The sequence below is a fragment of the Mirounga angustirostris genome, unplaced genomic scaffold, assembly GCF_029215605.1.
Source record: "Mirounga angustirostris isolate CCGP_5_RB_7025 unplaced genomic scaffold, mMirAng1.0.hap1 SCAF_5, whole genome shotgun sequence".
Taxonomy (NCBI): Eukaryota; Metazoa; Chordata; class Mammalia; order Carnivora; family Phocidae; genus Mirounga; species Mirounga angustirostris.
The window spans coordinates 9,653,151-9,791,493 of record NW_026991713.1 but is presented as its reverse complement, the minus strand read 5'-3'; the positions used below and the strand labels follow the sequence as shown (position 1 = coordinate 9,791,493).

Below are 138,343 nucleotides of genomic sequence, written 5' to 3'. Positions count from 1 at the left end.
ACAGCCTGAGCACTCAGCCCTCCAACCCAGGAGCATGGCCAAGAGGTGGCAGATGTGGAAAATGCAGGTGCTGGGGATGGAGCAGGCCAGGGTGCCAGTCCCAGTCGTGTCCCTCAAAAGAGCTGCTAATCTTGGACAAGTCCCTGAACCTCTTGGTGGTCTTGGTTTCCTCCTAGGTCCTTAGGAGGATTAAGTCAGCACGTGCATGCAAATCGCATGCGTGGCAGCTCATGGAAAGTGTTCTGTGAGCATCACTGCCATTGTTCACACACTCACTCACCGAACCCCCCTCAGGGGACATCTCCCTGAGCAGCTACCTCGGTGTCTGCCAGTGGGCACACCCTGGAACCTAGGCCCTAACCAGAGGAGCTCCCAGTGGAGCTGCGGGAGAGAGCAGGAAATAGACAGTTACGCTAAGGGGTGGAAAGTCTCACCTATTTCTTAGGGAGGTAATGTAAGTTGGGGTGAGTGACAGCGACTCAGAATGACAGTGGTTCAAATTAGGTAGAAATTTCCCTCCCACATAATAGTTTGAAGTTGGGCACTCTAGGGCTAATACGGTATTTCTGCTGTGATAAATCCTTAGGGACTCTGACTTCTTCCAGCTCGTGATTACAACATTCTTAAAACAGGAGCCTTGTTCTTAGGGTCCAAGATGGCAGCTAGAGTTCTCAGATATTGGGGGACAACTACTAGTCTGCCACAAGCTGTGAAAGCAGAGTAGTATCGGAAGCCAGGGTGGGGAACGCCTGATTCTGTCTGGGGGAGAGCTGGAGGGCTTCCAAGGAGAGAAGACACTTCTGTTCTGTCTTTAAGGATGAGGAGGAGTTGAGCAATGTTGAACAGATGGCCCACCACACAGCAGACAAGCAGTCCACCAGCCGCAACAACTACTTCGCTTTTATATAAATACAATATTGGAATGGGAAGCGCAATGAAAGGACTTCTCGTGTCCCGTGCAGCTGGCTGTCCAACAGCTACTGATTTTTATAGCGTAGAAATGGGTCCTGGGATGTGTTAGAGAGAAAACGCTCCCGGCTCAATGAAGCATCACAGCTCCTTGTTAACCGGCCTCACAGAGATCTGTAGTCCAGCAGAGAATAAATGCACTTCACTAGACTCCAATCCTGGGCGTAAGTCCTGGGCGGTGTAGAAGGAGCTCAGACTGACCAGGTCCGGATGTCAGCTGAGGTCAGCTGTGTGGCCTGGGTTACGTTGTTCACCTCTTAAGTCTATTGCTTCCTTTGTCAAATAAAGATAATTTCAACACCTGCCTTGCAAGGGTGTTGGAAGGCCTAGAGAGGACACATCCCCATTTAGTCTCTTGGGTTGTGACCAGTGACCACGTCCAAGCTGTGAGGCAAGGCGACTATCGTGCGGGTGGGGGGTAAGCTAAGACTGCTCTGGGATCCCCTCCCCACCATGGCCCAGAAGAGATGGAACCCTTCTGCCCCACGTGCTCACCCTGCTGCTCAGATTTCCCATGCTGAGGGTTCAGCTGTGATGGGACAGGATGGCCAGGGAGGCCAGGGAGCCTAGGGAGCCTTTTTTGAGCCAATGTGGGATGCAATCTGGGGCTGCCCAGAAGTGTCTGGAAGGGCATTGGGCTTTGCAGATCTGGTATTAGCAGGTACGGGCATTAGCTAGAGGAGTTGGGGTCATTACTGTTAATGACCGTTACTGTACCCATGCTCTGGAACTTGGGAAATCTCTGGTTAAAATGAGTAGATATTCCAATAGGACCCAACTGAACAATCTCGAGCATTTCCTGTCCTTGGACTGAATCTGCAAGAATGAGTATCATTTGTGATGTTCATTTTGCAGGTAAGAACAGAGAGGCTCAGTTTTGATGAAAGCTGTGCGGTTGAGAGGTGGCATCACCTGGAGGGATCTTTAGATCTTCCAGAACCAAGCTAATGTGTTTTCTTGCCTTTACCTATGACTCCATGGTGGTTTTTCACTCCTAGATCCCATATTGTGTCACAGATATGGACAGCTTGGGTAGGACTTGTTCTTTCTTTAACCCAGACCTCTCCTCCAAAGCCTAGTCCTGTAGATGGAACTACCTAGGTGACATCTGCCTCCATACTTCTCACAGGTATATTAAAGGTAACAAGTTCAAAGCTGAACTCTTGGTATCTTTCCCCTACCGCAAAAGGTTCCACTCTTCCTCTGAATAAATGGTACCATTCAGATGCTTAAGCCACACAGCAGGCAAGCCTCCTTGGCTCCTTCCTTCCTTTCCCTACCCCCTTCCCCATTCCCAAAGCCAGTCGGTTAGCACCTGCTGAAAGATCTGGCTCCAAGACACACTTCAGGTCTCCACCTCCCACCACCTGCTGTCACTTTCTCTTCCTGAGACAACCACAAAAGCCTCCTAACTGGTCGTCTGTCCCCTTCTGTTACATTCTCCATATTCAGAAGACAGTGGGCTCTTGTAAAAATATAAATCAGAGGGTGTCATCTCCCTGTTTTAATGGATTCCCGCAGCCCTTAAATTATATCTATATTCCTTACTGTGACCCTCCCAACTGTACAGGACCTGGCCCTTGCTACTTCCCCAGCCTTGACTCCTGCCCCTCTGTCCCACATGGGCTGGGTGACAGTATCATTGGCCTTCTCTCTGTTCCTTGAATATCTCATTTTTTTGTTTTTGTTTTTTTGCCTCAGGGCCTTTGCACACACTGTTCCCTTTTTCTGGAAGGTTCTTCCATTCACTCTTTTAATGGCTGACTCCTCAGCCTTTGGTTCTCAGCCCAAATGGCTCTTTCTGGTGGTGTTATCTGTCACATGTGTACCCTTCCTTCTCCATATACACAAGACCCATGCCCCAATGTGAAAGACTTAAGCTGCTCCCCCCAGCTTCTTTTGTGGCTGGGATGCAGACATTTCACCTATAGTCTACCCTTTAGATGCGCTGCACCTGCCCAACACTTCGAAGTGTAAATGACCAACATGATGAGGCAGCGCCACGCAGACTCCAGTTTCAGGAAGACTGCTGACAGGAAAGCAAAGCGGACCTCCCAGTCCCCAGGAACGCAGGTCAGGGCACAGCCGTGTCCCTTTGCAGAGGTGGGATGGCCTGGGCATTGTTCTTGGTGGCATGGCCTCTGAAACTAACAAGCCGGCCCTCCCTGAGGAGTGGTGCACCACTCTTCCCTGAATACGTTTCTTCCTGGAGCAGATTCCATCGTTTGCAGGTAAGAATTTTGATGATGATTCATATATATATATATACACACACACACACATTTTAAAGATTTTATTTATGTGAGAGAGAGAGAGAGCACAAGAATGGGAGGGGCAGAGGGAGGGGGAGACGCAGACTCCCCACTGAGCAGGGAGCCCGATGCAGGGCTCGATCCCAGGACCCTGAGGTGGTGACCTGAGCCAAAGGCAGTCGCTCAACTGACTGAGCCACCCAGGCACCCCAGATTCCTCCTTATAAAGACCTTTGATATCTTCTCTACTATTTGTTAAATGAATGAATGACCCCGCCTTTAAAAGATAGGAGCCCTTACTTACAGCTGAGCCTCAAAGCAGAAGCAGATATCCCAATAGATGCTTTTTCATTCCCACTGGGGCAAACCCCTTACACTAGGGAAGAGAAGGGCAGACCACAGACTTAAAGCCACTTAACTGCGGACTCTTTCAGACAGATTGTTGCCATTGAAAAACATATTTTGAACACAGACAGCTATTTCTGTGAGCAAATGGGAAAGTGTGTCTGCTAAAAACAAGGGAGAGGCTCTGTCCTCACCATGGAATTCCATCAGTCCATCCTGGTTCACCCAGTAAGACTTCAGCTGCTTTCACTGTTGGAAAGCATTTGATTATTTCTATTTCTGGGGCAGAAAATGGAATCTTTAGCTGGGTTTCTGAAATAACTGTCAGGAGATTTTATGTATTTCGGTACAAAGAAAATACATTTTGTTTTACACAGTGACAGGCAGTGCAGAAACATTAAATAATGTGATCTTGGCCTCCGAGGGACCGCTATTCGTCTACAAGGGCTGCTTGTCTCCACTTCTTGGGGACGGACACTTGCAGAGAGAGCACCATTATTTGCTAAGCGCGGGACCAAGACGTCACACAGATGGCCCCGTTCCTAGGAGCTGGAGAGAGAAGAGTGAGAAAAGGGGCCCTGGCCTCCTGGAGTTGACATTCTACTAGAGGGAGCCAGACAGTGAACAATCCTAAGTCCCTGGGGAAGAGAGCAGCCCCTGAGAAGCGCCATGCAGAGCATTAAAGCAGCCCCGTGATGAGAGAGTAGCTGGGCGGTCAGGACCGGCTTCACTGGGATGAGGTCACTCCAAGGGAGTGAAAGGATGCGAGGAGTCTGGGCAGAGAGGTGGCAGCCGGATTCTGCAGGGCAGTCCGTGGCAGGCTAAGGAGGCTGGACTGGCTACCAAGTGCACTGGAGAAGCCGCCGGAGGTTTTAAGCAGAGAAGAGTCTCATCTGGTGTACGTGTGTGACAAGGTCACTCTGGGCTGGGGCCAAGGGTAAAAGGGAGGAGCCCAGGCGGAGGCCGCAGCCCTCACACTGGTTGCTGGAAATCAGCAACCTCCTCCCCCCTAGCCATGCCGATGATCAGGAAGAAGGCTAGCTGACGACAAAGCACAAGCTGACACCCTGCAAACCAACGCCCCCAACTCCTGGGCGGGACATGTGTGACATTCCTCCAGGAAACTTCCAACTATCTAAAGGTTAATGCCTTGCTGGAGGGGAAAACAACCTTAATTTGACAATGGCAAAGCCTCCAGTATCTGGTAGGTCCTTGTTAGCATATGAAAGTTCTTTTGAAAACCTCCCTTAATCCTTCCCTCCCCCAACCCCATAGTATACAACCGATTGCTCCTCATAACCCCAGAGCAGCTCTTTCTGCCCCCGGGTCCTGTCCCCGTGCTTTAATAAAACCACCTTTTTGTACCAAAGACGTCTCAAGAATTCTTTCTTGGCCGGAGGCTCCGCACCCCACCCCACCTCACCTCACCAATATTCCAAAACGTCATCATTGAGATAGCCCCCTGGTGAGGCCCAGGGGGCAGTTGGATACACGAGGGTGGGGAGGGCGATCTGGGCGTTACTGGCATATGGGTGGCATTTAAAGTCAGAGTGATGAGGGAGCAGAAGGCTCAATGAAGACAAAGCACAAGGTGACACCCTGCAACCTCCCCCCAACCCCCACTCCTGGGTGAGACAGGTGTAACATTCTTCCAGGACGCTCCCAACTATCTTTTTTTTTTTTTTTTTTAAGATTTTATTTATTTATTTGAGAGAGAGAGAATGAGAGAGAGCACATGAGAGGGGGGAGGGCCAGAGGGAGAAGCAGACTCTCCGCCGAGCAGGGAGCCCGATGCGGGGCTCGATCCAGGGACTCCAGGATCATGACCTGAGCCGAAGGCAGTCGCTTAACCAACTGAGCCACCCAGGCGCCCGACGCTCCCAACTATCTTAATGTTAATGCCTTGCTAGGAGGTATAAACATCCTTAACTTGACAATGGCAAGGCCTCCATTATCCTGTAGGTCCTCTTTAGCATATGAAAGTAATTTTGAGACCTCCCTTTTCCTTACTTCCCCACTTCCCCCAACTCCCCAGTATATAACCAGCCACTCAAGACCCCCCAGGGCAGCAGCTCTTCCTGTCCACGGGTCCTGTCCCTGTGCTTTAATAAAACCACCATTTTGCACCAAAGATGTCTCAAGAATTTTCTTGGTCATCGGCTCCGAACCTCACCCCACCAAACCTCACCTATATTCCAGAACCACAAAAGAGGACCAGATGAGACCACTCAGGAAGAGTATGTAGGTAGAGGGGAAGGGGCCAGGACAAACTGCCTGACGGAAGGAAGGCACTCGCAAAACTCTGGCAACATAGAAGCCAAGAGAAAAAAGCCTCTCAAGAAGGTGGGAGCAGCCAACCAACAGACGTGGACTAGAGTGTGAGCAGACTAGGGTTGGGGCCCCGGAAGCAGGAGCAACTGCTTGGCTGCACTGAAGGCAGGATCCGTGGGTGCGGATGAGGCTTTGGGAAGGGTGGCAGGAAATGGGGGTGCAGAGGCAAAGTTTTGAGGTGCCAGAGCAGGACTGTTCCACGATGGCACAACCCAACAGCAGAAGACGATGCTAGACGGCCCGGGGGGGTGGGGGGGGGTTTGTGCCCGCCGCAGGGGGCGAGGTCCAGATCCAAGTGCGGCAGGGCCCCTCCTCCGTAGGCACAGGGGGCTGGCGGACCGTGAGGGTACAGATGGGGGCAATCGCCTCGGGGTAGGAAGGTGAGGGCTTTCCAGCTGGCTGCTGCTAGCGGAGGGCCAGTGGGAAAGCCTGCTCGCCGTGCGAGACTTCTGGAAAGGGAGCCCAAGTGACATAAGGGTTGGGGGGAGGGGAGCCCGGACGTGCGGAGGGCCCAGCTGGGACGTGTGGCCGCGGATTGACAGGGAGCCCGGCCACCCCGGTGCGTGTGCTGCAGTCTTCAGCAGCTCAGGGAGAAGGCCCTCCTGCAGCTGTACTCCTCTCACACCTGTAGAAAGCAAGTCCTGGGGAGCTTAAGGAGCTTGTCGGAGGCCGCGGGGCTGCGGTCTGAACCCGGGAGAGTGTACTGTGTGCACGGAGGTTTCTGGGATGTGTCCCGCATATCTGCAGGCAGGCTAAGGCGGGTTTGCGAGACCCGTGCTGGACGAGTGACCGTGGGAGCCTGATTCGTTGACATTAGCTGACCTCCAGGTCACAACGGGCCCTCCTGGTTTGGATGCCAAGAGCTATCCATTTTGCCTTGCATCGCCTCCAGCTCCAGGCTGGGCTGGGCCCCTGGAATGGAATCCGGAGGGGAGGTGAGCACATCTAACCCAGGCTCCCTGAAGACGGAAAGCCATGATAACATAGAAATGCAGCTCTCCAAACTGCAGGTAGGCAACAACATTTAACTTCAGACTCCCGTCATGTGTCCTATAGTCATTTGCCCTATAAATACGGCCCTTACGGGGATGGTCAGTTGGAAGTCTTCGCCTGAAGGGAGGATGCTCCACCAGGCCTCTCTATGGGGACTCCAGCCGGGGCTGTCTCCACCGCAGGCAGCCGGTGAGAGGCTGGATGTTATAAGTACCCGATTTGATTGAACTTTGTCTTATTCTCCTTTACTGCTTACTATTGTCCTCACCTATGCATGGATTTCCCTTTTCTTTCTGTTTCCATTAGATTTTTATAATATCAGTAAAGTGTTTTTTTCCCCTTTGAAACTGAAGAGGACGGGGTATGCCATGAATCTTTTCTTCAGAACAGACAGCAGGGTTTTAACCAGAGACCTTCAACCTCTGTGGGGCCACAGAGACTTTCCAAGGAATACTGGGATGGTCAGTTGGAAGAACATCCATTTCCAGATCCCAAGTGTCCTCACATCCTGTTTTCTTGAAAGTGGTCATCCTGCAGCCTTTATCCCACTTTACAAAAGAAAGGCACAACCTTCACCCATTCCAAACACCAGGTGAACGTTTCAGGGTGGAAACACCCCCAACTCTGCACCAAACAAAGGGGAAAGGCTGGTCTGACAATGAATCAAGCCTCATAGGCTACTTAATAAGGACGAAACAGGGTATTAGAAATGAGGACGGCGGTCTACAGCTTAAAGGTTAGTGGGAGAGACCACCATGATCAGTGAATGACCCAGTAATTCCCTAGCTCGGAAGGAGAGGGCTCTGAGTGGGTAGAACAAGAATGTGGACCTGGGTGGAGACTGCGGACCCTGAGGGCTTCAGCTGAGACAGAAGGATGAATGCTGCTACTTCTGCAAAGAGCCAGAGGGTAAATGTTTTCAGCTTTGCAGGCCGTAAAGTCTGCATCACAACTACTCAACTCTACAAAGATAGTCAAAGGTGGTAGTCAACGAGTGACCTCGGCTGGGTGCCAGTGACGTATTACTTATAAAAAACGGGCAGCAGAAGTCCTCATTCATGGTTTTCCCAGGCATTTATTTTTTTTCCAGCTGTCTGGAAAAAGTATGCCTTGCTGGTGAGTGTTTGGCAGGTTTCATGTTACCAATGGGAGGAGATGCTGACCATGTGGGTGGCAGTGGGGGGAGGGAGCTTACTTGGGACCAGAGGGATGGTAGGTACAGAGGCCAAGGTGAAGTTTGGGAGGTATTTTTCATTTGGGCTGAGGGAGGGTGTTTGGAATAGGGGAGTAGGCTGGGGCCCGGGGGTGACATTATAACATAATTAGATCTGCATTTTGAAAAGATTGCAGGGGTTCTGGGGAGCCTGAGGGAGCCAGGAGCCTACTGCAAGGTGAAGGGGCTCAAACTGGACTGTAGGGAGGGGAGGGGAGAGGTGAAGTGGGGTGTTGTTGGAGGTACCTAGGAGGAACATCACAGGGCAAGGCAGAGAGGGGCAAGCTGGTGTGAGAGTGATGTGAGAAACAAAGGCAGAAGAAAAATTAAATTTCCTGACTACCTACAGCCCACTGACTTGAAGCAGGCAGTTGACCTTCCTCCATGTTAATACTTTGCGAAGGGCAAAAGGCAATCTTAGCCCGACCCCCAGGATCCTATGAGTCTACTTTAACATACAAAAATTTCTTTGGAAACTTCCTTTATCTCTACTCCTCCAAGATACATGTTGGCAATCATCCCCTCAAGCATAACACCCACTGATACACTTCTGAAGGGCCTCGTGACTAAGGTTTTACTAGACAGTAAAATGACCTTTTCCCAACAATAGCTAGCCCTCTCAAGGTCCTGGAAACCTTGCTTCCAAAATTCCTTAGAGACTTATGCTATCCCTAACCCTCCCAACTTGAAAGTATATCATGGGCCACTCCTCACCACCCCTCTTTCTGCCCATGGGCCCTGTCCCTGTGCCTTTTTGCACCAAAGACGTCTCAAGAATTCTTTCACAAGAAAGCCGGCGGCTTTGAACCCTAACATCATTCCTGCTTCAGATATGACAGCCAGGTGTGGGTTTATGATGAAGTGATAGGGAGGAAACGCTATGAAAACACTTTGGAGCTGAGCCTACACTGAGAAACTGCTTCCATCCCCTCTACCCCCCAATCACTGCATTTCTGTGGTGACCCTTTGGTGCTCTGCTCATGCCCGCAGATCTAGAGGACCACCAGGACCCCTCCCAAGATGATGGACAGGGAGTGCAGAGATGTGGAACCAACTAGAAGTCATTGAAGCTTCTGGGGATGCAAGGGGGTCTGGGTCTGTGCCCCTCTACTCACCTTAGGGCGGGGAACTTTCTTGTTCTGGCGAGGCCCCTGGGAGATACATCTCTTAGAAGTGAACAAAGAAAACTCTCTTTCTAGGGAAGAGAAAAATGGGCTTCAGTCCCTTCTTGTCCGGAGGTGACGCTGCAGACCAGGAGTTCTGACACAGCCCCCTCCCTGGAGGCAACAGCAACAGTAGGACAATGGACCTCAGGCAAACCAGAGCCCCTCTGTCATTCCCTCTGCTGAGTGACCTTGGGCAGGTCACCTAACCTCTCTGATCCTGTTAAAGGTTTGAATACTAAACTACCTTGCAGGGCTGCTGAACCAATTAAAGTAAATAATGTATGCAGAGGACAGTATACAGGGCAAGCACTCAACCCATATGAAAAAAAAAGTACTGGCTTCAAAAGAAAAACAAAAAACTCAAAACCCTGAAACGTCAAAATGAATAAATGTTGGATTAAACACTTAAAGTAACAATCTATCAGCCTCAGGGAGTGTCATTAAAGTTGAAGACAGTTTACAGGTTCTAGTTTTTTTCCCTTTGAAACTTCTGTGTGTACATGGTGATTGCTGGGAGAGCAAACGTATTGAGTGGGTCAGTGAACGTAAATGCTTAGAAAAGCAGCAATGAAAGTGCCTGGCTCTGAGGAAGTATTGCTATGAGCATATCCACCCAATAAGTACAATCATGCTCTTCTCTGAGGACTGCCTTCCCTGTGCCCTGGGCCAGTGCTTTGCAAACTGGACGGCGCTCATAGATCAGGGGGTGGTCAGCCCATCCAGAGATGCTGACGCTGCTCGTTCTAGGCAGCATGTGGGAGGCTCTGCCAGCGCCCCTCCAGGGTCAGTACGCTCACCATGGTGTGGACCGTACCGCCTCTCGGGAGGCCCCCCCCATCCTGCTGAGTGGCCTCACTTTCCCTAAGGGAGGTAGACTGAGGGGGGAGACCCCTGTCACTGGCCAGAGAGGCCACCAGCTAACAAGAGTAGGTTGATTAGCCCGTCTGAGCAAAATCCTGGCCCCCAACTGTGCCGGGAATCCCTGGGCACAGGAACCTCTCTGCATCTTATCCTGCTATAAGATCAGGGTAACAGCCTCGCTCATAAGGTTTGGGTGGGGAGGACACAAAAGAACCCAAACTGTGGCTAGTGCAAAGAATGGGAGTCAGTGTGCAATAGCATTGTTTTTATTGCTAACCAGGGTAGAGCTTTGTGCTCAGACTCATTCTTCACAGCATGGGCTGTTTTCAGCACATTTAAGAAAAAAATAATTTTCTCACTTCTGTCTTCCACTTCCAAAGGGTCCTGGGTTGTTAAAGGACTTCATTAGTGAATGTTGTCTGCCTCCTGGGTCCTATTGACCTCTTAAAGATGGGGTTTTGCTGCATCCCTGGGGTGCCCCCATGAAAAGGGTAGACATCACCTCCTGGAGGAAACATCTGCCTAACCCAGCATTGTGTCTCTCTGGCTTTGCAGTCCTGAGTTTGATCCGGGCTTGGTCACCCACGGGCTGGTTACCCATTACAGTCCTCTCCCGGCTGCCATGAGGAATGCCTCTGGGTCTTATCACACTCTGTTCCCTCCACCTGGAACAGTAGTTCTTCCCTTCACGTGCCTAAAATACACATCCTTCAAATCTCAGCTTACGTGCCACTTACTGACCCTCTCAGGGCTGGACTGAGGACCTCCCGCCACGCCCCCTCAGTCTGTATGCCCCACCACCGCACCTAATCCACGGGAGCGTGGCTGCCTGGTGCACAGAGCCCTTTACATGTCTGTTGCCGAAATAAGAAAGTAGGCCTTGGGCAACTTGCTTCTCTGAACTCTACTCTCCTTATCTGTGAAATGGATTTAGTGTGTCTTTGAGCTGGTTGTTGTGAGGATTAAATAAAAGGATAAAGAGGCCAGCATGGAGCCTGGCCCAGAGCAGATACCTAGTTTCTGGCATCCATGGGTATAATATCAGGTTCCACCCCTGCATCCCAGCAATTATGTTGCGCTGACTCTTAACTATAATTTCTAAGCAATAGCATTTCAGTCATTTTGGTGGCTAGTGTGGGGGAGCGTGAGAGGGAACCTGGCCTGAGTATTTCAATACCAAGGCTCTGCCCTGTCCCAACTGGATGGCGGCTGGGTGTGGCAGGGGCGCAGGGGTGCCAAGTGCACAAGGGGTAGCTTACTCTTTAACGGTCTTCTCTGCAAAATTAATTTTTCTCTGCGGAATCTCTCTGGATCCAGTTCTGAATAGTCCCAGCTGTTATAGCTCTGTAGGCAAGGGTAGATACCTAACAGAGAGTGAAGAGTGATCATGAAAACTTCCATAAAAGAGAAAGGAGGCAGAAAACAGAAGACAGAGCCCCGCCCCCTGCCCCCCCTGCTGGTCCTGGGGCGGGGGGAGCTTCTAGCATTCGCCTCACCCTACGGTGGCCCTGTGGCCTTGACAGAGCCACTTCCCCTGTGGGAGGCTCTGGTGCCTTCCTCTGCAGAAGAGATGGTGAGGTTCGCCCTGCCCCCCAACAGCATGCGTCTGACGACTGGATCACACCAGGGCACCTGACCCTGTGCTGTACAGATATGAAGGCATTGTAATCATTCCTTTCCCTGCTTATCTCCTCTGCTGTCGCTGAATTGTGAGCTCCCTGAGCGCAGGACCTGGATCATACTCACTTTTGCACCTCGGGGGCTTAGCACTGGACCCAGCACGTGATAAACAGGAGCTTAGTAAGTATTTGCTCAACATATTATCACACTTAGCACCAGAAACTGGCTCTCCCTAAATATTTGATGGTGATGTTAATGGGGCTAATGCTTTTCTTGTAAAGCAAACCATGCGTTTCAGAATCTTGGCTTCTTGGAACCTGAATCCTCAGACGTTAGAAGGACTCCACTGTCTCCCTCAGTTCTTTGGTTTAGAAAGGAAAAGACCAAGGATTACTTGAGAAATTTTGAACTCTTATGCAAAGATGCTGTCTCCATTGGACAAAGTAAGTGGACAGAAAGTTTAGGGAAGGAGGTTCAGCCTTGGACAAAAAGGGGAATAGGAAGGAGGAACAGAAAGAAAAGTGTCAGAGAATGAGAGGCAGGATGGCATAGTGGTCAAAGACCTAATTTTGCAGTGGGACAGCCTGGATCTGAATGCCTGCTCTCCCATTTGTTTGCTGCTGGACCTCTTTGATTCTGCATATGTTAAGAGGATTAAATGGGTGTGCCAAAAAGACTTAGCAGGCCCAGGCTGCTATCCTTGGAAAATCTTGCTTTCGAGGTTGGCCTTTGGCCAGCATCTGCAAGTTGGCTGGTAAACATTTCCTTACACTGATACCGCTTTCCCTAATACCTAGAAGTGGATACATTCCTAGAAGTGTACAAACTATCAAGACCGAATCATGAAGACATATAAAATCTGAACAGACCAATAATGAGTTAGGGGGTTGAATCAGTGATCAAAAACCTCCTAAACGAAGAACAGCTCAGGACCAGATGGCTTCACAGGCAAATTCTACCAAATATTTAAAGAATGAACTCCAATCTTTCTCAAACTCTTTCAAAACATTGAAGAGGAGGGAACACTTCCAAACTCATGAGGCCAGCTTTACCCTGATACCAAAGCCAGATAAGGGCACTACAAGAAAAGAGAACTACAGGCCAATATCCCCGGTGAATACAGACATAAAAATTCTCAGGAAAATACTAGCGAACTAAATTCAAGAGCACATTAGGAGGATCACACACCATGATCAAGTGGGATGGACCCCTGGGATGCAAAGATGGGTGAACATCCACAAATCAATGTGATACACCATATTAATAAAAGGAAAGATAAAAATCACATGCTCATCTCAGTAGATGTAGGAAAAGCATTTGACACAATTCAACATCCTTTCATGGTAAAAACTCTCAACAAAGTGAGTACAAAGGGAACACACTTCAATGTAATAAGGGCCACACATAACAAGCCCACAGCTAATATCATACTCAATGATGAAAAAAGTTTTTCTTCTAAGACCGGGAATGAGACAAGAATATCCACTCTAACCACTCTCACCACCCAGAATAATTAGACAGAAAATAAATAAATAAATAAGAGAGAGGGGGAGAGAAAGGAAAAAGAGAAAGAAAGAAAAAAAATGGCATCCAAATCAGAATGGAAGAAGTAAATTTGTCTCCATTTGCTGATGACATGATCTTGTATACAGAAAAACCTAGAGTCCACCAAAAAAACTGTTAGAATTAATAAACAATATCAGTAAATTGTCAGGATACAAAATCAACATATGAAAGTCAGTTGGGTTTCTATACACTGACAAAGAACTATATGAAAAAAAATAAAGAAAACAACCCACTCACAATAACATTGAAAACAATAAAATACTTGGGAATAAATTTAACCAAGGAAGTGGAAAATCTATACATTGAAAACTATAAGACACTGATGAAAGAAACTGAGGAAGACACAAATCAATGGAAAGATATGCTGTGTAATGGATCAAAAGAATTAATATTGTGAAAATATCCATATTACCCAAAGCCATCTATAGATTCAATGCAATCTCTATCAAAATAAAAAAAAAAAAAGGAAAGGGGCGCCTGGGTGGCTCAGTCAGTTAAGCGGCTGCCTTTGGCTCAGGTCATGATCCCGGCGTCCTAGGATCAAGCCCCGCGTCGGGCTCCCTGCTCAGTGGAGAGTCTGCTTCTCCCTCTCTCTCTGCCTACTTGTGCTCTCTATCTCTCTGTCAAATAAATAAATAAAATCTTAAAAAAAAAAAAAGGAAAAATTCCAATGGTATTTTTCACAGAAGTAGAGAAAACCATCTTAAAATTTGTGTGGGTCCACAAAAGACCCTGAAAGCCAAAGCAATTTTGAAAATAAGCAAAGCTTATTGAGAGTAGACCTTAAGTCTTCTCACCATAACAACAAAATGGTAATTATGTGTGAAGGATGTGCTAACTAACCTTATTATGGTTAACATTCCCCAATATGTACATGCATCGAATTATCACTTTGTGCATCTTAGACTTACACAATGTTATATGTCAATTATAACAATATAGCTGGGAGGAAATTTTTCCCTAACTGATTAGAATGCTCACTGGGCCTAGACTATCTGTAAAACCATATGGCCTTGGCTGAACACCTGCTTTCCTGGAATTTTGGTATATGATAGACAGAGGTGTCTACGTGACCGGCCCCCAATATAAACCTTGGGTGCTGTGTCTCTAGTAGGCTTCCCCAGGCAGAAACATCACACGTGTTGCTACATCTTTGCTGCAGAGGGATGAGAGTGCTCTGCCCAAGTCCTCATGGAAGGGAGAGAGCAGAAGGAAGCCTGCACATGAGTTCCTCCAGACTCTGTCTTTTCCCCTCAGAGTATTCCCTGGCTGGGTATCCTCACTACACTGCTGTAATCTTAGCCGTAAATATAACTACATGCTGAGACTGTGAGTTCTCCCAGCAAATATCCTAATGCAGGATGAACTTGGAGACCCCCAAGACAGTAGGAAATGTAAAGAAGTGCTTACTTAGCACAGTACTTAGTACACAGGAACCTCTCAATAGGTAGTAGATGTTAATAACCTTAGAAAATAGCTAGGTCGAGAAGAGGGGAGTAGGGAACAGGAGTGAAAAGTAGTTAAAAGCAAACATCAGCCTGGCACAGTGTGTGCCAAGGACAAGGGGACAAGGGGACCACGGTTAGGCCACATGGGGTCACTGGGGAGTAGAAGGGTGGAATCATCCAACCAGCATCTGCTTTTGGGCTCCTGAGCCTCTAGGTCCATCAGTCCACAGCACATGGCCAACTAACCTCTGCTGAAACCTGCTTCCTGCAGATCACTGGACACAAAGAGGGGGCGAGGAATGTCTCAGAACTGTTTTTGTTTTTGTTTTTGTTTTGTGGAAGCAGGGTAATCAGTACTCCTGGAGGCTCTAACCGCACACCTTCCGTTCTTTGATGTCAGCAAGAAAAAAGGACAAATGCCTCAGTGAAGGATGTGATGGCAAACCACACACCTAGGCTCAGGCAGAAAAGTGTTTCCAGAATCTCTTTCCCCAGGATGAAGCAGCCCCCTCTTACCTGAAATCCACAGGCTCATCGTGTTACAGATGCTCGATTTGAATTCGTGCGTGTTGAACCAGGATTGCGGGAAGCAGCAACAGAAGCTGGTGTACACAGCTTTACTCAGCAGCGTTGGCAACTTCTGGGGGTGGGGGGGAGGGGGGGAGCAGAGCTCAGGCAACATTCTGGACATCTCCACACCCAGAAAAGAGCTCCTGACTGCAGAAAGGATCTGTGATAAAACTCTGCCTGATATCGCACTGCCTTCCATTCATGGGGAGGCGCAATTTCCATCTGCTGCTGGCCCACATCTTGGTGGACTCCTTACCCTGAGAACCACACCTCAAACCTCATGAGATGCTTGACCACCAACCTCCCTCCCCCACCCCCCACCCCCAGCTCCTCTGCTTGTGGGTCGGTGGCTCAGCCCCTTCTGCCACCCAGCCAAAGAATAGCGCAGAGGACAAGATACATTTGACCTGCCCATCTTGCTACCTCCCAGAGATAACAGGAAGTACTACTACTGTTATTTTTTTCCCTATGCATAGGTGGTACTGTTGTTCCTTCTTAACTATGGTTGATTGCAAATTATACATTTATATCCGGCCTTATTCATTTAACAATATAGTAGTTGTATAATATAATAAACAATATAATAAACAACAAAAGTCCTCAGGTTGTTATCAACTCTTGGGAATTTTTTTTCCCCAAGAATGACCTTCATAATATTGGGCTGAGTAGGCATACCAAAATTTCCTTCTACATCCCCCATCAATGGATGTTGTCTCGTTTCTAAGACTTTACATTACAAATTATGTGGAATAATTACTTTTATTTGTTAACCTAACTCTGGGGCGCCTGGGTGGCTCAGTTGGTTAAGCGACTGCCTTTGGCTCAGGTCATGATCCTGGAGTCCCGGGATCAAGTCCCGCATCGGGCTCCCTGCTTGGCAGGGAGTCTGCTTCTCCCTCTGACCCTCCTCCCTCTCATGCTCTCTCTATCTCATTCTCTCTCTCAAATAAATAAATAAAATCTTAAAAAAAAAAAAAATGTTAACCTAACTCTGTGGCACATAGCAGGCAGTCAAAAATTTGTGTAAAGCATGAGGGAAAGCAGCTTTTCCTGAGTATTCGATTATGACCTCCAGAAGATGGAATCATGATAGTAATTATAGTGGCTATGATGCGCTGGGGGCTTCTCAGGTGCTGGGGATATGTCAGGTGCCTTACAAACATCATCTCATTTAATCCTTAGGACAACTCAGTGAGCGAGGCAGTATTATCCCCATTTTATGGATGATGAAACTGAGGCACGGAAAATCTAATTGACTTGGTAGGCGGACACTTAACTATTGTAAGCACCTGGTAGCAAAAATGTATCAAGTCACTTCTCAGACTGTCAGAGTGCCATTTCCCTAGATCCTTCACAACCCCAGGAATCACTCTTTTTAATCCATGCAATCTAGCAGGTAAAAAGGGGTACCAAATGATTATTGTTTTAATTGGTACGTTTGACTGTTGTTAAGGGTGAACTTTTTTTCCCCATCTGTAGTTCTTCCCTGGTGAATTTCTGGTTTATGTACTTTGTCAATTGGTCCATGGGTTGTTGCATTTTTTTCTTATTGATTTATATAAGTTCTTTTTTTTTTTTTTAAGTTTGTATTTACTTAAGTAATCTCCACACCCAACGTGGGGCTCGAACTCACATCCCCGATATCAAGAGTCGAATGCGCCGCTGACTGAGCCAGCCAGGCGCACCAATTTGTAAGAGTTCTTTACATTGTGTGATGTATGTGCCACGTGATTTCTGCGGTTTCTCCTTTGCCTTTTAAATCTGACTGTGGTAATTTAAATAATTTATGTAGTTAAATCGGTCTTTGTGAATATATATATATTCATACTTTTAAAATTACATGCTTATTTAAATACCAAAGAAATATATAAAATAGAAAAGGAAGTCTCTTATAATCTCATTCCCCAGAGATAACCATTGCTAAGAGTTTGGTACGTATTTTTCCAGATTTTTTTTTCTATTCATAGGCACACATATATACATACACATACACATTTTTAAACACAGAGTTCTATAAATTGCTCTGCTTTTCACTTAAAATATACCATATACAGATCTACTTTATTTATTGTAACTGCTGCATTACAAGTCAGTGTATGGATATAGCACAACTTACTACTTACTGCCTCACAGAAAGAATGTTAAGGGCATTCTATTGGCATTTGAAGTGAAGAGATACCTAGTGTGATTTTTTTTCCTCCAAATGGTGCTTGATGCTCACTTTTAAGAGCGCCTCTTCATAGTGGGACTTGGATTCATTCAACAAGAGAAAGGCGTAGTTTTGGGCTATCCGGTCAAACAGCTTATTCTGGATCTCCTTGTTGGGCTACCAGGAATAAAAGTGCAGAAGGAGTTACTAGAGCCCCTGGTTTTAACGGGCAACGGCTGAGATGCTGAAATAGCTACTTCTCTCGTGTTTAGGAATATTATTCTTGAGATGTTTAACCTCATGTAATTTATGAAATAGTACACTAATTTTTAGATTTATAAAATAGATTTATGCGTAGAGCAGACTGTTGAAGCAAGCGCCCAAACTCTGGGCAGGGAGGTCCTGACTCTGCTCCCGGCCTTGTGGTTGACCAGCCACGTGACAGGGACCAGTTCCTGACACTCCGGGGCTACAAAACATTGTGCAGTGGCTGAAGCACAGGATGTATGGGCCAGGCGGGGGAGGGAGGAGGCAGATGGGGCTCCAGTGGGGGGGTCCACAGAATCAGAGAGGCTTCCAGCCCACATTAAAGAGGTTAGGGTTTGTTCCACAGAAAAATAACTTGAGCAAGGGAGAGAAGTGATCAGATTTGCATTTACCTGGTACCTCTCATGAAAGATCCACCAGAAGCTATCCAGCCATATGGCTCTTGGAGAAGGAGAAGAGAGAAACTTCTCTAATTCTCTATCTGAACAGAAAGACTTGAAGAGAAAAAAAAATTCACATTATTATTGCTGTTGTTTTTGAAAAACAAAAACAAAAACAAAAACATTTTTCACCTGGAGCCACAGGCCGATTCATAATCCTCTCCGTCCAAGACCCTCCTTTCCTCCTACGTTCCACAGCTTGTTACTATTACTAATCACACCATCTTCCTGCCAGTCACCTTTGGATTAACAGACTTTGGCGTCAGCTTAAAAACAACACTTACCCTTTATTTTTATTTATTTTCTTTTTAAGATTTTATTTATTTGCGAGAGAATGAGAGACAGAGAGCATGAGAGGGAGGAGGGGCAGAGGGAGAAGCAGACTCCCTGCTGAGCAGGGAGCCCGATGTGGGACTCAATCCCGGGACTCCAGGATCATGACCCGAGCCAAAGGCAGTTGCTCAACCAACTGAGCCACCCAGGCACCCCCAACACTTACCCTTTAAAGAGAGTGCAGGGGCACCTGGGTGGCTCAGTCGTTAAGCGTCTGCCTTCGGCTCAGGTCATGATCCCAGGGTCCTGGGATCAAGCCCCGCATCAGGCTCCCTGCTCCGCGGGAGGCCTGCTTCTCCCTCTCCCACTCCCCCTGCTTGCGTTCCCTCTCTCACTGTGTCTCTGTCAAATAAATAAATAAAATCTTAAAAAATAAAATAAAATAGAGTGCAGACTATTTGCCTTTCCAGCTGTTTTTACATGCTCTCATTTAACCACTATGATAATCTCCATTTTACAGATGAGGATACTGAGGGCCAAAGAGCTGAAGTCACTTGCTCAAAGTAATACAGCCAGGAAGTGGCAGAGCTAGGATTGAAACCTCTAACTCCAGGCCCCTGCCCCAAGCTCTCACCTACTTCAATCAGCAGCGATCAGCAAATACAGATACTATACAAATGCAAATCACTGGACCAAGAGATTCTGCTGGGTTCCTAGTAAGCCTAAAATTAGAATAGAATTATCAGTGAACTCAGAGGGGCAGAAAATTCAGACTTCATTGTGATGCAACATGGTCTTGAACCTTATTCTGATTCCAAAGCTACTGTCTTAATAATATAATAATATGTTAAGCGGCTGCTTTCAGCTTAGGTATGATACCAGAGTCCTGGGATGGAGCCCCACACCAGGCTCCCTGCTCAGCTGGGAGCCTGCTTCTCCCTCTCCTCCCTGCTTGTGCTGTCTCTGTCTCTCTCTCAAATAAGATCTTTAAAAAATATATATATGATGAGGGAACAGAAGGCAAGCTGAGGACAAAGCAGAAGCTGACACCTCACTCCCCCATGGGATATTTGTGACATTCCTCAGGCACTCCTGGCTGCCTTAAAGCTAAGGAAAGGAAAAACAACTTACAGAGATCACAATCCTGCAAGACTTGAGCCTCACTCAGTTTACAAATGACTTAGCAATCTACAAGAACAAAGCATTTCTATCAATGACCTAGCTTCCAGAAGGAAATGTAGATACAATTAAATGCCCTTATACCTGCAACCCACTGAGGGCAAAATGTAATGTTCCTCCGGGAAGTTCCCACCTATCTTAATGTTAATGCCTTAACTTGACAATGGCAAGGCCTCCAGTATCTTGTAGGTCCTCTTTAACATATGAAAATCCTTTTGAAAACCTCCCTTTTCCTTACCTCTCCTAACTCCTGAGTATATATAATCAGCTACCCCTCACAACCCTGTGCAGCAGCTCTTTCTGCCCACAGGTCCTGTCCCCATGCTTTAATAAACCACCAAGGAACTGGTGAAGAAACTATCAAGAATTCCTTCTTGGTCTTCGGTTCCAGACCTTACCTCACTGATATCCCAAAACCACATCATTCATATATATATACATATATATATGAATGAATATATATATTCATATATTTGTTGAATGCTTACCATGTGTTGGGCATTGGGCTATGCACATTCCCTCCTTATCTCACTTCATTTTCCACAATCTATGTGGTAGATACCACAGGTATCCCCGGTTTATAGAAGAGGGATTTTGGATTGAAAGGTTAAGATTCTTGCCTAAGCTCACATGGCCCGGGAGGCTCTGAAGCAGGCAGCCTGACCCCAGAAACACCACACAGGCTGCCCCTTAGCATTATGAAGAGCAAAGAGATCCCACTCCTGCTCCCCTCCTGGATGCAAAGGGAGAGACCTCTGGTCTCCCTTCGGGCCCACGGAAACGGAGGGCATGGTGCATTGATAAGCAAGCCTCCCTCATTAGCAGGGAGCTCTCTGAGCCCTGCTCTTTGCTTTGTCTTTTTCACCATTCCTCCTGTTCCTTAGAGAAAAAGTAGAGTTGGAGCAGTTAAAGAGCACCGACTCTGGTACCAGACTGCCTGGATTCAAATCCAGCTCTTACACTTAAAAGCTGTGTGACCTTGAGCAACGTTCTTGAGCCTGTATATGCTCAGTTTCCCCATCCAGATGAGATAGGGAAACTGAGACTCCATAGAAAATCTGCTTTTTGCTCCTTTTCCTGCTTCTATTCTTGCTAGGACGTGCACTGCCCACTTTACACAAGCCTCATAACACAAACAGTGTCCTCCTTGCAAAGGACAAGGAGTTGATGATTTCTCTAGAGCAGACGACATCTAAGGAAGGACCAGGTAAGAATGACTGGACGTGCCATTATATGCGTGTTCCAGACCACTGGAATTCCCGGCTCCAAGGAATAACATCTGGGCCTTTGTCATTGTTCAAACCAGTTCCTGGCTGCCTGCAAGGACACATACACCAGACCACCACCTTCAACAAAAACCCCAGACCCTCAACATAGACAAGACTCATATCCCCTTTCCTTTCTGAGTCTCCCAGGCACTCTGTCTCCACCTGCACTCTCTTAATACCTTCAACAAACTCTGCTTTCACTTCCTGCTGGCTTGGGTTTGATTTCTAGCCTGTGAGCAGCCAGGGCCCCTCTTGGCTGGACCCGTGGGACCCCCTCTGGGTCCTGGGAGGCAGCCTGCCGACATCACAGGGAATGGAGAGTGATAGTCCCCACCTCAAGGACTGATAAGATGATTCAATGAGCAAGTGACACATACAAAGTGCTTGGAACAGTGCCAGGCCCAGAAACACTCGCTAAGGGCGTGCTAGTTCTTATTTATTTATTTACTCATACTCCTGTTTCTTTTTTTTTTTTTTTTAAGATTTTATTTATTTATTTGACAGAGAGAGAGAGACAGCAAGAGAGGGAACACAAGCAGGGGGAGTGGGAGAGGGAGAAGCAGGCTTCCCGCTGAGCAGGGAGCCTGACGTGGGGCTTGATCCCCGGACCCTGGGATCATGACCCAAGCCGAAGGCAGATGCTTAATGACTGAGCCACCCAGGCGCCCCTCCTGTTTCCTTTCAAAAAGGATTTCATTTCAGCCCTTCAACAGTTATTTACTGAACACCTACTAGGTGCTTGGATGGTGATGGGAGAGTCCTTGCCCTGGAGATGTTCCCAGGTGAGCAGACATTTATAATCTAGTGTGATGGGGGCCCTGAGAGAAGGAATCCAGGGGGATAAGGAGCCCAGCAGGGCAGCTAACCTGTGCTTGGGGTACCGGGAGAGGCTCTGAGAGTAAGAATGACTGCTGAAGAAGGGAGAGCTGAGAGCTGCACAAACAGGAGAAAGCATGTGCTGAGTTGGGAAACAACAGGACACATTTGGGGAACTTCAAGGGGTTTCTGTGCCGTGGAAGGCGCTGGGTGTGGGCGCTGGGAGGCCAGGCAGGAGTCAGGCTATGAGGCACCTGGGGGCTGGGACCAAGGGTTTGTTCTGCCACCGGACAGGGGGCAGGGGGACAGCCAGCACTGAAGAATTTTCAACAGGGCATGACCACCATGAAGCTGTTGTTCTAGAAAGATCCCTGGAAGCCGCACAGAAGGTGCATCAGAGGGGATTGAGATGGTAAGGTCGACGGCATGCTGAGCAGTAGGTGCAGTGATCCAGACGGGAAAGTGTGGGGCCTGAACTTGGCAGTGGCAGTGGGAAGGAGGAGGAGATACAGTAAAGATAGTAGCTGAGTCTCAGTGACGGATCGGATGCAGGGGCGCGGGCCAGGGAGGAGACTGGCTAATGCTCGGGCGGAAGGCTGTGGTTTTCAAGACAAGAGGAGAAGCAGGTCTGATGAGTCTGAGAAGTCAGAGCCAGCAGGGCCGGTGGTGGAGGAATATGGGAGTCGGGAGCACAGCTCAGAATATGGGAGTTGGGAGCACGGTGGGGAGCCTTGTGTGGGGAGAAGAGGACTCCTGCCCACCCTCCGCTGTCCCCATGAGTCTGTGCAGAGGGAGAAGACAGAGCAGAGGCAGGGGTCCTAAAGAACGTGGGCTTGGAAGACCCAAGCGTGCTGCTTGAGTAGATGGAGAAGCTACCACAGAAACCAAGGAAGGACAGAACTTCTGAGTGCAGGGAGTCGTCCTCTGGGTCAGTTCCACAGAGAGGTCGTCTAAAGTAATGACAGAACACACCCTTTGGACTTGGCCCTGTGAGAGCGAAGGGTGGACGGACTCGGGCCACGTCAGGGACAGGAACGGGGCAGGCTGCAGCAGCACTGAAAGAGGGCGGCAGTGAGAAGCGAGGGCAGCAAGCGTGGGCAGCTCTTCGCATCCCAGGTGAGGCTCAGTGCCAGGCTGGCGCCCATCACTGAACAAGGGAGCCAGGCCTTTGATCCTCATGGAGCTCATCGTCTAGCGATGGCCTCCAGAGTCTCTGAAGCAGAGGCAACTTGGGCTGCCAAGAGAGGGGGAGAAGTGACGGAGGAGAGGGTGTGAGGAGGCAGGGAAGGGCTTGTGATGGCCCTGAGCAGGATGGAAGAGGGTCCTTTTAAAGGTACGACACAGGGGCGCCCGGCTGGCTCAGTCGGTGGAGCGTGAGACTCTTGGTCTCGGGGTTGTGAGTTGGAGCCCCCGTGGTGGGTGTATTGGGTGAAGGAAGGGAGATTCCTTCAATAAATAAAACTTTAAAGAAACAATAAGATAAAATCTTTAAAAAAATAAAATAAAAATAACTGTAAGACACAAATTGCCTTGAGTTTCCTGGGAGCTAAAGAAAAGCATTAGTTAGAAGCATTAGTTATAAGACGAAAAGCATGCCAGGAGATGCACAGGTTTTCTGGGGGATTAAGGAGAACATTCCCCATGGGCCCTCCAAAATGGGACATTAAATAACAGTGGTCACTGTCCTTGGGGCTAGCCACCTTGCAGATGGAACATGAGTGCGTGTGGTTGTGCCAGGGGGCAGGAAGGTCACGCAGGGACAGCAGATCCATGAAACATACAATCTATTTGTTCTCAAGTCTTTCTTCTATTTATTTCTTTATTTTAAAAGTTTGTTATTTATTTAAGTAATCTCTACGCCTCTTGTGGGATTTGAACTCACGACCCCAAGATCAAGACTCGCATGCTCTTCTGACTGAGCCAGCCGGGCGCCCCTTTCTTCTTTTTAAAGTACAGAAAAGGGAGGAAGAAAGAGCTATAGCCTTATCACTCAGCGAACATTGGTAATATCTATGTATGGTTTCATCCCCAGATTTTCCCGTGTGTGTACTTATGGAACATCATATTGTAGAGTTTTATATACTGATATTTTTCATTTAACATCACAGCATAGCAAAATACACTTTTTATAAACACTCGTTTCAATGGCTAAGTAGTCCATGATATATGTACCCAAAATGACTGAGCTGGCCTTCTATTAATCATCCTTAAACTATTTCTAAAAATGCTGATAATAGACACTACCATTTTTTGGGAACTCATGACTTACTAAGCACTGTGCCAAGTGCTTTTCATTTTTTAAAAGGATTTATTTATTTATTTTAGAGAGAGGGTGTGTGTGTGCGCTTGTGAGCGGGGTGGGGGGTGAGGCATGCAGAGGGACAAGCAGACTCACGCTGAGCGTGGAGCCCGACAAGGGGCTCCATCCCGGGACCCAGAGATCAAGACCTGAGCCGAAACCAAGAGTCGGACGATTAATCGACTGAGCCACCCCGGCGCCCACTAAGCGCTTTTTATACCCTTAAATAAGATCCTTATGGTATTTAATTTTACAATGACACCTCTAGGTAGAGACTGCTCCAATCCGTATTTTATAGAAGAAACTAGAGCCCAGAGAGCTACTTTCCAGGTCCTTGCTATCATACATGACCATGCAAGGAACATCTTTTTACATTGTCTGGGGCAAATGTGATGCTCTGAGTGCCGGCCACTCCTCCACCTCCACGCTGGCTGAGGACAGCAGGGGATCAGGTACCGGACCCCAGAGCCACCACTGCCTGGTCAAAGGCAGCTGTCCACTTGCTGACTGCAGCCCACGCTGGACCCATGCACTGGAACTCCAGCAAACACCATCACCATGCTGGGCAGTGACTGGCCTGAACAGATCATCACTCTTAGGAAGTCTGAATGCCAGACACCGAGGAAGGAGACAGATGGGACTGACTTAGAGGCAGCGCTGGAGAGAAGGCAGCAGGGAGAACAGGTGAAGAAGAGAGGAGGGGGTGAAGGAAGGGCGGGGAGAGAACAGGAGGGAGGGAGAGGGACAGAGGGACAGAGGGAGGAAGAGGAGGAGGAGAGAGAGATGGGGGAGTGAGGGGTTTGAAGCACCAGTGGGAAGCGCAGGTAGTTAAGACTAAGAAGCTGGGTCCCGGGAACAGTGGGGTGACTAGTTAGGAGCCAAGGGGACACACCAGTTAGTGAACAATCGTGAAGGGCACTGAGGCACAGCTGTAGGGCTACAGATACCATTTCCTGGGCTTCCTACCCTCCCCACACCTCCTTACACTCTTCCCCACCCCGAGTGGACAGTGCTGTCTCACACCTGTTCTGGGCCTCCGAATGCCCCCACCCTGCTTCCTAAGGAACCCAGTGCACTGCGCTCCAAGTGGTAATTCACCCCAAGGGGTACCAAGGGGTGTGGGAGGAAAATTCTAATTAATGTCTGATTTATGTACTTTCTTCTTTTTTATAAAGATTTTATTTATTTATTTGACACACAGAGAGATAGAGAACACAAGCATGGGGGAGCAGCAGGCAGAGGGAGAGGGAGAAGCAGGCTCCCCGCTGAGCAGGGAGCCCGATGCGGGGCTCGATCCCAGGACCCCGGGATCATGACCTGAGCCGAAGGCAGATGCTTACCCGACTGAGCCACCCAGGCGCCCCTAATTAATGTCTAATTTAAAAAAAAACAAGAAATTAAGATTACTAACATACAACGTAGCTATTGACAACAGAGCATGTATATCATATATAAAGAAACATACATCCTCAGGGCGCATGCTCAAAATTTCTTGCTGCTAGGATACCTGATCAAGACAGTCTGGAAACCAGTCCTCTGGGAGGAAGAATCTAGGTTTCGGAGGTAACGTGTGGGCTTGGGTTCTAATCTCGGTTCAGTCACTTGCAAACTGTGTGGCCTTGGGTGACGTACGTAGTGACGCGGACTCTGTTTCTTGGGGTATAAAACAGGGACAGTGCGTGTGCCTGCCACAGGGGTTGCTATAAAGCCGGGCCCACAGCGGGCCTCACGGAGCTGGGCGTACCAGTGAACTGCCCACTGTCTTTCCTTACCTTGCCACTAAGGGGGTTTCTCTCAGCCCGGACCACGTTGCCCACCATGTCACAGAAGTTCACCCCGTTTGGAAGCCTGTTTGGTGCAGGGCTGTTAGACGGTGTGTACTGGTAGAGCTCCACCAGCAGATCTTTATGGGCTATTTTCTGAAACAAAAGCAGAGTATGGAAATGAGGTCCGTCATTTGACAGTTTAAAACGAATACTAGGATATCTTCCCTTTTCCGTCACGAAGACAATATAACCATCTTCGAAAACACCGAAGAAAAAAAATGGGGGTGCATTCATGACCCCAGCACCTCTTCCCAAATTCCTGTTTGTGTTATTTCTATCCTCCCTTTTAGGCTCTGAGCACCTGTATACAAATATGTATGTGTAACTTCACTCACTTTACAAAACATAAACACACACACACACACACACACTCTTTAGGCCCTGCTTTCTCCACTTTAGATTTTCCACATTGCTACACTGTCTTCAAATTTATCGCTTTGGATAATAGAGCCTGTTAAGGAGATGTGCTATCGTTTAATTAACTACTCACTGATGACCTCCAAATAATATTACCACTATTAATGATTTGGAGCATATAGTTTCTTCCCTTTTAGGCTTATTTATTTAGAAATAATTTCAGAAAGAGGCAATATAATAACTATCAAAAATGTGAAAATACAGAAAATTGGAAAGAGGAAACCGATCACCATCACCCAAGGCACCTACTGGAAAGGTTCTGAGGGACTGAGCGACTTTCTTTTTTTTTTTTTAAAGATTTTATTTATTTATTCATGAGAGACAGAGAGAGAGAGAGAGAGGCAGAGGGAGAAGCAGGCTCCCAAGGAGCAGGGAGCCCGATGTGGGACTCGATCCCAGGACCCTGGGATCATGACCTGAGCCGAAGGCAGACGCTTAACCATCTGAGCCACCCAGGCGCCCTGACTGAGCGACTTTCTAACAGGGCTTTGGCCTTGGCATTGGCAGAACTCCCTGATGAACTGCTCTGACCCTGACTCAGACAACCTGGGCCCGAGGTCAGCGCCACCACTGACTAGCTGGGCCACCTTGGGCAGGGCATTCACATCTGCTCAGCCCCCATCAGAGGCAGTCTGGCACTTCTGACCCACTCTCGAGCATGGGGCTTTCTCTGCTGCGTGGAAATTTCCTAGGCTGAGAAGTGAAAACGTAACAATAACAGATGGTTTTGTGTGCTCTGGCATTTAAAGGTTTGAATATATATGACCTGGGTAGTTGAAAGAGCCAGCTTGGGAGAATCTTCACTGGGGTGGCTTCGAGGTGGGGCCAGATTGCTGCTGCAGAGGCAGAAGCCAGCCCGGCCATGGGCGGCTGGCGGGGGCTCTGCCCATCAGCCAGGTGCACGATGCTGGACAGGCCATTGACCTACTCCTGACTGTCAGCTTCCTGCGGCATCCAAGTGAAGGACATAAGTGCACCATGGTGTGAACGGGTCTCTTGGAGTGGGGCAGCACCAGGGCTCACATAAGCCCACTCTGAACTTACTGTTTCTAAGAGGAATCACCTTTGAACGCTCTACAAATAAACAGACAAATGACCTCTGGAACACCCCTCATTCTACCCTTTTGAGGGTGGTATGAGAAATTCCTGCGTTATTAAGATACCTTAAGATCCTCTAAAAAGGGGCACCCTGAGGTTTTCCTGCACCATCACCAGGCAGGTTCCAAGCGTGCCCTCCCCAGGACTAAAATATAATTTCGTGCCCAGCAGAAACCAGTCAGAAAGAGACCCAGCAATAGATCCCTTACCCTTTTAAAAATGAAAGATCTGACATTCCTGGATTCTGAGCCTCTGCAAGTATACTCTGATTTGCTTTGACTCTTGTCTGCAGAAGAATGGAAGAGAAACAAGATGTGAGTAACCGTGGGGTCTGTCCCCTGCTGTGCGGTAATGATAGCTGTGATTTTTCACTGGGCCTGAGCTGCCAGATGCCGGCCACACTGGTAGGCTCACCGGACCCCACCTGCGCTGCTGACTCACTAAGATTCCCCTCCTGATGGGTTAGACTCCTTGCCCCAGGAGGAGCAGACAGAGCATGGGCTGTGAAGGCAGGCTGGGACCCAAATCCAGGACCCACTGCAGACAAGCTGTTCCTTCATCTGTAAACTGGGTTCAGTGGCATGTAGCCCACAGGTGGGGACATTAGGAAGATTTAACAAGGGAGTCCGAGTAAGAGCTGTGGAGCAGTGCGCCACATAGCAGGCCATCCCTAAGTGTGCTGTCCTTTCCTCCTAACTTGCCCAATGCTAGCAACTCAGACGTGAGGCTCCTTCAGAGGAGGACAAAAACATCCCCAGCTGAAACGCTGGATTCCTGCTTAACTGCATTTGAGAAACTAACGAAAGCTGAACCCCACAAAAACACCAGCAAGGCTATGAGAAAGGATTTTTGCCTCTGTCTCCTGGGCCGTCGTGACTTTTCTCTCTCAAAGCCTTCTTCTCCAACTCGAATCTCTCAATTGCCTTCAAAAACCAAAAAGAAAAGGGGCATTAAGGATTCATTAGATCTTGGAGGGGAATGGGGGTCAGAGACCAGGCCATTTCTCCTGTTGGTGTGCAAAAGGCCTGGAGAAAAGTCGGTGGCACATCTTGCTGTCTTCCCTGTAGGTGCTAGGGCCTCAGTGATCGTTGGTGTCACTGACCTCACCCCCGCAGTGTCACCACCAAAACACTCCCCCACCCCTGCCCTCTCTCACACTGCCCCTCCTCCTGGCTATGCCCCCTCTTATCTACACCTCTGAGGGGTACAGGATTTGGAATGGGGTTCCAATCAAGCTCCGCAGGTTAAAAGCTATTGTTCAGACTCTCTGTAGGGGGGCAATGATACCTACCTTCTCGGGTCCTTGTAAGGATCAGATATAAAGTGTTGAATGCATCTTAAAACTCTAGCACAGAGGCTACTATGAGCTGCTCAATAAAGGGTAATTATTATTATTATTAATCACCATACCCTTGACTTCTCAAGAGATTTCTCTTGATCTGACTCCCCCCCACCCCTAATCCCTTCTTGAGGAAAGACAAGGAAAAAAAAAATGAATGTCAGTGACCCAACAAGTTATACTGATTGTCAACCATAAGCCCAGCACTGTTCTTGGATAATAAAGTTAATGAAGAATTAGGACTCTGTGCTCTTGCCATTAGGAATTTACAATCTATTTGGACAGTCACATCAGCATACATGGGCCAATTAAGTCCCAAACTGCTGCGTTTGGGATTCGAACAAATGAGAGTAGTGTAAGTTGGAGCAGTCACAGAGGACTGCCTAGAAGAGGTGGGACATGAGTGTTGGGGGACATGATGAGGCATCTGTTTCACTTGATACACTGTGAAATGCCCCTCCAGCTTCCCATCGCCGTACCCGAAATCGGCATGTGTGCGGGTGTATGTAGATGGGGAAAGGGGTCACATTGGTAAGGCTGTCAACGCTGTTACTCCAAAAAAAGTAGTTCAAGAGAAAGCATGATGAATGAATTGGATGGATATACACCAATGTAGCAAACAGCAATGTCTCTGAGCCTTATCAGGATGCCACCGTGGCCAATATTGTGTGGGCCTTGGAAGGATGGACAAGATTTGCACACAGAGCAGGCAGGATAGATGAACACCGGAAGAAAAGCAAGTTTTAGGGGGAAATGAGAAGACCAGCATGGGGCTGTTTGCGTTTGCGATGACAGTAATACCTACAAGTGGGAAGTCAACTCCCAAACTTGGCTGATGACCAGCATGGCTGGGAAATTATTCAGACAGACCAGTTCATTAGAGAAGCTCATTCCTGACATCTGCCTTGGGTCATGAACTGTTTATTTACCAAGGCTCCTGAATAGTTCTCTATTTAAATTTTAAAAACAAGTAAGTGTTTTACAAGGTACAAAATCAAATAGTAGAGTCAAAAGTCTCCCGCCTAACCCCCCTGGCCCCCCAACACCCTTAGTTCTTGCATAGCCTTCCAGAGAAATCCTGTTCAAATGAGAGCGCACAAAACACATAGTCCTGTGTGATGCTCTTTTCACTTTTAGTTTTTGTTTGTTTTTTTAAAGATTTTATTTATTCATTTGAGACACGGAGATACAGAGACAGAGAGAGAGCATGAGCAGGGAGAGAGGCAGAGGGAGAGGGAGAAGCAGGCTCCTTGCTGAGCCAGGAGCCCGATGTGGGGCTCGATCCCAGGACCCTGGGATTATGACCTGAGCCAAAGGCAGACGCTTAACCGACTGAGCCACCCAGGCGCCCCACTTTTAGTCTTTTTTTTTTTTTAATTTTATTTATTTGAGAGAATGAGAGAGAGAGAGAGGGAGCATGAGTAGGGCGGAGGGCAGAGGAAGAAGGAGAAGCAGACTCCCCAGCTGAGCAGGGAGCCCAACGCAGGACTTGATCCCAGGACCCCAAGATCATGACCCGAGCTAAAGGCAGATGCTCAACCGACTGAGCCACCCAGGCACCCGTCACTTTTAGTTTTTAAAAACCTCCCAGGGGAGTCTGATGATCAGTTAGGTCTCAGTGTCATTGCTCCAGGTAGCTGGGAATATGAGGCTGAAGTACAGGAGAGAAGCTAGAATTTGCAACCATTATCATTCATTCCACAAATATTTCCTGAGCACCTGCTAAAGGCCAACGCCATGCCCATGTCAAGGATGCAGTGGTGAGCAGTGACTGCCATCCCTGCCTTCCAAGGGCTCGAGGATTAGTGGGGAGAAGCCAGTGATTATGAGGTGATGGGTGCTGCCGTGGGGAGGGACAGTAGGAGCACCTACGCTAGTCCTGGGGTGGAGGATGCGGGGAAGGCCTTTCCAGAGTAATGAGCTACAGGCAGAGAGCAGAAGGGAGGAAGGCTGGAAAGGAGAGCTAAGCAAGGTTCATGGCCAGAGATGAGGGAAACCCACACTTAGGGCATGGAAGAGGGAACAGAAATAGGACATGGTCATGTGGGATGCAGGGAGGAGGATCTGGGGCTTACTCATTTATTAGTATGCATCTATAAAGCACTTCCGCACCAGGTTCCGTGCTAGATGCCGGCCGGCAGGGCAGCATGGAGGCTGGAGAAACCAGTCTGGCCAAGGTGCTGACTCAGGAGAAGTGGTCACGCCTGGTGAATAAAGGGCAGGGTGAACTGTAGCCAACAGAGGTTGGGCAGGGTAGCCTGGGATGGGCTCCGGGGGCAGAAGGCAGACCTGACAGAGCTGACCAGCTACTTGGGCAGAGAACAGGAAGGACAGGCAAGGGGTCCCTTCCTCCAGGTCATAGGAGGACCCAAGGTTGCTCGGGCCAGTCCCTTCCTGGTTCTGACTAGCAACAGAGAGCACCTGAGGAGATATGCCAAGGCTGGGCAATCTTGAAAAGCCACCGGATCCTGCTTCTGGGAGCAAAATATTCTCTTTCCTGCTTTTTAAAATTATCATTAAAAAAACCCCAAAAAACACAGAATTGACATACAAATACATTTCTGTTGTAAAATACCCAAACACCACAGAAGTATTTAGAGTAAAAAACGGTTTTACTTGCCTTCCATCCCACCCCCCTTTCCAGAACTGACCCCATTGACTGTGTGTATCCTTCCAGACTTTTCTCCTACACGTTTGTACATATAGAATGTCCCTCCTGTGAGCCAGGCACTCTTCTCTGCCCTGATTTAAGGGTCTTTGTGAGTTTTAACTCCTCTAGTTCTTGCAACAGCCCCGTGAGGGAGATACTTTATGACTGTTATCCTCATTTTCTAGAAAAGAGATTCACAAAGGTTAAATAATTTGCCTAATGTCACAAGGCGAGAAAACAACAGAGCAGGAATTTAAAGCTGGACAACCTCATTCTGGATCCTGTGCCTCTAGGGCTCTGCTCTCTCCCACAGATACGTCACAGGTTGCTTAATGTCCATGCAATCACGCAGATACGCGCACACGCACACAAAAGGTTGCTTAATGTCCATGCAATCACTCCAAATAGCGTGTGTGTGTGTGTGTGTGTGTGTGTTTTGCCTTTAGTCACAATTCAATTGCTGGGGGAGGGCGACTGAAACTAGTGGTCTCATTGCTGCAGGAGTAAACAACAGCTTAACCTCTGTGAAAGACAATTTGACTATTTACCAAAATCTGAAATTTCAATTCTAGGACTCTCCCTGCAGAAATACTTGCAAATGAACCCCAAGATACATATACAGAAATATTCACACGTTCACTCTGATGAAAATACCACGCAAATATTTAGCAAAATGGAATAGTTGAATTAATTATGCCACATCCCACGTATAGAATATCATGCAGCCACAAAAAGAATGGGGCAGGTCAACAGTACTGACTTTGAAGAATCTCCAAGAGATATTTATGCTAAAAGTAACTAAAAGTAAATGAATAAGAAAAAAAAAAACCAAAGCAGGTTAAAAAACAGTATTTATGGTATGACCCTACTCACATTAAAAAAAGAAAACAATAACCCTAAATATATGTGTTCTACATTTTTAAATGTATAAAAAAACTTCTGGAAGGATACATACCAAACAATTAATTATGGTCACCTCTAAGGAGGAAAATAGGGCTGGGAGTGAAATGACTTTCACAGTTTACTTATATACTCGTAGATGGTTTGAGTTATTTATTTATCTATTTATTTGTTCAAAAAGTATTTATTTTTGGGGGGTGCCTGGGTGGCTCAGTCGTTAAGCGTCTGCCTTCGGCTCAGGTCATGATCCCAGGGTCCTGGGATCGAGCCCCGCATCGGGCTCCCTGCTCAGCGGGAAGCCTGCTTCTCCCTCTCCCACTCCCCCTGCTTGTGTTCCCTCTCTCGCTGTATCTCTCTGTGTCAAATAAACAAATAAAAATCTTTAAAAATAAATAAATAAAAATTATTTTTTATTTTTTAGAGAAAGAGAGTGTGTGAGCAGGGGGTAGGGGTGCAGGAAGAGGGAGAGAGAGAGAATCCCAAACAGACTCCACGCTGAGAGCCAAGCTTAATGTGGGGCTCGATCACACGACCCTGAGATCATGACCTGGACCTTGGACATTCAACCAAGTGAGCCATCCAGGAGCCCCAGTTTGAGTATTTTAGAATAAACATACATCCCTTGCCATTTAAATTAAAACAAAACAAAAAGATGGACTCAAGAGATGAACTGACCCCTAAAGTCAGCGCTAGAAAAGTTGGGGGAGAGGGTGAAGCTGAAACCTGTGGAGACAATCACCAGCTCAGAGCCCCAGGGACAGAGGGACTTGGTGGAAAGCAAGCTGCCAAGGGGGGTGGGGTTAGGAGCTTTAATCGGAGTGAACTGGCAGAAAATATTTGCAAAAGACACATCTGGTAAAGGGCTGTTCCCCAAAATATGCAAACAATTCTTAAAACCCACCCATAAGAAAACAAACAACTCAATCAAAAAATGGGGCAAAGACTTGCACCCCCACCTAAGAAGATTGACAGATGGTAAGCAGGCATATGAAAAGATGTTCAATAGCACATGTCATTAGAGAATTGCAAATTCAAACAACAAGGAGATATCGCTATATACTGATTAGAATGGTGAAGATCCAGCCTGCAGACAACACCAAATGCTGGTGAGGATGGGGAGCAACAGGAGCTCTTATTTGTGGCTGCTGGGAATGCAAAGTGGTACAGCCACTTTGGGAGACAGTTTGGTGGTTTCCTACAAAACTCAACATACTCTTACCAGATGGTCCGGGAATCACGCTCCTCATTATTTACCCAAATGAACTGAAAATATATGTCCACACAAAACCCTGCACATAGATGTTCACAGCAGCCTTGGGTGTAATTGCCAAAACTTGGAAGCAAACAAGAGGTGAACAGGTAAATAAACTGTGGTGCATCCAGAGAAAGGAATATTATTCAGTGCCAAAAAGAAATGAGCTATCAAGCCATGAAAAGATATGGCGGAACCTTAAATGCCTATTACTAAGTGAAAGAAGCCAGAGTACTGTAGGGTTCTAACTCTAGGTCATTCTGAAAAGGTAAAACTATGGAGAGAGCAGAAAGTTCAGGTGTGGTGAGGAGTCGGCGGGGGTGAAGAGGAGGAGCACAGAGGATTTTTAGGGCAGTGAGACTCTTCTGTACGATACTACAAAGGTGAATATATGTCATTACACATTTCTCCCCACAGAATGTACAGCACCAAGAGAGAACCCTAATGTAAATGACAACTTTGGGGTGATAATGATGTGTCCATGCAGGTTCATCAATTGTAACAAATGTACCACTGTGGTGATGGGGATCTTGCCCATGCGTTGGGACAGGGGTATATGGGAACTCTGTACTTTCAGCTCAATTTTGCTGTGGACCTAAAACTCCTCCAAAAAAATTAAGTTTGCTAAGTAATAAAATATCTTTGAGATCTCTATTGTGCAAATGTGCTTTCAAATAAATGGGGGAGCCCCCAGAGCCCTTCCTGCCGGGAAGCCTCGTCTCAGCACCCATAACTCACCAGGCTGTTGGCCAACAGGCTGGGACTCAGATCGAGCTCAGCAATCCTTTGGTTCACCCGGTGTATGGAGCCAATAAGGCAGCCTGGGAGGGGGGTCTGCTAAGGAAACACTCTGGGTACTGATCACACAGGCATGGGGCAGGCTAGCCTAGCTCACTCTCTTTCTGAGCTGTCTCTCTACTTAACTATTTTCTTTACAAACATTCACACTTCTTTTAGCGTTTTAAAGGAGTTGCTTTATGAATTCTAGATGAAAATTAACCATATCCTAGACACCTTAGAAAATATAAAAGGAATCATCCATTAGGCTACCACACTAACAACTTCTGTTAGGATTTGGGGAGATTTCCTTCCAGTATTTTTTATATACATACCTTTTTACATAATTATCGTCTCAGTGAATGCCTACTTTAGGACTCTGACTTCTCTTCCACTCGTTACTATGATCATTTTCCATAAAGCTAAATAATCCTAATAATATTTTATATATTTATATTTTTTTAAAGACTGTATTTATTTATTTGACAGAGAGACACACGAGAGAGGGAACACAAGCAGGGGGAGTAGGAGAGGGAGAAGCAGGCCTCCCGCCCAGCAGGGAGCCCAATGCGGGGCTTGATCCCAGGACCCTGGGATCATGACCTGAGCCAAAGGCAGACACTTAACTACTGAGCCACCCAGGTGCCCCAATCCTTGTAATATTTTAAATGGCATTATGAATCCATTTAGAGAATGCACCTTAACGCACTTAATTGTTCATGGCTATTGAATATTTAAGTTGTTCATAATTTCTTACAATTAAAAATAATGCCGTGATGCACATAGAGAGCTGTTTCTGTATTTTGGATTATTCCTTCAAGGGAGATTTTCAGGTGAGGGATGACTGGGTCAGAGGGTATCTTGACCTTGTTTATCACTGTTGAAATCTCTGCTCGGCTCAAGGGCCCCTCTTGTTACCCTCTCTGTGCTTGCGTTTCTTTCTGTCTTGGCCTCAATTGGTCTAGGATATATCTTCTATAGAAGCCCCATAATCCTATCACTCCTCACTGCCTCCACATAAAGCAGGGTTCACTCTTATTTCCATTACCCTCAAGGGTTCTTACAGATGGAGGATACTTGACAAATGAAGATGCCAAGGAGGGACATGACAAATCACAGGAAGTGAAATGGGTTAGTTAGGTTGAGATGAGTGAGGGATTAAGAAGAAAGAGGGGACATTAGAAAAAGGCCTGGGAAAGTGAGTCCCTGAAGCAGACCCTGATGGGATCGCTTGTGCTCATCTCGAGAGGGGTCCCTGAGAGGTGCAGAAGGAGAGGGGATGTAGAGGGACACATGCAGCAGCAGGACTCGAAGGTCAATGAGCTCTTGATGAGATGAGACGACCTGGGGTTATTTATAACCCGAGAGGGTTATTTGCCGGATGAGCTCTAAGGTCCTCCAGAGATGGGCTTCTGAGGGTCCCTGGCAGAGAGTGCAGAGTCAGAAGTGAGATGTGGATCAATGAAAGCAGGGCTAGAGAAGTCAGATGCTGGAAGAGCCTGGGGCGGGGGCGGGGGCGGGGGCGGGGTGGGGGGATGCCAGAAAGGGCAAACTCGGAGCCCAAGCAGAAGGTGGGGCAGGTGATGAGGCGAGGTCAACTGGAGTGAGAACACCAACAACAAAGTTGGGTCTTCAGCTCACCTATCTGGGGGCAGAGGGCTACACCGGGACTTCTTAGTTGCTATCTATAATTCTTTGGAAGACAGAAGAGAAAGAATGAGACGATGGAAAAAAAAAAAAAGAGCTTTTTTTTTTCATCTTCTTCCCCATTCTTTCAACAAATGTTTCCCTGTACTTCTTCCTCTGGGGCCCTGATTATCCTAGAAAAATAAACTCAAATCAAACAATCCGTCACAGTCTCACAGGTTCTTTTAGAGGATAGGTAGGGCTTAACGAACTGAAAAAACTTAATGAGCACAGAAGGAAAGGAGCTGATCGTGCGAGTCACAGACGCAGGCGCTGGTTACCCCTCTGTGGCAGGTGCATTTGGCCTGGATTGTAGACGGCACCAAAGAAGGATACAGGGTGGGTTGTCCTCCAGACTCTTCCTCAGGGCATTTTTCACCGCATCCCGTGTCCCGAGGGAGACGGTCAGGTGCTCATCCACGGGCACCACTGGCAAGGCAGTGACATTGATGACATCCATGTTCCTGAAATAAGCCATTGTCCAGTTTCTTGTAAAAGGACAAAACAGTAAGTTTCCACTTAAGAGCCTCCCATTTCCTACTCCAATCTTGTTCTCTGTTCCACCAGCCTCCTGGAAATCACAGATAACATAGAACGTCTTAGAAAACACAACCACGGGGTGCCTGGGTGGCTCAGTCGTTAAGCGTCTGCCTTCGGCTCAGGTCCTGATCCCAGGGTTCTGGGGTCGAGCCCTGCATCGGGCTCCCTGCTCAGCGGGGAGCCTGCTTCTCCCTCTCCCACTCCCCCTGCTTGTGTTCCTTCTCTCGCTGTGTCTCTGTCAAATAAATAAATAAAATCTTTAAAAAAAAAAAAAAAAGAAAAGAAAAGAAAACACAACCACGTTCACCTGGTAAAGCGGGGCTGATGGCAAGGCACCTGCTGCGTGCCCCATGGGGAACGGAGGCCATCGTCTGACAAGCCCTTCTGAGGGATTTCAGACATATACACTTTTCCTTTCCTGTTGATGCTCCCCCTGCCCCGCCCTGTTTCCCATGAAAATTGTTCTAGTTTTTAAAATAAGGAGACGAGAGTGATGAAAAGGCCAGGGCTCCAGGCCGCCCAGCAAACCAGTTTCCAAGTTAGAAAGGAAACCAAATCCCCATCTCTCTGAGACTCATCTGCCAAGTCAGAGATCTGGATTAGATTCCTAACACCCTTTTCAGCTCTCAGATGCTAGGACTCTGCGACTCTGGGTCTATCTCCTCAGCATGAGGCTCCTGATCTACCTGAGGCTTCCTGCTCCCTCCCAGAAAACTGGCCTCCTTACTCCTCTTCCTCCTGGCTTCGGAACACTCTGGCTGGACTGCTCTCCATGGGTCCTTGCTTATTGGCCAGGAGTTCATACTACCATCTGTGGCTCTTCCAGGGATGGAGCCCGGGGGCACAGGCCTGGTTCTAATGAAGTAAGACTCAGATCGGCCCTCAATAAGCTCATATGTAATGGAAGGAGAGGGAAAAGGTAGTTTAGGGGGAAAATTACTCCAGGAGCTCACCACATTGTCTTTTCCTCTCCTTGTGCTCGTGCTTTCTGCTCTGGCTCTTCTCCCCGGCCATACATCCTGTAGGCCTGCCCGCCTGAACTTCCTCCTGGTCCTTGCTCTGCTATGCTCTCGGTGCCTCTATGCCTTTTCACATGCTGTTCCCTCTATTCCACGCTCATCCCACGTGATATATCTTTTGGGGAAAACCTTCTTTTATAAACAGGTTTTTGTTTTTAAGTAGGTACCACGTCTAGCATGGAACCCAACCCAGGGCTTGAACTCGGGCCCCTGAGATCAAGACCTCAGCTGAGATCAAGAGTCAGATGCTTAACCAACTGAGCCACCCGGACACCCCTCTTTTGGAAAACCTTTTTTTTTTTTTAATATTTTATTTATTTATTTGACAGAGAAGAGACAGAGAGAGAGGGAACACAAGCAGAGGGAGTGGGAGAGGGAGAAGCATGCTTCCCGCAGAGCAGGGAGCCCGATGCGGGGCTCGTATCCGGGACTCCGGGATCATGACCTGAGCCGAAGGCAGACGCTTAACCGACTGAGCCACCCAGGCGCCCCTGGAAAACCTTCTTGAATTACTCCAGGCCGTTAGTTACTGCCCCTCCCCTGGGAAGTTCGGGATTCTGCTTTCATCTCTCCCATTACTGCACTTATAATTCTGAACTGGAATTATTTGCTTCCACATCTTTCTCCATTAGGCAAGTTAATTCGCAGGGATTAGGTACACTCACTAATATTTGATTCCATCTTAGACTCACTCACCGTACTTCTTTCTAGTCCGAAGAAGCTTGGGGCTGTCCCAAGTCAGCTGGATTGCAGGAAAGGCTGTCCCAGGCCCAGGTCAGTACTATTTCCTCCTTCTAGCTCCTAGCCTTTCGCTATGTAGGCAAGGGGGAGAGGGTAAGGAGGAGGCAGGTGCATTGCAGGGCTTCTCACTTTCCTCTCACCCACTCCCCAGCATGACTATGGCATGTTCTCTGAGAAGCAGGCTTACGGCGACTCTGTCAAGAAGCCTCTTTTTCTTTTTTTTTAAAGATTTTTATTTATTTATTTGACAGAGAGAGACATAGAGAGAGAGGGAACACAAGCAGAGGGATCGAGAGAAGGAGAAGCAGGCTTCCCGCCGAGCAGGGAGCCCGAGGACCCTGGGACCATGACCTGAGCCGAAGGCAGACGCTTAATGACTGAGCCACCCAGGCGCCCCTGTCAAGAAGCCTCTTGCTTTAGCTTAACATTCTTACTCATGCCGAATGGAAGAATTGGCTATTATTATGGTTCTTAAAAGAAATGTTTAAAATACACACTCTGTTCTCTTTGGAATTTTTCATCATACCCTTTTAGGTATTCTCTGAAACATGATAAGCCTTTACCGTCACTCCTTGGGGAGGGAAAAAGGATGGGGGACAAAACGAACTTCACTGACTATCTACCCTGTGGGCCTCACTGTGCTGTGTTGGGGGCAGACAAGTGGAAGAATAACAAACATTCCGCCCTCGTGTTGCACATATTCTGACACCTGGGATTTGAATGTCCCCTGTTTAAAGTTAACACGTCAAACAATTTTAATGTTTAAATAAGTTAAAACGATGCTGATTTTGGAATCAGACTTTTGTTCAGTTTAAACTTCAGCCACTCAATGACGATTTACTGAGTGCCCAACACAAGCCAGCAGTGTGCTCTTACTGGGGACAGGGTGGTGAGCTAAGCCAGACTTGATCCCTTCCTTAATGGAGCTTATGTCTACCAGGGGAGACATGCAATAATCAAATGACTATATAAATAATTGTGAATTATAACTACAACCAGTGCTTTGAAGGGAAGGATGCAGTACTGTGAGATAAGCTGATATTAGGTATGGATCTAGTCAAGGTTTGAAGGAAGAGCAGGAGTTAACTAGATAAAGGGGGATGGGGGAAATACCATCCAAGAAGAGGGGAGCGAGTGTAGACAGGTCGGAAAAGGCTAGATCTGTGTGTCACAGTAGCCACTAACCACATGTGAAATTGAGCCCTTGGAATCTGGTTAGTGTGCCTGAAGAACTGAAATTTTAATTTTAATTAATTTAAACTTAAAAACTGAAGCAGTTGATTATGTTGAAATCATTATATGTTAACACTGATTATATGTTGAAGTGATAATATTTGGGACATATGAGTTAAATAAAAGGCTCAAATTAATATAACCTTATTTTTTTTTAATCTTTAAAATATGGCTACTAGAAAATTCTAAATGACACATGTGGCCCCTGTATGTTTCCATTGGATGGTGCTGGGTTAGACCGTGCAGTTTGGTTCTAGGACATAGAATTCTCCCCTTTTCAATGCACTGAGGTGTAGTTGGAAGAAAATTGCACTTGCAGCCAGAGACCCATGGGATCAGGCTCTCATTGGATGGACGACCTGGTGCACTCACTAGGCACCCAATAAACATCCCTTGAATGGCTCTGAGTTTCTTATTTTTTCAAATGGAACCAATAATACACAGTCAGGACTTCAGGAGATCTGGCGTTGATCCTAGAGTAGTTCCCTGCCCTTGCTCACTGTGCCACTTGAAGTGGTCCCTGGGCCTCAGTTTCTCCTGCTTGTAAAAGCCGATCAGTGTCGGGACGTGGGGAGGTGGCAGTGTGCGGAAGAGGGCAGGGAGGGTCGTCGTCTGTCTGTACGTCTTACCTGAAGACACAGGCGGAATCTGACGAACTTGGGGCCGTCTCCGCCACGGGTCCTTCAGCGGACCCCGCAAAGTCCTGGATGGGACATCCGACACCTGTTGCCCCCACATGCACCAGGAAGGGGTGCCCTTTGCTTTGTGGTCGGGGAGGAGGAAGAAGAGGAGGAGGGGCGTCGGGGAGAGGCCCATTTTGCTACTGTGAGTCCTGGCGTTCTCAAGGCAACGCCAGGCGCTGTCACCACTTCCACCTTTCCCACAACAATGGAACCGTGGTGAGCCACCGCGGCGCCCGCGAGACGCCGTTACCACGGTGACGGCCCCAGGTGGCTGTGGAGACCAGACCAATGGGTTTGTGGTTCCTCTTCCCAGTCTATAGCACGGGGAACGTAAGTGACTCCAGGAGACATCCCCTCCGGAGTCTCTTTGATATACCGAGGGCAGTCCTCAAGCGTTTCTGGTGCCTCGCGTAGGCTCCCGTTGTGCACCCCACCGCGCCGGGCACCCCCCCCGCCTCCCGCGATGGTAGAGTCCGGGGCGGGGTTGCGCATGCGCACAAGGCGGAGGGGGCGGAGCCGCGCCGGAGCCGTGGTCGAGGCGGGTGACGCGGGCCCCTGCAGGCGGTTTCCGGCAAGTATTGGTGCGCGTTTGGACCCGGGCTTCTGGGATGCGCTAGGGCTAAGCACAGCGTCGCCCCAGGGCCGGAGGAGGGGTGGGACGCGCGGGCGTTTCCCAGGGGACCCAGGGCTTCCCAGCCGCTGGAGCGGCCCGAGGGCGCGGGACAGGGGGCGGAGGCTGGGTTCACCCCAGGCCCGTCACCGCCCTTCTCGCCTCGATCATAAACTGGGCTGGTAATTCCTCCGGGTAAATCGGCTGCGAAGAGGCTTAAAGGCGTGCGTGTGAACGTCTGTTCTCTAGCGTTAGTTGAGTCCAGCGGCCCGGGGTGGCAGCGTATCTGCGCGGCACGTACTGGGCTAGCTCTGAACTCTTTTGAGAATCCAGGGAAAGCCAAAAACTACTCCCTCACCTTCTTGTTAGATTAAAACAGGATAATGTATTTTATGGCCCATTGCAAACTGTAAGGCACTGCGCAGTGAGGAAGTGATTATTACCAGCGCAGAGGAGTAGACCTTATTGGAAGCCCAATTCCACTACCTTCCCACCGTGTGACTGGGGACAAGTTACTTAACTTTTTTTTTTTAAGATTTTATTTATTTATTTGAGAGAGAGAGAATGAGAGACAGAGAGCATGAGAGGGAGGAGGGTCAGAGGGAGAAGCAGACTCCCTGCCGAGCAGGGAGCCTGATGCGGGACTCGATCCCGGGACTCCAGGATCATGACCTGAGCCGAAGGCAGTCGCTCAACCAGCTGAGCCACCCAGGCGCCCCGTTACTTAACTTTTTTAAGCCTCAGTTGTCTGATCTGTTGCCTGGGACATACTTACCTCGATCTATTTCTCAGGGTTGTTGCGAGCATCAAATGCCACCGATTTTTATAAACACTATAATAACCTGTAAGTGGGTAGTGTTGTTATCCCAGTTTATAAATCAGCCTGAGGCCCAGAGAAGATAAGTTCTGGGGTCCCAGTGGGGCTGCGCGGCAGAGCCATGATTGGAACCCAGATGCTCTCCCTTCTCTTTCTTAGAACTGAGCCCTCTCTCTCCAGGGAGTTTCACTAGAGAGACAGCTGCCTTGGGCCAAGGGGCTCAGCTGGGGCCTCAGGGTCCACACTAATGTTCCAGCATCTTAGGGTCTCAGTCAAAGTTGTTTGTGGATTATTGGGTATGACTTAAAAGGCATCTCGTCCAGACACTTCCTTTTCCTCACCTGTAATATATTGATGATAGTTCTCTGCTTAAGGGTTATGAGAATTAATGAGGTCACAAGGGAAGCGCCCCTGTTAAAACCCTGAGAAAGAAAGTAATTTGGCCAGGGTTTAGCATGAAATTGAGGGGCAGAGCTAGACCTGGTACTTGGTCTGTTGTGTCCAAGTGATAGGCTTAGGCGTAGTACTCTTAGCACGATTGCAGGCTTTGCAAGAACAACTTGGCCAAGTATTTTTCCTTCTTCAGATGTCTCCAGGTTTTTGGAAGGGGAGGGGCTGCTTTTTAGTTGTTTTTTGTTCATTTGTTTTGTTTTTTGATAATTAACATATTATCATTGTAGTAATTTATTAAATCCAAAAGTATATTTCTTTTTGTTAATTTTTTAAATGACTTTATTTATTTGAGAGAGAGAGAGCACAAGCAGGGGGTCGACAGGCAGAGGAAGAAGCAGGCAGAGGGAGAAGCAGGCTCCCTGCTGAGCAAGGAGGCCAATGTGGGGCTTGATCCCAGGTCCTGGGAGGGTTCTGGGATCATGACCAGAACGGAAGGCAACTGCTTTACCGACTGAGCCACCCAGGCATCCCAGTATATTTCTTTTTTAAAAGAACGCTCGCACGAGTAGGGGGAGGGGCAGAGGGAGAAGCAGAGTCCCTGCTGAGCCAGGAGCCCGACATGGGGCTTGATCCCAGGACCCAGAGATCATGACCAGAGCCAAAGGCAACGGCTTAACTGACTGAGCCACCCAGGCGCCCCCAGAAGTATATTTATTTAATATAATTCGATATTTTAAAAAAATTTTCTTTTTAAAGATTTTATTTATTTATTTGAGACAGAGAGAGCACGAGCAAGGGGAGGAGCAGAGGGAGAGAGAGAAGCTGGCTCCCCGCTGAGCAGAGAGCCTGATGCGGGACTCCATCCCAGGACGCTGAGATCATGACCTGAGCCGAAGGCAGACGCTTCACTGACTGAGCCACCCAGGCGCCCAGTATAATTCAATATTATTATAGCATATGAAATTGCTACCACTTAACCACCACTTTTTACCTATAAAAAGATGATTTCACTAAAGCCACATCCTACTCCCCTTCCCACATTTAACCACAGTGAGCAGTTTGGTGTATCTTTCCAGATTTTTTTCTATTTTTAATGTACACACCTATATTCTTGCCTTTTTTTTTTCTTTCTGTCTTCTCTTATGGCATTATAGTATACACATTGTTCTGCATCTTGCTTTCTAAATGTTTAAAGTGTGTTGGAGGTCTTTCCAGGTCAGTCCATACACAGCTGCCTCATTGTTTTTACTTGTCCTGTTGCATTCTGTTATAATGTGCTACAGTGTATTTGGCTATACCAACCATTGGTAGACATTTTGGATTGTTTTTTATTTTTCTTTTTTTCTTTTTTTTTTTTTTTTCTAAGATTTTATTTATTTATTTGAGAGAGAGAGAATGAGAGAGAGCACATGAGAGGGGGGAGGGTCAGAGGGAGAAGCAGACTCCCCGCCGAGCAGGGAGCCCGATGTGGGACTCGATCCGGGACTCCAGGATCATGACCTGAGCCGAAGGCAGTCGCTTAACCAACTGAGCCACCCAGGCGCCCTGTTTTTTATTTTTCACTGTTACCAACAGTAGGGAACATATGTATGTACATGTCCAATTCTTTCTGGAGGATAAATTTTTAGATTTGGCGGCCAAAAAGTATGCACATTTATTTTATTTTTTTTAAAGATTTTATTTATTTATTTGACAGAGACACAGCAAGAGAGGGACACAAGCAGGGGGAGTGGGAGAGGGAGAAGCAGGCTTCCCGTGGAGCAGGGAGCCTGATGCAGGGCTCGATCCCAGGACCCTGGGATCATGACCTGAGCCGAAGGCAGACGCTTAATGACTGAGCCACCCAGGCGCCCCAAGTATGCACGTTTAAAATTTTGCTAGGTTTTGCCTAACTGGGAAAATTACAGTATCTTATGTTTCCACCTAAAGAAAACTAAAGTGTCTTTTTATCCACACCCTCACGAGCATTGTATATTATTCATCTTTTAAGTTTTGCCAATATGGTGGATGAGAATGCTTCTTTTTTATGATGTACCCCACTAGTTATTAATATGAGAGTAATTTGAGGGGCGCCTGGGTGGCTCAGTTGGTTAAGCGACTGCCTTCGGCTCAGGTCATGACCCTGGAGTTCCGGGATCGAGTCCCGCATCGGGCTCCCTGCTCAGCGGGGAGTCTGCTTCTCCCTCTGACCCTCCCCCCTCTCATGCTCTCTCTCTATCTCATTCTCTCTCAAATAAACAAATAAAATCTTTAAAAGAAAAAAAAAAAAGAACTTCTTTAATCAAAAAGAAGCCAATAAGAAAGCAGGAAGACAAGTCCCAGATTGGGAGATATTTTCAGTATTCTCTCTCTACAATAAAGGACTTACAGTCAGTATATAGAGAGAGCCATTACAAATCAATAAGAGAATGGTAGAAAGCCCAGTAGAAAAGTGGCAAAAGACTTGAACAAGCATGTCACAAAAGAGAGTATCTGAATGTCCGATGAGTATATGAAAAGGTGCTCCATTTAATTACTTATTGGGGAAAAGCAATTTAAGCACTCAATGCAGTACAACTACATAACTACCAGAATAGATAAAAGGAAAAAGATAGGAAATGCCCAAAGTTCAAAAGTTCATACACTGTTGGTAGGACATATAAATTGGCTCAACCACTTTGGAAAACCATTTAGCAGTATCTACTACAGCTGAATATATGAATACTCGACAACTCCACAATTCCACCCCCGGGTATAGAATCAGAGAAGTATACTTACGTGTACAGAAGTACATGTCCACATATGTTCTTAGCATTACTGTTTCTAATTGACAAAAACAAAACAATCCAAATGTCCACTTACTCAGAATATTTTACTGCAATGTGAATGAACAAACTCTAACTACACAGAACACAGACAAGTCTCACAAACATGATATCAAGTGAAAAAAAACAAACACAGAAGAAGACATAATGCATGAATCCCTGGATATAAAGCTGCTGGGCGAGGTAGGCAGGGTGATGAAATGTTCCATATCCTGATCTGGAGGGTGGCTACACAGGAGTCGGGGCGGTGTGTGTGTGTAGTAAAAATTCATGAAGCCATACATTTACAATCTGTATACTTTTCTGTGTTACACATAAATATACAAAAATATTTACCCCACCTCCCCATCCCCAAAAGGGGCAGTGTCAGTAAATCCTCTTCACTGGGCCTGTGTGAATTGCAGTAGGTTGCAATGTGCTGAAAGCAAATGTGCGGTGTTGTCAGCCCTGCCATGTGGTGGGCCTCCTCCTTCCACTGGACACCTCACCTGCCACACGGGACAGGTGGCCTTCTGACATAGGACTGAGTGAGGGACACCATTCTCATGGATTCTGTGGGGTGCCTGGATGGCTCAGTCATTAAGCGTCTGCCTTCAGCTCAGGTCATGGTCCCAGGGTCCTGGGATCGAGTCCCACATCGGGCTCCCTGCTCTGCAAGAAGCCTGCTTCTCCCTCTCCCACTCCCCCTGCGTGTGCTCCCTCTCTTGCTGTGTCTCTCTCTGTCAAATAAATAAAATCTTAAAAAAAATAAAAATAAAAAATGGAGTCTGTGCAGGGGCTCTTGCCCTACATGTGATTCTCACAAGCGTCCAGGAACGAGCAAGATTGCATTCCTTGTGCTAGACTGTAAATCTGGTCATGTCACCTCATGACAAAACTTGAAACAGGCAAGTTAGGCATTTGCCTGTGGTGACTAAACTGTAGAGCCCCACAGTCCTGCACTGAAATTCTAGTGACCACTTAGGACCTTAGTCTTTCTAAACCTCATCTGTTCAGTGGGGATAACAAGGGGAGTAAACAAAGCGTGGTTGTGAGAATTGAGGTGTTTCATGCAAGGGATTCATTGAGCATTCTCCCTAGTGAGCTCTCAACACATGTGCACCATCACCAGGATTGTTAAGAGCCACGTGGTAAGATATATGTTTTCATGATTTGAGGTTGGTGGCGTAAGGTCACTGACCCATCTGTTTGTATCTGTGACTTTTTCTGACAGTAGGAGAAGGGAGCATCAACCTTTCCTTCATCAGGTCCAAGATGCCTCTCTTTGGGAATACGTTCAGTCCCAAGAAGACGCCCCCTCGGAAGTCCGCTTCTCTCTCCAGCCTGCATAATGTGAGTATCACTGCTGGGGCCCATCCCAGTGTGCAGGGACTGGAGCATCAAGCCTGGTCTCTGAGGGAAAGTGTGGTTCTCCAGAGGCATCCTTGTAAGGAGGACATCCTTCTAATTCATATTATTGCTATTGCTAAAGACATTTTTAACTCCTGGGGCACCTGGCTGGCTCAGTCAGAAAAGCATGCAACTCTTGATCTTGCGGTCATGAGTTTGAGCCCCATGTTGGGTATAGAGATTACTTAAATAAGTAAACCTAAAAAAAATTTTTTTTTAAAGATTTTATTTATTTATTTGAGAGAGTGAGCAAGAGAGAGAGGGTACACAAGCAGGGGCAGAGGGAGAGGGAGAAGCAGACTGCCCTGCTGAGCAGGGAGCCTGAAGTGGGACTCGATCCCAGGACCCTGGGATCATGACCTGAGCTGAAGGCAGACGCTTAACCGACTGAGCCACCCAGGCACCCCCCACAAAAAAACATTTTTAACTCCTGTTTGGAAGTCATCATCAGAGCATGTTCAAGAACCTAGTAAGACAGTCAGTCGCAGGATGATTTTTGGCTCCAAATGGTACTATTTAGCTAGCTTTCACTTTATTCCCAAGACCTGGCCAGGAATTGATTTTAATTGTGTCTGAGAATCAAATTCCTTCTCAAAGGATGATGTTTTGCCACCATTAATGGCATCCAAGGGTGTGTTGGAGCTCCAGAGGCGGCTCCTAGAGCACAGGGCTGGTTGCGCTCATCCCGGAACGCCCAGTCCTAGGCCCGGTGCCCCGTGGCTGCTGAGTGAGTGGTAGAAACTCAAACCCATTACAGACCAGCTACAACGACGGATTGGGAGTTAGCATTTCACGCCTTTTCCATGACCTGTGGAGCTCCATGGTAAGCAACGGATAACGGAGGGGCTTATTACCTCTAAAAAGGATTTTCTACTTTATTAAAAATTTGTAGTAAGATTTCTTAAACTGGGGGCGCCTGGGTGGCTCAGTTGTTAAGCGTCTGCCTTCGGCTCAGGTCATGATCCCGGGGTCCTGGGATCGAGCCCCGCATCAGGCTCCCTGCTTGGTGGGAAGCCTGCTTCTCCCTCTCCCACTCCCCCTGCTTGTGTTCCCTCTCTCGCTGTGTCTCTCTCTGTCAAATAAATAAAATCTTAAAAAAAAAAAAAAAAAGATGTGAAGTGCCCAGCAGATGTCAAATAATTCACATTTCAGCATATATAGTTTTTTTGGAAAACATGTATAATAAAGTAGGAGGTTTCTTCTTATAGTGTAAAAGTTTTTGTTGTACCTTATTTGATTTTCTGACTTTGAACAAAAGTGAGAAAATGTGCTCGGTGATGATTAGAGGAAGGAAATGAGTTGCCGGGGTCACACAGTTAGTGGGACTGTCTCGTCCACAGCTGGATCGGTCAACCCGGGAGGTGGAGCTGGGCCTCGACTACGGAACCCCCACCATGAACCTGGCGGGACAAAGCCTGAAGTTTGAAAATGGCCAGTGGATAGCAGGTGGGCTGATCTCCTGCCGTGGTGTCCACGGAGAGCGTGGAAGCAAAAGCCCCCGTGTAACTGCCCATTCTGTCCTTCCCCCAGAGGTGGGGATTAGTGGCGGTGTGGACAGGAGGGAGGCCCAGCGCCTCCGCAGGCGGAACCAGCAGTTGGAGGAAGAGAACAATCTCTTGCGGCTAAAGGTGGACATCCTGCTGGACATGGTGAGGAGGGCAATGGGAAGGGACGCCTAGGCTTTTTTTTTTTTTTAAGATTTTATTTATTTATTTGAGAGACAGCAAGAGAGGGAACACAAGCAGGGGGAGCCGGAGAGGGAGAAACAGGCCTCCTGCTGAGCAGGGAGCCCAATGCGGGGCTTGATCCTAGGACCCTGGGATCATGACCTGAGCCGAAGGCAGACGCTTAACCACCTGAGCTACCCAGGCGTCCCTGCCTAGGCTTTTCTTGTGGGGAGGCTCCATCGCGAGTCATTCCATCCAAGCCCGGGTACGGTGCTTTGAATCTAAAGATCCAGATCAGACAGCGCCCCTGCTCTCAAGGGCTCACAGTCTAGCAGGGAGGTGGGCAGTAGGCACACACAGCGACAGGGCCTCATGGTGAGGGCAACAGTTGGAGTCTGCTTTGGGCCGGGTGTCAGCACAGGAAGGAGAACAAGTCATTCTGTCGAGTCAGGAGGCTGTCGGAGGAAGGGATACTTGAGCTGAATGTGGAAGGATAAAGGGAGGAATGGAGGATGGGATGAAGGCATTCCAGGAAGAAGGACCGTCTGCCCATGGCTTGGAGGTGTCCCTTATCACGCGGGCCCAGACCTGCTGAGGAGCACGCTCTGTGATGCTCTCGGTTCCTTGTGGCTGCGAAAGACCCAGCGGGCGGCTGGGCCTGGGGCTGCAGGTGAGAGGAGACTGGGACACAGGAGAGCCCTTGCTGTCACGCGTTCGGGAGCCAACCCGCCTGGTTCCTTGTGCAGTGCCGCCACTGGTTTTGTGACTTCAGCCAATTACTTCACGGCTCCGTGTGTCGAAACTTAGTGTCTTCATCAGTGAAATAGGCACCAATGTATGAGTATGATGCCTCATACTGAGTTAATAGTTCAAGTAAAGCACTTGGAATAGAGAATTGCTCAGAAGTGTAGCTTTTTCCCCCCGCAGTAAGCTGACCTCTACTTTGGAGAGTAAAGTTTCTGTCCCTGTCCTGAGTATCTTCCACTTTCTACTCTAAAGTCCATTGAAAGATCCTAATGAGGAAAGTGGCATTCTTTTTCAAGGATTTTTTCCCCTAATCACCATTATGTGAGCTACAGCTCAGAAACAATTCAGACCCTAATTCTTTAGCCTTAGGATGGCCCATTGTCTGCCTTTTTCATCCTGAGGCCTGCTGTCTTTAAGGAAGCGAGTGCCGAGCAATCCTAGGTGACCAGAATGTTGTGAGGGTGGATCGTGGCTGTTCTTTATGTACTGGAGGCCCTGGGGGTTCTCCAAGGGGTTCCCTCGGTGGAGGGCATCGGTGGTGTGAGAGAGAGGCTGGGGGGTCTTTCCCCAGTGCATGGAGCTGCCCTTGCGAACGTGACACAGCCCAGAAGGGTCCTGCTTTCTTTCTTTTTTTTAAAGATTTTATTTATTTATTTGACAGAGAGAGACACAGCAAGAGAGGGAGCACACGCAGGGGGAGTGGGAGAGGGAGAAGCAGGCTTCCCGCTGAGCAGGGAGCCAGATGCGGGGCTCGATCCCAGGACCCTGGGATCATGACCTGAGCCCAAGGCAGACGCTTAACGACTGAGCCACCCAGGCGCCCAGGGTCCTGCTTTCTTACAGTCCCCTGCCTTCATTTCAGCTGTCCGAGACCACCGCCGAGTCCCACTTAATGGAGAAGGAATTGGAGGAGCTGAAGAGCGTCAGCCGCAGGAGGAAATGAGCCCCTGAAGATACTCGTTAGGAGAAAAGGACATTCGTTAGGAGAAGTCCACCAACCAGAGGAGTGGGATGTGGCTGAGGGTGTTTTGTAGCCTAACTAGGGGATTAGGTACTGGGAGAGAGGGTCATATAATGGGGCGAAAGGCCCCCCTCAGGTTGGCAACAGGAAGGTACACCATTGCTGGCAGAAACCAGGACCCCGGGCCAGGGCGGTGAGCAGGAACGAGCCCTGGGGGGCTGCCAGTGGTCACTTCATGTACGAATGGTTCTTCCCAGGTTCCGCCTCGCTGGACTGATGCCGCTGGCTGAAGCAGCTGGACTTCATTGCCTCACCGCTCACGCTGGTGTTTGGGGTGTGGCAGGAGCACTTCTAAACAGCTCTGTGTTGGGGGCCTCCGATGAACAGCCCTCCTGGTTCTCTGCCCGCTCCCCCCCCCCCGGGCTACTCTCTCTGTCCTTTAAAGAATACTTGTTCGCCGAATCCACCCCCCTCTTCTGGCTTCAGCTTCTCAGTGGCGAGCCCCAGCCTTCCACGGCAACACTCTATTTTTGTGCTACTTTCCTGTTTAGTTTCTCAAAATTAAATGATGGTATATAATCTGTCTGTGGCCAAAGTGACTGAGAAATGAAAGTAGCAGTTCTTAAAGAAGTCAGTGGACCCTGGAGTCTAAGCTTCTGTTTGGCTGTCCAGAGACAGAGTTTTTAAGTTGTGGGGAAATGTCATCCCTGCAGGAGAAGCATTCCAGCTTCCTGGGCATCCGCCAAGGCTGACTGGAAACAGAACAGTCTCTCTGCCCACATTCCTCTGCTGTCCTTCAGAGATTTGGGACTAGCCTGGACCTGACAGGGACCGAGTCGTCGGGCAGTATTGTCGAGTGGTGGGGGTGGGGGGCTGCATTCCTAGAGAGGGAATTTGCGCCTAAGTCTGTGTGAGCCAAGCTGCTGTGGCTGGAGGAGGGAGTCAGTAAGAGGGAACCCAGCTCCCAAAGTTAAGGGGGAGGGCACTGAGATGGGGACAGAGCCCAGAGCTTTAGCCTGGTGATGGCTACGATGGTCAGCAGTTTCTGAAAGCCTGTAACTTGTGTGGAACAGACCTCAGCACCTTGCCCTCCTACTCTTGTCTCCCGCAGCTTAGCCCTGTGAATGGGGGACTGGCAGCAGGTGTCCTCAGAGGTAAGGAACCAGGTTCCAGGAAGTTCAGAAGCGCGTCCAGGATCATACAGAAGTGTGAGAGTCTGCTGACTCCCAGCTCCTGGTGAAAGGGAGGAGCTGGTAGGGAACAGCCTCTAATGGACCAGCTCTAGGGGAGATGGATAGAGGCTCCACCTCATAAGCTCACCTTCTGATATAGGAGAGAAGAACTCAGAAGAAATTGGAGGATACAAATGTAAACAGGATGTAAATGCTCCAGCTAATGGCAGCAGTTGAGAGTTGGCTTATTCCTGGCCCCACATCAGGAGCAACCATTTATTGAGTGCCTTCGATGCCAGACACCTATTGTTGAATCTCATAGAATTCAGGTTTGTTATCGTCCCCTGCTTTTAGATGAAGAAACGAGCTCCCTCAAGGTGACACAACTGGAAGGGGTGGAGCCTGGACCAAAACCCTGGGAATCATGAGGGGCAGGTTTGGTTGTCACAGTGATGTGGGTCCCTGCATCACCCTGCCACCAGAGAGCCCTGGAGCCATTACGTGGGACAGTTCTGCAGTAAAGAAGGACTTCTATTTTGAGTGATAAGGGAAATAAGCTGTCGGTGAGTTTGAGCAGAGGAGTGCTATGATCAATTTTTTTTAAAGATTTATTTATTTTAGAGAGTGTACAGCAGGGAGGGGCAGAGGGAGAGGGGAGAGAACCTCCAGCAGACTCCCAATGCAGGACTCGATCTCATGACCCTGAGATCATTACTTGGGCTGAAATCAAGAATCAGAGGCTCAGGGCGCCTGGGTGGCTCAGTCGTTAAGCGTCTGCCTTCGGCTCGGGTCATGATCCCAGGGTCCTGGGATCGAGCCCCGCATCGGGCTCCCTGCTCTGCGGGAAGCCTGCTTCTCCCTCTCCCACTCTCCCTGCTTGTGTTCCCTCTCTCGCTGTGTCTCTCTGTCAAATAAACAAATAAAATCTTTAAAGAAAAAAAAAAGAATCAGAGGCTCAAGTGACAACCATCCAGGTGCCCCGATCAATTTGTGTTTGCTGATGGATATGAGGAAAAGAGGAAGGTGGCTACATCTCACCACCACAACCTTTGTGTTTTTCCCGGGGAGATGCTATCTACTTTCAAGTTCTTTTTTTTTTTTTAAAGATTTTATATATTTGACAGAGACAGAGCAAGAGAGGGAACACAAGCAGGGGGAGTGGGAGAGGGAGAAGCAGGCTTCCCACAGAGCAGGGAGCCCGATGTAGGGCTCGATCCAAGGACCCTGGGATCATGATCTGAGCGGAAGGCAGATGCTTAACAACTGAGCCACCCAGGCACCCCTACTTTCAAGTTCTTACCTTTCTAGTCAGATACATCCTTCAGGTTCTGGTTAAAATTCTTCCTCCTTCAAAGACTTTATGAGCCAAATCTGCTACAGATGGGCCACCCAAGTAAATAGTGCTATCTAATTGACGTTATCTCTTGTGAACTACAACAATTTTGGGAATTTCTGCACTGCGGGTCAAGTTACGGGGCACTGTTATGGTGGAGCTGCACGGAAGCTCTGGGGGCGTCAGGGAGGGAGTCCTACAGGCCTCGCAAGGGGATCCACCTGCACAATTGTGCAGATACAGGCTAATGTGTGTTTTTTATGGGAGGGGCTTACAGCTTTTCTAAGATTGTCAAAGGGATCTGTGCCTGCCCACTGACCCATATCAAGAACTGCTGTATCACCAATTTCAAATTCTGACAGGACAGAAACAGGAAAGGTGAAATCATGGACACGTGGGATGGGTAGGAGAAGAGCCAGAGGCTGGGGTTCCAGAACACCCCATCTCCATCCAAATGGCAAAGTTAGCTGTGCACCTGCCTGGGGCATCCAAACTCACTTGTTAGCACCTTTATTTGTCTCCTTACCCTTCCACAGTGCCTCCTGGCCGGGCATCATTCTTTTTTTTTTTTTAAAGATTTTATTTATTTATTTGAGAGAGAGAGAACACATGAGAGGGGATAGGGTCAGAGGACGAAGCAGACTCCCTGCCGAGCAGGGAGCCCGATGTGGGACTCGATCCCGGGACTCCAGGATCACGACCCGAGCCGAAGGCAGTCGCTTAACCAACTGAGCCACCCAGGCGCCCCCGGGCATCATTCTTGCCTTGCGTCTTCTCTGCTGCCTCTCGGCATTTCTCCTTGAAACCTTCAGTGAAGCCACTCTTCTCCAATTTCCTTTCTTCCTCTCCAGCAGCTCCTCCTTGAACCTCTTGAGGCTCCTCTTCCCCCCTCTTTTCCCCCAGTGGTTTCCATTTTCTATTTGTTTTTAATTTAAATTTTTTTTCTATCGTGGCAGAATACACATGACATAAAATTTACCATCTTCACCATTTATAATTAGTTCAGTGGTACCAAATACATTCATAATGATGTGCACCCATCACCACCATCCATCTCCAGATGCTTCAACTTGTAAAGTTGAAACTCTGTACATCCCCATTTTGTAACCAAACCCAAGTTCAAGTGCCCAATGCGCAGTAAAGCTGATCACTGAAACAGACCTCAAGGGTGCAGCAAGGCAAGAGTTTATTCTTGCAGCCAAATGAGGAGCCGGGAAGACAAGCCTCAAGTTCGCCTCCCTGAAGCAGGAGAGCCAGGGATTTTTAACAAGTGGAAAAGGGTCTGAGTAAAGGGGAGAGGAGTTACGTGACTCAAAATTAGATAAAGGAAGTTATGAAGTAAGGGAGGGTTAACTGCATTTTGTTGGGCTCTAAGGGGAGGGAGGTCAGTGTCCTGACCGGTTCCAGTTGGCTTCAGGAGGAAACCTTGAGTTCCTGCAAAACAATTAAATGAACACTTAGCATCTCTCCCAAGGCTTTTAATACTCTGTACTGCATGATTCTCCCCCCTTTTTTTATCCCTCCTCAGTGATAGAATTATTGAAAGTTCTTTTATTCTTTTTTTTTTTTAGGATTTTATTTATTTATTTGACAGAGAGAGACACAGTGAGAGAGGGAACACAAGCAGGGGGAGCGGGGGAGGGAGAAGCAGGCTTCCCGCTGAGCAGGGAGCCCGACGTGGGGCTCGATCCCAGGACCCTGGGATCATGACCTGAGCCGAAGGCAGACGCTTAACGACTGAGCCACCCAGGCGCCCTGCTCCTTACCAAATATTATCCCCTCTGAGGTATTCAAAGGGAATCACTAATCCACACCATAGATTGGTTTTGCCGGTTTTTGAACTTTATGTAATGGAATAATACAGTAAGCACCGTTTTGAGACATAAAAACTTTTTTTTTTTTTTTTTTAAGATTTTATTTATTTGTCAGAGAGAGAGAGAGCACAAGTGTATACAAGCAAGGGGAGCAGCGGGCAGAGGGAGAAGCGGTCTCCCTGCTGTGCAGGAAGCCAGATGCGGGACTTGATCCCAGGACCCTGGGATCATGACCTGAGCCAAAGGCAGCCGCGCAACCAACTGAGCCATCCAGGCGTCCCAACATAAAAACTTTCTATGGTCAGTGCTGCCCTGTTTGGAGCTGAAAAGGACCAAGGACTGCTATAGGAGTAAGTGCAAACATACCTGCCCCTCCTTATGTAAGCACAGGATGAAGGACATGGTCCTGCATCAGATAGAGACGTGGACTGTTCAGCCCTGAGATTCTCTGATTCCATGGTCAGCTGGCCAAAGTGTTTATCAAATAACCCTTGTATTAACTTGTGTGAGGGGCACCTGGGTGGCTCAGTCGGTTGGGCGTCTGTCTTCCGCTCAGGTCATGATCTCAGGGTCCTGGGATCGAGCCCGGCATAGGGCTCCCTGCTCTGCGGAAGCCTGCTTCTCCCTCTCCTGCTCCCCCTGCTTGTGTTCCCTCTCTCGCTGTGTCTCTCTCTGTCAAATAAATAAACAAAATCTTAAAAAAAAAGATCTCAGGGTCCTGGGGTAGAGGCCTGTGATGTGCTCCCCGCTCAGCAAGGAGCCTGCTTCTCCCTCTCCCTCTGCCCCCACCCCTACTTGTGCACGCTCTCTCTCAAATAAATAAAATAAAAAAAGAACTTGTGTGGCACATTATAAAAAGAAGCATTTAATCCATCAAGGCAAAAAATTAAAATATGGATAATACCTAATGCTGGGGACAGTGTGGGGAAAAGGACACTTCCATTTACAATTATTAAAGTATATGATATAATTTCGAGGGCAATTATCTAATATCGAGCAAAGTACTAAATGTTCATACTTTTTGGCCGGCAAACTTACTTCTAGAAATATATCCTTCATCAGAGACTCTGGACTCCGGGAACCAAACTGAGGGTTATAGAAGGGAGGGGGTGGGGTATGGGGTAACCGGGTGATGGGTATTAAGGAGGGCACATGATGGGATGAGCGCTGGGTATTATACGCAACTAATGAGTCGTTGAACACTACATCAAAAACTAATGATGTACTGTATGTTGGCTAATTGAACATAATTTAAAAAATATAAAAAAATAAATTAATTAAAAAAAAAAAGAACTATATCCTTCAGAAGGACTTGCCACACACCCCTGTACTGTGCCTCAACTTCCTTATTTCTAAACCAGGCATGATAGTACATACCTCAGTGGGTTGCTGTGACGATTAAATTAGTACGCAGACACACAATGCCTGGTACTCAAGTATATAAGCGCTAATTCTTGCCTTTGTCTTAGTACATTGGCACTGTTCACTTGACCTTTTCCCAAAAGACCAATAAACCTCCAAATATCTAACTCCTACCAAATAACACACGCCTCGGGGAAATGAGACTGGATTAGTGTTTGTCTCAGTGTGGCCCCTGGGAGCTTATTAAATGCAGATTTCTGGGCCCACCCTAAACCGAAGAGAATGACTACCGCGGAAGCACCGCGACTCTGTACCGGGATCAAATTTCCCAAGTGTTTCTTACTTGGCAGAAAGCCGAAGTCCGCCGGCCAGAAGGCGTCGTTCTTCCGCAGCACTTCAGCCTCCGGCTCCCGGAAGAGCACCTCTGTCCGCCAGAGATGCTGCACTTGCCTCCTCTCTTCCGCTTCCGGTGTCTCCCTGCAGCCATGGCCGCCGCCGCCGCCGCCGCCGCTGGCGGTCCTGGGGCGCCTCTGTCCCCGGACGAATTGCTTCCGAAAGGCGATTCCGAGAAGACTGAGGAGGAGCTGGAGGAGGAAGACGACGAGGAGGTACTGGGGCCCTGCGGTGTGGGGCGGGGTGCGAAGTTACGGGCGGGGAGCGACCGGCTCGGGGGTGTGAGCTCCGCGTGCTGCGGGATTCGGACGAAGGCGCGTCGCGGAGCCCGGAGAGGTCGGGGGGAGGTGTCTTGTCCGGGAGGCGGGGTTAGGGCCCCCACTGGGCCGCGGCAGGGTGCCCTAGCCCCAGGGGGTGGTTGCCGTTGCTTCGGTCAAGACCCGCGCCGCCTCCACCACAGCTAGATGAGACCCTGTCGGAGAGACTGTGGGGTCTGACGGAGATGTTCCCAGAGAGGGTCCGGTCCGCGGCTGGAGCGACTTTTGATCTCTCCCTCTTTGTGGCTCAGAAAATGTACAGGTAAGGGACGAGGGCAAAGACATTGGGGCGTGCCTGGGGTGACTGAAGTGCCGCGAATGAGCATGGGATTTGGAAGTAGCAGACGGGGGTTGGCCCGCCACCTAGACCACTGAGTGACCTTGGGCTGGTGGGTACCTTAACCTTTCTTGGTCTCCATTTCTTTTCCCTAAAGTGGCAGTTCTTACGGGTCGGGCTTGTTGGGAGGATCGTTTCACATTATGTGAGGTCATTAATGTGCTGTATAAGTAGCTTTGTAAGAACTCAGGAGGATGTTGGAACTGCTGGCACGAGATAAACGGCCGGCAGAACTGCTCGTCCTGTTTCTGGTAGGAGTATGGTGCAAGGGTTGGGTAGAAACACGCCTGTCAAAAACATGGGCGCGTGAGAGGTTTGGTTACTGGTTCCTTGGTCAAGCGGGCCCGTTTTTGTGTCTGGCTTTCATGCTCCCACTCCCTCTGCAGGTTTTCCAGGGCAGCCTTGTGGATTGGGACCACTTCCTTCATGATCCTGGTTCTTCCTGTTGTCTTTGAGACTGAGAAGTTGCAAATGGAGCAGCAACAGCAACTGCAGCAGCGGCAGGTGAGCCCAGCCCCTGGGCCTGTTGCCAGTGGTGGAGAGGCAGGTTGTTGATTGCCCAGCACCTGCAGAGACCAGCAGTTACTTGTGGGTAGAGATTGGGCTCCAGCCCATGCTTTTTTAGGTACCTGACTGTGCTCAGCAGTTTGTGTAGACCTTGTCGGCCCAGTCAGTTAAGTGGAAATGTGATCCCTAGGCTTGTGTGATGCCTTATACCCCTCCTTTTCTTTTCCAGATACTTCTAGGGCCTAACACAGGGCTCTCAGGAGGAATACCAGGGGCTCTACCTTCACTTCCTGGAAAGATCTAGATTGCTACTGCTATATGACTTGTCTCGGTGGGACAAGTTTGAAAATTCAATAGTGTTTGAACTGCTGATTATTTGGATTTTTTTTTTTTTTTTAAACTTTGGCACATTGATCTATCTAAACCTGGTGGGGAGAATTCTCCCCAGTGTCTCACGGAGACTCCCAACTTGCAACCGTGCCCTCCACGCTGTCCCATTTCTTCTCTTCTCACTCTGATACGAGTTCAGGAATGCAGACGGTTACTCCAGCTCTGGCCATCCCACCCCTTTCACTAAGTCACTCATGACCGGAAGATCTCACTATCCCATTGTGGCATAGGAACTGATGCCACTGGGAAGGATGTACCCCTGACCATTTTTGTTTTTAAGCATGGAGATGTTGGGAAGGGACATGCACACGATATGAAATACACAATGCATTACAACCGTAGTGTAACACAGCCACTGTGAATTCCTATGTTGGAAAGGAGGGAGGGCCGGGCAGCAGTTTCAACCATAGGATGGACAGAGTAGGAGTTCATTTCCTCTGCCCATTTTGGCTATGAGAGACCTGTGTGTCTGTCTAAAAAAAAAAAAAAGTAAGTGCTCACTTTTTGTATTTAAATATTAAAAACGATTCCAATGGAAAGTGTCATCTATGTACTTGTGATACACAACTCGAAATCACTTTAGACTGCCCCTCACATTTCCTCTCAGCTCAGCTAGCCACCGCCATTTAACAGTTTGACCCCTCAGGTCCAAGTTAGTTAAACTTCCCAAAGTGAAAAAGATGTTTATTTCTGGCCAAGAACCTCTTAATAGTAATCTTTGCCCTGAATTCAGGCAATCATTTTCAGATCCACCAACAAAGAAAGGACTAGGTCTGTGTACTTGCACAATCTACAGTGACATAAAGGATTTACAGGGAATAATATAATACTGATTTCTGGTCTAGGGAGGGATGGGTGGCAAATAGAACTTTTTTGGTTTGTTCTTTTAAAACTAATTGCTGAGATGAGCTGATTATGAATCCAACTGTAGCCTTGTCTTTGAACTTTGCAGTTTTTCCATTTAACAAATTTTTATTAGCACTGTGCTATTAACAGTACTGAGCCTTTTATGTGTACCATATTTATCAGAATAATACTATACAGTTTAGGGTGTAGTACTATTCCGATTTTACAGAGGAGGAAGCAGCCACAGAAAGGTTAAGTCATCTACCAGACTGCATAGGAAATGCTGGATCCAGTACGGCCTCTGCTATGTGATCTTGACCTTGTTAACCAGAGAAAAACACTGGTCACCTGTCAGGGCTGGTAAAGAAAACCTGTACTGAAGATTAGCATTCCTCAGACTGTTGAGCCTAGTTTTTGTAAACTGAAAAATGTCTCAGGCTTTTGAACCAAATCCTACTTAGTGAATATCTTGTCTGGATTTTTGAGGCTTGAGAGGTTTGACCAAAGCACAAAATAGGTCTAAAAAATGGATTAGAATGGTAGTTTTTCTTCTAAAGCACTGTTAGACTAAAGTTTACTTTTTTCCCCCTCCACATACGTAATTACAGAATTCAGGCAGACAGATGAGATTTATGTATGGAGTTTTCCATTTTTAATATTTGGTTAAACAAAATACATCTTTTGTAAACAAACCCAGCACAAGGCCAACAACAAAAAAAAGGAATAAAAGCAAGAAAAACAAAAAGCCTAGGGTTGCCCCTTATTGGGCATCAGGGTCAGGCCTGCCCCCTTCCTTAAAGGAAGTGGGGCTTTTTGCCCTTGGGCATCAGCATGGGTCCCTGTTCCTAAGCACCAAAATTGGATATGAACAGAGAAACCAGCCCTGAAATGTTTAAGCGTCTTTGCATATCCCATTGGCTCATGGACTCCAAGTGCACGGGGACTCCTCTGAAGTGCCATTTGCACAGGCCCAAGCACACTGGTGGAGAGGAGTTCCCTGTCCTCCCAGGAGATGGCTTACTATCACTGACAGTGCCCATGGACCCAAGGTCCTGCTTGTGACAATCAGGTTGGCTGTAACTTCTGGCTGGTGGTGGTTGGAATGTCATTGTGCAGGGGTAAAGAGCTCCCTGTGGTGCCAAGCAGGTCTGGTGTGGAAAATGGTGCAGAAGAGACTGCAGCCAGTTGCTGAGAGGGTGTGATGCAGTAGCCGCTTGGTGGCCTGTTACTCAGCATAAAAAACGGCCTTGTTGGATTGAAGATACATGTGCAGAAAAAGTGCTGGTGTAAACATGCACTCCAGTCACAGTGGGGAGAAAGCCTCAGCTTCATCCTGTTAAGCTTGCTCAGGCTTGACATGCAAGCCCCAGGCTGGCTTTGCTGCTGGAGAGACGTCTGGCCAGTGGGGCAGCTCTCAGACCCGCCAAGACCACCGAAGTGTAAGGGGTAGACAGGCTGTCTATCCACCTGTCTTGAGGCAACCACAACCACTTTGGTGACAGTGTGGTAGGATACTTCCCTTCCTTCTCTTGTTTTCCAAAGTTACAGGAGAAAAGTGGCCTACAACTATTTAAAGAGGTAGGGGGTAGATCAATTCTCGTTGATTTGTAAAGGAAACTAAAGATGACAAATCCAGGTCCTATAACATAATGCACGTAAACACCCTACTTGAGGGTTCTGATTCTTGTCACTATAGTGACTCCGAGCCTAGGACTTCTACCAATTCTAGCTGCTCTTACTCTCTGAGTAGCTTATCTTCACAATACTTTTCCTCACTCAACTGTTTCTCAAACTAGTGGAATTTGATATCGAAAGCAGACTTGTTTCCTGATTTTGCCGGAGTGTGTCAACTGGAAAAACTGCCCTCTGGCCTGTCTTGTGCCCCAGAGCCTCTCAAATCAATGTAGTGAAGCGGCAGGGACAATGATGGAGTGAGGCCGACAGGCCATCCGTGCCTGCCCCAGTCTGCCTTCTGCCATGTCCTCTTAGGTATCTAGCTCACCCTGGCACACTAGAATATTGCAGGAGTCAACCACCCGGCATGGAATACTAGAGAATGTTTCATTAGAAAACTCCAAGGATGGCCATAAACCACCCTCAAAATGGGGGTAATGGGTGGCATTAAGGGTTGGAGATGGCATGCTGTACCACTGCTGGGGTTTGGGAGATGGTTTCCTGAGAGGCCCTTATGCTCTGGGTCCGTCAAGCCAGTCACATGGGCTGTGCATGTCTTCAGACCCACTGGTTGCCAGGAAAGGGGAAGTGGAGGCAGCATCTCCAGGTGAGTCACAGCAGCAGTGTCCTCCAGCAGAGCCTCTGTCAAGTCCTCGTCGTAGGCATGGGGAAAGTAAGATCGGACCCACCTTTCTTCCTCCTCTCTCAAAGAAAACAAGGGTCTTCCACAGCTCCGCCCTAAGCACACAGAGCTCCTACCTTCCTGTCCCAGGAATGAGTAACGCTGGGTGGTGGTTCTTGTAACCGTCCACACATCTGTCCTATTGCACTGTCAAATCGGAGGGGAAACCCAATGAGATGTTTGGGGGAGTGGCAAGGGCAGACCCGCTGGATAGGCCACAACACATGACAGAGGACTTGGGGGGCAGAGGGGAGGGAAGGTTGGGTAGAACTGCATTACATGTCAGCCCTCCAACTCTGACGGGCCTCCACCTCTTCTGGCACCACCAGCAGGAGTTCACAGTTCTTTCCTCGCAAGTGATGTTTGAGAAATTTCCTATGGGAACAAAGGGTAGATGAGAGAAAATGAAATGCTGGTAAAACTGCAAACTCCAGCCTCGGGGCCGCATGCTCCCCAGTGACCTCATCATTTACGCCCTTGGCAGTCCTAAAGACACTCTCGGAAGGATCTGTTCTTGTAGGGTTCCACATCTGGCAACCCCTTCAACCTGTCCAGCTCATTGCCAACCTGAATTTTCATTCATCCTCATACAACTGCCAACAGCATCTAGTTCTGCGAGGAACAGAGCCAGCCCAAAGTACTCAAGTAAGGGCCTTGTCACTGTCAAAAAAAAAAAAGTTTCTTCTTTGGTCTCAGGGAAACTTAGCCCTTTCTGGTCTAAATGTCTGTCTTCGTTCTTCTGAACTGGCAGCTGTACCATCCCATTTGTCTAAGCATAGAGAATGTTATGATGCTGGTCCTACCAGACCAGGCAGCCAGCATTCTGGCTGCTGGAACTTCTCTACCAAAGGGACTTCACATCCTCAGGGGCCATCAAAGATACAGGTCTTTCAAGTCTGAGACCATGATTCTAAGCAGGGCGGGGAGAGGATCCAAGTCGCTAGGGATTTCATCTCCTTCGTCAAATAACCAAAGATGGGCTCAACTTCCCTAACGCACCAAAGGAAGGAGCCCGGCCCATTCACAACAGGTACCTGAGCTCGCTCTCGCCTCCAATCCACTCGGGCATCTTCAGTTTGGAGTCGAGGTTGTAGTAGGCACCTCCCACCTCTCGAACACAGATCCAGTGCTGCCTTTTGAGAGGCAACTTCAGTGGACCCCAGCACAGGCTGGAGGGCAGATTCATGATGAAGCCCATGACGTTCGTGAGAGCAATGGCACTGACATCCCTGCAGAAGAGAAAAGGCGTCAACTCCCCAAGGTTCTCAGCGGGAACACCTCCTGGGCCCGGGCCCAGGTACCTGTTCTCATCAAGTCAAGATTACCTGCGCTTGTCCCACCAGACAGCTTCATAGCCTTTGGTTTGAAGTGCCGCCATAATGACGTTCACATCGTAGTTCCCATTTCCTAGCATGCTTTTCTTGTGGGGGGTCACCATGGTGTTTGGAGACAACCTACAAATGTAAAAGGAGGGGGGCTGAGACGTGTGGGCTGTCCAACTCCTCCTGCCTGCCACCCCACAGACACCTTCCACCACTGCCCCTGGAAGCTTCTTTTCCCCCATTCAGTACAAGGTAACCACTTTTTACCCAAGTATTTTATAGTCTGGACTCCTACTGCCCTAGGGATTACCTCTCCTTTTATGCAAAACATTAATTCCATAGTGGTGGGGCCTACTTGGCTGTCATTCAGAAAGTCAATGGACCCAAACCATGTTCCACAAGAGGTCTCATTTGTGAAACCCTCAGCCTACCTATTTCTGAAGTCGTCTTCCTTGCTGATCTTCCTGCCTTAATAGAGCCATTTTTCTTAAACATTACCATGGGTAGTATTTGTCGCTACTCTTGTTTTTTTATAGTTTTTAAATTTTTATTTAAATTCAACTAATTAACACATAACATTATTACTGTCAAAGGTAGGGTTCAGTGATTCATCGGTCTTATATAGTACCCAGTGCTCATTACATCATGTGCCTTCCTTAATGCCCATCACCCAGTTATCCCATCCCCCAACCCCCTCCCCTCCAGCAATCCTCAGTCCACTTCCCATGATCAAGAGTCTCTTACAGTTTGTCTCCCTCTCTGATTTCGTCGTTTCATTTTTTCCTCTCTTCCCCTATGATCCTCCCTTTGGTTTCTTAAATCCCACATATAACTGTCTTTCTCTGATTGACTTATTTCGCTTAGCATAATACCCTGTAGTTCCATCCATGTCATTGCAAATGGCAAGATTTCTTTCTTTCTTTTTTTGATGGCTGAGTAGTATTCCATGGTATACAGAAACCACATCTTCTTTATCCATTCATCTGTTGAAAGACACCTGGGCTCTTTACATAGTTTGGCTATTGTGGACATTGCTGCTATAAACATTGGGGTGCAGGTACCCCTTCAGATCACTACGTTTATCTTTGGGGTAAAAACCCAAGTAGTGCAATTGCTGAGTCATAGGATAGCTCTACTTTCAACTTTTTGAAGAACGTCCATACTGTTTTCCAGAGTGGTGGCACCAGCTTGCACTCCCACCAACAGTGTAGGAGGGTTCCCCTTTCTCCGCATCCCCACCAACATCTCTCATTTCCTGACTTGTTAATTTTAGCCATTCTGACTGGTGTGAGGTGGTATCTCATTGAGGTTTTGATTTGTATTTCCCTGATGCTGAATGATGTTGAGCATTTTTTCATGTGTCTGTTGGCCATTTGTATGTCTTCTTTGGAGAAATATCTGTTCATGTCTTCTGCCCATTTCTTGATTGGATTATTTGTTCTTTGGGTGTTGAGTTTGATAAGTTCTTTATAGATTTTGGATACTAGCCCTTTATCCGATAAGACATTTGCAATTATCTTCTCCCATTCTATCGGTTCCCTTTTGGTTTTGTCGACTGTTTCCTTTGCTGTGCAAAAAGCTTTTTACCTTGAAGAAGTCCCAATAGTCATTTCTGCCTTTGTTTTCCTTGCCTTTGAAGGCGTGTCTAGCAAGAAGTTGCTGTGGCCGAGGTCACAGGGTTTGCTGCCTGTGTTCTCCTCTAGCCTTTTGAGGAACTCGTCTCACATTTAGGTCTTTCATCCATTCTGAGTCTATTTTTGTGTGTGACATGAGGAAATGGTCCAGTTTCATTCTTCTGCATGTGGCTGTCCAATTTTCCCATCACCATTTGTTGAAGAGACTGTCTTTTTTCCATTGGATATTCTTTCCTGCTTTGTCAAAGATTAGTTGACCATAGAGTTGAGGGTCCATTTCTGGGTTCTCTATTCTGTTCCATTGATCTATGTGTCTTTTTCTGTGCCAGTACCATACTGTCTTGATGATTACAGCTTTGTTATAGAGCTTGAAGTCCGGCATTGTGAAGCCACCAGCTTTGGTTTTCTTTTTCAACATTCCTTTGGCTATGTGGGTCTTTTCTGGTTCCATACAAATTTTAGGATTATTTGTTCCAGCTCTGTGAAAAAAGTGGTTGGTATTTTGATAGGGATTGCATTGAATGTATAGATGGCTCTAGATAGCATAGCCATTTTAACAATATTTGTCTTCCAATCCATGAGCATGGAACGTTTTTCCATTTCTTTTGTGTCTTCCTTAATTTCTTTCATGAGTGTTTATAGTTTTCTGAATACAGCTCCTTTGCCTATTTTGTTAGGTTTATTCCTAGGGATCTTATGGTTTTGGATGCAATTGTAAATGGGATCAACTCCTTAATTTCTTTCTTCTGTCTCATTGTTGGTGTATAGATATGCAACTGATTTCTGTGCACTGATTTTATATCCTGCCACTTTGCTTAATTCCTCTATGAGTTCTAGCAATTTTGGGGTTGAGTCTTTTGGGTTTTCCACACAAGAGTATCACGTCATCTGCAAAGAGTGAGAGTTTGACTTCTTCTCTGTCGATTTGGATGCCTTTTGTTGTCTGATTGCCAAGGCTGGACTTCTACCACTATGTTGAACAGCAGTGGTGATAGTGGACATCCCTGCCATGTTCCTGACCTTAGGGGAAAAGCTCTGTTTTTCCCCACTGAGGATGATATTCGTTGTGGGTTTTTCATAGATGACTTATGATATTGAGGTATTTACCCTCTATCCCTACACTGTGAAGAGTTTGAATCAAGAAAGGATGCTGTGCTTTATCAAATGCTTTTTCTGCATCTATTGAGAGGATCATATGGTTCTTGTTCTTTCTTTTTTTTATGTAGTGTATCACACTGATTTGTGGATGCTGAACCAACCTTGCAGCCCAGGAATAAATCCCACCTGGTCGTGGTGAATAATCCTTTTAATTTACTGTTGGATCCTATTGGCTAGTATTTTGGTGAGAATTTTTGCATCCATGTTCATCAGGGATATTGGTCTGTAATTCTCCTTTTTGGTGGGGTCCTCATCTGATTTTGGGATCAAGGTAATGCTGGCCTCATAGAAAGAGTTTGGAAGTTTTCCTTTCATTTTGATTTTCTGAAACAGCTTCAGAAGAATAGGTATTAATTCTTTAAATGTTTGGTAGAAATCCCCTGGGAAGCCATCTGGCCCCTGGGCTCTTGTTTGTTGGGAGATTTTTGACTAGTGCTTCAATTTCCTTGCTGGTTATGGGTCTGTTCAGGTTTTCTGCTTCATCCTGGTTCAGTTTTGATACTTTATACATCTCCAGGAATGCATCCATTTCTTCCAGATTGCCTAATTTGTTGGCATATAGTTGCTCATAATATGTTCTGATAATTGTTTGTATTCTTTCGGTGTTGGTTGTGATCTCTCCTTTTTCATTCATGGTTTTATTTATTTGGGTCCTTTCTCTTTTTGATAAGTCTGGCCAGGGGGTTATCAATCTTATTATTTCAAAGAACAAGCTCCTAGTTTTGTTGATCTGTTCTACTTTCTTTTGGTTTCTATTTCATTGATTTCTGCTCTAATCTTTATTCCCTTATCCTGCTGGGTTTAGGCTTTATTTACTGTTCTTTCTCCAACTACTTTAGGTGTAAGGTTAGGTTGCGTTTGTTTGTTTGTTTCTTTTTTTTTTTTTAAAGATTTTATTTATTTATTTGACAGAGAGAGAGCGAGAGCAGGAACAGAAGCAGGGGGAGTGGGAGAGGGAGAAGCAGGCTTCCCATGGAGCAGGGCGCCCGATGTGGGACTCGATCCCAGGACCCTGGGACCATGACCTGAGCCGAAGGCAGACGCTTAACGATTGAGCCACCCAGGCGCCCTCCAGGTTGCATTTGTTTCTTGAGAAAGGCTTGTGTTGCTGTATATCTCCCTCTTAGGACTGCCTTTGCTGCATCCCAAAGGTTTTCAACAGTTGTATTTTCATTTTCATTTATTTCCGTGAGTTTTTAAAATTCTTCTTTAATTTCCTGGTTGACCCATTCATTCTTTAGTATGATGCTCTTTAGCCTTTATGTATTTGAGTTCTTTCCAAATTTCCTCTTGTGTTTGAGTTTCAAAGCATTGTGGTCCAAAAATATGCAGGGAATGATCCCAATCTTTTGGTACCAGTTGAGACCTGATTTGTGACCCATATGTGATCTGCTCTGGAGAATGTTCCACGTACACTCCTGAAGAATGTGTATTCTGTTGTTTTAGGATGGAATGCTCTGAATATACCTGTGAAGTCCATATGGTCCAGTGTGTCATTCAAAACCCTTGTTTCCTTGTTGATCTTCTGCTTAGATGATCTCTCTGTTGCAGTGAGTGGAGTGTTAAAGTCCCCGACTATTATTGTATTATTATCAATGTGTTTCTTTAATTTTGTTATTAATTGGTTTATATAATTGGCTGCTCCCATGTTAGGGGCATAAATATTTACAATTGTTAGATCTTCTTGTTGGATAGACCCTTTAAGTATGATATAGTGTCCTTCCTCATCTCTTATTACAGTCTCTGGTTTAAAGACTTTATTTATTTATATGAGACCGAGAGAATGAGAGACAGAGAGCATGAGAGGGAGGAGGGTCAGAGGGAGAAGCAGACTCCCTGCCGAGCAGGGAGCCCGATGCAGGACTCGATCCCGGGACTCCAGGATCATGACCTGAGCCAAAGGCAGTCGCTTAACCAACTGAGCCACCCAGGCGCCCCAGTCTCTGGTTTAAAATCTAATTTGTCTGATAAAAGGATTGCTACCCCAGCTTTCTTTTGATGTCCATTAGCATGATAAACCCCTCACTTTCAATCTGGAGGTGTGTGGATCTAAAATAAGTCTCTTATTTAAGACAGCATATTGATGAGTCTTGCTTTTTTATCCAATCTGATATCCTTTGTCTTTTGATTGGAGCATTTAGCCCATTTATATTCAGAGTAACTACTGAAAGATGAATTTTGTGCAGTTGTATTACCCGTAAAGTCACTGTTTCTGTATATTGCCTCTGTTCCTTTCTGGTCTATGTTACCTTTGGGCTCTCTCTTCACTTAAGGGATCCCCTTTAATTAATTTCTTGGAGGGCTGGTTTAGTGATCACAAATTCTTTTAGTTTCTGTTTATCCTGAAAGCTTTTTCTCTCTCCTTCTATTTGAATGATAGCCATTCTATTTTGAATGAATGGAGTAAGTATTCTTGGCTGCATATTTAGCACCCTGAATATATCATGCCAGTCCTTTCAGGCCTGCCAGGTCTCTGAGGATAGGTCTGCTGCCAGCCTATGTTTCTACTCTTGTAGGTTACAGACCTCTTGTCCTGAGCTTTCAGGATTTTCTCTTTGTCTCTGAGATTTGCAAGTTTCACTATTATACCTCAGGGTGTTGACCTACTATTGATTTTGCGGGGGGGTGGGGGGGTTCCTCTGTGCCTCCTGGACTTGAATGCCTATTTCCTTCCCCAGATTAGGGAAGTTCTCCAGTATAATTTGCTCCAATATACTTTCTGCTTCCCCCTTTCCTCTTCTTCTGGGATTATATTATTATATAATTCTAATAATATTATATATTATTCTAATATTGTTTCACTTTATGGTATCACTTATCTCTCGATTTCTACCCTCGTGATCCAGTAGTTATGTTTTTCTCAGCTTCTTTATTCTCTATCATTTGTCTTCTGTATCACTAATTCTCTCTTCTGCCTTATTTATCCTAACAGAGCCTCCATATTTGATTGCATCTCATTAATAGCCTTTTGGATTTTGACTTGACTAGATTTTAGTTTTTTTATTTCTCCAGAAAGGGGTTCTGTACTGTCTCCTATGCTTTTTTCAAGCCCAGCTAGTATCTTTATAATCATTATTCTAACTCTAGTTCCCACATCTTACTTATATCCAAACTGATAAGGTCCCTGGCAGTCGGTACTGCCTCTTGCTCTCTTTTTTGAGATGAGTTTTTGTCTTTGTCATTCTGTCCAGAGAAGAAAAGATGAATGAGAGAACAAAATACTAAAATGGCAACAATGACAGCAGAGAAATATACACTAAACAAATCAGAAGAGACTAAAAACCAAAAAAATAAAAATAAAATAAGTAAGAGAGAAAATATAATCAGACAGGTGAATTGAACAGAGCAATACACAGGATCCTGTGTGTATTTTGGTCTGTTTGTTAGAAAACTAGATCCCAAAATTGTAAAGAAAAAAACCATGTACAATACGTACAAAAGTAAAGTTAAATGAAAGAATAGAATATAAACATAAAAATGAAAATTAAAAGACAAAAAAAAAAAAAAAAAAGGAATATAAACAGACAGGTGAACAGAACAGAGCAATATACAATGTCCTGAGTATATTTTGGTCAGTTTGTTGGAAAAACTACATCTCAAAATTGTAAAGAAAAAAAAAAAAAAGAAATATATATATAATTAAATACATTGAAAAGATAGAATGCAACTGTAAAGATCAAAATTTAAAAAGCCTAAGCAAAAGAAAAAAAAAAGAAAAAAAAGAACATGATCAGATAGGTGAAGAGAACAGAGCCATACACTAGATTCTGGGTGCAATTTGGTCTGTTTGTTAGAAGAAACTGTATCCGAAAATTGTAAAGAACGAAAAACATATATAAACAAAAATAAAATTAAATACAATGAAAGGATAGAATGTAACTGTAAAAATGAAAATTAAAAAAGATTAAAAAAAGATTTTATAAAGGAGTTGATAAAATAAAGAAATTGGTTGAAAAAGGAAAGGGAAAATATTAAAATTGAAAGACTAAAGAATCATGAGAAAAACCCATGAATTCTATATTTTCCCCAGCACTGGAGTTTTGCAGTTCTGTGTGATCAGTAAACTTGGTCTTAGGCAGATGTTCTTGCTGATTTTCTTGGGGTGGGGCCAGTTGCCCTGATTCTCAGGTGTCTACCCTGGGTGGAACTGCACCACCCTTGCCTGGGGCCAGGCTAAGTAAGCAGCTCTGGACTGCTCTTTTATTCCCTGAAGGCTTTCCACGTGGCTTTAGAGGATGAGAATGAAATTGGTGGCCTCCCAATCTTCAGCCCGAGCTGAGAGCTCAGGGCCTCATTCCTCAGTGAGCCCTCAGGGAAAAGCAGTCAATCACTCCTGTCTCCCTGGTTTCTGTCTGCACTGCATGCTCACCCAGTCTGTGACCAGACATTTCTGTCTCAGGTACACAACCCGTTTTGAGTCTCCAAACCCTGCAGACTCCTGCAGTGCGCACCTGCACCCCTCCTCCCCAGGGGAGGGGGGAGGGTCTCGCTGAGGTTCTGCTGCTTGCTGGGCCCCTGCTCAGAGAGCGGTCACCCAACCATACTGTGGTTCATGGTATATGGCAACCCCGGGCTGAGAGTCCACTCCTGGGCTTGCTGATTGCAGCCAGCTTACCCACTCCGATGTCTGGGAGTTCTGCCATACTCAGGCACTCCTGGTCTTCCTGTGACCTCTCAGATCCTGAGACCACACTGTCTCACCTAGGATTCCACTCGCCTTGCCACCTGAGCACCTTTCAGGCAGGGACATCCCTCACTGGAGCAGACTTCTCAAAGTTCTGATTCTGTGCTCTGCTGCTCACTTTCCCGGGCCGGCTTACAGAGGCTCCCACCCCTTGCAGTTTATCTTCTGATATATCACTTCGGATTCACTTCTCCCCACCTCCTAACTTGCAGAAGGTGGTCGCTTTTCTATTTGTAGAGTTGCAGCTACTCTTTTCTTAGATCTTCAGTTGAGTTTGCAAGTGTTCAGAATCATTTGATAGCTATCTAGCTGAATTCCTAGGACCAGATGAAACTCAGGTCTCCTACTCCTCCACCATCTTGGACTCTCTCTCTCTTTTTTTTTTTACAGTTGAAATGCTTTCTATTTAACGCTTGCACGCTTGGTAATCATTAATCCTTAAATACTCCAAGGCATACAGACGCTCAGACAGGTAACAAATGTATGAACTGGGGCCAAATGTAAAGCAGTAAGAAGTAGTAAGGCCTATATTGAACTGAAATGCATGAGCCACCTAAAGTATTTCAAATATACATGTGTGTGTAAAATAACTGAATAATAACTGAATAAAAAATTTTAAAAAATTAAAGCACAATGAATCAACTGAAAAAAAATGAATATGCCAAACAAAACTAAACTTGCCCACCGAGCTTTAAGTCATTTTTGGCCAGGCCTTATTAGCCACTCCTTCATCCAAGGCAGCTCTAAAGGTGTTTCCAGTCCTACGATTTTGCTTTCACAGGCTTGTCAGGCCAGGACCTGAGGAAAGACCATCTTGAAGGAAGGGGTAGATTACTTCCACCTTGTTGTGAAGGGGAAGAAGGGAAATGGGGTGAGTTTGTCAGGAATAAAATTGGAAGGCAGATGTCCAGGAGGCTGCTAAGGGCCATCTCTAGAAGAGAATCATGACTTTAGGTCAACTCCAAACACTCAAGAAATCTTACAAAAAGTTGTTTTTTTTTTTTAAACTTCTCTGTACACAGAACTATACTGATATTTTCTTAACATAAAACATTCCTTCCACTATTTAAACCCTCCAATGGCTCCCAAAGCACTTAAATACAGTCTAAGTTACTTCCTCTCCCTGCAAAGCCCTCAGAACACTGCTGACCTCATCCCCACCTCTTTTAACACACACACCTGCTCCCTACTACTTAAACACACAAAACTCCTTCTCACCTGAGGGCCTTTGCACACACTGTTTCAGCCGTCTGTAATGTTCTTCCCCTGGATCTACACTTGGTTTGCTCCTTATTACTTGGGTCCCAAGTGTTAGTACCTTAGCGGCCTTTTCTGACCACCCAATCTTTAGTTTCTTCCAGGCACCAGCTCTTACTCCACCTGCTTTAATTACAGCCCTTGTTACAACCAGACATGTGTTTTCCACACTAGAATGACAGCAAGGGCCTTCTCTATCTTGTTAGGACTACATCACCAGGACCCAAGAGTGCCTGGCACATGACAGGTGCTCAAGAAATGTTCACTGACATGTTCACCATGTTTATTTTGCTACCCTATCTCTTTCTTTGTAAACATTGGTGGCAGACCCTTAAAAAGAGGTGGTGTGTTTGTCTCCAGAGCTGGCAAAGAAGGGGATCAGAGGACACAAAACTTCACTCTGAAACCAAATTGTATTTTACTGTAACAGTAACTACCATTTATTGAAAAATTCCATGCCACACTCAATGCAAGATGCTTTTATGTGTATCTCATTTAATTTCCACAATAAACCTAGGAAGCTATAAATTATTTCCATTTTATAGGCTTAAAAAACTGAAGTTTGGTGATTTAAAATGGTGACTTGCCTGTGATCACTTATCTTACAAATGACAGAACTAGGATTCATACTCAGGTTTGTCTGACTCCAATGTTGTGCTTGCTGTCTTATGGTGAGGACCCAAGAACCAAAATGGGTGGTGGTAGTTGGGTGAGAAGAGGAAAGGCCAGCGGACTCCCTGGGGTCTGGACCTAAAATGCAGCTGCAAAGGACAAAGGCTCTCAGTGGGCTCTTGTATTAAATAAGAAAGTATATGAAAGCAAGCCGTAGCTCAAGGTGTATCAAGTTCCTTCCCCTTCACCAACTTTTCAATAGCTTCTCCTTACTTTCAGAGAAGTCTCTAGCTAGGAGGTGCATGAAGGCTCCAACAAAGAAACCTCTGGGTCTTCTACCTTGTTCACCATTTAACTCCTTGCCACGCTCAAAACTTGGAGCCTCGCGGGGCACCTGGGTGGCTCGGTCAGTTAAGCAACTGCCTTCGGCTCAGGTCATGATCCCAGGGTCCTGGGACCGAGCCCCACATTGGGCTCCCTGCTCAGCGGGAAGTCTGCTTCTCCCTCTCCCACTCCCCCTGCTTGTGGTCCCTCTCTCACTGTGTCTCTGTCAAATAAATAAATAAAATCTTAAAAAAAAAAAAACAACAACTCGGAGCCTCGCTTTCCTGAGTGTGTTCCCAGATGATCACAGAAGGTGTTCAACACATTAATGGCTGAATGAATCGAGTAAAAAGGTTTCCTGCAGGAATTTGTGGAGTCCCTAATATGCTAATATTCACCTTGAGTCTTTTTTTTTTTTTTTTTCACCTTGAGTCTTGAGACAGGGTAGATTTCAGATCCCAAACATATATGACCAAACATTTTTTTTGAGGTACACCTTACAGGAGTGTTCCCAGGGTCTCCTCTCCATGTCCCACATCTTCTGTCTCAGATTTCAACCCTCTCCTGTCTATTCCCATTTGCTCTCCCTGAGCTGGAGCTTCCTTGCCCCATATCTGGGCTTTTGAAACAGGTTGCTAAAGTGATCTCCTTGGGGCACCTGGGTGGCTCAGTTAAGCGTCTGCCCTCAGCTCAGGTCATGATCTCAGGGTCCTAGGATCAAGCCCCGCATCGGGCTCTCTGCTCAGCAGGAAGCCTTCTTCTCCCTCTCCCACTGCCCCTGCTTGTGTTCCCTCTCTCGCTCTGTCTCTCTCTGTCAAATAAATAAATAAAATCTTTAAAAAATAAATAAATAAAATAAAGTGATCTTCTTGTTCCTAAACTCCCCTTCCACCAAGTCACCTAAATGTTCCTGCCACATTCACCAAGTTATCATTTTTTTTTTTAAAGATTTTATTTATTTATTTGAGAGAGAGAGAATGAGAGAGAGAGCACGAGAGGGAAGAGGGCAGAGGGAGAAGCAGACCCCCTAACGAGCAGGGAGCCCGATGTGGGACTCGATCTCGGGACTCCAGGATCATGACCTGAGCCGAAGGCAGTCGCTTAACCAACTGAGCCACCCAGGCGCCCACCAAGTTATCATTTCACTCTCTCATGTAAGAATTGCCACTGGAGCCAACTGCCCACTGGCTAACTTCAACCCTCCTGGCCCTACTGGGCCTGCCGTTCCCCCCTCCTTGGGCTTTAATGCACTTGATTTTTTTTTTTTTTTTTTAAGATTTTATTTATTTATTTGACAAAGAGAGACACAGTGAGAGAAAGAACACAAGCAGGGGGAGTGGAAGAGGGAGAAGCAGGCTTCCCGCCAAGCAGGGAGCCCAATGCGGGGCTCGATCCCAGGACCTTGGGATCGACCTGAGCCGAAGGCAGACGCTTAACGACTGAGCCACCCAGGCGCCCCTTTTAGTGCACTTCAGACACCACGACCATGTGGGCCTCTATTCTTTCATCCTGTTTCCTGTTCCAAGCCAAATCCTAAAGCTTCTTCAAGGTCAATGTCACATCCTACTTCTTCCATGGACCCTTTCCTGGCTTCTGTGTGGAAAACACAGGGAGATGGGGAGGACCACACAGCATCCCAGCAAGCAGCAGCAACACTAACTGTGTGATTTACTCTCCGTGCCTGCGGGCTTATCTGCAACAATGGGAATAATCCCCATCTTACAAGACCATTAAAGAATTCCATTATCTTATACGTGTCCAACCAAATAGCAAATTCCCGAAGCACAGGGGATGGCTCTTCTACTCTGCAGCCCTCACGGCAAAGCAGTGGCAACTGAATAAACATGCGTTGGCCTAGATGATATCACTACAGGGAATGCAGAGAATGGCCTCCATCTCATTCCTAGAGTGGTCATTTGAATAAGTGGGGTCCGCCCAGTGGGCCATTATACCAGTACTCGTTTCTATTTAACCCTAACCAGGTGCCCACTGTGTTAGCTACTCTTATGAGCTTTATCTCTTAATCCTTCCAATAGTCTTAAGACAGAACTTAATCCCACAGTGTTAATAAGGAAGCTGAGATGCAGCGTGGCCACGGTGACTTGCACAGCCCTGTGCAGCTGGTGAGGGCTACAGAGCTCTAGGATCCAACCCCTACACCTAATACACTCAATGGTCTCCTGGACAGTTTGACACACGGGTCCCACTGAACTCCATGGCATCCTGTTCTGTGATTCTTTTCCTGAGACTCCTTGGCAAACTCCTGTTCAGGACGGTCTTCATGATTTGGATAGAAGGTCTGGACTTAGAAAGCAAGCCTCTCACTTCTGTTGTCACAGCCACAGGTTAGAGCCATGGGATCTGAAGTGATCTCCAAGTGAGAAAATGGGCTGGCTCTAGCCAGGTCTCACTAATGCCTATACCCTCAGGTGAGTTCCTGGTCCTCCCTGGTGGTTATTCCTGTGTCCGGCTACGGTGAGGATTTCAGATTTTAACAAAAAGGAGATGTGGAGACATTCACCAAGATTCCTTTTCTCAGGGCGCCTGGGTGGCTCAGTCATTAAGTGTCTGCCTTTGGCTCGGGTCATGATCCCAAGGTCCTGGGATTGAGCCCCATGTCGGGCTCCCTGCTCAGTGGAAAGCCTGTTTCTCCCTCTCCCACTCCCCCTACTTGTGTTCTCTCTCTCGCTCTATCTGTCAAATAAATAAATAAAATCTTAAAAAAAAAAAAGATTCCTTTTCTCTCCTAATTATTATTTTCCTTTTTATCACATCTGAAGAAATGTGACCTTAGAAAATATGTCTCAGAACTTCATGATGTGTCTTTAAATTATTAAATATATAAAGCACAGATCACTGGGCCAGGCACATCGATGAACTCTTAAGTACTGGCAATGATGATGATGTGTTTGCCTGGTCCTTGGACAAAATGATTTAAATCTCTAGAGGCTAACACTCTATACCTTTTAGCAATTTACCAACACCACACCTTTAAATGTGGCTCCTTTCACTTGCTCAGGGACCTTTTAATGGGGAGGTTAGACTTCTCCTCTGTGGTAGAAGAATGCTGGTTGTTCACCAATATCTAAAATCTCTTTGTCCCGTCCAGCTTGCATTAGAGTTTTCGAGTGGTACCAACCTAGTTTTCATCTATTTAGATTTTAATAGCTATTTTTTTTTTTGCAGGGGGGTGCATACCCAGCTGCGAGAACATTTAATCACTGAACAATTGAGATGAGTCTTTGAAAATGGTTTGAGGCTGAGGATTTTCCAAACAACTCAGCAAAGCTGCTACTACATCATTTGACGTCTAAATCCTTCCTTTTTCAAAGCACAGGCACATATATGATGAGATGTACGAGATCAAATATCCACATCTGTATATGTGCACGATGACAGCTGCCCAGTTTCTGAGCTTTTCTCTAATTTCACACACATGTTGAAAACTGATCCTTTTTAAACCAGTGACCTCTTCTGCTCACTGTGGTTCTTACCACTATGTTCAAATCCTGGACTGAGACTCTGCCACCTTGACTCCTCTCTTCCCTATCACCATGCTGCTGGGCCACTGGCTTTAGTTTTTTCTTAGTCCCTACTCATTTCTGTTCCAAACATGAGTCATCTTATATCCACAACTACTCAAACTCCACCCTGCTTTTGTATTTCTCCTTTTTTATCTGGCTAAAATTCAACTGCTAAGATGAACTTCCTCTCAACAAACAGCATTCATCAAAATTTTTCTCCCATTTCTCCCATTCATCAGCCCCATCTTCCAAAGGGCATAAAACTTTGTATCTGAGAATTTAAAATTATCTAGTTTAACCTGCCAACATTACTATTCTTTCCATTAAGATCCAAACATCAGGGGCGCCTGGGTGGCTCAGTCGTTAAGCGTCTGCCTTCGGCTCAGGTCATGATCCCAGGGTCCTGGGATCGAGCCCCGCATCGGGCTCCCTGCTCGGCGGGAAGCCTGCTTCTCCCTCTCCCAGTCCCCCTGCTTGTGTTCCCTCTCTCACTGTCTCTCTGTCAAATAAATAAACAAAATCTTAAAAAAAAAAAAAAATCCAAACATCATCTTTTCCCTTTCAAACGGCTCTAAATTCCAAGGTTCTAACTTCACTTAAGTTTATTCTCCAAGGTCTGGTCAATGTAGAGCCTGGGATGTACTTAGCAGCTGAGTCCTGTTCAACTTGTTTCCTCTACAGTGCCTAGCAGTGCTTGGCACAGGGCAAGCCGCTAGTAAATGTTTGTTTATAAAATTCCCTCTTCTCCCTTTCCTCTGATCCCTTTCATGCTTGTTTCTATCCACACTGAATCTTTCCAGACAAAATGCTCTACATAGAATTCTGCCTCTGGAGTGGAAGCTGAGTGTATTTGCTATTGCTATTACTTTGAGATGGATCTTTACCTTGTGCTGACAGGAAACTGGGGAGTGTAGTACAAATTTTCTAGAGCTTTAGTGGCCAGGAATAGAACTCTGGTTCCATGTGAGTGTTTAGCAAATATTTAGCATTCTTTCATTCAGGGGAAACACAACTAACTGCAACGGTTATCCGCAAACAGCAATTATCCACAAACAGCTTATAATCATAGTCCGTATCTTTAGACCCAGGCCCAACTTACTAGCAGCGTGAACGGGTACTGATCATACCATTGCTCTGACATGCCTTTCCAATACTCAGGAAGTAGCAGAGCAGACGAGTTGCTGTGTCCATCCAGACACTGCAGAACTAATTCTCAAACCCTTTGATAAAAGAATTTTAGAACATCAAAGTAGAGAGAGAAAAGGCTGAACTTCTATCAACCTGTCAGGTAGCATTTAGCAAAGTGGGTATAAAAGGCCATCGAGAATGAAGTAGAAAGGGGAAGAGATCTAGAGTCAGCTTCAAATCATAGCTTTGCTATTTAGAAGCTATTTGGGCAAACTACCTGACCTTTCTGTCTGTTGCTCTATCAGTAAACTAGAGACAGTAAAATAACTGCTGGGGAGGGCTATACAAAGCAACCTATGAAAAGCACCACGGTCAGCACATGGCTGCATAGAAAAACTGAGCACTGTGTATAGCTGAGCACCTTCCTTATAAAACCCACAGCATTCCACCTCTGAGGAGAGGTGACTGAGTGTGTACAGCTCTCGTCCCCCTTCGGGACTGTAACCGCTTGGGGGCAGGACTTGAGAGGCATTACAGCCTAGTGATCAACAGCACAGATACAAACCTGAATTCAAACTCGGCTCCATCTCTTGTCATGTTACCTCAGGCAAATTACTTCTCTGAGCCCTGCCTATGTCCATAAAATGGAAATAACACATATTCCATGGGATCGTTGAGGGCATCACACAACTGAGGCTTTTAGCACTGTGCCTTGTCTATATAGTAAGTGCTCAATCAACGAGGGTGATTATTTTTCCCATCTCTGCGTCCCTTATAACTGCTAACATCTAGCTAATAATACCTGTTGGTTCGAAGGTTTATGTAGCTGAGACACTGCCCCACCCACAGAAATTCATAAATAGCAAACAGTGTAAAAATGCCAAGGAGAAGGTCCCCTACCTCTGGAAAATCTCTTGCAGCGTTTCCCGGGTGAAAGCATTGCTGTCCTGGAAGACGTTATTGAGGGCATGCAGGGCACAAAGCTCCCTGCGCTGTTTCTCATGGTAGATTTGTGGGGGTGCTGCCTGAGGCAGCTCCAAAGATTCAGATTTGGCCTTGTCTCCTTTCCATGGCACGCAACTCATGTTTTCGTTTTAGGTTCCAGAGAGGACTAAAAACACCCCACCCTTCCCTCCAGAGGAAGAATGTAAGCTTCTCAGTCTTTTCAGGATTCCTGAGGTCCACCTTATTTTCTGGTCTCCATGATTTATGCTTTGTCACGGGGAGAAAGGTTGGAATCAAAAGGAAAAAAAAAAATCCACCTCCATCAACAGAAAGATCACTTTCGGATTAGTGTATTTCGCCACCACTGTCAAAGTGCAGAATTTTTAAAAAATCATAGACGATCTAAGACCTTGTTTCCCTTCTCCCACCCTCCCCTCCAAAAAAAAAAAAACCAACAAAAAACAAAAAACCCACGATTTTCTTGCCGTATTTTCCTCTCTGCAAATGCCAACCAGACCTCAATGCAGGAGGACCGAACGAAATTGGTCACATCGCTCCTTTTCTTCCATTTCTTTCAAACCGCAACGCCACTGACTCAGGAGACAAGGCCTAGGTGGTGGGTAAAATGCAAAATTCGAGCCGCTAGCGAGGGCCGGCCAGCGTGGGATCGCGGGCCGAGCCGGGGCCTCGGGGTCGGCTCTCCATCCCCTCTGGTGCGGCGGGGCCCCGCAGGACACGGGCCGAGGCGGGGGCGGCTCCCTCGGAACGCGCGGACTCTCACCCTCTCGCCGCGGCCCTGCGGAGGAAACAACCCCGGTCAGCTCCGGCGGTCAAGCGGGCCGCCGCGGAGAACCAGGCTGGCGGGGGGGCGGGGCGGGGCGGGGCGGGGCGGGGCGGGGCGGGGCGGGCCCGGCCCCAGCCCGAGGGAAGGTCCTGCGCAGCGACTGGCAGGCCCGCGAGGGGTGGGGTCGGGCCCACCCGGCTCGCCTCGCCGCCCACACCCCAACCTCCCCGCCCGTCACGTGAGTGCAAGCCGACACGCCCTCCCGCCGCTGCCCCCAGCCACGCCGCGGGTCGCCCCCTCACCGCTGCAGGCCACCCCCTGGCGCTGCGGGCCGCCACCTGGGCCGCGCTCGGGCGGGCGGGCAAGCGCGCGCACCTGAGCCCGACGTCAGCCGCCCTCGCCGGGCGCGTGCTCCGGAAACGCCCTCCTGCGCCGTCCCCGCTCCCGCCCGCCGCGGCGTCACGTGTGACGTCAGCCTGTCGTCAGGCGGCGCCGGCTTTAAGGCTGGGGCTGCCGGCCGTCGGTTGAGTGGGAGTGGGTGGCCTTGAGGGGAGGCGGCCTGGGGCTGTGGGCCGTGAGCCGTAGAGCGTGGCGGCGGCGGCGGCCGCTAGAGCTGGTGCCCGGCTCCTGGGTTCGGTTCTTTCCGGGGCTGGGTAGGGCGGGGCGGCCGGCGGGAGTCTCGCCTCGACGCCCGCCGCTCCCCACCCCTCCCCGGGCATCGGCGCCGTTCCGGGTTGGCGACCCGGCCTGCGGCTGCACTTCGCCGTCCTCCCCTCCCTTTTCCCTCTGTGGGCCGGGCTTCTCGAGCGGAGTGCTTTCGAGAACCTGGATTAGCTACTCCTTCGTTGACCGTTTTCTGTCTGGCGCGCTGTTCACCAGGTGACCTGATGCGGCCGGGAGTAAATTGTCTTGGTTAGCGGGCCCGGCCGCCTCGCACTTGCCTGGGAGCCCCGAGGGTAAGTGCCTCGCCCGGAGTCAGATTTCAAGGGAAGTGGAGAGTCCTGTTTCAGTGGTGTCGAATTCTGTGCACTACCCACTGACCACTGTCCTCTTGCCCTCGGGCTCCCACCTCACGGTGGCTGACACAGAACTTTACTCCCTGGATTTTTTCAAGGTGTTACCGTGTGTCAGGAAGGTAAACACCCAGTTCCGTGTAGACTTTTTTCCCTTTACCTACTTCTAGGTCATGTGGAAGGCATTATCTACCCTAGCTGCCCTTCTTTGGGATTTTTGTGCAGAGAATTGGAAAAACCGGTTACACAATTCAGGCATTTCTTTGACCTTGCTATACAACACGACTCTCCTAACACCATGACACTCACGACAGTTACCACTTTTAACACACGCCTGAGTGCTTACCATATGGTTGGGAGTCCTGCCCTAATCCAGACAACTTTTGAATTACCTTAAATTTTTGTAATTTGTAAGCCACCTAAGGGTTGCAGTTATATTTTCATAAGATTAGGCTTACAACACAGGTTTGTAAGACAGTCTTGCAAGCACTGTTCATTTATTTATAGCTAACTATGCAGCTGCTTTTTTTTTTTCCCCAGAGTAGACAACTGAATCTCAGAGTTAATTAACTTGTTTCAGGTCACACAGCTAGTAAGTAGTAGGCCCAGAGTTGGAACCGGAACTCTAGAACGTTTTCAGAAAGAGGATGTAAAAATGGGTAGGGAATTCCCTTCCCAAAATGTAATTTTAGATTTCTCTGTGTAAGAAGCACCTACTCTTGACAGAGTGTTTTTTTATGGGCAAGCCCTATAGTGAGAACGACATGGTTTTTTTTAGTCTACCAATAGGTGTCAGCACATTCTGAACTTAAGCTCTTTCTGGAAGAGCCAATCGGTAAGATGGTAAATACCAATTATTATTCTAGAGTACTAAGGCTTGATATTTGGCTTTCCTGCCAAATCAAGATTTTAATGTTTTTAACTACCTCATAGAGGCATATATAGGATAGTGGTGAGCAATTTAGGCAGAAAAAGAAAAAAAAAGCATTCGAAGAGCTATTATCAAGACCTTTGGAGTTGAAGACTTCTTGTCCCAAATTCCCAGCTGTGTTTGTGCACATAAAACTTGATTGTATAAAAAAAAAAAAAATTGTTGAAAACAGGAGCAAGCAGAGGTTGCCTTTTTTTCCCCAGGTGTATCCCTGAAAAACTGAAGGCCATTTTGAACCCTGACTCTTACTAAATCCTGTGTTCCAAACCCTAAATCTTGGCTGTGTTACCATCTCAATGGCTGCTCTTTCTTGATTGCTGCCTGGGACGAGTGGCCAAGGCCAGCATTATGCGAATGTTAGCTAATCCCTCATTTTATCAAGCTTTTCAGACTTTATTTTTTTAAATTATTTATTTATTTGACAGAGAAAGGGCACAAGTAGGTAGAGTGAGAAGGAGAAGCAGGCTCCTCACTGAGCAGTGAGCCTGATGTGGGACTTGATCCCAGCACCCTGGAGTCATGACCTGAGCCAAAGGCAGACGCTCAACTGACTGAGCAACCCAGGCGTCTCGCTTTTCAGACTTTTGAGACGGGGAAAGACACCTAAAACTTGTGCTGATGGTATTGCAGATTGGGACTTTCCACAACTGATGATACTCTGGAAAAATCACCCATGGGAAACTACCCTAACAGACCCTAGATCTCAGCTTCACAGTTCACAAATGTGGCGAGGTACTTTGGACTTGTGTTTTAGCTGGTTGCCTCTTTTTGGCCCTGTAATTGCTCTCTCCGCAGAGGCGGTGAATGGAGAATTCTCCCTAAGGTCAGCGTTTAATTAATTGCCTCGCTTTGGCTGCTATAGTATTCCAAGCATCGATCCTTCTTTTTAAAATTGTCTGGAGGTTGCCAGCACATCCGACCTCGGTCTTCCAGGGACTGCCGGGAGTCACTGAGAGGAGGGAGGCGCCTTGTGCAGTTTACTATCTCGGTGGGCGGTGGCCCGAGGCGCGGGACCGATCGGGTGACTAGATTGGGCCTTGCCCCTGTCCATCATCGGAAGGCTCTCCGCGATGACTGTTTTGCAGTAAGATTTGGAAACTGAACACCGCCTATGGAAAAGAGGGAGGTGAGGGTAAACGTTGTGCGTATTTCCCCATTCATTGGATGGCTGCTGTGTCAGTCATACTCTGCCCAGTCTCGTTGGCTGGAAGGCTCCAGGCAGGTAGCGTGGACGCGGTGCTGCCCCCTCCTGAGCTGCGAACTAGGCGCGTGACGTCTCAGACATTTGTTGTTGGGGTTTGGGCCTCATTAATTATTCATCAGGTACTTGAAAGGGCTGCAGTGATTGGTAGCTGAGAGGCCTGGTCGATTGTTTCTTAGCTAGAGATACGTGTCACCCTCTACGCGGCTGGAGAAGTTTCGCATAAATTATCCGATGAGGGGCGGGGCGGGGCCACGCATACATTAGGCAAATACGCCGAGGAGGGAGGGGAGGCCGGCTACGAATTAGCCTAAGTTATTAAAGATGGCGGCGGAGCGGAGTCGCTCCCCGATGGACTCGCCGGTCCCGGCCTCTATGTTCGCCCCCGAACCCAGCTCCCCGGGGGCGGCCAGGGCCGCGGCGGTTGCCGCCCGGCTCCACGGCGGCTTCGACTCGGACTGCAGCGAAGACGGCGAGGCGCTCAACGGCGAGCCGGAGCTGGACCTCACCAGCAAGGTAGGCCCGGGCGCCGGCGGCGGCGCTGAGGGGACCGGGCGGGCGCTGAGGGGACCGGGCGGCGGGCCGAGCCGTCTCCGGGGCGACGGCGACGGCGCCGGTGGGGGCGGGAGGGGCCGCGCCGAGCCCGCCCACCTCCCGGTGCGGGAAGCGTCTGGGGCTCCCGGGCGACGGGCGGCCCCCGAGGGCCGCGCACCGCCGTCCTCTCCCGGCGGCGCCTACCCGGCCTCCCACCGTCCGGCTCCCGCCGAGATCACAACCCCTCGGCTCCGCCACGTGGAACAGGGGCGCCCGACGCCCGGAGCGCCCCGCGCGGTCGCCGTCCCCGAGCAGTGCCGACTCCCCCGAGACTGAGGGGGTGGTCCTCTCCCTGCACTGGCCACGCCGCGGAGAGTCGGAGGTGGCTGAGGCAGGGGGAGCGGAGGCGCGGGAGGATCAGGCAGCCCCGCGGGGAGCAGGAAGGCCGCCGGGGCTCTTCCTGGTCTCGGAAGAGGAGACGGAAAGTAGTTGCTCAGTCGCGGAGACGGTTGTCTGAGGAATTCAAAACTGAAAGATGGGCAGGACCCATAAACTCGCCATACTGGGAGTGGAACCTCATCTTGTATGAATGGAATAATGAAGGACCTTTTAAATCGGGGCTTCTGAGCTTGTGAGAAGGTAGGCAGGAATTAAGGGCTCAGCTTCTGCTTGGCATTGTGAGGATGAAAAAGTAAGTATAGGATGTGACTGGTGTTTTGAAGATGCTTAAAACATCGCTAAAGGAAAGAACGCCAACTTGGGAGTCAGACTGGGCTGGGTTCCCTTTCCTGCCCCGCCACTTAAAAAGGCTCTGTGACCTTGGGAAAGTTTCTTAACCTCTCGGTTTTCCAGCTCCATCTTTTTAAAAGTACAGATGTGTTGTAAAAATGAGAAATGTATATGACATTTAAGAAAACAAAAACAAAAAACAACAGGCCCAAGATGGGGTCATTTGCCCCCTGGACTACAGACCAGTACTTAGTTGCAGCTTCACCCTCTCCCAGGAGTGAAATTTCTTGGTCAGCACTAGCGAGGTAATCTGCCTGATAAAACCCCCTGCCTTTCCTAAAGGGAAGGTAACCGTGCCTGAAATGACCCTTTCCTTTCTTTCCCTAATAACCTTGTCTCACCCCCTTTCTGCCTTAAAATCTTTGGTTTTGGTACAGCTACTTGGAACTGCTTTCTCCTTGCTCAGTAGGGTGCTGCCTGATTAATGAATTTAGAATAAAGCCAGTTAGATTTTGAAATGTACTGGATTGAATTTTGTTTTCTGTCCGACACCTAGTGCAGTGCCTGATACGTACTACTGAGTAAATGTTTAAAGTGAACCAAATAACTGGTAATTCCCTGTGCAGATTCAATAGCAGCCGAGGAAGGGAGAACACCAACGCCACCTCCTACCTGTTGTTGGATAGTTACAATAAAAAGACGTTTATAGAGCATTGAAAACATTTGCGAGTTTTCAAGGTCTGTGGTGGCAAAACTGCATGAAACTTGACCCAAACTGGAGAGAAGTTCCCTTGCAACCTAGGCAGCCAAATTTCAACTCTTCTCTCTCCCTCTAGTCGCAGTTGCCTACTAAGAAACCAGCTATCTGCCTTATTACAATTTTCCTGTCTGATGGCTCTACTGCCACAATGAGAATGGCCAAGCTCAGAGGGGGGGATGATCAGAGGAAGTGTGTGAGGTGATGTGACATGATGCAAAAGACCCAGATAGCACCCAGGTTACAAGTATAAGCCCTAATGAGTCAACTCAGGAAATTGTAAAAAATGCACTTGATTCAAAAGCAGATGAGTTGGATGTCAATTCATGGTCAAGGTGCTGAAGAATCCTGAAAACACAGTGGGAAATTGCAAGGCAAAGTTGCAAAGAGAGTAGTACCTTCATTTCCTGACCAACTTATTTAGCGTTCTGGGATAGGGAAGTGTTACTTCATCACATAGCTGGGGAAGTCCTCCTCACTGTTTTAAAGTTGAGAAGCTATATGTATATAAATTTTGATGATACTGAAAAGAAAAACTGAGAATGTGGAGGGGGAGAAGTGATGTGTTGAATAGATTGATTCCTGAGGAGAAGCCTAGAAGCTATAAGTTTATACACTTGCTACAATTAGCTGTGGAGACGGAAAGTTCTGAGAGCTCTCAAAGGGAGAAACAATTAGAGGACTGTAGCGGCTAGTTTCATCCAAGAAGGTTTTTCTAGGAATGATTGGGTGAAGGAAACTAATTACCACTTACTGAGGTGTGGACTAGATGGTTTGCCTGTTATTTTACTTGGTCTGTACAGTGTGTTTAGGATGCAGGTAGTATAATCTCTATTTGTAGATTGAAAAACTGAGACTCAGAGAGGTTAAGTTCTTTGTCCAAGGTCACACACTAGTAGTCAGAAGATGGAATTGGCCTCCCCAAATAAATAGTTCATATTTTAATGTTATTGGCAGAAATTTGCAAAATGATGGTGCTAATACCCATCTTAGTGGTAATGGTGTTTTGTTGATGAAGATGAGTCTTGCAGCAGTTTTAACTGTTGATTCCTAAATAATCAAGTTAGCCAAGGCAAGGTGGAACAGAATTCTTTTGTTACTGTAAGAACCATTGGCCTTGGGGGAGGGCATGGCAGTGTATGAGATCTCTGTCCTGTGAACTGCAAGCCGCAAGGTGGAAGACTTTGACATGTAGGTAATAAAGCACTGCTCATCAGTTTCTGTCCACAGTCCAGATTCTCAGTTATTGTGGGTCCTGCCCCTCCTGTTAAGCAGCAGGAAGCTGGCTCCTCTCACCCTCTTTTCTGTGGTTGTGGTTCAGACATACTCGTTTTAGTATATCATGTAACTTAACTCATAGAAGGCTTAGGCTCAAAGTCTATTTCAGGAAAGGCAGAGAGGGCATGAGGGGGCTGCGTAGCTATTTTAGATCAGGGTGCTGTGGGGGTTCAGTCAGGGTCTTTGGTCAGGCTATTGATCTGCTTTGGCTGTGGTGCTCTTTAGTAAGTGTGGTCTTAAGGCTGTTGGTTTCTCTTCTAGCTGGTTCTAGTGAGCCCTACATCAGAGCAGTATGACAGCCTACTTCGGCAGATGTGGGAGAGGATGGACGAGGGATGCGGAGAGACCATATATGTCATTGGGCAGGGATCAGGTGAGCATAGTTTTCCTTTCGCTTTATTTTTAAAAAATTATTTAGAGCACATTTTCCCTCTTTTATTGACTTCCTGTTCGTGTGTCTCAGTTGCAGTGATTCTTTAGTATCTGCAGAACTGTTTGGGAGGACATTAAAGTACAAAATGATAATGCTAATTCCCACGTTAGTGGTCATAATATGCTTGACTTCAAAGATTCACTTTCCAGGCGGTTTTACAGATGTTTCTTTTCTACCTCCAGTACTCTCAATTTGTATAAAGGGAAAGCACAAAGCAAGAAAACTTCTTATCTCAGGTAATAGAGAAAATCACAGTTAGGTATACAAAGAAGCCTCCCTTGCGAAGCTCTAGGTCTTCCCTCTCCAGGCCTGGTTTACAGATTCCATTGCTACTTATTGCCTGCTTCACAGAGAACCTTTGTGATTCTTCTTGACGTCCGCAAGAAAGGGACACCCAGAATTCCTCTCTTCAGCAAGGCTACCTTGCCTCAGACCACAGTGACCATTCAGTGTGGATAGTTGTGATAACAGAAGTCCTCTTTTCGTCTCTATGAGATCCTGTCAGATATGTAGCCTTGTTACCATTCTGGAAGGGGCCGATTAATGTTCTCCAGCCTACTTATTCCATTGTAATGGGGTCCACTGTTTTAGAGGAAGGCAGTCCCCGTTGCAGATTGTATCTTGGGCTTTTGTTTTTTTGGGTTTGGGTTTTTTTTTTGGTTCTAGTTTATAACCTCGATACAAGGCCTACTTACCCTTACTTCATTACGGCATTATCTTTGCTGAAATGGCAGCTGGGCTTGTTAACAATTACGAATTTAGTACCAGAACTTGTCTCTGTCATCTTTGCAGGTTGCAGGAAGCCTTGGTGGGCCTTGATGCATCAGTAAAGGAACAGTTCTTTGCTGAATGTAGGCTTTGTGAAGGCAGGTAATAATTCCTTTTAGTCTAAGATGGAGAAAAATCTCAGAATCATTCTTTAACTATTTGACAGCTATCTATTAAGTATCTTCCAAGGGCTTGATACTGTTGCAAAGTATTTTTGGATACTTAGAATCTGGTCTCTGTCCCAGAAAGATGGCATATACATAGATAACTTCAGTAGAAAATAATATTTGGAAATGCTGCAAGATTGACACATGGAAGAAGGGTTTGATCTCCAAATACTGCTGTGCCTTCCTTTGAAATGTCTCTCCTATCTATCCCTTTCATTCCATCCTTGCTGCCACCTTCCTGTTTGGGTCTTATCACTTGAAAGAAAGCATGGTCAGAGAGATAGGCAAACTGAGAGGTTGCCTGTCAAAAAGGGGAGGAAATTGGTCAGCATTGTCAAGTGCTAGAGACAGCAAGGAGAGTCAGGTTCAGAAAAAGCCATTCTGTTTGGTGGCTAGGGCATTGTTGGTAGCCTTTTGAAAGCTTTTGTTCAGGTGCACATCTGGCCCGCTGGTAATAGGATGAACCACTCCAAGGCCACTTCATGCTTGTAGAATTGAAGAAACCACATCTAGATCAATTTTGACAAGTGTTGGGACTGTTCTTTGATGATCTAAATTCTTAAGACCCCACCCTTTCCCACTTATTCTTTAATGTGGACTCTTAGTGAATTTTACCATGCCTTGGCAACTCACAACTAATTAACCGTCCAATGGCAAAGCATAAGAAAATGTCAGATATTCATTATCACATCTCCTGTACACCCAGGCATTATCTTTGCATCTACCATTTGGATGCTATTACATTAACAGTGACTCCTTCCTGCTGGAATTCTTTAGAGGGAGAAAGAGATCGTAACTAGTTAAACAAGTTGAACATCAGAGGACTAAACCAGGTGCAAGGCCCCCAGGGATCAGCTTCATTACTGAATTCCTGTGCTTGGTGCTTCACCTCTGTTTGTCTCTTCCTTCATCTGTAAAATGGGGATAATGACATACTTACCCACCCTACCTCAGAGCGATTTTGTATGGGTAAGTTAGGTGTTAAAAAATTCTAAGCAGAGTAATGTGCTCTTTAAGTATACATTCCTAATTTTAAAAAGAGGCAGTGTGGCCTGATAGTTCAGGGTCTGGAGCCTGGTAGGTCTGCATTTGCCTGTTGGCTCTTTTCCTTGTCTGAAAATGGGGTTAATAATAGAATCTATCCCATGGTGTCATGGTGAAGATTAATACTTGACATACAGTAAGCATTATATAAATGTTACTTAGTATTAGTAATTGCAGTAATAATTTTTTTTTAAGATTTTTTTTTTTTTTTGACAGAGAGAGACAGCAAGAGAGGGAACACAAACAGGGGGGGTGGGAGAGGGAGAAGCAGGCTTCCCGCTAAGCAGGAGCCCAATGCAGGGCTCGATCCCAGGACCCTGGGATCATGACCTGAGCCGAAGGCAGATGCTTAACAACTGAGCCACCCAGGCGCCCTGCAGTAATAAGTTTTTAAAGATTCCAGGTTATAGTTGATTTACCATGAGATTTCTTTCAAGAACCACTTTGTTCATTTTTCATATTAAGTCATGGCTTACAAGAGCCAGCTACTGTATTAAAAGTTCAGGGAACATAGGAGGAGTGTTAGGTCTTTGTGGGGGGGTCAGGAAGGGCTTCAAAAAGAGGAGGTGCCCCTTGAATTGATACTAAAGGGTGAATAGGAGTTTTCCAGGTAAATAGAGGCAGTAGTGAGTGAGCAGAGAAGCCACATGCACAAAGGCACAGAGATATTGGTGATTGTGGAATATTTGGTGGACCAAAAGTGATTCTGTTAAAAATTTATCTTAGAGTGTGTGCTTGCATGGGAGTGGGTTGGGGGAGAGGCAGAGGGAGAGGGAGAGAGAATCTCAAGCAGACTCCCTGTGCTGAATGCAGAGCCCAATGCAGGGTTCAGTCTCACAACCCTGAGATCATGACCTGAGCCGAAATCAGGAGTTGGACACTTAACCGACTGAGCCACCCAAGTGCCCCCAAAAGTGATTCTGTAAAGTGGGAGTATAGAATGTGAGGTTTGGAGTGTCAGGAGAGTAGGCTGGACAGGTCGCAGGGCCCAGATCTTGATGGTTTTTGAATACCATATCAAAGAGTTAAGACTTTTATCCTGAAAGCATGTTGAGCAGGAGAGTACGTACAGAAAAGTTAAGTCAGATGGCAGGACAGAAATCTGATTAGGTTTGGACGTGGCTGAATATGTGGCCTTGGGTAATTGGACCTCTGCAGCTTTTCTCCTTGACCTTTGTCTCCACTCCTACAGAGTGAGGAATGCAGTGCATGCTGGAGAAGGGTAATGTGACTGGGAGCATTTTCTGGGAGCTCTAGATAGACAAGGTAACACTCATGATTGCCCCCTGGCACGGAACAGGACCTGAAAGCATTTTGTTGTACCAGAAACTGGGAAGTTGGATAGAATTTGGGGATCTGGAAAGAATGGCAAGATTAGCAGACTTCCTCTTAGGAACACTTTTTTTTTTTTTTTAAGGTTTTATTTATTTATTTGGCAGAGACACAGCGAGAGCAGGAACACAAGCAGGGGGAGTGGGAGAGGGAGAAGCAGGCTTCCCACGGAGCAGGGAGCCCAATGTGCGGCTTGATCCCAGGACCCTGGGACCATGACCTGAGGCGAAGGCAGACACTTAACAACTGAGCCACCCAGGCGCCCCTTAGGAACACTTTCAACAGGCCCTTCTCTAATCTAGAAGAATTCCAGAGCTCAGTTGGCCATGTATTCCTCAGCCCAGCTGCTCCCACTTTGTTCATTTGTTTTGCATTTTGCAAACATTAGAGGACTTGAGGAAAAGCACCCTCATGGGGCATCCAGGGAATGTTTGAGATATACCCTATCCTCAAGATGCCTATGTATAGTGGGGGAATACAGGCATCCAAAACACTGTTCCACAAGGGGTAGTATGTGGTGCACTGATGGGCTTTCTAGGATAGGAAATACATAAGCAAAGGTATAGAGCTGAAGAAGTGCAGGGAACATGGGGGATGGCAACTGGGCCACTTGCATTGGGACAAAACTGAGGAGGGGCTGTGGGATAAATGGGGGAGGCCTTTAAGGAATTGGAACTGGATGCTGCTGGGTTGGGGGAGCCATTCCAAGGCTTTGAGTTAGAAGTGAAAACGTCAGAGCTGTGCCTGGATTAGGAGCTTAAGGTTGTGTGTATGTAGGATGGGCTGCAGGGAATAGAGCCCGGGTATGCTAAGACCAGCTAGGGGTCTTGCAGTGATTCAGGTAGAACAGGGCCTGAGTCAGGCTGGTTTCACTGGATTGGCAACAAGAGAGCAGGGACAAGAACAGAAGGGCGAGGTCTAAAGCTAGAATCAGCAGGACTAGAGGGATGAGTGTTGAGCTTGGGTGACTGGGAGGGGAGGGTGGTGGTGTCATCAGAAGTAAGGAAGGCAAGGGAGGAATTAGTTGGGCACAAAGAGGAACCCTTGCCAGAGGAAAAGGCTCTAGGTTTGGAATCAGAAGACCCAAGCTCACACAGCCCCTTGGCTCTTTACCAACTCTGAAACCTTTTCTAGGTTCTTTTTATCCCACTGCTAAATGGGAACAGTAATGCTTACTCCTTAGGATTGCAGGGAGGTCTAAAATGCTTTGTTAGTGGTGTTAGTTTTTGTGCTGTTGTTTAAAAGGGGGGTGGAGTGGTTGAGGTTGGATGCCATGCTTCTAAGAGTTATCAAACAGGCAATTGGAAATTCAGTCTGGAGCTCTGCAAAGAGGACAGTGCTAGAAATGAATGTTTCTGTAATTTACAAAACTACAGTTTGAACCATAGAATGAGATGGCCAAGGGAAATGTTTAGAGGCTAGAGAAAAGGGCCATTGACTGATTACTGGAAAAGACTGGCATATAGGGGACAGGAGCAGGAAGGAAACAGGAGCAGAGGAAACAGAAGAAGGAACCCAGAGGGTAGAGAAATGAATCAGGAGAGTTCAGGCAATAGGCAAGCAGAGTGGGAGGGGGAGGTACTTCAAGAAGCAAAGGTAGGATAGCCAGCAGTTTCAAATGCTGTAGGGGTCAAGAAAAGGGCATTAGATGAGTGGTTAAAGTCCATTCATGCCTTGAAAATTAGTTTCTTCTGCAGTCATCAGAAATATAGTCAGCAGGTGCAATCACTTTTTTGAGATGCTTGGTGGTGAAAGGAGGAACGGGGGAGATGGTAGCTTAGTAAGTAAGCAGGGGCAAAGGAAGAGGGGGTGGGTTTCCTTTTTGTGGTTTAAGAATGAGCTCGTTTGTAAGGGGAAGCATGGAAGGAGGGAAGAGAAGGTGAGAAAAGGTACTGCAAGGTCTTTGGAAGGGAGTAAAAGAGAAGAAAGGTTGGGTGCATGCTGGGGGATCAGCCTAGGGAAGGAGCGGAGATGTTCTGTGAGACCCAGAGGCTGGAGGAAAAGCTGAGGGAACTGTTGTGGGCATTGAATTACATCATGTGGAAGGCACCTTGCAGGGATTGCCTTACATTAGGCACTCAAGTGATTGGTTGACTGGTCCGTTGTCTTTCCTTGGGACACCCTTCCTCATCCTGAGCTCAGACTCATTTTTTTCAGCCACTTGCTGGATATTTCACCTGAGCTACCTCAGTTAAAAAAATCTATCCCTGAAATCATTCTGAAATTCTCTCCCCATTTTCCTTTGACTCCTGTCCTCATTATCTCTTGCCTGGATTATTAGAATTATTTTCTAACTGGGCTCCCCCTTTCTGGTCTCTCGCTTGCCAGTGCACACTTTATATTGCTGCTCAAGATATCTTTCTAACCTACAGTGATCTGATCATGTTATTCCCCTGCCTAAACCCCCAAGGCTTCCCACCGCCTGGTACATAATTGTGTTTTGCTGCTCTCTGACGTTTCTGCTTAACAGCTCCCACCTCTTGTGTGGTCTCTCACCACTTGACATCCTGCTCCCCAACATACCGAGCTGCTTACTGGTCCCTGAATGTGCCATGATCTGCCATGCTCCATGCTTTGTTCCTCTGCCTAGGATGTTTTTACTCCTTTCTCTGTAGGTCCATTTTCCACACTTGGAGACCCAGCTTGGAGTCAATACCCTGCAAAGCTGTCCTCAGCTTCCCCAGGCAATGCCAGTTGCTCACGCTTTACATTCTTTTTGTACAGTAATATAGTAAAGCACTCAAGCTATATTACAATTAATTAATTTTCTGTCTCTCCCGCTGGGCTCTGAGCTCACCAAGGGCACCTGTATTCCCAGTACCCAGCATGCGGCTTGGCATAAAACCTCGGAGAGTCTTAGTGATTACTGTTGAATGAATTAATGAATACCCTGCTTAAAGGGGAAGCCCGTGGCACTGTTATTTATTAACTCCGTGTGTGCTCAAGTTTTTGAAAAGTGTCAGGTAGAGAGAACCGTGTTCTTCTCCAGTGCCTAGGGTGGGGCCTTTGGTAGGGGTGGTTGACCGGCTGGCTTGTTGGCAGGCTGATGTCTGGGCTCTTGTCACTAGATGGGACTGAGTATGGGCTGAGTGAAGCTGATATGGAGGCCTCCTACGCTACAGTGAAGAGCATGGCGGAACAGATAGAGGCTGATGTCATCCTCCTGCGGGAACGTCAAGAAGCTGGGGGCCGTGTGCGTGATTACCTGGTCCGGAAACGAGTAGGAGACAATGACTTCCTGGAGGTCAGGTGAGGAGGCCTCAGAACAGTTCAGGGGTTCTCTGCAGCATGACCTTGTGGTCTAGGGCTTCGCAGAGAATGGTGATTGAGCCTTTGGCACCTGGCATGTCAGCTTCACTCCTTCCCCTTCTGAGGCATGGAAAGAGTGTCCAGAGATATGATAGCTCCATTTTGTATTTCTGTACTTCCCTATCCCTAAATATTTCCATTTGGTGAGAGTGGGAGGCTAGCCATACATTTGTGGCCATTGTGTGGGCTGTGTTTTCTTACCTATCAGCCTGTGAGGCTAAAAACCAGGGTCTTGGAGGAGAGCATTTTGTGCCTCTCTCGGTTTTCGGGCTCCTATCTGGCAGCTTTGAGGAGGCTTATGGAAGTTAAGAGAGAAAGCCATCATGACAGGAGCCTAGTTCCTCCTGAATAATTCTTTCTATTCTTGGGTGTACCTCCAGGGTCATTCCCAATGTGCTCAGCCATGAATGGGAGGAGCGATGAGCTGGAGAGGCTCAGGGGCAAGTCTGTCCTTACAGTTCCAGTTACTCGGGTTCACTTTGCTTCCCTGCTGTCTCTCACAAGGATGTTTGGGTTCACGTACACGCAGGGTAGCAGTAGTAGGCAACGTGGATGCTGGCAAAAGCACGCTCCTGGGGGTCCTGACACATGGGGAGCTGGACAATGGCCGAGGCTTTGCCCGTCAGAAGCTCTTCCGCCACAAACACGAGATTGAATCTGGTCGCACCAGCAGCGTGGGCAACGACATTCTGGGCTTTGACAGTGAAGGCAATGTGGTGAACAAGCCGGACAGCCATGGTGGCAGCCTGGAATGGACAAAGATTTGTGAGAAATCCACTAAGGTGATTACCTTCATTGACTTGGCTGGCCATGAAAAATACCTGAAGACCACTGTCTTTGGCATGACAGGTCATTTGCCTGACTTCTGCATGCTCATGGTAAGTGTGAGGCAGTCCTCAGGAGGGGAGGCTTCAGCTGGGCTGTTTGGGGGTGGCGGTTGCTTATGTGCAAGTGTTAGAAATTGTTCTGTGGCAGAGGCCTGTTGGTTTGGGGCTCTGAGGGTTTAGGAGGGTAAGGATGACACATTTTACAGGGATACCTACTCCTCTGAGCGCTATGGCCTTCTCAAGGGCTGTACCTTGATCTCTCTCCCTGGTACCATTTGTGGACCTCTTTTATTTTCCAGAGAGGCACAGAGGAGGGTTTCTCTTGGGGCTTACTTACTACCTCCAGAAATCTTTCTCCTGGGGTTAGGCTACTCTGCAGAGGTGGCACCAGGTGGCACCCCCGGAGAAGGGGAGGCCTGGGAAGAAATGGTGGAGAGAGCACAGATAGCAATCAAGAGGGGCCTGGGAGGTGGCCTCTCTCAAAGCCTGGGAGGAGTGTCAGCCAGTCCAAGGTACTTGTGGAGCGGCTGCTGTGTGCCTGGCACCATGCTGGACCTGAAGATACAGCAGTTGAGTCTAGTGAGAGGAGACTTTTCAGCAGCTAATCCTGTAGATCACCTGAGAAGGGAAGGGAGCAGAGGCTTCTGTGTTGGATCATGTTGCAAAGCTTCCATTTGGGTCCCGCTGATCTTCTCCGGACAGAGAATGGGAGTCTGTGGGATCCACAGCCTTGCACACAGCTTCACAGCTTTCACAGAGAGCACAAGTGAGCAAGTTTTCCTTTGGCAAGTCCTTCTCTGAGCCCTTCCCCATTTCCCAGTTCCTCCAGCTGCCTGTATTAATAAGTGTAGTAAACACAGGCATCTGTTGAGAGCGTAATTGATCAAGTTGCCCCACAAACACAGGTTCTCAGGCAAATTCTCCCCAAAGTGGAGAGTAAAGAGGCAGAGCATATGTGTGAACGAACACTCTTGTCGGCTCTCTGCCCAAGGTTCTTGGGATCTCAGCATGATTTCATTTCCCATATCCTTGAACATTTCCAGGGGCCATCACCAACTCAACTGGGCTAAGAAAAGCTGTTCTACAAGAAGGGATTTCAGAGGAGGAGCCATAGGGCGTATTGGGGGGAGTTGTTGGGTTTATATTAAGAAAGGTATAGAAACCAGTCGAAAATGAGCATTTTTTTCAACTAAGCTATAGTGAACAAGGCCAATTAAAGGAAATACCTTCACCCTAGATGAAATGTCATATATTATCTGAGTTTTAGGTTATAAATATTATTATTTTAATATTTTATTAAATATTCAAATTTTTCTATAGAAAACACTGAAATCATTATTGCCCCATGACAATTTCCAGGAAAAAAAACTTTAAAATATATAGACAACAGAGTGATAGAGCATTCTCTTATTCCAGTTGGGAAGAACAAAAGCAAGTCTGGGATGGATAGGAAAGGTGGTTGGAAGAAATGGGAAGAATCAGAAGGCAGAAAGAGGAGGTATCTTGGTGTGGGCAGAAGGGAATATGCAGGGGACATCGGTGTTGGGGGGATGGCGGCTCACCTGTGACCTGGGATCAAATGAGAACATCGTTTGAAAACCTTCTGGAATGCATTAAACACTATATAAATGTGTCGTGGCAACTTTAATTTTGTTTTTGTAAGTAATGCATTCATGTGGTACAAAAACAGAAAGATAACCAAAGGGCTTATAGTGAAAAGTCTTCTTCCTCCTCTGTCCAGTTTCCTCTCAGGGGCAACCAGTATTTCCAGTTTCTTAGTTACTCTGAGAGAGATTTTGTAATCATACCAGCAAATGGGGATATATTCTCTCCCTCCAGTTTCAAAACAGTCAGAAAAGTTGAAAGAATAATACAATGAATCCCATAGACCCACCACTCAGATTCAACAATCATTAACGTTTGCTCTGTTCATCTTTATATGTCGTGGATGAGTATGTGTATTTTTTGTTGTTGTCTTGGCTGAATCATTTGAAAGTAGATTATAGGCATTGTGACTCTTGACACCCAAATCCTTCAGCACACAGCTCCTAAAAGTGAGAACGGTCTCCTGCTATTACAGCAGCCGGGAAGATGAACAAGAGTTCCCTAATATCTCGGCTGTGTTTATGTGATCTCAGATGTTCCCCAGATGTCTTCCAGCTCTTACAGCTGCTTTTTTCAAACAATGATCCATTCTACACCCTTTTAATGGTAGCATGCAGTATACACCTTGCTTTTTTTCCTCTCTTAAAAACATACATTAGGGATTATCCCTTGTCAGTAGATAAGAGTTTCCTCTTTCTTGTCTATAGAACATTTGGTACATTTTGTATGGCACACTTGGACACATGCCTTCATTTAGCCAACCTTTATGGTGATATTTAAAACCTTTATTGTTACGGGAAGGAATAGTAACAGTAATAAGAGCTGCCATTCCTTGAACACCTAATTCATGCTAGTTGTGTGATCTCTGACATATTTTATGACACTTAAACCTCAAGAGACCCTCTAAAGGGGATGTTACTATCTCTCCATTTTACAGACGGGGAAACTGGGGACCAGTGATGTTAGACTGAATATACCTTGACGACACTAGACAGTTGTTTCCCCGGACTGTCTGGGTTTGTCTTTTTTTATTGTTTCCAAGTCTCTTCAGATTTTGACAGCCCACATCATTAAATCAGAGGTTAAAGCCATCTGTGCCCAGCCCAGCTTTCATCTACAGCTCTTTTGTTTCTGGTCTAAGACTTCTGCCCCACATGTCCTGTTCTGATGGGGGCCTCAGAGGAGAGCTCTCTCTTAACCCAGCCTTCTTTGAGCCCCTGTGCCCACCCAGCAACAACTTCTGTCTCCCTGTCCTGACCTTTCTTTCTGTGTTGGGGCAGGTGGGCAGCAATGCTGGCATCGTGGGGATGACTAAGGAACATCTGGGCTTGGCATTGGCACTCAATGTGCCTGTCTTTGTGGTGGTCACCAAGATTGACATGTGTCCTGCCAACATCCTGCAAGGTAAGTGAAGCCTGTGTCTAGTAGCAGGGGCTGTCACCCACTGTGGCTCCTTGGTGGTGCTGCCACGGCTTCAGCCCAGAATCTTCTGCTTTTTTGTCTTGTGCTCAGACCTTGGTCTGAATTTCCATCAAGCCTGAATCTTCTGCTTCCTCCTTTATTTAGCTCTTGGTCTAAGCACACCCTAGAATTATCCCTTACTCTTTGTTCCTTCTGGTTCCAAATATAGGATCCTTGAGATTCCTAATCTGGTACCTCTTTTCAGATGGCCCCGGGGCCAGGGTTGGGTTTTACCATCTGAACAGGATACATATGGAGGCAATTGGGCAGAGGGTCTGATTGCCTTCTACCACCAAAGGTTTCAGAATAGCCTCGTATTTCTCCCTCATTCCTGCAGATGGTAGAAGAGAAGTGAAGAGGTGTTCTTTTGGAATGCCTCATAAGGGCTTCTGCAGAGGTGTAAATGTCATAGAGATCCTTTGTCAGATGAATTTTTATCCAGGAAGCAAAGCATTCTGAGAACATTGCCTTTCCCATGAGACCCCCCCCCCCCCCCACGAGTCACTTACTTATAGGATGTGGGTCTTTTAGAGACTCTGGAGAAATTCAACAGGTTTCAGACTCGTAACCTTACCAGACAGGTCTTATATGTCTTCCTTCTACTCTAGCAAGCACATACCCATCCCAAGTTTTGATCCTCCTTTTGCTTCTCCAGGCATGGCATTTAACACTGGTCCATCTGTCTCCTGCTTCTCTCAGTAAGGAGAGGACCAGTCTTGCCCTGGAAGCCTGGCCAGAGAGAGCTGTGTCCCCCTAATTGTGTTCCATTTCAACCTTTAAGAAACCCTGAAGCTGTTACAGCGCTTGCTGAAGTCCCCAGGCTGCCGGAAGATCCCTGTATTGGTACAGAGCAAGGATGATGTGATCGTTACGGCCTCCAACTTCAGCTCTGAGAGGTAATGGGGTAGGGAGCACTCACTGCTAGGCTGGCACAGAGATTGGATGGAATAGAAGATTCTGGTCTCAGTACAAACTCTCCCAGGCCGGCAGTGTTGCCTGGGAGCGATATCAGGCAATCCAGATTCTGAGGTGCTGGCCTTGCTGAGGTTGGAATCCCAGCTGAGGCTTCAGTGTCTTTACTTGTGAAATGGGAATAATATTCCCTACCCATGGTGGCCTCGTAAGTGTTAGAAATGATGTATGTAAAGCACTTGGCACTGTGTCTGGATGCTGGGTGATACAGACACAGCCCTTTTTATAACTGTTACTTAGTAAGTTTTTATACTGTTGTCTCTCAAAAACTCTCTAATCACAGATTAGCATTTGGCTTTTATTCATTAATGTTTCCTTTGATTCCATAAATATTTGTTGGATGTTCTGTACCAGGCTCCTCATCTAGGCATTGAGGATTCAGAGTTGACTCAGGTATAATCCTTGTCCTCAAGGTAGTCACCTCCTTGGTCAGAGATACTCTCTTGATAATAGTGAACTTTGTTAAGTTTGCCCCTTTTCCCAGAGTCTTGGGGCTGCTTAGGAGCCATCTGCCTCCTGGCTTGGTCAGTATACAGCACCCAGAGCAGGCTGGCGTTTTGGCCGGTGGCTGTGTCCCAGTGCTGCCTTCAGTACCATCAGGCGGCCAGCAGAGGGGGTACATTTCAGCCGGCCCCTTTTCCATTCATTCCTCGTGCCTGTTCTGTGCAGGTGCTACTCTGGGAGCAATGGGGAATATATAATTCCTGATCTTGAAGAGTATGATTAACCCTGGATAGGAGACATAGAGGCTGTTGTGATGACTGACGGAAAATCAGGTGTAATCACGTGTAACAGAGATGCAAAAAGTGCTCCCTAGATCTGGGAGGAGTCAGGAGTGCCCATGTGAGAAGGGTTTCCTGGAAAAATCTGCGTTGGAGATGGGCCCTGAAGGAGGAGAGGATTTGTTAGTTGGGTGAGAGGGTAGGAGTCCAGGCAGCAGGATCAGAATGAAGAAATACATGGGGAGCAAAAAAAGTAATAGCTTTTGGGAGAAGAGAAGGTTCTGTGGTCTGGCTGGCAGACAGGAATTTGAGAGAAATAAACCTGCAGAGATGTTGGGAAGAGGGAATTCTGTCTGTCTTCTCTGCAGTGGAAAGACAGGCAAGAATTTTAGGCAAGAATGTGTGTGCTTTAGGAAGTAGAGGCAGTCATATGAGCCCAAAATACGGCAATGGTAGAGGGACAGAGACAAGGGGACAGATTTCAGAGATAAAACTGAATGAAAGAAGAAGGCCTTGGAGCAGGTGTGGCCAGCACTTGGAAAGCTGGGGCAGGGGGTAGGCAGTTGGAAGGCTGGCAGGCTGGTGAGGGGGCAGTGGGGCCCTTAGCAGCAGCACATGTTCCAGAAGCTCTCCTGCTCCTACTCTGTCACCCGGGAGCTGGCCACCTGAGCTCCTTTGTCTTTCTTCACTCTCCACTTAGGATGTGCCCGATATTCCAGATCTCCAACGTTACAGGTGAGAACCTAGATCTGCTGAAGATGTTCCTCAACCTCCTCTCCCCCCGCACCAGCTACCGGGAGGAAGAGCCTGCTGAGTTTCAGATTGACGACACCTACTCTGTCCCAGTGAGTGGCTTCTGGTGGACTGAACAGGATGGGAGGCTGGGTGGGCCCTTCCTACAGGGGCATCAGGGCAAGTATATGGTAGGGAGGACATAAGTGGGATCGACTTACTGGACCCTGGCCTTCTTTGCAGGGTGTGGGGACAGTGGTGTCGGGGACAACACTGAGAGGCCTGATCAAGCTGAATGACACACTGCTGCTTGGCCCAGATCCCCTGGGTAACTTCCTGTCTATTGCTGTCAAATCAATCCACCGCAAGCGCATGCCTGTCAAGGAGGTGCGGGGGGGCCAGACAGCCTCCTTTGCACTGAAGAAGGTGAGTGCCGAGAATACGAAGAACTCCCCTCGGGTTTGTTACGCTGGGCTCTGGGCCATCCCCAGTCGTCCTCGCTGCTCTGTAAGGCAGGGATTACTGACCTCACTTTTATAGGTCAGAAAACTCAGGCTCAGAGAGCCCAAGTGACTTGCCCAGGAACACACAGTAAGTTCTAGAGCCAGGACTTGAGCCCAGGCTTGCCTGCCTACTTCCTAAGCTCTTTTCCTCCTTCTAGTGCCTGAGGTGGGTCCCCCAAGCTCAGTGGTAAGGTCAGAAAGATACCTCCCTCCTGTGCAGTTGGTCCCTCTATATAGGGTCCTTGGGGTCCATGCCAAATCCTCCTCCCAGTCAGCCTTCTGTCCCTCAGGGATTGGGATAAGTGCTAGCTCTTGGGTCACCTACCTCCCTGCCAACCAAATTAACCAGCAGAGTGGGACTTTCCTTATTCCCTCCCAACAGTCCCATCGTGCTCGCCCTGTCCCTTCCACTTGAAAGCTTGCCTACCTCTGCCCTCTCACCACCATCCTTCAAGGCCTAGCTGAAAATGCCAATTCCTACTAAAGGCTTTCCTGACCCCCAGTGGCAGTGTTTAGGCTTCCCACATAGCCCTCAAGTTGGCCCTGTATTGTCCACCCGAGAAGGCCTGTGGTCTAGTACAGTAAGAGGGCAAGGCTGAGTTGGGGTAGTTTCCATTCCCAGAAAGGACTCCTGGTCCTCTGGGACCGGGGGAAAGAACCCCTGGGCATTATTGCCTCTGAGGTCTGGGATTCCCTCTTTCTTTCAGATCAAGCGCTCGTCCATCCGCAAGGGCATGGTGATGGTTTCCCCACGCTTGAATCCCCAAGCATCCTGGGAGTTTGAGGCCGAGATCCTTGTCCTCCACCACCCCACCACGATTAGCCCACGCTACCAGGCCATGGGTAGGTGTCTAAGGGCACTGCCAGCCTAGGAAGCCCTCTGCTGTAGCTACCCCAACAAAGTGCTCCTGCTACCCAAACCCCAAGGTTTCAGCTGCAGCCAAGAGTCAGGTCTCCATGCTATGTAGTGATACCCCCTCTATTCTGCCCATAAGCCTCAGTGTTTATTCAGTTCTGCAAACATTAACCGAGTGCCGGCTCTGTGCTGGGCTCTGGAGACCCAGACTTGTCCTCAAGAACCTCATACTCACTCCTTCAGCAAACGTCTTTTGAATGCTGCTGTGTGCCACCTGGTGTTGCCAAGGTGCTGGGGACACAGTGCTGGGCAGGGGCTCTGCCGTCAAGAAGCCAACAGTCTAGAGAAGGCACACATGCAGACAGAGTGCCCTGTATTTAGGAACCAGGACCGTGGGTGCAGGGACAGGTGGGGTCTGAGTGTGTGTGACAGGATCAGACCTGAGAGTGGACCTTCAGCTCACTTTACCACACACGGCCCCCTGAGGCCTTTAGCTGACCACAGCTCCAGCGTATTCCATGTTCTCACTCCTGCCTCTCCTGCCCGGAGGCCACTGGGCTGCTCAGTCTTGTGGTGACCCCCTGGCTCTCTTGGCAGTGCACTGTGGGAGCATCAGGCAGACGGCTACCATTCTGAGCATGGACAAGGACTGCCTGCGCACGGGGGACAAGGCCACTGTGCACTTCCGCTTCATCAAGACCCCTGAGTACCTGCACATAGACCAGCGGCTGGTGTTTCGAGAAGGCCGCACCAAGGCCGTGGGCACCATCACCAAGGTATGGCCAGGCAGCCCCCCTTTCCCAGCCCCAGGAAGCATGGGGGCCACTCCAGTTTCAGCCTGTGAGCACAACAGCAGAAGCCCTGCAGAATCCCCCTGACTGCCAGGGACAGAGGCTCTAGTTCCCGCCCTGGGAGAGCTGGAACAGTGCTGAAGTGCGGCCTCAGTGCCATTTTCTCTCTTCCCCCTGAGAGGTCTCCCTGGGCTTTGGTGGTGACCATGGAGGAGAGCAGGTGGGGTTGAGGCCTAGCTGTCGTACATAGGAAACAGTGGTAGGAGAGTGGGCCTTGGTCGGCCTCTGCGATGCCAGGCGCAGGCTCCAGCGGCCTGGCTGGGGTGGCACCCTTAACAGCAGTGGGTCAGGTTAGAGTGAATGTTGGACAGCTAGGGGTCCTAGGCTTGAGTTCCCTTGGGGCTTGAGCCGTCTGTGTGTCCTGGAGCCCACTTCATGCCCTCTGCAGACTTCACCCATGGCCTTGGGTAGGGGCACTTGATGAGTGATTTGACTCTTGCTCCAAGCAGCCTGTGTGAGATCTTGGGGCCACCCTTAGGCTGGCCTTGCCTCCAGGACGGCCTTCCTCAGGCCCATCCATGCAGACCTGATCATGTCCTTGAAGGCTACTTGCCTCTGGGACTGGCTGAGAGTGGCAGAAGCTACCAGCACATGCTGTAGTGCCCTTGAGGGTATGGCAGTCCTCCCGTCTGCTTTGAGATTGAACTTGGGCCACAGGGGAAGGCTCTAAATCAGTCCCTCCTGGGTGGTAGCTCTTAAGATCCCCGATAGCCAGACTCTCAGTGTTTCCAGATGCTGAACACTCACTTGGTCTCTTTGGGAGGCCTGAAGTTAAAACTTGCCCCGGACTGTTATAGGGGCAGTAGGAGAGATGCAGTTGATGCTCTGATGAGTTTCAGCCAGCTTAGCAAGAAGGAGAGCCTCAAGTTCGATACAAGGTTCTGGGCAGGCCAGACTCCAGCCTAGGAGCTAGGCCAGGTGGGGGATAACCAAGTTGCACAGGCTGTCTATGGGAAGAGCAGCTGGGGCAGGGACTAGGATGGAGCCGGGCTGGGCTGAGGCAGGTGAGACCTCAGCTAGGGTAGGGGCAGCCTTGAGACACTGAATGGGGATGACAACGTCTCTCCAGCCCGCTGCCCCTGTCGTGGCCCCCTTGCCGTCCACCTCACTCAGGACCAGCCAGGCCAGGGAGTCCCTGGGGGTGGGGGCACAGGGCCTGGGCAGCTGAGCCGACGTCCTGCCTGCAGCTCCAGCCTCATCCCCAACTCCTTGGCTCCTGCAGCTCCTCCAGACCACCAACAACTCCCCGATGAATTCAAAGCCCCAGCAAATTAAAATGCAGTCAACAAAAAAGGGTCCCCTGACCAAACGAGAAGAAGGAGGCCCCTCTGGAGGGCCAGCAGTAGGGGCGCCCCCCACTGGAGATGAAGCTTGCTCTCCAGGGGCTGTGCAGCCAGCTCTGTCCAGCAGTCTCCAGCCACAGGTGAGTGTGCTGCTCAGGCTGGTCTGGTCCCCTGACCACCTCAGGGTGGGAGTGGGAGGGTAACTGTTACTCTGGTTGGTGGAGGTGACAGGAGAGCTTTAGGAGCCTGTGTCTAGCTCCCGTGTCTGTAGTCCATAGGAGGTGTCTCCCCCAGTTCTTGGCACATAAGTGCTAAGTGTTGTGCTGTTTGTCTCTTAGGGCAGTATTTTCCAATCTTTGAGCTATGGCCTGCTTAAAGCTGATTTAGTTGGTCCTGATTAGCATTTGGAATTAATGAAGCAGTAGAAAAATGTCAGGGTTTCCATCTCCCAAGTAAGAGCGCGTGCGGTCTGTGGGAGTGGGATGTGTGTGTGGCAGTCCAGAAGGTTGTTGGAAAGGCGCTGCCTTAGTGGGTCCTCCTGGGTGGGCATTGGTGGCCTTGGACCCTGTATCAGTGTGGTTCTCACTCAGCATCTCCCTTTAGCTCTTTCCCCTGGTTCTGTCCTGGCACCCCCTCATGTTGCTCCTTCTAGGGTCTTCTCCATCTGACCCCTCTTGGGAGAAGGAAACTTCTATCTGGACCTGTCCTTTCTGTTCTCTCTCCCACATTGAGCCTTTCTCTTTCTACCTATCCGCGGGGGCAGGTGTTGGTTCCTGTTCTCCTTGTGCTTCTCGGAACGGCTCTGTCTCACACCATCTCACGTGTGCCCCACTGGCTAGGATGGGTGCTGGCTCCATCCGACAGAGGAGGAGTGCCATGCTCCAAGTAGTAGATGACTGCTCAGGCTAGGCTGGGACCGTCCTGCCTGCTCGCTTTTCTCCTACCCCTTTTCCTGCCACCTTGCCCCTCTGCTGTCCTACCCTGCTCCCAGTGGGCCACTACTTCTCAAGCTCCTTCTTTCTCCCTTTCAGCCCAAGCCCAGCAGCGGGGGCCGGCGACGGGGGGGCCAGCGTCACAAAGTGAAGTCCCAGGGGGCCTGCGTGACTCCTGCCAGCGGCTGCTGAATCTCCCCGGCCCACCCCCACCACCCAAGGAATCCTTGTACTCTGGCCACTGTTCTACCACGTGGGCCAGAGCAGCTCTGACCACCACCCGCCCTCCCCCAGGCCACAGCGGAGCCTCATCATTCCCCACCCTCCGCCCCCATTTTCCAGGGGGGTTGTAATTTATAAGCTGAGGAAGGTGGCCAGACTTCTGGAGGACTGACCATCATCCACCTTCTTCCCTGCCTTCTTCCTTACTCACATTTTTGTACATCTGGGCCCTTAGTTTTTATTCTTTTTATTCTCTCTTTAGTGTGTGTGTGTGTGCATGTGTGGGTGTGCGCGCGCGCGCGCTCGCGTGTGTGTGTGGGGGGTGCAGAAGTGTAGCTGGTCAGGGCCCTGGCAGTCTTTCTCCTTTTTTCCTCTGTGGCTGGCCACCAGCCTCCAGGAGCTGGCTGCCTGCCCATCTGTCCATCCGTCTGTGTGTCTGACAACCTTTAGGGGCTTTCAGGAGCTGAAGAGCACCCTCCTCCCCTGTGCTCAGCCTCCTCCCCTGTGCTCACTCCTCTGCACCCAGAGCCCTCCACAGAGCCGGACTTGGGGCTTAGGGGCTTCGTAAGTGCTGCTGCCAGAGCAGGGAGCCTTCCTTCTGCGACTGGGGGGCTTTTAGCAGAATGGAGAGTGGTAGCCTCCTTTTCTCTCTCTCCTCCTTCTCCCCGCCCCCTTAAGCCCCAAAACAGGTAATGCCAAAATCTCTTAAGCTGTAGCCTGTAGATGTGGGGGGGGAGTGGCACTTGGGTTGTAGGAACCTCCCTGCCCCTAACTCTGACCCTTGCCACTGACCCAAAGACAAATGGTGGTTTTCCTTTCCCCTTGGAGACAATCCTGTGTTTGCCTGGCCAGGCCAGGGCAACTCCCATTGTGCTGATTTTGAGCTGGGGGCTCTGGCCCTTGAACTTTCTATGAATCTTATTGGGCCTTGGGGCACTAATGACCTGGACTGGGATTGGCTTGCTCTGGGTCCCGCTCACCAGCACCTCCTGTTGGTGGGGGTGTGAGGTGTTCTCTGAGCCAGGCCAGGACTGGAACCCATTCTTCCCCACTACAGCCCCACCATGTTGCCCCAGCATGGCTGCTACAGGAGCACAACAGGGAAGGGCCTGAGCCCCAGTTTTGGAAGCCCCATTTGGGGTGTGGGGAGGGCAGGTAAGGGTAGTGAAAAAGATTCTTCTAGGCCCAGCACAGAGCATTAACCCCTCTGGAAGAGTCACTGCCTGGGGTGGGGGTGGGGTCAGGGTCACTCAGGCCAGCGACGGCAGTGTGGGGCCCACACCAGCCTGGCCCGAGCTGTGGCCAGAAGCCCTGGGTTTAGGGTGGACTGGTGGGTGGAGATGTGTTCTTTCTAGCCAGGGCAGACACCCAGCTGGCTGGGTCCTTCCTCAGCCTTGCCTCCCTCCCATCCCCAACCGTCCTCCCTCCTTCCTGCTTCTGGACTGCTGGTCCCCTCACCTCCCCTCCTTCCAGCTGTTTCCAGTTACCACTGGCCCATGGCCGTGGACCGACCAGACCAGCACAAAGAATAAAAGTTTGTTCCAAGCTGACGGTGTCCTGTTCCCTGCCCCGGCCCCCCAGCTGGCTGTGCCTGCCCCCGAGCCCCCAGCTGCAGCACAGGGCAGGGGCGGGAGGAGCCCAGCTTCTCTCAGACGCGCTTGGCTTCAAAATGCAGGCCCCTCTGGCAGCTGTGACACGGGACAAGTTGCCAGTCGTCCCTGAACCTGTTCCTCATCTAGAGCGAGGGGGAACAAATGCCTGTGTCGTGGTGGTTGTGAGGCTTCAGCGAGGGAGCGTGTGGTGAGGCTCTGACGCGCCAGCCTGTGGGAGGCGCCGCGGGCTCCCAGGTCCTCGGGGCAGTGGGCAGGCGTGCAGGGAGAAAGGGGGCGTTGACCTGTGTCCGGCTGGATGGCTGCCTCCCTTAGGCGCTTTCATTTGGAAGCTGTCATCTAGGAGAGAGGCGGCGGTCCCTTTTTCTAGTTAAGGCGACTGAAGCTCGGAGGGACAGCGCCACCATTGGGCACGTTCCTGCCCGCACCAGCCCTCAGCCCCAGCCGACAGTAGGCGGCCGCTCTGCCCCGTGGCCTTGGGCCCCTGCCTGTCCTTTGTGTGCTAGTTCCTTCTTGCTTTTTGACTCTGGTCCTGCTTCTAGGGGCTGTTGCCCACTGGTACCTTCGCAAGAGGAAGGCTGCAGCATTGAGCACCCCTCTGCTCTCTGTCCCCACGGCAGGTGCTGTGGAGCCCGTGTTTCCACAGGACTTCACTAGGGTGGGACCTTGTTTGAACTCTTTGCCACTAAGAGCATAACCACTTTCTTTACATTTGGAAGCTGTGGTCTCCACCCTGGCCTCTGCCCTCAGACGCGCAGGAGGTTGGTTTGGATCTCAGTGGTCACCAGACCCACGCCTGCTAGCAGGGGCTGACTGAATACAGTGTTTTACTGTCATTAACAGCGACTCCACAGGTCCTCTACGGGTCTCAGCCCTACCGACTCTCACTTTGGAACAAAACACCAGCCCTTTTATAGCTGATAAAGAATAAAGTTGTTAATCATCTCGAACGACCGATCCTGACCTTTCTGTATGCACAGCTAGCATTTGTGGCGTCTAGTTCGGTTAGGACCCCTGTTCTGGCTTATTGGCCTCCCTGGCCCAGAATAAGGGAATGGGACTATGCCATGGTGCAGGGGGAAACACAGGTTTGGGGGCATGGGGCATGGAGAAAATGGGGTGAGAGCTGTGCCTTGAGGGGTCAGGATTTGAACATGTGTAGATGGGCAGAGGGTACATGTCTGGCCTGGAGGGCACAACGAGGGGCACTGAGCCCTGACTGTGGTAAGTTCCAGGCACTCGTTTAGTGGTGCAGCTGGGGGATAGCTCCTTTGTTGAGAGACGTTCTAGATGCAGAGCAGGTGTTGAGTGAAGTAGGGAAAATGGGAGTGGTCACTGGGGGTGAGCCATAGGACCAGCTCTTTCCTGGCATAGAGGGGTGAGGGGTTAACTGGCCCAAGGCTTCAGGGCTGGATTTACACTGCACCTGGTACCCTCTCCTGTGGCAGTTTATCCCTAACCCCTCTCCTCCTGACCCATCCCAGCCTCTGTTTTCTTAGATGTGGTGGGGACCAGCCCTGGGTCAGGTGCCATGGTCAGGAGCAGAGTATGTTGGAAAGCGTGTTTGTGGAACCACCCCTGGCCCTTCAAGCAGCTTATTGGAGGCACTGAATCTGGGGACATATTGGCAGGGAAGGGCCAGGACCTGTTCCTCTGAGCTGGCAGGTTCTGGCTCTTCAGGGGACCCTTCTCCTTGTGCTATCCCAGCACAGGAACAAGGGACAAATGTCCAGTTCCCACTGTGGAGTCCAGTCCCACACTGAAGGCAGACGTGGTCAGTAGTGAAACAGGTAGATTCGTCTACCTTCTGCTCAAGTGACACCGAGAGGCAGGCAAAGCTGCCCACTTCCTACTGGGATGTCTAGGAGGGCTAATAAAGCCACCTCCCTTCTTTCTTCATCTCCCTTTCTCTCCCCTGAGCCCAGACTCCCAGAGCAGGGCCAGCCTTAAGCCCCGTTCTCCATCCCAGCTGGGTTTTAGTGGAGAAGCCTGGGTTTCTGAAGTTCAGGGGTAAGTCTTTGGGGCATTGTTTTGGTTCAGAGTTCATTCTTTTGTTTTCCCAAGAGCAGAGTCCCTGTGCCAGGGCCAGATAAAAAACTACACATGCCATGAATCCTGGGCATAATTTATTTTTTTTTGCATAGGCATAAATTAGAATCTGGAGATAAAAAATTCAGAACCAATAGTGCAGCATTTGTGACAGGAGAGCGCAAAACGAAACCTGGTTGTCTGGGATGGAGCCGCTGCCAGGGGACCAGAGGTGGCCTTGGGCCTCCTCTTCCTTCCAGCTTCCTCCCCTACGAGCCCATCTGGGGCTCAGCCCTGCTCCTGGGGCACCTGCCTCCACAGCAGCCCCTCACGGCAGCTGGGTTACAAAGAACTGAAATCAGCCAGTGCCCCACAGAACGGGGCTAGGAATCAAGCCCAAAGCTTTTCAGTTAAAAATCAGACCTTGAAAAATATATACATAATACAGCAGGCCTGCTTGGGTCTAAAAGCCCTATCTCCCTGCTGCCCACCACCCCTGAATGCCACCCCCCCATAGAAAATGAGCCAGAAAGGAAACCATCTGAGCAAGAGCTTGAAAGAGTCCCAAGAGGGTAGCTGAGGATCAGGGCCCTTATAGTCAGGGGCCTGACTAGGATGGGGGCCCACAGTAGACAGACCTCTTCCCACCATGACACCTTGAATGTTACCATCATACTCTTTGGACCACCGCAAGAGCCTAAGGAGTACCCTGCTCCTCATCCTTTTAAGCTTACCCCAGCTGCTTATGGCCTCAAACTGGTCTAGGCTCCCTTCACCCTGGGGGAATGTGACAAGCTTGCTCTGGGGCACAGGTAGGCCCTAGCAGGAATGGGGAGCAGAGTGGGCCCCGGTCCCAGCATCAGGAGAGCGAGAGAAAGCAACTAGCCCCAGCAGAGTGGGAATCCTACAGGTTGGCCTCCTGGCCCCTCAGAGGCTCACAGGAGTCAGACCCTCGAGAGCATGGGAAGCCCAACTGCCCACTGTGACCCAGACCAAATACAGTGTAGCGAGGCCTTTGGGGGACCCCATGGGTCAAGCTCCCTTAGGTTGATGGCACTAGACTTCTTGTACAGGGCAGCTGGGCTCTTCTAGGAGCTTCCTGACTGGGGCTCAGTCCCAACCTGCACCACGAGCACTTTCCTCCCAGAGGACCTCACTTCCCTGCCTGCGGATGAGGGCAGCTCACTTGCCCCAGGCCCTCACTTATAGCCCACCCACGGCTTTGGCACCTGCTTCATTCACACACCTACCATCAGCAGCTCCCTGGGTGCCAGCCCCCATCCTGTTTAAGGGGCAGACAGGTTTCACCCACCTTTGCTGGAACATGTCCACTCATTGCCTCTCTCCCTGTCTTTCAATCCCCCACAATATGCTACATATATACACCATCCCAAGAGGGTGAAGTAGACACCCCATGCCTGGCACAAGGAGGACAAAGAAAAGGGACACTGGAGCTTGCTGTCCACCTTGAGCTGTCCCGCTGCTAGGAAAGCCCTATATGTTCTCAGCTCCATCAGGCCAGGGGTTCTTGCTCCTGGAAGTCCGTGCGCTGGTCAAGCATGTGGGGAAGTGGCAGGGTGCTGCTCTCCCACTCCCAGAGAAGGGGGCACGTGCTGAGAGAGGCTGGACTCCCAGCTGGCTGGCTGCAGTACAGAAAAGGCCTAGTGGGTGGGTTCCCCATGCACCCGGAAGCGGTAGATGCAGGTATACTCGGGATGGCCCCAGTTAGTCAAGATCCGTAGCTCTACCACCTGGTATGTGGCCATTTTAGTGTCCTGGGTAGAGAAAGGAGAGGTTAGGAGTGGCCAAGTCCTCAAACTTCACTGATAGGAGGGCAGGAAGGGAGACAGCCACCCCCAGGGTCAGATGCACCGCCCTCCCCCCCACATTGGCCTCTACAGAGAAGTGGGCTTCCAAGCTCCCGTCATCAGACCATGAAGCAGTTTCCAGCCTGTGAGCCAAGGAGCTCCAGGGGCTTCAGAGGTCCTCCAGGGGCCACTGACCCACAGCCACATACAAATGGCCGTGTAGCTGAGGACCAGCGAAATTCATCCCAAACTGACAGATTCATAGGAGCTATTACTGTCAGTGGACAGAATTACCGTTATGGAGGGTTTGATAGATGTTGACGCTGGAAAAGAATCCTTTTACTCTGAATTAGGCAGAGTTATTCTCTCTCAAGTTCTCATCAGGCCTCTGGTTTTTTTTTTTTTGTTTTTGTTTTGTTTTTTAATTTTATTTATTTGACAGAGAGGGACACAGCGAGAGAGGGAACACAAGCAGGGGGAGTGGGAGAGGGAGAAGCAGGCTTCCCGCTGAGCAGGGAGCCCGATGCGGGGCTCGATCCCAGGCCTCTGGATCTCTTTGCTCAAAAAGGCCACAATTTTTGAGTGAGCTTTTGGAGCAAATTTCCCCTGATTTGATGCCAGTAGGCACAGTGCTTTCCTATTCTTCTTGTCTCCTTCTGGCCTTCCACACAGCCTCTTGTCCTCTACCTTCTCCTAAAGGCTCAGTCTACACCCATCCCTGAGCACTCCGCTGGCTCAGTTACCACCCTGGAGCTGACCGCTCAGTCTTTGTGTCTAGTTCCCCTGATCCCTCCACTGGACCATCCCACGGGTGCCTCAGGCTTGGTGGCCAAACCCCCCCTGCATTAGCCTGCCTCTTGGCACCTCTGGAAGCCATCCCCTTCTTCCCCCTTCCCCACTTCTGTCCAGCCTGACCCTTGGCCTCCCAACTGTGTATCCACCTCTCCCTCCTCACACCCTCTCTCTGCAGCCACTTCCTGACTGGTCTTGTCCCCTAAATTCACCATTTCCGCATGGTCACAGTGATCTTACAACAAGGTATTGTCACTTCTCTGCCGAAAACATGGCAGTGCCCATCAGGGCCAGAAGTCTTTGGCCTGGTAGCCAGGCCTGCCTCTCTCCAGCCTCCCTTCCTGCCACTGTCCCTTCGCCACCTCATCCAATTCTTCACCCCTGGTGTAGCTCTCAAGCCCCCTGCACAGCAGTCATCTGGGCTGCTTGTTAGAATATTGATTCCTGGGGCGCCTGGGTGGTTCAGTCGGTTAAGTAGCTGCCTTCGGATACAGGTCACGATCCCGGGGTCCTGGGATTGAGCCCTGCATTGAGTTCCCTGCTCAGTGGGGAGTCTGTTTCTCCCTCTTCTTGCCCTCCCCCCCGCCACTCATGTGCACTCTCTCTCAAATAAAATTTTTTTTTTAAGGTTTTATTTATTTATTTGACAGAGAGCGACACAGCGAGAGAGGGAACACAAGCAGGGGGAGTGGGAGAGGGAGAACCGATGCGGGGCTCGATCCCAGGACCCTGGGATCATGACCTGAGCCGAAGGCAGACGCTTAACAACTGAGCCACCCAGGCGCCCTCAAATAAAATCTTTAAAAAAAAAAAAAAAAAAAAAGAACATTGATTCCTTAGGGCTGTTGGAACCTGGGAGCCTATCTCCTGGGGTGGAGACTGGGAATCTGCATTTCTAACAAGGGCCTGGGAGACTGATGCCCACTCAGGTTGAGGCAAGCGCCCTTCCTGCGTGCCCTAGCCATGCTGCACCATCTGAGGCCCAGCTGGATCACCCTCAGACAACTGCCCTTTCTGGGCAGCCTTTTCCATGCTCCCTGTCTGGGATGGGACCCTCCCCTGTGCTGACATCTAGGTGGTGCCTCTCTCGTCCCACTTGGACAGCTGTCCCTGTTCCCTACCTTGAGCTCTCGGAAGGCAGAGGTTGCACTTTTTCTTGCCCTGAGCCCCCAGTGCCCGGCCCAGGGTGAGTGCTCAGAAACTGTCTACTGAGTGGTTGGGGAAGTGAGTACGCCACGTCTGCTAACATAGCAGAATCTTGTACCTGAAAATAGAAGGTCTGAATGGGCTCCCCATCCTGGTCGTAGGTGAACTGGCCAAGAAGTGTCCCCTCTTGCTGCAGGTCTTCATCAAACCCCTGAAAAGAGAATAAGGGATGGAGGGAAGATCTTGCACTAGACAAGTGCCCCGGCCCCCCCAGGGAGGAATGTTCTCCCTTCCTGTTCCCATACTGGTCCCTTCCCACACTAGCAGGTCAGGCAGCAGCCTTAGTGAGACTGTAGGGGGCCTGAGCCCTGGACCCGGTTTCTTCCACTGCAGCCTAAGATAACTGGGACTGAGGTACCATTTCCCACCCTGCTGCTCTCTCTTCCAAATATGCTCCTTTCTTCCCAGCCAAAGAACAGATCCCAGCTTGGTCCTCGGTAGAGGCTCATAGGGTCCTGTAGCCCCCCTGGCCCCCCACAGGTACTCACAAAGATGGAGAAGTCCTTGGGGGCACTGGAGATGGTGCTGTTGGGCGACAAGGACTTGGGGACATGCTCTAAGGTGACAGCAGTGGGGCGGATGCGGGCAGAGAGGCGAACCACGGCAAAGCCCTGGGGCCCCTGGAAGGCCCAGCAGTTGCCTGGGTGCACGTCTGGCTGGAGGGGAAGGAAGCTGGGTCAGCGTAGGGCTGGTGACAAAGATAGCCCACCCTGAGCACAGCTTTTGCTGACCCCAGGATGGGAGTCCCCCAGCTACACAGGTGACTGCTCGGGGCCCCTGCTGCTGCCCTCTTTGGGTGCCTACCTGGAGAATGACTCGGGGTGACTGCGAGTGGTACCACAGGGGGATGCCGAAGAGGCTGAGGAGGGCCGTCTTGGTCTCATAGGTCTCGGAACACCGGGTGCTGATAACACTAGCCCCTAAGACAGGAAGGAAAGCAAGGCAGTGTGGGCACCTGGAGCTGGACCCCAGCAGGGGAGGGAGGGTGGGCAACCCAGACACCAGTGCATCTCACCAGCCCAGGGAACCCAGGTGGGGACGGCTATTGCCATGTCCTCTCTGAGGATGGAGGGCAGATGCCCCGGGCCTAGTCTGTGTACCTCAACTATATCCAACTACAGAATAACTGTAAACGTCAGCCTCTCCCTGGCCAACAGTGGTGTTCAGTTCATCCAGACTTCTCCTAAGCTTCTTCACTTGCCTTCGTTGTGAGTGACGTGTGCTGATCTCAAGCTCCACTCGCCTAGCAACATGGCTGCCCCGGCCGATGCCAGAGGGCCAGCCAGCAGCAGGACAAAGGCTCTGCGAAGGGGGGAGAGTGCACACACACCTCCTGATTCCAGAGCGTAGTCCACCATCCCGATGCGGTCCTCACTGTAGCGCTTCAGGGCCTGGTTTACAATGCGCTGCACCTGCTAAAAGAAGCACCCAGGACGGCTGCCAGGAGAAGCAGACTTGCCCACCCTTAAGCCCCTACTACTGGGGGCCCCCCCTATCCTGCACCACACACTGGCATCCAGCCACACACGCCACTTCCCTAGGTGTCCCCCCACCCCCACCCCCACCAGCCCCAAAGCCAACATCAGAGCCTCTTGCATGTTGAGAGGTAAGGTAGATAACCCTTAGGCCTTGGAATATACCAGGAAGCCGGCAGAGTTGGGACTGTGCAGTTCTATGGCTCCCAGGGAAGAGAACACTGTGTCAGGGGGTGGGGCTGTTCCAGGGCCCACACAGTCCTTACCTCCTCTGTCACCCCGATCACGCCTTCCTTCTGCAGCGTCAGCCCCAGGCTGGCCGCGGCCTCCCTCGCTGACTTGCCCTGCATCTCGGCCACGTGGGCAAGGATCTTGCTCTCCAGCTCCTGCAGCTGAGCTTGCATCTCCTCTCGCTGAAGGAGCCCCGTGCGGGTTCCTCCACCTCGGAGAAGGAACTGACTGACCCAGGCGGGGAATTGAGACTCCACCTGGGGACCGAAAAGTCTCTGAGAGGCTCACAGGGACAGTGTTGCTCTGGTGGCCCAGGCCAGGGCAGGGTGGTGCCTGGCTTGAGTAGAAGGGGTAGGGAAGGGGCACAAGCCTGGGAGGGGAGGGCCAGGCCAGCAAATCCTGCTAACCCACACGGAGGAAAGAGTTATGCACAACCCTCCACGTTATTGAAAACAAAACCGGAAGAACTCTGGTCAAAGAAAGCCAACATTTGTGCCAAGTCCCAAGCAGGGGGCGGTTGGACAAATAGGCTCTTTGCCATATGGGCTCCTAGGACAGATGCCCTCCGAGGACAGGGTGTTCAGCAGGGGACTTGGGTGGTTCCAACTTACGTCATCCCTCACGGCCTGCAGCTGCTGGGGCAGGAGGCCCACTTGGTCTGCCACAGAGCTCTGCTTCAGGCTCAGGGCTGCCAGCTGGCCCTCCAGCCGCCCCAGCTCCTTCATGGAGTTCTCTCGGAAGGCCTCTTGGGTCATCCTACTCCCGAAGAGAGGAGAAAAGTATAAGCCTTGGCTCCCTGGTGAGGGGTGAGGCCGTGCTGAGAAACACAAGAGGATCCCCTCATTGGCTCCCAATAGAAGTGTGTGCTCATCACCCGCAGGTGCACGCAAGGCCTACACCTGGGGACCCTGGCCTGGGGACCACAGCCCCGGCGCCTACGAGCTGGTTTGCTTATCCCAAGGAATAAATTCTTACCCTGTTCCCTTTCTAACCCCAGATCCATAATTCACTCTGCCTCGGCCTCTCCTACCCTCCACACATACGCATGTCGGGTATGGGAAGGCAGCCTGCATGAGTGTGTACAGGAAAAATGGCATGTCTACACCCAAACCCACAAATCCCAATTCTCCTGCAGTGCCTCCTATACCCAACCTCTCTTGCATCTTAAGGACAGGCTCTAAGCAGGTGTTCCTGAGCTAGGTTTCAGCCATCCCCTCTCTGCTCTGGGGCTCTGCTCCCCAGGCCTGCCTGGGTGTGGGGGGAAGGAGCAGGGAGGAGCAGGCCTAGGCCAGATGGCAGTGCCCATTACCTTTGCCACTCAGACTTCAGCTGCTGGAGTTGAGCCTCAGACTCCTGTAGCGAGAAGAAGGCACAGATAGAACAAATGCCAAGCTCACAGCAACCGGTCTCCCGGAGCAGGATCTGTTCCCTTTGGAGTCTTTGTTTCACTACAGCCCCACCCTGGCAAACCTTAAACACCTCCTGGTCAAGGTCCCCAAGAGAGTCTCCCTCCTGGCACACTTCGGCATTCATTCATTCACTCATTCATTCACTCGGCATGTTATACCCAGCACAACAGACCTCCTGAAAGCCCCCCTTCCTCAAGCATGCCCCAGCGCGTCCCTGCAAAGCATTCCAGAGCCCGTGGGTTTGGCCCTCGCAGAAGTTAGGGGACTCTACCCCCACCCCATCTGGTGTCTAAGCAGGCCCTTCGGGAGATCTACGCTGTCTCAGCCCAAGAGCAGATGTTGAACTGGATAAGGGCCCCACCGACCTGGGAAGCCTGGACAATTTTCTTAAAGAGGTCTTCAGAGTCTTGTTGATGTTCTGCTCTCAGGGTGGCCAGTTCTTCCTGTCAGAGGAGAGAGAGGCTGAGGACTTTCCGGAGTTACAGGCAGAGGGAACTTAGCCAGTACGGGGTCGTATGGGAACTTGAACCAGGCCTGACTGCGAACTTCAGCTCCTGCCCTTTCTTCTCCAGTGCTCCTCGGGAACACGCAAGACTCCCTGGATCTTACTGCACACCTCTTGTGCCAGGCACTCTACAGTCTTGTGCTCGCACGACTGGGTGGGGGTGCAAGGGTAAACACGAGATCCTCCGTTTTACAGGGAACTAAGGCTTAGAGAAGGTAACTGCCAAGTGACACACTGCTGTCTCTGTCATGTCAGGGTGGCAGGGCCTTGCCCCTCCATCCCATACACCCACCGCGCCACCCAAACGCCACTCCGCTCCCGTTCGGAGACCTGGATCCGAGCGGTGGTGTCCCTGCGGAAGTCCTCCTTCAGGGCAGCCTCACGGCGGCTCACTAGCCCCTCCAGAAGCGCCAGGGTGTCGTCCTGGCTCAGGCCCATGTGGCCTCCCCCACCAGCGGCTCCCTGCCGCAGCTCCAGCCGCTCCAGCCGCATAGCCTCCTTCTGCCAGTTGGAGGAAAATTCAGCAGTGAGAGCTTCCAGACGCCGCTCCAGAGAGTGGACCCGGGACAAGATGCGCTGCTCAGCCTGGCGGGGTGGGGAGGGAAAAGCCACGGAGGTGAGTGACAGAGGACGCTCTGTGCCCCGCAGGTAGGGGAGGACGCCAGCAGGGAGCCCGGGTGCCCTAAGGCTGCTGACGTGTGGTGACCGAGCGGCACAGGACGCTGGACACACGTGGCCCGGAAGGGTCTGATCCCCAAGGAGGAGTGGGTGTGGGCCAGGTGAGCGGGGACATAGCAAGGAGGGAGCCGCAGGGGACTGTGTGGCCTGCTGGGCTGACCCCAGCCCCCTTCCCTCTGCTACATGGGTGCGCATGCCAGGAAGCGAGGGGCCGAGGGGTTCAGCTGCTGACTTCAACAGCTCCCACTAAGTCTGCCCAAGAGAACTAGGGCTAAAAGACAAAATAATTTGAAAAGCCTTTCTTTTCTTCTCTTTAATTGGAAGGCCCACAGAGAAAATAGAAGTCATTTGGACTTGAGGGTTGCACCTGATAGCATGCTATGAATTTTTAGAAACTTCCTGGCGTAAAAACAAAAATCTTTGCCAAGGGAAGATATAATCTGTCAACTGTCAGTTAAAGACAGGAACCTCCTAAGCACAGAAGTTGCTTCTGATTTTTAAAATTTTTTAAATAGGCCGTACATTTGCAGGACTCAAAAAGCAAACAGTAAGTTATTCTAACCTGTGTCCCTGTCCACCTGGTGCTCTCAACCACCACCTGCTCCCAAACCAAGCAACGATTTTCATTCATGTCTTTATGCAAATGTAAGCAAGTACAAAGATATACTCCCCCTTTGCACAGAAAAGGTGGTCCTGAAATTGTATTTAACATCTTTACTAATGATTACAAAAAGGAAAGTTACAATGCCAAAATAGGTTATTATTTTATGAAATAACAAGATGGTGAGAAAAGTAATATCCACCAACATAAATGGTTAAAAATGTGTTACCCAATTAGATTCAGCAAGATGCAAGCAAAATTCAAATATATTTAGGGAGTAAAGAATTTTAAATTTTCATTGTCACACGCGCACATTCTGGTTATCTGGGCACTTGTCACCCCCACTGGACTGCAGGCTCCTTGAGGACACAGCCTGGGCTGCAAAACTGGCCCCCGTTCTACCCTCGGCCCTGTATCCGCACCCTCCGCAGTGTGGGCTTGCAGGTGCTCCCATCAAGAGGTGGAGTCTATGTCCCCCTCTTGGAATGTAGCCTGGCTTTGAGACTGCCTTCGGCCTAAAATGGGGTGGAAGGGACAGTTCTGAATGTAGGCCTGATTCTGCTCTCCTGGAACCATGGTCAGCTGCTATGAGAACAAGCTCAGGCTAGCCTGCTGGACGAGAAAAGCAGGTGTGGTGCACAGCCAGCTGCAGACACACAAGGGAGCCCAGCCTAGATTAGCCGGTCCTTGCTTAGACCAGAGAAGCCACCCAGAGGAGCCCCAGACTCGTGAGCTAATCAAATGCTTGTAGTTATAAGGCACTGATTTTAGGGGTGATTTACTTGTGGTAATTGGTAACTGACCAACATATCACCTTATTCGTAGAAGATGCTTAGTAAATATTTATGAAATTATATTACAAAGGAATACAAGTAGACAAAACGATTGGTCTCATTCTTTTTCCTTCGGTTTTCTGTGCTTAAGACGGCAACTAACTTTGGGACAGTCTGAAGTCCTATTTAAGCACAAGCAAACTGCTCCCCCAGGACCTGCATCCCAAACAGCATAGAAAGGGGTGTCCTGGGAGACAAGGCAGTTTATCAGCGAGGACGACGCCTCTTCTCAGCCCTGTATGTAAGGTGTAAGGGCAGGGAAATCAACTACAAACACAGGCAGAGCGAGGACCTGCGACCCTCAGATCCTCACCTGGAAGTGGGAGGAGTCTCTGGACTCGCACACATCCTGCTGTCTGCCACTGCTCTTCGCTGCCCACCAGGAAACCACAGCAGGGTGGAATGTCTGCAGCCCATACGGGTAGAAATACCAAGCACCTGTCCACAGAGGAGAGGGGGTTATCCAGGCCAGTGGCCAAGAGCAGGAAGGCACAAGCTGCTGAAGAGGGCAGCCTAATCAACACGGGTTATTAGCAGCCTGTCTCATTCCTGTGACCTGCATTTCTTCTGGAAGGGATGGAGGGATGGTGGAATGGAGGTTCCCATCATTCTTTGAGGCGGTAACTTCCACCCGACAGTCCCAGAGTATATGCGTTCTCACATCTCTCAGGAGCCCTCATCTTTCTCTGGATGGCAAAACTCAGAGAACATGGCTCTAATAAGCTAGGGATGATCCAGCGGTAGAACCAGAGGCCACTCCCAAATGTCCATCAGAATCACCCAGGAAGCTTTTAAAGTACCCAGTATCTGGCCCCACTCTCTCTAGAGCATGAATTCACTGGTCTGGGGGATCCTTCTGTAGGTGAGGTGAAAGATTTTACTTACTTAGAGAAAGAGAGAGTTGGGGGAAGAGCAGAGGGAGAGGGAGAAGCAGACTCCGTGCAGAGGTGCGGAGCCTGATGCGGGGCTTGATTCCACGAGCCCAAGATCATGACCTAAGCCGAAACCAAGAGTTGGATGCCCAACCGAGCCACTGCACTGTCCCTGTAGGTGAGTCTTAAAAGCTCCTCAGGAGGGGCCCCTGAGTGGCTCAGTTGGTTAAGTGTCTGACTCTTGATCTCAGGGTCATGAGTTCAAGCCCAGCATTGGGCTCCATGCTGGGCATGGAGCCTACTTATAAAAAAGAAAAACAAGCTCCCCAGGTAACTCTCATGGACTACTGTGATTGAGAATCACTAAAACAAGACACCTGCTAAGAGAGGGTGCTACAGCCACGGGGACACTTGCATCTTGCTTTAGGGGTCATCTGCTTGTGATGCGTTTACTCCTGAGCTATGCACATGCATGTGTGTGTGGGGATGAGGGCATCTGAAAAGCTGCATGCATCTCCATCCGGGTAGGACCACACCTGCCACTCAGTCATTGGCTGCGAGCAAGTGCAGCGGGAATCACACGCCCACCAGGCTTTCAATCAGTCCCTCTGGACGCGCCTCACTTCATGCACTCCCCTCCCGAAACGGGCCACTCCCCCTGCCTTTCAGACTCTCCACACGCATCTCACATCTCTTTGTGAGAGATGCCACTGAGACTCAGCTCCATCGACCCCACAAGGCTGCGGTGAAACTCAAATTATCGGAGGTAACTCACGAACAAAGCACTATACAACTGTAAAGGATCATTCTTATTTTAAGGGTGATGCCCAGTTTCCACTGGACATGAACAAGCTGTTCTTGTAACAGGAAACGAAAAGGAAATCAACACTTGGAAAAATTTTCTACCTTGCTATTCAGTAAATAAAAGTTGAGTAGATGCTAAACCTATAAAACCAACTCTAGGGGCACCTGGATGGCTCAGCCCGTTAAGCATCTGCTTTCGGCTCAGGTTATGATCCCAGGGTCCTGGGATCGAGCCCCACCTGGGGCTCCCTGCTCATCGGGGAGTCTGCTTGTCCCTCTCCTCCCTCCTCAATCTGTGTCTCTCTCTCAAATAAATAAATAAAAACTTAAAAAAATCAACTCTAAAAAAAATAAGGCATGGTCTCTCTCAATTAATTGTAGATTGGTACAATCATTAAAACAGGCTGGGGGCCATAGAGGCAACTCCTATGGAATTGTGAGACTCCTATGGTACTGTCAGATTACAAGCTGAACAGAAAATATATACACACAATTATTACAACTATGTAAAACACACAAAATAGTCCTAGGATAGAGACTGGAACAATGTCAAACACTTTATAAATGAGCTACATTAGTATAAAAGAGCATGCTTCTCTTTACTACTTTGTTTCGATCTCAAAGATAAAGATGGAACTTGACGTCGTAAGAAGAATTCACTCACCCAGACGATGTCCTGCTTTCAAATGGAGGGAAAAGGACTACTAATAACAGTGTCAAGATCCTGGCTTTGACCCCAGTGCTGCTGTATCAGGGCATGTCCTGAGCTAGATGACTCCAAGAATGCTCTAGACATGCCAGGCAGTCCAGAGCAGGCCCCCAAACAGGACCAGGTCAGTGGCCTGGGGCATATCCCCTCTCACCCGCTGGGCACCCTGAGAATGCTGCATGGGTCAGTGAGGACCCAGGAGAGCCAGACAGGACTGGCCTGGGGCGTGGGGGCTGCCCAGGCTCAGTCTGATCCCACTCATCCTGCCTCCTTCCCTTTCCTGTAGGTCACCACGGTCCCTGTGGTTTTCACATCTCCGCTCAGCGCCAGCCCCCACCCCCCCTGCCCTGCCCCTCTGGCACGCCAGCGCCATTCGGCCCAGCATGCTCATCCTACGCCTCCCCTGCAGCCCCGGGCAAGCTCACCATAGGTCAGGCCGGTCATGAGCAGCAGCAGCAAGAGGAACCATAGGAATGTCTTCACAGACGAGAAGCGCCTGGACCACAGGAGGGGACAGCGGGGGGGGGGGAGGGGGGGCGGGGCGTCAAGAGGGCATTCGGGCCTCTTTATCCCCACAGGGAGTCTGCAGAGGCTTTTCCTGAGTGCTAAACTAGAGTTGGAGTGGGGGGCCCTGAAGTGTCTCATCTCCCCAGGGCTGGACACTTTAGAGCTTTACCTGTAGGTCTTGGAATAATGGGGAGAATTCGGACTCTCTGAATTTTACTGATGTTACTTAAAAACATGGGGTCTTGAAAAACCTGAAATTTTCATATACAGAGGTCCTCTAAGCAAGCAATTCTAGGAAAAAAAAAAAATAGAACTCCTTAAACAATGTTTTCTTTTAGAAAAGTGAGGAACCTTCTTCTGGTGATACAGGTCCATCCTTGCCCCTCTCAGCACAGCCGGCCGACCACCCAGCCAGGACTACGGCCGGAGGACCCGGACTTCCTGGCTCAGTCTTCTTTCCTGGCTCTGCTGGCTCAGGGACTTGGGAAAGAAACCCACAGCATCCTCACGCAGCACCTATTCCTGGCTTCTGAACATGCCTCGGAGAACACTGGGTTCTAGACCGCCACGGGGTCAAGAGGGAAACCGAACTTTCTTGGCAACACCACTTGTTGGCTGTAGCCTAAAACCTGACCAGCAGGAGGAAGGCCAGGCTCGGCAGACACAGAAGTGGCCAGACGGGGCTGGCATTTAGCAGGAAGAATCTAAGAAACAGGAACCCGTAATTCCAGAATACTCCCTGAAGAGAGCTATTGGTTTGGAAAACACCTGACTCAGTCCCATCATCTGTCAGGCAAAGAGGGGCTCTGGGGAGTCAGCGCCCTGCTCACTGATAAAAGCTACCCGTGAACTGGGACAACCACCTTCAGAGAGATGACATCTAGGGGTTTAGGAGCTTTATGGGTCCCTTCCGTCCCAGGGCTTCCGGATTCATGGTCAAAGTGGGGGTCTCGCTCACCTGGTTAAAACGAAGACATCGAGAAGAGAGGCAGCTGTCGTCAGGCGATACCAGGTGGTGCCAACCCACCAGTAGAGGAGGCCAAAGAGCCGGCCTACAAGAGGGACCGGCAAGGCCTAAGTGTCACCCTGAGCCAGAGGCCTGCAGGTCATGGTTCAGAGCACCGCTCTGTCCACCTGCCGCCCTCTCTGCCCCCGCCCCCACCCCCAACTCTGAGCTGCCAGAGCACCTCTGTCCTGTCCGAGGCCACCCCGTTCCTCTGATCCCACCTGCCTCGTCTGCCAACATCCTCCATCCGGCTCTGCAGCTGCTCCTGCCCCTCCACCCGAGAATGCTAGAGTGTTACTATGGCTCCCGGTCTCCAGTGATTATTCTAGAATGAGCTTTCCCTGATGGTCCTATGGTCTCTTGGTGGGCTGCCCAACCACAGGGAGAAGCGGGGAGAAGGGGCTGCTATAGAGAATGGAAATAATCGTGCACAGAATAGCCAGCACCCACCTGGAGAAGTGACAAGCGTCCAGAAACAGGAGGCTGCCCAGGAGATGGCGTTCCTTAACCGTGAACCTGAATCACGGTGGTCAGTCTCCGAGTATCCTGCAGGGACAGAGAGGCCACACTCAGTCTGTCCTCACTTTTACGGGCCCAGGGATATGGAGACTGCCTATTAGTTGTCTCCTTTAGACTGTGAGCTGAGACCACCTATCATTCTCCTTTGCATCCCCAGAGCGTCGCACAGGCTGGCCCCCAGCAGGTCGGTAAACGTCTGTCAAAGGAATGAAGTGGTAGGCTTCTGACATTCTGTTTGCTTTGAGCTTCTCGTCTGCATCCCTCTCCTCACCAGCAGTCCTTCAAACCATCGTTCAGAACTAGACTAAAGGGGTCAAGCCCCTCCTCTATGTGAAGCCCCACGTTAAGTACTGGCTGGAAACAAGTCAAACACGATGGAGTTGACCACAGGCTGCTCAGACTGACGGGGACAGGGCAGTCATGGTGTGTTAAGGGCCCCCCAGGCCCGGTTCAGGGTGCCGGGGTGGCACGGGGGTTGGGGGGGATGCCCGGCTGGTCTGTGGAGACGCCCGCCGGATACTGTGCTCTCTCAGGCGGTCAGGGGGTCACCTTCCCTGGGCCTCCCCCATCACTGCCCCAGCAGTCCCGGGAGCTGCTGGAGTGTATCCCCGAGGCGTCACCTACCTGCGAAGTCATCCTCAGAAGAGTAGCCCGAGGAAGAGCCCAGGAAGTCCTCGGAGCTCTTGTTCTCAGCAAGCCCGTTGAGTTTGCTGCTCTCCGTGCCGCCTGTGCCCCTCCTCCTCCTCACCCGCAAGTCCTCACCTGTGGAGGGAACGTGGGGTTCTCCGGGGGCCAAGAGCTGCTCCCAGGAGGCTATGCCACACGGCCTCATGGGGACACCTTGAGGAGCATCTCTCATGGACAGATGGGACTGCCCTTCACTTCTCCCGAGCTCCCTGGGTCCATAGGAGGGTCTCTGGGCCTGGAGCAGCTCCATGACCACTTCGTTGTCTGACGTGGCCTGCGAGTTCAGACACTCGGCTCCCCTTCTAAGGGTTTCTGAAGATGGGGAGCCCCTCCTCTGGCCCAGCAGTGCTTAGGAAACCACTCGGGGAGATTTTGGACCTTAAGTTTCCACTAGAAGCAAAGGAAGCAAAGCCCCAGGCGAAAGGTCTCAGATACTCACTCCAGTAGGAGTCACTATGCAGGTGGTCGTCGAGGATGGAGCTCCTGGCCAGGGAGGAGGCCCGGGGGCTGCCAAAGTAGGACTCCCTGACCACCGACTCGCTGTAGTAGGAGGTGTGTGCGTCGGAGGAGGGGCCCAGCTGGGGCGCAGGGGAGAGGCGCTTCATGTTGCTGGACTTCCTCTTCAAGGTCCTGTGGGAGGTCAGCCAGGAGGGGAGAGGCCGGGAACAGGCAGGTAAGCCCAGCCAGGAATAGGGAAGCAAGCCGCTCTGCCCGCCTCTAGTGAGTGGGTCAGCCCTGTTGCTAGGCAACCAACAGCTTCCTGGCTCCTGCGGGTGCTAACCACAAGTGCTCTCTTGGCTCCCATTAGCTCTACATCTCACCAGCAGTTAAGTGATGGAGTCAGGATTCAAATCCAGGTCCCTAACTTCAAAGTCAAAGTTTCTTCTCGGGCTTCTTAAAGCAGTACCAATTTCTACCGCCCACGGGGCGCCTGGGTGGCTCAGTCATTAAGCGTCTGCCTTCGGCTCAGGTCATGATCCCAGGGTCCTGCGATCGAGCCCCGCATCGGGCTCCCTGCTCCGCGGGAAGCCTGCTTCTCCCTCTCCCACTCCCCCTGCTTGTGTTCCCTTTCTCACTGTCTCTCTCTGTCAAATAAATAAATAAAATCTTTAAAAAAAAAAAAAAAATTTCTACCGCCCACTGAAAACCCGGACCAACCCGACCTGGCCTCCTAGGACCAGCCAAAGCCTCGTGAGCTGCTCTCTGGGCCCCATATCTGCCAGCCAGGCAGGATGAGGCGGGCCCCTGCTTCAGCTCATTTGCTGTGCCCCTCAGACTTGGTCCTCCCCTGGGCGGCTTCGCTGGCCCGGCTGAAGCCTTACAGAAAGTACACCTGGGTCGGGGGCGGAGGGTCCGAAGGGCACACCTATCCACAGCAGAAGGGGCTCCTGTGAACCCCACTTGCACTCTGGGGGGTTCTGGCCTGGCTTGTTCTTGAAGCTGCCTCTCCCCGCGGCCTGTCCCCCGAACATGAGGACGACAGCCTGGCCTGCAACAGGGTGAGAAGAAGCGGCAGTGCTGGGTCCTGGCATCCTCAAAGGTGTGAAGGTCCGCCCTCGACCGGATGGGCATCTGATCTCTGCCCGCTGAGGCGGCAACAGGAAGACGTGCCCGAGCCCTGTGCGACCCACGGTAATGCCCTACCTGAGAGGACTGTCTTTCAACAGGGTGCTCTGGCTCCCCATCACCGAGCTCCCTCCGCTGCTGCTTCCGCTGTCGTCGTCAGCCTGGGAGTAGCGCGTGAGGCGCTGGCTTCGGCGGGACATGACGAGGTAGGATGGGGACCCTCCCCCTGGAGAGACTCTTGGGAGAGAAAGGAGGACACGTGAGGCCTGCGGTTGTTCTCAGCTCATCTCTGGGGACCTGGCTCCCAGGGAACAGTCCACGCCCCGTGCATTCAACCCAGCCTGAGAGGTGGAGACGTGAGGCATTTATTAAGCATCTGCCGGCACCCACCCCGCCGCAGTCCCTGCCCGGCGTCGGGCTCACTTAGTACCCGGGTGGCCTCTCGGGGTGCTTTCCACAGGCTCGTCTAGTTTTCAGTTAACCTGATGCTGAGCTGCCTGAGAGGCAGACCTGGACCTTCTGCAACCTTCGGCACGGAGCAGAGCACGTCGAACACGACAGGCACCCGATAGATGCTCACTGAATGCCTCTGATCGCTGCTGCCTCGCCCAGACGCTCCAGTCCAGCCATCCCACCATGCTGCCCTCCCCCTAGAGGTATGTGTGCGCTCATTCCAACTGTTTCTCTTCGAGGGGACACACTTTCTTTTCCTTGTGGCTGTACTCATTGATTCACAGCGCCAATCCAACTTGGACTGGAGAAAACCTTTTTCCTGGTAAGCCCCACCTCCATCCTGAAGGGGTCTGCATGCCGTGTCCCCTCAGTGATTAGCGTGCAGCAACAGCAGTGCATCCTGGTAGGATGGTGATGGTGAGGACAGAATACTTTGTTAAATGCCTCCTAGGTAACCGGCTCCTTACACAGCCATCTCTGATCCTTGTGAACATGGGAAGTACCATTCCTGTCATTGTACAGGGGAGGACCGTGGGACACGGAGGTGATGGGTGACCTTGCCCACAGTCACCTAGCCTATGAATGACAGACTCAGGATTTGAGCGTAGATCTGACAGGTGTGGGATTTCGGTCAGTCTCTGCTGGAGGGAACAAGTCAGCACGTGGGGTGAGAAATCAAGGCTCTGGAATTGATATCGAGGACTCAAAGGAGGCCAAGGTGAGGAGACCAGGCAAAACACAGCGTTTGATAACCAGAGGAGGATTAATAAGCCTTCCAGATATAAAAACCCAAATTCAAAATCTCAGATGACCAATGTGAGGAGTCTCAACGTGGTGCCTTTGCCTGCCCATGTTACAAAGTCTTTGTTATACTTAGACCCACGCAAGAGTCCCCAGTACTTTTGACTTATTATCACTTCTAATATTCCTGGGTGATCTTTACACTGTTAGGTCCCTATGTCGTACAAAGGGCATAGACTCTAATATTTCCCAACTCAAGGATGTGGAAACCAGAAGTTCTGGTTAGTCCAGCTGGAGAATTCTAGAAAGTCCTCTTCTGAAAAACAAGCAGCCTCACGTCTTGGTCTTACTGGCGTCTTCCCAATTAGGATGCCCACCTAGCATCCCTCCGTGGTTTTAGGCCTGTGTTGGTAAAGGGACCAATTGGTAGTAGCCAAAGCAGGAAGTTGGCCTGGGTCCTTTTCTATATTCCACTCCTTATAAGGTAATTCCACCCCCTCGACTGCCCTCCCCACCTGAAAGCTCCAGAGGCCCATATAGGCTCCTCCTCTTAACCCCTGCCTGCTGAAGGGAAGGAAGCCTTCACCCTGGGGCAGAAACAAAACAATGTTTCTGCCAACTCAAGCCGCTCTTGGCAAGAATATAAATATTCAGAGGGAGGTGTGTGGGGTGGAGGGTGGAAGGGGGTGGTGAAAACTGTCAGCAGTCCCCTCCTCCGCCCTCCCAGTCTTTCCTGTAGTCCTGGTATCACGAAACAGTTTGCAACTGAGCCTGGGTTTCAGAAGATGCGAAAGGTCAAGGCCTGAATCCTCCAAAACACAACAAGGGCCTCTAGGAGCTCAAATCTTTTGCATATCAGAATAGACCCCACCCTCACCAACACACACACCCCAGTTAAGAAACCCTCAAACACAACATCCCTCCCCACTTCTGGGCTGAACCACATCCTTCTCTCAACTCCACCTTTCCCCACACCCCCCTCCACAAACTTATATGGCAGTAACCAGCCAGTCTTCAGACTTAACCTAGATCTCGGGCGTCTTCACACTACTTTCCCTCGTGGGACCTGTAAAACGCTCCAGGTGCTAACTCCCTTCTCCCCTCATTTTCCTTCCGGGCTGAACCTGCAGACATTTGCTTTTTTTTTTTTTTTTTAAACCAACCACGCGCCTTCCCTGCCACTCTGTTCTAAGTCACACTCCCGCCTCCTATTTGGTTTCTTTTTTTAAGAACGGAACAAAATGGGCCTTCCTCCCATTCCCAGAGTCTGACAGGCAGAGGCAGGGAACTGCCTGTCCCTGGAAACCGCCTGCCTGGCACGAAAACAGGCACTCCCCTGGGCCGGTCGGTGGTGGCCCGGCTCTCGCTCCCCTCCTCTCGGGGAGGTCGTGCCCGGGGAAGTCCCGCCTGGAGACATCCGCCCTCCCGGCTGGCCAGTGGGCGGGCTGCGGAGATGAGTCAGGGCGGCTGGCCCCCGGCACGGCGCTGGCCCTTCCCGGCCGGCCCAGGGGCGTGCGCCGGGCGGGGCTGGAGCCCTGCCCAGCTCGGCCCGGAGAGGAAGAAGCAGGCCTGGGCAGCTCGGCCCTGGCCGGAGCGGCCCGACGATGACCCCGGGAGTCGGCGGCCCGCGGGGAGGCGGGCGAGGCCGGCCCACATGCCCTTGCCCCGCACGTCCACCCGCCCGAGGCCCACGGCCGGCGGTTACCTGCTGCTGCCGCGGCTGCTCCGTGCGGGGCCGGGGGCGTCCGAGGCCCGCTGCGCCGCCCGGGCGCGCCCCCTTCCCGCGTCGGAATCCCGCGAGCGGTGCTCGGTGAGGGGCCCCGGGCGCGCGGGCAGCGGCGGCGCGGGACGAGGCCAGCGGGCGGGACGGCGCGGCAGACAATGCGACCCGCGCACAACCGCGCTGCGCCAGTGGGGCCGGCCGGCGCGCGCGTGGCCGAGTGTGTATGTGTGCGCCTGCCAATCAGCGCTGACAGGCCGCGGCCCATTGGCCAGGCCCCGCCCGCGTCACCGCCCACTGCCACCGCCCATTGGGCGGTTTGAACACAAAGGCCCCGGTTCGCCCCTCCCACCGCGTGGGCGGTGGCGGAGGGGGGTGGCCCGGCGCGCCTTGCCCGGAGTCCGCGCGTGGGAGGCGCGGGGGCGGCGGCGGGCCGCTGGAGGACGCTGCTGGAGCCCGCGGGTGCGGGCCCGGCCGGGCCTGACTGCGCACTTGACTCCCGGCACTAGACCCCACCCCACCCCACCTCCGGCTCCGAGCGCGGCCTCGTGCGCCTCACCCCACCCGTGGCCTTCCGGCCGCGGCGTCCCAGCGCCCCGCAAGCCGACTCCGCAAGCCCGGGTGCCGGGGCCTTAAAGGCATCGGGTGACTGGGGAGACACAGCCTCTCTGAGGATGGCCCAAGGAAGTGGGGAGCAAGGAGAGTAGAAGACCCCTGACCTCAGGCCCACCTGGAGGGGTAGCGATAGTTAGCCCTTAGTGGATTGTTAGTGGATTGTTGAAGGCTTGCTAAACGCCCGGCGCATGCGTAATTGTCCCTTTAGCTAAGGCATTTCTACAACCATTTTAGAGATTAGGAAACAGGTTCATAGAGGTTTTAAGGGATTTGCTTAAAGTCACAGCTAGAAAGAGGCAGAATTGAGATTAGGAGATTCTCTTCACATCCAAGTCTGATTTTTCCGCTTTAGGGCTGATTTTGGGATTCCAGACATGGCAGAAGGCTCCGTCACTTCCCCATCTGCTCCCAGGTCCCCCAAGTTTCACTGCAGAAGTTTTTCTCCACTTTAAGGAGGAATTTTGCTGCATTTGATACTGAGAAGGCAAGGCTGGTTACCTCTTCCTCGCCCTCACTCAGATTCGTGTGATAGATAGATAGATGCTGAGCGGGTGAAATGCTGCCAGACTCCAGCAGCCCGCCTCCCGCCAACTTTACAGATGCACAAGTGCACAGCTCAGGAGGAGTCATTTCCTGTGCAAGTTCTTCTAGGGGTAACTGTGGTTATTTCACTTTTAAAGCACCAAGAGGAAGAGACAAATTACAAAATCACTGAGACAGGACAGGAAGGTGTGGTGGGGCGGGGGGGGGGGGGGGGCGCGGGGGGGGTAGGTAGAGGCTTGAGGGAGAGTGAAGCCCTTGGGCTAACAATTTAGCACTCCAGACAAAAACGACCCACCTTCCTGGGCCTCTACTGCTCCCCCTGGAAAAGAGGGGGCCCTCACCTGCACTTGCAGCATCCTGAAGACAAGGGTTAGACCCTGAGGGCAGGGCTGGCTCTCCAGGACCCCGCACGGGGCCTGGCTCGGGTCTGAGTATCTGCTGCCCGTGGAATGAGTGAAATGAGAACGCAAATCAGATGTAGGGCCAGCTTCCCAGGGGCCTCTCTTGATACCTTCTCACCTGGGCGCTTAACTCCCCAGTCCTGTCCTCATCAGTTCCAGCGCAGTGTCCATATCTCACCCTCGCCCCTGCAGGCCTGTTTCACTCTCCGAGGATCCTGGCAGAAGGACCCTTTCCTGGGGCGTGCCTTCTGCCAGCTGGAGGCAGGTCCCTCTTGAACCATGTTGCCTCTCTGGGCCAGCAGAAGGTGAATAATGGCCCCAAGGATATTAGGTCCTAATCCCTGGAGACTGTGCATGTGAGTGAAAGTGGTGAATCTTTGCAGACGCCATTAAATGAAGGATTTTGAGATAGGGAGATTATCTTGCATTATTAAGGTGGCACTACATGTAATTACAAGTGTTCTTTAAGAGAGAGGGAGAGAGGGCGCCTGGGTGGCTCAGATGGTTAAGCGTCTGCCTTCGGCTCAGGTCATGATCTCAGGGTCCTGGGATCGAGTCCCACATCGGGCTCCCTGCTCCTTGGGAGCCTGCTTCTCCCTCTGCCTCTCTCTCTCTGTCTCTCATGAATAAATAAATAAAATCTTTAAAAAATAAAAATAAAAAAAAAAAAGAGAGAGAAGAGGAGAGGGCAGCGGGACCCCGGAGGCAGAGATTGGAGCGATGTTGTCATGGGATAAGCGATGCTGGCCGCTCCCAGAAGCTGGAAGAGGCAAGGACCCCATTCTCCCCTAAAGCCTCGGGAGGGAGCACGGCTTTGCTGACACCTGGATTTCGGTCCAGTGATTTTGATTTTGGACTTCTGGTCTTCTGAACTGTGAGAGAATACGTTTCTGTTGCTTATAAGTCACTAACTTTGTGCCAACTTGTTACCACAGCCACAGGGAAGTAGTGAGAGCCAGGAGAAATTCTTGGCTTCACTGTTCGGGTGTCCCGTGTTTGTGCCGTGCCGCCCATCACACGCAGACCCGTCTCCCCCTCTCTCGGCCCCTCACCTATCTCCCCGGGCTCCCTCAGCAACTCTCACTCCCTCAGGCTCTTCCCTGCGTGGCTGCCATTCATGTGGCCAGTCTTCTCCTCTTGGCCTCCGCCCCGTTCTTGCTCCTCCTTCTCTCCTCATCATTTCATACCCAGTGGCGGGGCGGGAGGCGGACCGCTTCATCCCCTGGAACAAGATCTCAGTGGCTGACCATGCAGCCCCTGCGGTGGGGGCCACGTGATGGCTTTCTTTGTCACCAGGCACTTTTGCCTTGGCAGCCCCTTCCTTTATTTAAAAAAAAAATACTTAAACATATATGTTAGGACCACGTTGGCAGAAAGATGACTGCAATCTAGGCTTGATTCATTCCTAAGTATTTATTATTATGATTATACGGAATTTTTCTTCTGATGTTAAAAGGATGAAAATGAAACCATTTCTGTATCGTGGGCCCTGGGCGCCCTGCCTGCTCTGCTGGAGATGCTGAGAAACAGACGGCTCAGCCAGGGGAGCCAAAATGGGCTCCTGCCCCAGCCCCGGCCTGTGGGGGGGGCCCCCCCCGGCTGCCCCAGCCCCGGCCTGTGGGGGGGCCCCCCTGGGCCACTGAGCACTCTTCTGCTCTCACCCAGAGCAGCCATAGGAAGTCTCACGTCCGTGTAGGGATGATAAAAAGCAAAGTGGGACCCGCAGCTCTGGCTCCAGGCCACCTGCCCCGCTTGCTTGCTCTGTGATCCTGGGGTGGCCACTTGACCTCTCGGAGCCATTTTCCTCACGTGAATAATGATAACTGTCCTGTGCGTGACCTTGGACAAGTCAGCAAGGCCCTCTGGCCTCTCTTTCCTCGTGTGTGAGGTCAAGTGAGGAGAGAAACTGCTTCAACACAAAGGGCTTTTGCTGCCGGAGATCTTTGGGAAGACGAGGAGGTTGGGCTGTTGGTCTGTCCTGGACTCATAGTCACGTCGGGGAGATGTGACCGTCCCACATGGAGGTGGGGTGACTTGTGCACCTGTCCGCCTGCCCCAGCTCCAGACTCGTGTGCCAGGGACTCAGTGTGCCCATGTCAGAGGAACACGAAAGCGACAGCAGAGCCTCTAGTCACTTCGCTGCTGCCAAGGCCACCTCTACTTCTCCCTCCCTGCTGTCAGCATGGGTCAGCAGACAGGGTGTCGGCGTCTGTCATTTAATCACCCCAAGCAGTGTCCTTGCTGGGGGCGGGATGGGGAGGACTTTAATGTCAGGCTTCCTGGCAGCAGGAACACGTTTGGCAGCTGTGGAGGGCGGTAACCTCAGAGGATCCTGGTGCCCTCCCACCCCCCAGGGGCTGTTTCTCTATCCTGTTGGGGATCTGATGTGGGCTCCCAACTCCACCCTGCCCCGGCTGGCAACAGGGCTCCATATTTACAGGATCTTTCATCCCAAGACCTCAAAGAGCTCTGTCATCTGGTGACAAGCCCAGTAAAGCCTGTTTTATGGAAGGGGAAGGCCAGTCCGAGGAAGGAAAGGTGCTGGATCCAGGTTTAGTAAGCGGGCCAGCCAGGCTCTTATGGGTGAGCGTGCCTGAAGTCATCTCGGTCCCCTCACGCCTGTTACAGAGCCAGGCTCCTAAGAACTGCTCAATAAACACGCATCAACTAACTGCCTCACTGCAGCTCCCCGATCTTCAAACACCCCACTTCCTAGTGTGGCGGCCGCAGAGCCCTGAACGCCCCACTTGCGCTCCCCAGAGCTGAGCCGCCCTCGGCCTCACCCAGGGCCCCTCCCACTCCCACACCTTTGCTCGGGCTGTGCTTTAGCCTAGAATGCCCTTTCCCCATTTTTCTGCCTGATGAGATACTACGAAGCTTTCAAGGATGGGCTCAGATAGCACTTCTCCCATGGAGGCTTCCTTCCCTGTCTCCAAGTTCCCAAGGCAGAAAGAATGGCTCCTGCACCATGTTCCCACATTCCCCATCCCCTCTATGCAGGCACGTCCCACGCTGTGTTCTGGAATGGGACTAACAGTCACCCACGGCCCCTACAGATAGCACGAGCCCTCAGTGTAAGCTTCGATGAGTCACTCATTGGCCCCCGCACGGCACCTGGGTGCCTGGAGGAATGGCTTGCCGTGCCTCCGGGGTCAGAATGAGTCAGGGGTGGCGCTAGAGCCTCCACGGGTCATGACTCATGGGCTCATCTAGAGGGACTGGCCCGATACTTCCATGAGGTCGTCTCTCCTGGAAAGGACTCTCAGCCCCTTGACACCCCCACTGCTGCTCTACCTGCTGTGGGGACATCGCTGGGCCAGTGGTTCCCAGCGCAGGCTTGACACTCAGACGCTCCAGGTGAACAGCGCGGGCCATTTAGGCTTTCTCAGCCTCAATGTTCTCATCTGTAAAATGGGGATGACATTGATGTGTCTACTTCCTAGAAGCCTAGCCCAGTGCCTGGCACAGAGTGAGTGCTCCATCAGTGTTAACTACTTTTTAATTTACAAGCATCTATGTATTCTAGGCCTGCTGCATCCCTGCTTTGCCAGGGAGTAGGACCCAGCCCTGCTGGAGAAGGGCGTGAGGAAGCAGGTCACACAGTGGGGCCCCAGGAGGGACACAGGCCTCTAGGGGCCCCCATGGTCAAGGCCTCAGTATCATTTTCATGGGCCCCTTCCTCCATAAAAATATCTTTTTTTTTTTTGGAGAGACAGCCTCTTTTTTTTTTTTTTAAGATTATTTATTTATTTGACCTCCATAAAAATATTAAAAATTCTATTTTGTGGCTGTGTTGGTATAAAGGAGAACATAATCCAGGCTGGATTGTATTCATTTTTTTTTTTTCCTTCTGATTGAAAAAATAATGAAGGCATTTCCGCGGGCCTGAAGTGTGTTGCCGGCCCTGGCACTGTGCCTGCTGCGTGTAAGGGAGGGACTGGCTATGACTCCCTTCGCCCAGATTTGGGGAGTCAGGGAAGCTGCCAGAGACAGTGACCTGAATCAGGGTAAGAGGAGTAGCCAGGGGACAGAGGGGACAGCAGGGCGAGCACTCGGCTCAGGGGACATGGCCGGACCCTCCAGGCACATTGTGTGGAGACAGCCTCTGCCCCCTCCCAGCCATCACTGGACTCTTTGCCCGTGTCCCCTGGGCTAACGTGAGAAGCCTCAGCAGCACCCCAGCCCCTCCCCAACGCCAACAAATCCTCCACCACTCGCCCCTCACCGGGCCCCCTCCTCCAGGGCTGCAGCCCTCAGCAGGCCAGCTCCGCAGGGCAGGGGGAGGGACTGCCGTCCTGCCCTGCCCTGCCCTCCAGGTGGCTGTGGCGAGGCTGGGCTGAGCTGCACGGGGACCCCGGGGCAGCCGTCCTCACGGTGCTATTCTTGGTGTGGCCAGCATGGCTTTCCCACGCAGGGACAGACCTCAGAAGGGCCCTCCTCATGCGGCCCCGGCTGTCAGCACGGCAGCTTGCTCGGGGAGGAACATTCCGTCATCGTGAGTCACTCAGTGTGGTTCCCAGAGAGGGTGCGGGACTTGGGAGCCTCTGCCCATGGCCGAGGGCATTTCAATCTGGGGACCCCAGTTCGTTCAGCTCCCCTGTGCCCTTCCCCCTGCCCCCACGGCCCTTGCTTCCTGGAGGTCTGTACCTCCCCAGGTGTGGGGGGATCCGGCTGGCTGACTCTGGTGGCACACAGGTGGGGCAGGGACCGCAGCGCCCACACGTGGTCCTCTGCCCGGCTCAGTCCTACCAGCCAGTAGCTTCTCTGCCAACTCCCCCAAGGGCCCCGGTCCATGCGCCTGGACCCCGTGTCCAGCCCAGCCTGCAGCCACGGCTCCCTGGGGGTCAGGACATTTGACTTCTTGATGCTAAAGAAGGGTCGGGGGAAGCAGAGAGGGATGGGGTCCAGAAGACTCGCCTCTAGCAGCTGGGGGCGAGTGTGCATGGAGCCCGCGTGCGTACAGCATGGACAGCCGTCTCGGGCTGTCACTTGGGGATGACATGGCCTCAGGCAAGCCTCAGCGTGCTCCTGTGCCCGCGGCAGGGGTCCGTTCCAGAGTCCATCCCCGGCTCAGCCGTCCTGGCTGGCAGTGGCTGCCCCCGCTCCCGTTTGTACCCCGGCCACCCCGGCCCGAACCTGTCCAGCCCCCAGGACGGGCAGTGAGTTACCTCTCTGCGCACCCGGTCCGGTGCCCGCCACACGGGGACAGCGCACACGGGGTGTCGGGGTGGGGGGCGCTGACCTGAGCCTGCTCTAGCCTCCCTCCCCTCTCTCCCCCCGGCTGGCTCCCCAGCTCTTGCCACACAGGCTCTGAGGGTCCTGCAGGTCACATCTCTTTCTCCTTTGTGTCTGGAATGCTCCAAACTCTCCTGTTTTCTCCCCCGCCTTCCTGTTCCAGCCCCCACTTCTCTTCTCTGTTAATCCATCCTTCTCCTGCTTTGGCAGCTTTCCTCTTGGGGACAAGGTGGCTGTGGTTATTTGAAATTCAGGCAGTTTCTCGGTCTCCCTCTTCCAGCCCCTCCCCAGCTGTCACCCTCATCCCAGACCCTTCAGAACTGGGTCCCTGCCCCACTCCACACCTCACCCCTAACTGCCAGCCTCCCTCCCAGGACCCGCCTCTTGGATCCTGCACCCCCTTCTGCTCCCCTCCCTAGGCTCCAACCTCTCCCCTTGGGACCCTTCAGTGTGGTGCCCCCCCCCACCCAATAGTTCCTCTGCCCCTTAAGGTCTGTCATGCTGTCATCGTCCCCTAAGAACCCCGGTTCCAGAACTGGATTCTGAATGATTTCTGCAGCTTCCCAGCTTCCCCCCACCCCACACTTTCCCTCTGGCCTCCACAAAGCTTCCAGAACAATCTTTCTTAAGCACAGGCTGTACGTTGTCAGCTGCCTCTAGCTTACCACCCGTCCCTGGCTCCATCAAGCCCTGGGTCAAGTCCAGCCTGGCCTAGAAGGCCCCCATGGTGTGGCCTCTGTCCTCCCCCTAGCCTCATAGTCTCCCCTCCCCACCTTACCCAGAAAAGAATGAACACAGCAGGCTTGCGACAAAGGCCTGCTTTCAAGACTGGCCCTTGGCTGGCATCTGGAAACTTGGATTTCTGGAAGGTGCCCACCATTGCCTAATAAGAGCGACTCACTGTGCTACTTCCCCAGTGCCTAGCATCGTAGGTGCTCAGCAAATGCCAGTTGAATGAATGAAAAACAACCATCCCTGGTGGGCATTGCTGTCTCCATTTTACAGATGAAAAAACTGATGTGTTTGTGCTCAGAGATATAGTTGGTTTGTCCAAGGTCACATAGCCAGTTACTGATAAAACCAGAGCTTTCTGAATCCAGAGCACATTTCTCTTTTCCTTTGGCCAGTGCCTGCCCTGGAGCTCACAGGAACCACATGCACAGTGAGGGGGAGGCCTGGCAGACACCCGGTGCCCACGGCCTTGACCAGAGCTCTTCTAGATGAGAGGTTTGTCCCCGCTCACTTGGCCTTCTGGCTCTTGCAGCAGGAGCATCTCCGGGGCGGCACCACGTACATTTGGCCGGACAGGTTTGGGCACAAAGGTGCCCATGGCGCCCTCAGATGTGTGGGGCTACCGCTCAGCCCGGGCTCCATACTGGAGTCGGAGGGGCATGCGGCCCAGTCCTGGGAAAGGCTGCCCGGCCCCTGTCCCTTACCAGCCTCGGCCCACTCAAGCGCTGGGGATGGGGAGTGGCAGAAGGACCTCCGCCCCCGCATTCTGCCATAAAGCAGTGACTCCCTTGGGCTCTGACTGTACACGTACTGCCCCTGATTTCTGCCACTTTCCCCAGATCCCAGCTACACCTGGGCCCAGATTCTGTTGACCTGACCCTTCTCTGTAGCTGGCCAGGGGCCGGTGAACCTCCGTTTCCTGGCCTGTAAGATGGACATAGTGACCTTACTTGGGGTGGCTGAGGGGAGGAAAGGACCATCACGATAAAGTGACCAATCAATCGTTCTTTCTCATCGCCCACCCCAGGGATCAGCAAACTTATCCGTCTCTGACAGCAGCCCAGCCTGGATTCCGAGGGCTATGGGTTCCCGACTCGCCCTCACTGAGCTCCCTGCCTTCTGGGGCAGCCCCGTAGCCCCAGTGAGATGCCCACCCCCAGCCCTGGTGGCGCGTGCCCAGACTGTCACCTGTGGGTGGATGCCATGGCCTCACATGACCCCCCACCTCCTCCTGCATCTGGTTCTGTGCCTATGCCCCCCTCCCCCAGCTGTGCTCTCCTCCCCCCGCAGGGCACCGCCAGCCTAGGTCCCTCCCCTTGGCCTCAGCAGGGAGGGAGGTCCTGCAACACGGGGAAGGGGACTCACAGCGGTGAGCACCTCTTATGGGCCTCAGCACACAGGTCTTCCTGTCTCCACTTCAGCCGTAAGGACACCGAGACCCAGCAAGTACACAACATGAGCAGCCGGTCTGGGCTCCTGCTGGTAAGTGGGGTGCCAGGGTTTGGACCCGGCCGGCCAGCTGCAGAGCGTGAACCCTTTGGTGCTGCAGGGGACTGGAGCCCAGGCATCGGAGGGCTGGAGTCGGCTCGGGCCTCCTGTGTGTCCTGGAAGAAGCTGAGGGACAGGGCGACACCCGGATGGCCCACAGAGCACGTGATCCCTTTCAGCCCCGGAACGATGGCCTGCCAGCCAGCTCCCATGCCCCCCCGGGCTCACTCTCCAGGGCACAAGTGAACACAGGGCAGGACATATTTAGCTGGGAGGCAAGATTAGGGGACCCGCCCTTGGACCAACTCAGGCCAACAAGCCCCACCCAGAGCCTCCTCCCCGAGCCCCTGTCCCCAGTCTGCTCCTTTCTGTCCTCAGTTTCCAGTAACAGCCTGGCAACTTGCCTACGGTTCCTGCACCCCTCGTGCTGCTTCCAGCCTCCACACCCTTGTGACCTCTACCTGGAGGCCCATCTCACTTTTCCTGCTAACACTCCACTAACTCACATGCACACTCTTAAATCCTTCAAATCCTAGGGGCACCTGGGTGGCTCAGTCGTTAAGCGTCTGCCTTCGGCTCAGGTCATGATCCCGGGGTCGTGGGATCGAGTCCCGCATCGCGCTCCCTGCTCAGCGGGGAGTCTGCTTCTCCCTCTCCTGCTCCCCCTGCTTGTGTTCCCTCTCTCGCTGTGTCTCTCTGTCAAATAAATAAAATCTTAAAAAAAAAAAAAATCCTTCAAATCCTAGTGACAATGGCATCTCCTCCAGGAAGCCCCCCCCCACCCCGGATGCGAGGGTGGGCTGTGTGTCCCTTCATGGGACCCTGTGCCCTCTGCAGCCTTCGTCACTGGCACTGTCCCCTGCCCCCCACCAGAGACGGGCCAGTGTACGAGGCTCTGGCTGGGGCTGGCACGGGGAATCCCGGCTCACAGAGTGGGTGCAGTCTGTGTCCACTTTGGACACAGGATTCCTCGGGAGGGAGAGGGGGATGCAGTCCGTGTGGAGGACAGTGTGGGGGGGAAGGCCTCAGGGGGCGGCTCAGATGAGGAGGACTCTTGATTCACTGCCTCCGCAGGCCAGGGGCCCCGGTGAGGTGGACCTACTCACCTGGGGGTGTGAAGAAGATTCTGCACGGGCCCCTGGGTGGCTCAGTTGGTTAAGCGACTGCCTTAGGCTCAGGTCATGATCCCGGAGTTGTGGGATCGAGTCCCGCATCAGGCTCCCTGCTCAGCGGGGGATCTGCCTCTGCCTCTGACCCTCCCCCCTCTTGTGCTCTCTCTCTCACTCTCTCTCTCAAATAAATAAAATAACATCTTAAAAAAAAAAGATTCTGTAGAACTTTCTGTCAGTAGGGCCACCTCACATCACCTTGAGGATACTCAGCCTTCGGCCCACGGCTGAGAGAACCCTCCAGAATTCCAGGATTCTGTCCCAGGAGAAAGGGAAAGAAGGACGCACACGTGTCAGGCCCTAGGCACTTTCCTAACCCCTGTTAGCTCAGTGAAATCTCTGAAACATGAGACGTAAGCTGATCATCACCTTTATAGGAAGCTGGGCTTGGAGAAATTGAGTGGCTTGTCCAAGGTAAGCGGCTGGTGAATGGCGAGGCTAGAGGGTCTGAAAGCAGATGCCCTTTCTACCTGCCAGGTGACCCCCTCGGAGCCAAGTGCCAGGGCGGAATCTACCCCTGGAAAGCTGGGTGGAGGCGGGAAAACCCAGGGGCAGGGTGAGCTCGAGGAGACCTGCCGGCTGGGCTACACTCTGGGGACCCCTGGGCTGCCAGAGATCTGGCCGCAGAACCTCACCTAGCCAGGGGAAAAGCCACCCTTTCAAACTGTGTTGCTCAAAGTCAGAGAAGTAGGAGAGGCAGGCAGGAGCCTCCTGACCCCGGGTCAGCCCGAGACGAGACAGAAAGGCCCTTTGCTCACTCCTTACCTGGCCCTCTGCCTGGAGCTCAGCGGCTGGAAGCCTCATGCGAGGCCAGAGACCTGCTGGTCCTGCGGTTGGGGTGTCTTGGCATCTTGCCCACAGCACCAGAGACAGAATACTGCACCTGTGAGAGAGCTGGGTGGCTGGGGGGTGGGGGGTAGCTTTGCCTCCCTGGGCCTCTGTTTCCTCATCTTAACAACACGGTGCGGATGGAATGATAAGGTGGCCCAGAGCCTTGCCCTTAGAGGCCAGCTCCCTTCCCTCCTCCGGCTTCCGTCCAAAAATGGTCCGCAGGACCTTTCGAAAGTCAAGAGAGATGGTCCAGTGAAAAGGGCCTGGGGTCTCTGAAGAATACTGCACTTACAGTCTGCTCTGGATCCACCCCTCTGCTCAGCTCCCAGTGGCTGTGTGACCCCGGGCAGGGTACTTAACCTCTCTGTGCCTCAGTGTCTTCACTCTGCCTCTCCAGGGGCAATCACAGATGTGTGAGTGGCGGAACATGGAGCATGGCAAATGTCCCTTCCCAGGGTGACTGAGGCTCGGGGTTGGGGGGGGTCTCTGCTCTGGAGGTGACACTCCCAGCCACGGAATGGAGACTTGCGAGGGCCTCCCTTCTTGCTCTCCAGGCAGGCTCCCTAGGGGCTGGGAGGGACAGACCCTGCCTGCATTTTCCTCTGCGCCCAGGTCCTCTGGCCTGTGTTGGCTAAGGGGTTGGCGGAGGGGCTCAGCACTGCCCTGCTTCGAGTAAACCCTCTAAGCAGAAAACCCAAAGGGGCCTCAAAGACAAATTTTAGAGTGCCCCCTCGCTCTATGAAAGGAACCTTATTTTTAAAAAAGCTTCCCAGTCAAATGCTATTAATTTGGCCCCTTCCCTGGAGGGTAAAGTGAGAGTCAGCACCAACGTGATCTCCCAGAAGAGGCACGCCAGCGTCGGGGGGAGGTGCTTGGGGGTCTAGGTGGAAGCTCTTGGAATAGCCCTCTGGACAAAGGGGCGGTGGAGTGCGGGGGTGCGGATGGGTGGAGGAGGAGGTGGGTGGGGATCTGCTGCGTCTCTGCTGTCTGCCCTGGGCCAGGTCCCCCCGCCCCCGCACCTCCATCCTCACGGCAGCCCTGCCAGGTGGGGACTGTTGAGCAGGCAAGTTTCCAGGAGGAGGTATGGGGCTCAGAGATCGAAGTGCAGGTGCTGGGGCCTGGCTGGACCCTAACTTCAGTGAGGATGGGGACCTGCCTGTTCTGTTAGTTTGCTGCCCCAGCACCCACACAGGCAGGGCATACAGTAGATACTTAATAAATGTCTGTGAATGAAGATCAGAAGACAGTTGGATCCGACTCAACGCCACCACACCTTTTCCCACTTGGGCCTGATGAACCTGAAGAGGGGTCTGGCTGGGCCTTGGAGAAGAGCAGGGTGTAGGCAGAGCGCTGCCTGCCCTCCCAGCGCCCTCGTGCGGGCCCCGGCGGGGACAGGCGCTGCAGAGCCATGTTATGCCCGCGTGTGGCCACAGGAGGTCGCTGCGCACCGCCAGCCGCAGGGAGGACAGCCTCCCAGAGGGCTTCTGGCGGCAGAGCAGGGCACGCGTCTTGGAGAAATAGGACCGCGCGGCGGGTGGACGGGGTGGACAGGAGTGGACAGGAGCGGGGCTGAATTACTATGTGGGAGATCAGCCCTTGGCCCCAGAGGAGGAGATGGGCCCAGAGAGGGGGTGGCCGGCCCCAGGGACACACAGCCTGCTCGTGGCAGAGCTGAGAGGTCCCCTCGCCCGTCCCGCCTCATGGGTTTGAAGATCGTACACCTTTGTTGGTGCACATTGCGGTTAGCTTCAGCTGGGATCCCCGAGACTTCAGGACGGCGAGGAGGAGATAGCGTTGGGGAGGGCAGGGCTGCGGGATGGGGAGTGTGGGGCGGGGGGCTTGCAGGTGGATTTGACCACACTCAAGGCCACGATCTTCTGGGTAGCCACCTCCTCCAACAGGGAGAGCCTGGCAGTCATGCTGGGGTGTAGCTCATCTTGGTACGTGTGGAGGCATCGCCACGGGGTGGGTGCCCCCGGGGTCTGGCTTGGCAGCTCTGCCAACCTGAGGGTCAGGGCTGGCCCTGGCTGTCAAGGCAGCTGGACCCTGCCGCCAGGCAGTGAGGTCGGGCCACACTGGGCCTGGCAGGCCAGGGCGAGGAGCTGGGCTTTATCCTGGGGCAGCGGGGAAACTGTCAGGTGGGGGAAAGCTAGGGCGCAGCGCGGTCCTTCTGGTTCCTTTGAGGAGAGCGAGATGGGGGTGGGGGGCTGGATTAGGAGGCCCCGCAGCATAGCCATGGCCCAGCTCCATCCTTGACTAGCAGAGCAGGTTACTGGCTCCTGGCTGCCTCTCCCAAGCCCTAGTTGCCTCCCGGCTCTAGATCGGGCAAGGATC

At 50.1% G+C, this 138,343-nt stretch overlaps 6 protein-coding genes and 1 long non-coding RNA gene across 32 annotated transcripts in view; 3 read left to right on the top strand and 4 right to left on the bottom strand.

The window, feature by feature from the left end:
- Positions 1–40,604, bottom strand: part of FAM227A (family with sequence similarity 227 member A) — a 70,671-nt gene extending 30,067 nt beyond the window's left edge. Inside the window, exons 1-11 of the mRNA XM_045875987.2 lie at positions 40,133–40,604; positions 36,307–36,541; positions 34,246–34,328; positions 28,220–28,289; positions 27,576–27,652; positions 25,798–25,944; positions 18,143–18,244; positions 17,556–17,660; positions 15,281–15,404; positions 11,390–11,494; positions 9,219–9,298 (exon numbers count right to left, since the gene is read on the bottom strand). Of these exons, the coding sequence (XP_045731943.1) occupies positions 9,219–9,298; positions 11,390–11,494; positions 15,281–15,404; positions 17,556–17,660; positions 18,143–18,244; positions 25,798–25,944; positions 27,576–27,652; positions 28,220–28,289; positions 34,246–34,328; positions 36,307–36,448 (1,035 nt within the window). The 5' untranslated portion in view covers positions 36,449–36,541; positions 40,133–40,604. The remainder of the gene's footprint in view (positions 1–9,218; positions 9,299–11,389; positions 11,495–15,280; positions 15,405–17,555; positions 17,661–18,142; positions 18,245–25,797; positions 25,945–27,575; positions 27,653–28,219; positions 28,290–34,245; positions 34,329–36,306; positions 36,542–40,132) is intronic.
- Positions 40,605–40,690: 86 nt separating this feature from the next.
- On the top strand, positions 40,691–50,157 carry CBY1 (chibby 1, beta catenin antagonist). Of its 12 annotated transcripts, none has more exons than XM_064590604.1 (6): positions 40,691–40,757; positions 42,787–42,938; positions 46,058–46,142; positions 47,540–47,645; positions 47,730–47,848; positions 49,476–50,157. In XM_064590604.1, the coding sequence occupies exons 3-6, from the start codon at positions 46,065–46,067 to the stop codon at positions 49,554–49,556; spliced, it is 384 nt and encodes a 127-aa protein (XP_064446674.1). In that variant the 5' UTR covers positions 40,691–40,757; positions 42,787–42,938; positions 46,058–46,064; the 3' UTR covers positions 49,557–50,157. The 12 variants fall into 12 exon arrangements, with proteins under 12 accessions (XP_064446674.1, XP_064446673.1, XP_045728478.1 ...); XM_064590603.1 differs by having other exon boundaries at positions 46,024–46,142; XM_054506815.2 differs by having other exon boundaries at positions 40,710–40,767; positions 46,024–46,142.
- A 5,535-nt stretch (positions 50,158–55,692) lies between these two features.
- TOMM22 (translocase of outer mitochondrial membrane 22) lies at positions 55,693–75,455 on the top strand. 2 transcript variants are annotated; one of them, XM_064590601.1, is made up of 4 exons: positions 55,693–55,863; positions 56,109–56,227; positions 56,689–56,806; positions 74,579–75,455. In XM_064590601.1, the coding sequence occupies exons 1-4, from the start codon at positions 55,693–55,695 to the stop codon at positions 74,615–74,617; spliced, it is 447 nt and encodes a 148-aa protein (XP_064446671.1). In that variant the 3' UTR covers positions 74,618–75,455. The 2 variants fall into 2 exon arrangements, with proteins under 2 accessions (XP_064446671.1, XP_045728472.1); XM_045872516.3 differs by lacking the exon at positions 74,579–75,455 and adding an exon at positions 57,039–57,294.
- On the bottom strand, positions 58,670–78,284 carry JOSD1 (Josephin domain containing 1). 3 transcript variants are annotated; one of them, XM_045872515.3, is made up of 5 exons: positions 78,149–78,284; positions 76,945–77,785; positions 61,727–61,855; positions 61,436–61,630; positions 58,670–60,776 (listed from the first exon to the last, which is right to left on the bottom strand). In XM_045872515.3, exons 2-5 carry the CDS (start codon positions 77,127–77,129, stop codon positions 60,677–60,679), a joined length of 609 nt encoding a protein of 202 aa, XP_045728471.1. In that variant the 5' UTR covers positions 77,130–77,785; positions 78,149–78,284; the 3' UTR covers positions 58,670–60,676. The 3 variants fall into 3 exon arrangements, with proteins under 3 accessions (XP_045728471.1, XP_045728470.1, XP_054362789.1); XM_045872514.3 differs by having other exon boundaries at positions 78,076–78,232; XM_054506814.2 differs by lacking the exon at positions 78,149–78,284 and having other exon boundaries at positions 76,945–77,855.
- A 2,403-nt stretch (positions 78,285–80,687) lies between these two features.
- On the bottom strand, positions 80,688–91,800 carry LOC135364385 (uncharacterized). The gene is made up of 3 exons (XR_010411315.1): positions 91,471–91,800; positions 85,345–85,537; positions 80,688–80,826 (listed from the first exon to the last, which is right to left on the bottom strand). It is a non-coding gene; the product is annotated as an uncharacterized LOC135364385 (long non-coding RNA).
- Positions 80,825–107,651, top strand: GTPBP1 (GTP binding protein 1). Of its 5 annotated transcripts, XM_064590600.1 has the most exons (13): positions 81,661–82,091; positions 84,478–84,589; positions 85,442–85,519; positions 91,029–91,209; positions 91,799–92,147; positions 94,982–95,105; positions 95,944–96,058; positions 97,557–97,701; positions 97,832–98,014; positions 98,799–98,934; positions 99,497–99,723; positions 101,021–101,221; positions 102,113–107,651. In XM_064590600.1, exons 4-13 carry the CDS (start codon positions 91,061–91,063, stop codon positions 102,203–102,205), a joined length of 1,722 nt encoding a protein of 573 aa, XP_064446670.1. In that variant the 5' UTR covers positions 81,661–82,091; positions 84,478–84,589; positions 85,442–85,519; positions 91,029–91,060; the 3' UTR covers positions 102,206–107,651. The 5 variants fall into 5 exon arrangements, with proteins under 5 accessions (XP_045728469.1, XP_064446667.1, XP_064446668.1 ...); XM_045872513.3 differs by lacking the exons at positions 81,661–82,091; positions 85,442–85,519 and adding an exon at positions 80,825–81,434 and having other exon boundaries at positions 99,545–99,723; XM_064590597.1 differs by lacking the exons at positions 81,661–82,091; positions 85,442–85,519 and adding an exon at positions 80,825–81,434.
- SUN2 (Sad1 and UNC84 domain containing 2) lies at positions 105,955–125,224 on the bottom strand. Of its 8 annotated transcripts, none has more exons than XM_064590595.1 (19): positions 124,981–125,218; positions 122,160–122,318; positions 121,882–122,004; positions 120,955–121,145; positions 120,453–120,590; positions 119,760–119,855; positions 119,262–119,355; positions 118,222–118,292; positions 115,725–115,849; positions 113,630–113,884; positions 113,160–113,237; positions 112,695–112,738; positions 111,997–112,141; positions 111,421–111,642; positions 110,881–111,094; positions 110,484–110,599; positions 110,168–110,335; positions 109,738–109,830; positions 105,955–107,648 (listed from the first exon to the last, which is right to left on the bottom strand). In XM_064590595.1, exons 2-19 carry the CDS (start codon positions 122,279–122,281, stop codon positions 107,535–107,537), a joined length of 2,409 nt encoding a protein of 802 aa, XP_064446665.1. In that variant the 5' UTR covers positions 122,282–122,318; positions 124,981–125,218; the 3' UTR covers positions 105,955–107,534. The 8 variants fall into 8 exon arrangements, with proteins under 8 accessions (XP_064446665.1, XP_054362788.1, XP_064446663.1 ...); XM_054506813.2 differs by having other exon boundaries at positions 111,010–111,094; positions 124,981–125,217; XM_064590591.1 differs by lacking the exon at positions 105,955–107,648 and adding an exon at positions 109,089–109,271 and having other exon boundaries at positions 124,981–125,221.
- Positions 125,225–138,343: the final 13,119 nt, after the last annotated feature.

Excerpts from the sequence above, each read along its gene's own strand:
- GTPBP1 (XM_064590597.1), top strand. The coding sequence starts at position 81,243 with ATGGCGGCGGAGCGGAGTCGCTCCCCGATGGACTCGCCGGTCCCGGCC. Across the intron at positions 81,435-84,477 it reads AGCTGGACCTCACCAGCAAG|CTGGTTCTAGTGAGCCCTAC; the intron begins GTAGGCCCGGGC and ends TTTCTCTTCTAG. Across the intron at positions 96,059-97,556 it reads TCCAACTTCAGCTCTGAGAG|GATGTGCCCGATATTCCAGA; the intron begins GTAATGGGGTAG and ends CTCTCCACTTAG.
- TOMM22 (XM_045872516.3), top strand. The coding sequence starts at position 55,693 with ATGCTGCACTTGCCTCCTCTCTTCCGCTTCCGGTGTCTCCCTGCAGCC. Across the intron at positions 55,864-56,108 it reads AGGAGGAAGACGACGAGGAG|CTAGATGAGACCCTGTCGGA; the intron begins GTACTGGGGCCC and ends CCTCCACCACAG. Across the intron at positions 56,807-57,038 it reads AGCAACTGCAGCAGCGGCAG|ATACTTCTAGGGCCTAACAC; the intron begins GTGAGCCCAGCC and ends TTTCTTTTCCAG.
- CBY1 (XM_045872517.3), top strand. Across the intron at positions 47,646-47,729 it reads AAATGGCCAGTGGATAGCAG|AGGTGGGGATTAGTGGCGGT; the intron begins GTGGGCTGATCT and ends TCCTTCCCCCAG. Across the intron at positions 47,849-49,475 it reads TGGACATCCTGCTGGACATG|CTGTCCGAGACCACCGCCGA; the intron begins GTGAGGAGGGCA and ends CCTTCATTTCAG.
- JOSD1 (XM_045872515.3), bottom strand. The coding sequence starts at position 77,129 with ATGAGTTGCGTGCCATGGAAAGGAGACAAGGCCAAATCTGAATCTTTG. Across the intron at positions 61,856-76,944 it reads CTGCAAGAGATTTTCCAGAG|GTTGTCTCCAAACACCATGG; the intron begins GTAGGGGACCTT and ends TTACATTTGTAG. Across the intron at positions 61,631-61,726 it reads GTCTGGTGGGACAAGCGCAG|GGATGTCAGTGCCATTGCTC; the intron begins GTAATCTTGACT and ends TCTCTTCTGCAG.
- SUN2 (XM_064590595.1), bottom strand. The coding sequence starts at position 122,281 with ATGTCCCGCCGAAGCCAGCGCCTCACGCGCTACTCCCAGGCTGACGAC. Across the intron at positions 112,142-112,694 it reads CTGAAGTCTGAGTGGCAAAG|GATGACCCAAGAGGCCTTCC; the intron begins GTAATGGGCACT and ends CTTCGGGAGTAG. Across the intron at positions 110,600-110,880 it reads ACACGTCACTCACAACGAAG|GGGCTAGTGTTATCAGCACC; the intron begins GCAAGTGAAGAA and ends TTCCTGTCTTAG.